Source organism: Eucalyptus grandis, chromosome 2 (genome assembly GCF_016545825.1).
Source record: "Eucalyptus grandis isolate ANBG69807.140 chromosome 2, ASM1654582v1, whole genome shotgun sequence".
Classification (NCBI taxonomy): domain Eukaryota; kingdom Viridiplantae; phylum Streptophyta; class Magnoliopsida; order Myrtales; family Myrtaceae; genus Eucalyptus; species Eucalyptus grandis.
Window position 1 is genome coordinate 16,735,065 of NC_052613.1, and position 142,059 is coordinate 16,877,123.

Below are 142,059 nucleotides of genomic sequence, written 5' to 3' on the forward strand. Positions count from 1 at the left end.
TTAGCCTAAAGTCTCTTACATTTATGCAAAGGTATTTAGCAGAAACTCTCCCCAAATGCACCCTAAATGACCAATCAAAAGTCAGGTTGGAACTTTTCACACTCTTAGAGATAAAACACACGATTTTAAGTTAATTGATCCAATTATCATCCAAACACAAGATTTGGTACCGCATTTATTGACTTACCCCCATCGCACCCTCTCCTCTCACACTAAATCCACTTTATGTATTAATTTCCACAAAACCTTGTTGAATTTAGGCGAATTATGAAAGTACAAAAAGTTTAAGCGCGGTTCATTCTAGTGTTTATGATTCCCATTAACAAACGTAATTAATTTGTGTAATAACTTTACATTCAAAATTTTTCTCTAGAACCGACTTTGTTTACTTTACATTAGACCCAATATGTTAAGTTACTAATGATCAATATTTTATGATGACCATTGCTCCTTGATAACAAAGACCTATTTTATTTTTGTCGTGCTGACAATAGGCCTTGTCGTGCTGACAATAGGTTCATTGGAACAATTATCAGACTCAACTAGTGTTTCATAGATCAATCCAACTCAAAATTTAGCCCCGTAAGTAGAGGTCAATTTCAACTGAAGCATGATTCAATGGGCTCAAGTTCGAAGATATCAATTGAATGTGTTGGTTGTCGACTCACAAAATAGTTTTCAATTTCATGGTTGTTGATCGACTATCAATATGTTAATTGACAAGCTTGAGAGACTATGCTTACTTAATAAAATGCTCCATTTACTAACACTCTACTTTGTTTGTGTGATGTATAAGATCGAAGTATACGTAGAATTTATATAGGCGGTCTTTTAAGAAGACGATAGTTTCAAAGAGCCAAGAAGATGGGATACTGATTCTTTGATCTTCAACTATCTGGGGAGTACTAAAGGAACATGAAAGTGGTTGTATTGGCTTAGGTTCATAGATGGACAAGATGTCATCCTTTCTAGAAGATCCGAAAGTTATGATAGTTCACTATTCTCTTCACATTTTGGCTAGATGAAATGGATAAATTTTCTCGAGTTAGTTGTCATCCTTGATTAAGATTTGTTTTTTGTCAAGTAGTAAAAAAAAAACTTGTTTGGTTAAACACAACAAAGAATATCGACACCTATTATATTAATATATTAGGGGATTTTGAATGGCAACTCGTTTTTTAGGGTAAAAGTGATTTTTATGCATGATCTAATTGTCCTGCTTGATTTGTGTTAAGACATAGCATGATGGAGGTTCTCCATCTGTGAATTTATTAAAACCTATGTTTCTAGTAGAATTGTCTTGAAATTCATCTGAATTTGATGCTTGTGAGCAGCGTACTGACTTATACATTGTGCCACATGTTAGCGTAAAACTGCTCTGTTGTTAACATTAGGAACTCTAATATATTAATGTTCAAGCTTGATGTTATGCCGCATAATCGTTTAAATCCATTATCTGTCATGCTTCATGTAATGAGTCTTGTGAATTAGTTCATCAGGAAATGTTTTTTGATGCCCTTTTCTCCTCTTGGTGGATAAATGAGATTCGAATATAATTTAAACTTTGATTCATTTTGTCTCCATGTTTATTTGTTTGGATCAGTTATGCATGCCTATATTTGCTACAATGGAGCTAACCTTTGTTGATTACAGATGAATTTGATATACTTTGATGATACTTTGAGGTCATTTTAATTGCCTTTGATAGTATTGTAATTGCATTGAATGAATTGACTCATTTGAAGATCAACCAATTAAGGCTAAACGACATCCCGCAAAGAGGCATTTGTAGCCAAGTGGATTGGGCCTTTGACCAATCTGTTTGTAAGTTTGTTAGTAAAAGAGGTAAAAAAAAAGGAAATTGCACAACCTATACCCACAACAAGGCGAGGTGGAATAACATATATGCCGAATTCAATATATGAACGGGACTCCACTTTAGTTTAGTTTGGTTGAAGAATGGGATAAACAAACTGAAGAGATAATAGTATAGTAGTTTCAAGAAGCTTATTTCACAATCTGAATTTGGATGTGATAATGTCAACAAAATAATTGTTGTGGAGGATCCAAGTGTATATAAATCTCATATCAAGAGTATCGCTTTCTTAGGTCATTGTGTTCTTATTTTGGATGTAAGCTTTGATTATGTTACTAACATATGTCATTATTGTGAAAATGGCAAGATAATAGCGAATGGGCTAAATTTAAGAAGAATGAGTTTCCTCAGTATCCCAATTGTGCATTGTGTTTGGTGATATATATGCTATTGAGTAAAACGCAATAGGAAATGTAGAAGGCTTGGGGGTTTCGAAAAAAGATGACAATGGTGGTGGTGGTGGTGGTGGTGGTGGTGGTGGTGATACGATAAGTGATCCTAAGGAATTTAATGGTGATGAGGGAGTCTTTACACCTAACGTGGCTACCATCCTAGTCCGTGAGAAGCATGAGTCAGACAAGACTCCAAATTCTAAAAGTAGGAGAAAGATGAAATTCAAGACGGGTTTATCAACAAGTGGCTTCGTCACCTCATATGTAGACCTCTACTCCATAGGAGTAGTGGTTGCCATCTTAAATAACATGCTTGATTGAAGCAGAAACTTTGCCATCTTAAATAACATGCTTGATTGAAGCAGAAACTTTACAACAAATCTGTGAACCAAGCATGTCTTAATGTCATATGAAGAGAGCTTTTCATCATATCTCTACATGAAAGAAGACGTGCACTTTTTGAATCTCTTTAATTAGACGTTGAAAAATATACTATGGATTTATATTTGGCTTAATTCCACTCTTTTGATATAATTCAACTATGATGACATTGTGGCTAATGTTGATTATTAGTGAATCCCTAGTTATATGTTGTGTTTATATTCTTATTTCATATGATGGCATAGGTAAGATGAGAGGGGATGAAAGTAGCATGTATAATGGTTATGTAGCATTAGTTGAATTAGTTGAATAGGACTTTGATGATTTTGATCTTAATATACCGATAGCGTGGTTATTCACTATTATGGTGGATATGTCCATGCACACAAGAGGACAACATATTGTCAAGACCGAATGGGTAAGAAAAGTTCTTTATGGACATTTAAATAGAATATATGAAGCTTTTATAATGGAGACACATATCTTTCTCAACTTTTGTGATTTGATGAGAGCAAGAGATTGGTTGGAAGATAGTCCATCTATTAGAGCAGATGAACAAGTTGAGAAGTTTTTATCTATGATTTGTCACTAGAAATCCAATAGAAATTTATGCAAGATATTTCAACATTCTGGACAAACTATTAGCAAGTGTGATATCTACGATTTTGGCCTCTATCTTGACCGTGGGAGATGGACAAGGGATTGGTACGTTGATAACAAGTATCGACCATGGATCAATTTAAGGAACGATCATTGACCAATTAGCTCGATCGGGAAAGGCGACTAAGGATCGGCCATGTTTGATTGAAAGATCAACCATGGGGCCACCACGGGATCAATAATGAATCAATCCACCAATTACGCAAGTCAATCAGGGTTGTTCAACCATGGATCAATCATTCAAACATGAGAATCGGTTGTAAGATGATCACACACCATCACGGGTCGATTAGTGGATGGTCATGGATCGATTACACATGGTCATGTACTGGTCATGAGTAATTTTGTACGGTTGTGCACTGATTGCAAACGACCATGGATTGATTTTGTGTGACCATGTATCGAGCATTATCGATCAATTCCATACAATTGTATGAAAACCGAAGATCGATCATGGATCAACTATATTGAAACATGGATCAGTTTTGAAATGACCATGGATCGTTGTATTGGATCATGGACTAGCCACAAGTCCGATCCTGAGCCCGATCAATTAGGCCAAGAATTGGCTCAATGCCTGCCCGATCCTAGCCATGCGCTGATCAGAATAAACCATTGACCTAGTTATGCTAATCAGGCTTGGTTACGCCGAATCTCGTCCAATCATGAATTAGCCATGAATCTTGGTCCGAATAGAGTAGTCAGTCGTGAATGAACACGAGAAATTTACATCCAATAAGGTAGCACTTCCATTGGGCTTCCTTCTCATGTGTGCATTAATGATCTTTGGAAGCTAGTCATTTGATGAGGGGATGACTCACCACCCAAGTGGCAAAAAAAAGAAAAGAAAAAAGATTTGGCTCTTGATTTCATTGATATTCCTTGGAAGTTAGTAATTTAAGAAAGGGGGATGAGTTACACACCCAAGTGGCTATCTTGGAGGACAAGTAGTCCAAAGTCCAAGCTTCTTGATGACCAAGATCTTAAGAATTAATGAAGGAGGTGATTCATAAGCTTATGTGTTCCTATAAACTTAGGGTCATCATTACATTAATGAGAACCTCGGAAGACAAGTTTATCTAAACTTTAATTACTAGATGACTCATGACCGAAGTGAATTAATAGCTTGTGATCTTGCAAGACCATAGGGCACCATTCACCTTAGTAGGTCCTTAAGGTGATGAGTTAAGTGGTCCAATAAGAAGAAGGGCAAGTGTCTTGCAAGACCTAAGAACACCAATTCACCAAGTAGGCATACAACCTCTTCCAAATAGGGCCATCATTAAGGTGAGGACTCAAAGCTAGGCGGACCAATAAGAGAGACACAATTGGGACTTCAATCATTTTCCTAGAGCTTTAGGCACCACTTAACCCAAGTAGGGCGCCACCTCTCCTCACTTAACCGTGCCACCCAAGAACACACCGATGGACCATTTGGAAAGGCCATCTTGGAGGTTTGGCTTATAAATAGAAGCATCACCCCTTCATTTCCAAACCTTAGCTCATTTTCTCCCACACTCTCTCTCCCTTACACGCTCTCCTCCTTTCTCAGCCACTCACTCTCTCAACTACCCTTACACTCTCTCTCAACCATTTCCTTCTTGTTGTCAAACACCACCCGACCTAGAAGTAAGTGAATTCCCTAACCCTTGGCTAGGGCGTTACACTACGTAATTCAAACGCGGATTGTGTTCTTACTCAAATTTGTATGAGTAGGTTGTTCTGTGTTTTTGTATGGTTGTTCATATGCTATTATCCATAAGTGGAAGCACGCCTTGGCTCACAAAAGGGGTCTCATTTGATCTTGAACAAGCATTGAGGCGTGATGGACCGGACCTTGCTTGGTCTCAAATTGATATTGTGATGTGTTGATCCAAACCATACTTGGTTCTAGGTCGATGCTTATGAGTAACAGATCAAGCCATGAACTTTGTGTTGTTCCCGGCTTGTTATATGCGGTTTTGTAGGTTATGATAAACACTCGCATGACATGCCTTCGGGCCTCAATGCATCAGCTAGGACTACAAAGATAAGAAGCCGGATTGCTTGGTGTTTGATGCATGGTCAAACAATGGAAATATCCATCATTGATGGATTATGGAACAATGCCCAATGGATTTCAGATGCCCGATGGATTTTGAATGCCCGGTGGATTCCAGATGAGCCAATGGATTTTGATCAAGTTAATAAATGAAATTTCGCGTGCCTATCTTTATGTTGCTTGTTGTCTTTAAGTACTTTGTGCATCAAAGGTGAGTCGAACCATAGTCAAAATTTATGAATGGTTTGCTATTGATTTACCATCGACACTTGAAACGGTAATGGTCACATACTTGTTCGACAACAAGGCATCCTCCTAACCGAAGTTTAGTGAATTTACGTACAGAGTTTATGACTCACTCTTTATTTTTTAGATTTGTAGGTATGGATTTCCATCCCATCCTCTTTGGCCTACCCGTAGAAATGAAGGTTACAATTACCTATATAATAGAATCACGAGCCAGCATCAGCTACCGTAGGTGCATGACCACTGTTTGGGTCTAGGAGAGCCTCAGTGACCTCATCCCCCACCGATTCATATCGTGGTACATATGGTTCGATGAGGACCATGTCGGACGCTTCCGCGGGTTTGATGGTCTGGCAAGGCTACCCGACAATCCCACATCCGGCGGAGGAGCCACGACTAGCACCTTTGAAGCGGGAACCAAGTTTTGCAAAGATATCCTCATTAGAAGGTTAAGGTTACTCTAACATTTGCAGTTAAATGTAATTGGATGTATAAAGGAAGAGTAGGCCCATAGTAAAAAGGCTTGCACATATTGCTAACATAGTATAATATGAGTAGAGTGTTTATAAAGAGTTTCTCCTAGCTATCTCTTATTGTTGTATGGGTGTTGGCTTTTGCTTGTGTGTGACAAAAGGTAAAAGGAATGAGACAACGACGCACAAGGGAAGTCGTGCAATAATCCCAACAATCACATCCTCGTGGTTACGGAGTCTAAGGGCATGACAGCAAGTACTTCACTATAGTGTTGAAAGCAATTCTTAAATTGGGAAAAGAGGTTATCGTACCACTTTCATTTGATGTTGTCTCAAAGAAGATTCTTATGGATTATAACTATAAATGTCACTTCAAGTAGGATTTTCATACATTTATTTACATCATCAATTTCATTTGTTGATAATCTCATATAATATTAGCCTTTGATAAAATGAAAAGGCTATGTAGGCACTATTGATAGCACTCATGTTTATGCTTCTATACATGTGTTGAAGTAGATCTCATTTAGAGGTAGAAAATGAATTACCACTCAAATTGTGATGTGTGTTCGTTCATTTGATATGAAATTTATTTTTATGTAAGTTGGTTAGCAATGACCTGCTAACAATTGCCAGGTGCTCTCGATAGCACTCAAGACACTTCGCATGGAATTTTCTCAACCATCATAAGGTATTTGCTTGTTCTAAAAAGAGTAATTTTCTTTATAATTGTATTGTGGTTACATATCATGACCAATTTATGAATACCTCATTATAGGAAAATATTACATGGTAAATTCCTGTTATGTAGTAACTCCGCGATTTTTATTTCTTTTTAAAGGTGAACCGTATCATCTATAAATTATAGGAATAGAACAAGATGGCTAAAAAAAAAAGAGAATTGTTCAACTGTGGCATTCTTTACTAAGGAATGTCATTGAGAGATCATCTGTGACATTAATGAATCATTTCTTTACTCGAGACACATGTTTTCATTTACAATGTGAAAGCAAGCAAATGTTATAATGTTGTGTTATGCTATCCATAATTACATCTGTGATCAAGATAAGAGGGATAAGAAATTTTCCTAATATGAGATCTAGAGTACCCGTTTAAACCTACACAATATGAGGTTCTAGACGATACATCGACCAAGGAGGGAACCAAAATGAACATGCTCAGAAAAACTATTGTCAATAAAATGGCAATTAATCATAATATACTAGAGATACCATGAAGTCATGTTTTCCAATTTTGTAATATATTTCCATTATTTGGAAATAATGTGGAAACAAAATTTTGAAAATAATTATTTTTGTGCTATTATCAAACAAATTTCTATTCTAGAAAATAGAAATTTTATGAAGAGTTCAAACAAATTTTTATTCAGAGAATAAAAATCTTGTGTCGTTATCAAAAGTGTTTCTCTACTTAGAAACTCATCTAGGGAATAGAAATAAAAATATATATTTCTGAAAAAAAAAATGATTTCCAAGAAAAGAATAGTTATTATTCAAGCCCTTATTGTTGGGAAGGCCATGGCAATTTAATGGAAAAGTGTGACGTCCGAGTTTCCGCTCGATAAATCACGAACCTCAAATGCTTAACAGTCCTCGCCATGTCACTGAGCTCGTTATCAGACCACACAATTGCACCACCGCAAGGACTTGCCTCTGTCATCATCGAGACAACTTAGCTAGTCGACGTGCCATCTCATCCCGCCGGATGATGCCACGTCACCTTTAGCCAGCACCGAGTCAGCTAGCTCAACTGGCGCCGACTAGCTTCTCATGTGCGCGACACGCACGGCTAGATGGCCATCTCTCCATGCGCCGAACTCCTCGGTGCCGCTCAACATTAGTCGCTACAATTGGTGAAGCACCATGTGGTACATTGAAGCCAGCCAAAGTGTGCCTCCTAGTGCGTAACGACCAATTGAGCGGTGATGGAGAGAGAATTGGGTACGGCATATAAAAGGCAGAAAAGCCGCTCCTTCTACCTTTATTTCGTTTTGGCCAGAGACGTTCATTTCCTATATTTCTTCTTCATGATTTGTCTCTCCCCCTTCATTTCTCACCGCATAAGGTAGAAGCTACCGCAGCCTCCCAAGTTGACTGTCAACTCATTGTCGAATCCCACTCAGCAGAATATGGAGGTACTTATGGCAGAACGACGAAGCCTCAGCCAGGCCGTCATGCATATCGTCGCCCGTCGCCCCTGTCGTCTTCCTCGAATCGCCACAGCTTGTCGGATGACAACCATGAGTCGAGATTCCCGAAAGCTTGCCGAGCCACGCGACTGTGTCTTTGAGGTTCCAAAAAAGTGTATTACTGCATGTTTATGCTATGTAGGTTAGTTTCTGTACGTTGAGGTCGATTTCCTCGAATTTTAGTCGCCTCAATCAATTTTATGCTCAATTATGTTCATCGATGGTTTCGAGATATACATGTTGCAAGTAGTGTTGATAATTAGTAAATAAAGTAAATTTATATGTTGTTGGAATGTTGGATATTGAAGGGTGCCTTGATTTGAGCCTAATTGACACAAGTCGTGGATGAATATGAGGTTACGCTGATTTTCGAGTCTATTCACTATAAACCGAATTTTGCTAAATTTGTACAGGTTTTTGTGGTAGAATTTTAATGGGACTTTCTTCATGAAAGTTGTGCATTTTGACTTATTCTATGACCATTTAAATTTCAGATTTTTCAGATTTTGTATGTGCAAAATACATTTAAAAAATTATGCAGGTCCAAAATTGTTTTTATAAGCAATTTCCATTTTCTATTGAATTTTCGACAAACAATTTGGACTAGTCCTTCATATTATAACTTGAAATTTTTCCATGATATTTGGAGTTTACTTAGTCATCCAAAATGTGATTTCTTGACAAGGTTGCAATATGGATTTGTGCTTTGTTTTGATCCGAACTTTAGAAAATTATTGGGACCGTACAAGCTAAACTAGACCTTGAGTCCTTCACAAAAAATGTTCCTTGAAGTCTTATCCATGTCATGTTAAAGTTCATAATTTTTCGAGCAGATTTACTTGGTGTATACCACTAATTTCTAAGGATGGACTAAATGCCTTTTGGATTAAATTTGAACTTTGGAATTTCTCTTTTTGCACTTGTATTTTGGCACATACTAATAACCAGCCGTCCTACACCATTTTTCTGGTTTTCAAATGGACAAAGGATCGATGGTTGTGAAATTGAGTGAGTATTTGTGTCTTAACTTATTGAACGGCATGTTTAAATTGAATTATGGAATTGTTGTACCATGGGTGAGTGTGTGATTTGAGAATGTCGCCAATCCTTGGGACGACAATGTCTCAGGTGTTAGAAGGGATATCTAAAGGGGTAATCGGGTTCCTGCAAATGCTTAGAGGGTGTAACACAGTTCTCTCAAATGTCATCACGATGTTGAATGGGTACAAGATGCCCATGGGGTGAGTTTTCTAATATTTATTAGGTTATTGTTTTAAAAGGGAATGTTTTCCTTTTACTATCCTGATTTTGAAAGAAGTTCTCGAGTTAGTTGATATTATAATAATCTTTTGTCATTTATGTCTAAACTGCCCGGTATATGCTGTTATTGACTTATGTGGTATAGATTGGTTATAAGTTGATTGCTAAGTGTTATACTCATTTTTGGTGGATCACTGTCTTTCATATCAGTATTAGACATGCTAATCCTTCTTGCCTTTACTTCCATCAGTTATGGTGTTCAGATAGATCGCATCTGGGACTTTTTCGAGTTCATAGATCCAGATTTTTCGGACGTCACTTTTATTTGGTGTATAGCGATATTGTTCGTCGACATAAGACCCTGATAGGCCTAGTACTCTTGGGTTTCCCGGCAGTCTATGCACATGTCGGAGGACAGCTTGTGGGGCCATCCCGCATCTAGGCAACAATGATGGAGATGACGATGGTGGTAGTATGATAGACTGAGGTAAGGGCAAGATAATGAACCAGAATTCTTGAGATCCAAGCGATGATTTTGGGCATATTAGTGCTGAATGATAGGTGGCTAGGCATGTATAGGCAGTCCTAGGTCGGGGTAGTACCGTGGGTGTACTTTTGATGTGGCTCAAGATGACAGACCCTTTTTGAAAACTCCCAGTGTACTCGACCATGTGACCCAAAGTAAATAAATAGGAAATGAAATGCGTTAGCCTAGTTTATAATTCCACGTGTGTCTTTGAATTTCATATATCTTAGCTTATTATCAGTCCAAATATGCTTCTGCATGCTTAAAAAGGGAAATAGAATTAGTGACCGCATTAGCCGTGATGTGTTGGGAGCATCACAAAAAGCCATCCATGGTGGATTGAAAAACACTTATTCATTCCACAAAGAATAGAATCTCATCACCCTTGCACCTTCAAGCCCAATTCTGGACGACAAAAATTAACCTGTGAAGGAAAAACAATAGCAAGGAAAATTTGCTCTTGGATGAAACATGGGTGGAGAAAGCTGTTGGCAAACAAAAGGATTTTTTTTTTCCTTATAGTTGAAAATTGAAAAAGTGAGATAGAGAGACCCCCTCACCAAAAAATGCAACTCCCAATAGTTACTATGTATTTAGCCTTAGTTAAAATGCATTTATTCCTAGTTTTATGAGTTCAATAATGTGAATACTTCAAGAGTCTTTTCAATTTTAGGATTCCAGCAGGGATTTTCGTTTTGTTTAGCAGAATCACTCCATAAGTAGAAATGTAATCTTATTTGTACAACAATTAGACTTGCATTTGAATATACATGAGATTTTCCTCAAGTGAGTGGACTTCTTATTTTGTTCTTTTTTTTTTCTCCAAATTACTTTGGTGGTGAAGCAAAAAGTCATTTATCCTTAGTTGGTGAGTTTCCTTTGGGCTTTTGTGGTAAACTTGTTTTTATCCTGAAGTTTTTTATCCTTTGTTGGTGGTGTTCTTTTAGGTGTTGACAGTGAATTTCATCTATCCCAATCTTTATCCTTAGCCGATGGCATATCCCTATGCCTTAGTAATGATGATTATCTACCAAAAACCATATGGTCACTCAAAACACAATTCCCATCACGGACACGTATCATATTGGGTGATTTCAATTAAAGCGAAGCAATTTGAAATAATCTAGAGAGAGAGAGAGAGAGGAGCGAAGGCATAGCAAGGCTAAGCACCTCGACGCGGGCGGTACCATGACCAGTTTCTGCATCGATCAAATCCTTCCAAATTTCTCCATACCTTAATCCTCACAAATTGGAGAATGGCTAACTTGGTTTTGAACTATGAACATCGGGGAGTAGTTTGTTTTCTGCAGGATTCGTATGGACCGAAAGCGGCCAGCTTGACCAAAATTGTTCTTGGCAGGCCGTTGTTCACAAAGGCCCAAAGCAGAGAATATTTCAGCCCAATTCAGACAATGTAGACTTTCTTTCCTTATTCTTGTTGAGACAAACTTTTTTATTATTCCTAGAACATGAGATGTTTGTCCACTTAAGTCAATCCCAACATATCAACTTTCGTATTACATCACACCCGGGCTTGCTTGGACAGACAAGAACACCCTGCTCCATCAATATTTAAGTTTCCCTTCTTCAGGGAAGTTGAAGTGTTCAAATGCAGAATTTTCTTTTGGGCCCAAAAGATATAAAACTTGATTCGAAATGACATAAGTTGTAAAACTTTCTCATAATTACCATCTTGAGTTGCTTGAGTTTCAAAATTTCCAACCCCTTTCAAATATTCCTCTCCAATATGGAGAGAATGTGTTATATGACTCATATATGGCATGATAATCATGATGTAATATAATTAATCAGTTATCATTAACCACCTGACTTAAATCACATCCCATTTGATGCCTATATGTATGCATCTCTAAGTTGGTTGCATTGCATGTAATTATAGTGTAGCGCATTTATCACATAAAATACCTTTCCCTTCGCCTAACCTGGTAAGTCTCTTCACATGGTAGTTACTTTATTTGTTATAAGTATAGAGGCCATTGCAGCTACCTAATCTAGGTATCATCATAAGAGTTTTCAATTTGCTTTACAATGTTCAATCTGAAACATAACTACTTCGTCTATTCGTAGCAACAATTGATGAAACTTTAATCTTTTGATTTCATGCTATGAAAATGTTTGATTTAAGTCATCCCTACTCAGTCCACCCGTGACAGTAACAAATGAAACGTTATTCCTTCTATTTGCCTCATCCATGATTCCTAGTTGAGTAAAGTGCTGTTCAAACATACAGAATCTTTCTCTTTTTTAACAAATTTTCTCAAACACGTTTTTCTTGGTCGACTAAAATATAACAAGCCAACACCCGCAAAAAGCCAAACACGTTGGGATTCTCAATCGAATCTTTTGACTTCAGATGTTTTCTTATAGAGGCGCGTGGAACCTTTTTAATCTGTCAAAGCCAGGGATGACTCTTTGTCTCTCTCTTTTGAGGAGATGAAGCACAACGGCTGTGATGACAAACATGGGCATTTACTTTGTATAAGCATTGGCATTAGAAGTTGGAGGATTGCGATAATATAAAGAAAAGGGTTGAGCAAACAGATATTCTCGTCTGGTATAATTTATCTAATTCCATATTCAATGTATCGAAAAAAAATTACGGATAGTATGAAATTTTGTGTTTGAATCGCACGCAATGACATTGCAAATCTCCAATGCCAACATCTTATACTAACTAGTGAACTCTCTCACTTTGCAGGAATTTTGATAACAAGCGAATTCATGTGTTAGTCATTTGATTAAGCAACAACTACACCTATCTATTTACCCCTAATTTGGGCAAAAGAACGCTTCAAGTGCCATAACTTTGGCCAAAGGGACACTTAAGTGCCATAACTTACGAAAGGTACACTTAAGTGCCACATTCGAAAAAAAACGGATCACTTGAGTGCCACTCGACCAAAACGCCAACATGGCGTTTTTCCGGCGAAGCGCGCCCAAAACAACGTCACTTTGGATGCCGACGTGGCCAAACGGCGTCATTTTGGGCTGACGTGGTAAAAAAAATAAAAATTAATTAATTTTAAATTTAAATTTAAATTTAGTTAAAATATTTAAAAATAATAATTTTAAAATAAAATTTAGTTAAGATATTTTTAAAAATAATAATTTTAAAATTTTAAAAACTTAAAAAAAAAAAAAAAAAAGGGAATGGGCGGAGGCGGCCGAGAGCTCACCGCCACCGCCGCCACCCCGCCGCCACCGAGAAGGTCCGGCGACGGCGGGGGAGGGTCGGCCGGGGTCGCAGCCCTCGCCCGAGCCCTCGCCGATCGGGGCGAGGGCCGCGAGCCCCCAGATCCAGCGGCGAGGGCTCGCGAGCCCTCGCCGCCCGGTCGGCCGAGATCGCCGACCCTTGGCCAGGCCCGCGACCCCAGCCGACCCTCCCCCGCTGTCGCCGGCTCTTCCCGACGGCGGCGGGCAGGCGGCGGCGGCTAAGGGCCCTGTTGCCTTCCCCACGTTGCCTTTTTTTTTTTAAATTTTTTTAATATTTTAACTAAATTTAATTTTATTTATTTATTTATTTATTTTCCACGTCAATCCAAAACGATGCCGTTTTTGCCACGTCAGCGTGCAAAACGGCGTCGTTTTGGGCGTGTGCAGCCGTAAAACGCCACGTTGGCGTTTTGGCCAGATTTTGGCCGAAGTGGCACTCAAGTGATCCATTTTACTCCAATTTTGGCACTTAAGTGTCCATTTAGCCAAAGTTGTGGCACTTGGGGGTCCGCACGTCCCCTAACTTGACTACACCTAGTTAGTCAGGCAAAGCATTAAAGGTGAAAGTAATACCAAATACACCGTTATATAATTATTCTTGGTTGAAGCAGTAAGATAAGGTGCAACGTTTATTAATTGAGATAGGAAAAGGCAATCACAATGTTTTAATTAGATGTCATATAATATTCTGAATTGCAAATTGATTTATGTAGCAAAAATTTTGGCATATGTACCAGAAAACAAGGCTTCGCTTAGTTGGGGACGCCTGTTCTCGAGGTACAGGAAGTAGGGAAAATAACAAAAAAACTTTTCACATGTATATGTCATGGTAATTGAATCTTGGGGAAATGACACTTGTGAGTGGCGGGGATAACTTCGGCCCGTGACACATGTCACTTTTTTACTTTCTTTTATTATAGAATTAACATCACGAAATAAAATTTTCCTAAAATTAATTTTTATACTACTAAAAACTCTAAAGTAATACATTTGTGACAAATTTACTTTTCATTAATTTTTATTAAATTTTACCTTCAAATTATTGAATTAGATAATATGTAGCAGTTGACAGATGTACTAATTTAGAGTGTTTATTAATCTAATTTAATGAAAGCTAAGAATAAATTTATCACAAATGTATAAATTTGGAATTTTTTATGGTCAAAAAATTAATTTATGATAAATTTGTTACGAGATATAACAGTTTTGGATTTTTGATAGCATTAACCGTTTATAATATCCCTAGTTCATTTGACTTTACACACCAATTTGCTCTCGAAAGACTAGCGATTTTAGTTACTAGGGGTCATTAGTATTAAAATTGGTCAATTCACACCCTGACATCAGGGGCGTTATTTTTTATTTTTTTATGACTTATGCTATATATACTTTATTTTCAATTTTTGTATCATTTCTGATATATAATATATATTCTCGACCAATTCCACTAGTTTAGTTTGGTTCGGTCGAAATGGGTCGAAATGGTTATTATAATTAGACCAATTTTTGTGAGAATCGCCAAAATCAGCTAATCCAATCCGATCCTGAATTAGACCAGAGCCAATATGCACCCTAAAAATTATGACTTAAATTTGCAAAATCACTAGTTTCCTTTACGAATTGCCTCTATCGCAATCCAAATGCCTAATTTACCTAAAACTCCTAATATAACCTCATCCTAATTCTACAACCACCATACTCCCATCATCTTCTCATGAAGACTTATAGCCTGTTCGATACACCTCCAACTATGTTAGAACTATGCTATAGCCGACAAAACACGTGTTTGGCTTGACATATTTTAAGGGTGTTGTGCTATGATTATAAATACTTTAATGAGTTCGGCAAAAATTGCCACAAGATTGTTGTCGTCATCGAAACGAAGAAAACACACCAATAGCATATATATCCATATAATTACGATAATAGTGTTATTATTATTATTATTATTATTATTATTATTATTATTATTATTATTATTATTATTATTATATCTACTAATATATTGTTATTATTTTCGTTATTATCATTTTATATGCCATTATTATTATGATTTTTAATTTTATTTTTTTGCAAAATTAGTCATAGAAATTTTATTATTTATTATTGCCAATTTCTAGAAAAATGCTACAACTTTTGCTTTGAAGATTTAATTGTTACATCACTTCAAAGCTACTAAGAGCAATTTTCTTAAAACCTGTAGTGACAAGTTACTTGCCAAATGACTGAAGAAAACCCAAGTACTCTCTATTGCATAGTCCTGCGATTTTGTGGACGCCTGCACCTTCCCCCTCTCCCTCCGTACGCTCTTCTCTTTTTTTTTTTTTTTTTTTTTTTGCTTCTTTTTGTGTGTGTGTTTGTGTTTTCATTTACTTTTTTTGGGGGAGGGGGGAGGGAATTACATCAAACCTTCTTCAAGTTTTACGATTTTACCATTTGCATAATTTATTCTAAGGGCAAATACCACAAAACCTCAAAGGATGCCAATTATGACATAGATACCTCAAAAAAAAATTATGTCATTAAAAACCTTAAACTTATTTACTACCATATAAATACCTCCAACGTTCTTTGTATCACAAAAATTTCCAAATTTATACATGTGTTATATAAATACCATTTATTTCAGTTTCACTTGGGGTATATTTGTCACGTTATTATAAATTCAATTTTTTTATTATATAGAATAAAGTTTGGGGCATTTGCATCACAATAAGTAAGTTTAGGGTTTTAGTGACAAAAAAAAGTTCAAGGCATTTGTGTAACAATTAACATAGTTTGTGATTTTTATTATGATATTAACCCTCATTTTAAGAAATACTTCTCATTTTAAGAAATACTTCTTTATACTTTTTTCGACAAAATCTCAGTTTTGAAAGACCAAACTACCCCCATATGCAAAACTTTATCCAACACATAACATGATGGATACTCAAAATAGCTATGGAAGGGTAAAAGTTTTGTGGGGCATAATTGTTGTGAGAACACAGCAGAAACCCATACCTTTCATGTGAAGAGATCGCCAAGAGGGAGCTCATATATAAGTCTGTTAACATATCTAGTTAGATTTATTTTCACTAAAAAACTTAAGTTAATAAGTTATAGGTCAATTTCTCACCATCAACATAAGGAGAAAGATTGGAGATATGTTGTCAGAACACCATAACAACTGGGAATTTTGATCTTATAAGCATCCTCACTCGTTTTCTTTAAGATTCGAAACGGACCATTTGCCCTTGGTTTGGTTAACTGAATACGCTCGGGAGAGAAAATCTCCTCAGGACTCATTGGATAGGCTGTCTTGTTTGGAATAGGAGCATGGGGCATAACGTTGAATCTCCTTCACAGGAGGAAGGCCGGATGGAATTTCATCGGGCATGGACATCACGAAACCTATCAAGTAAAAACCACAAATTTTTTTGGATCTTCTCTTTTGCTTTATTTTCTTCCAATATAATAAGAGCTTTAGCCTCACAAGAATCCTTCAAAAAAAAATGAGACTTGGCAATGAAGATTCCTTCCTTCTTCTTTAGTAGGTTTCAGAAACTCTCCATCTGGCAAAGGTCCAACACGATCTCGACGCCATCTTTGACGAATGAACAGGTGCTTCTGAATCCACCATGGATCTCCTTCCACCATACACCATGGTCGTCCAGGAAGTAGATGACATGCATCCTGCGGAACAGCATTACGCATAACTACTTTGAATTTTCGCCAATAGAGAATGAAACTAAGCATCGTTTATTTACTTTTACCTCATTGCCTCTCTTAAGCCAAGAAAGCTTATAAGGATGTGGATGGTCCTCTTCCTCGAGTTGCAGCTTGTCTCGATGGTGGTGGCCCCGCCATTTCTCCCATCACTATCTATGATGACATTGCATACCTTGCCATGAGAAGTTTACTAGGCGTAAGATACATTGGTACAAAGCCATACATCGTCCTCAAGATGAATTGCGAGTCAACTATAGTATATTAACTCTTCACACCACACCAATTCCCCAACGTGGGATTTCTCTAACACAATGCGTGCATCCTAGCATTAGTTAATGTCACTTTCAATATATATGTCATGTTTTAATTATAGAAATTGCAATAAAATTTCATGATGTGATGTTTAATATAAAAATAATTTATCATAAATTTAATGAAAAAATATATTGTAGTCAATGTTCATGGCAGCGGACACAAGTAACTATTTTTGAACACATTAATATATACACATTGATAGATTGGAGAACATTTATGTATAAATTTTTTTATATAAATATAATGATTTCTTATATGACGTAACATGAAAATAAATTTCATGTTTAAATAAGGCCTCAAGTTGGAATTAACACAATTGACGAGACAAAAATTTTTACGAAATTTTTACAATGATATAGTATACTAACAAATTGCATCATATGATTGCATAAATTAATAAAAGAAGAAGATGCCAGTTGCATTTATGGGCAAAAATGGTAAGTTATTGTCTAAGAAACACTGACACTCTCTAGAAACCATCGTGTCGTGTTCGATACTTCGACACGTATCCAACACACTCCGACACGTTCTAACATGTGGTCAACTTTTCCCGACACACTCCAACACGCAAGTCCGAAATTCCGACACACAATTTCAACACGCACGGGATCAATTTTAAAAATTTTCAATACTTGAGAGGTCAAAATGTAAATATATGAAAAATAATGAAAATAACAAAAATAAAGGGGAAATAAGAAAATTCTTACTCTCAAGTTTCTCACTTATAAGTTTTGATCTTCCCGCGAATAACGATGGAACGCCTCTCTGCTCATTGGCGTCGTTCCGTTGCCCCCACATACTTAAAGTTATAATTTTTTTTTGCTTCTTTGCACCTCTTGCAAGTATTGCTTGTGAGTTATCTCTTTTGGTCTATGTTATTGGTTTGTGAGTTATCTCTCACATTTTCAGTGGCGAATTTAGAAATTTCCTTTTCTTTAGTCATACTTCAAGGGTTCTTGTCTTGGATTTTCATTTTTCTCGAATCTTGTTTTGCAGAGGATTTCCAAGCTAGTCTATATCATGAACTCCGAACTTTGTTTAGGACTATAAGAAATCTCAGTAATTTCCGACAAGTATAATAAAACAGGACATGTTCATTCAAGTTTACTCTTTCATGTTTGCAATTTTTGAATTTCTCGTTCAATCTTTGTCAAATTAAAACAATGAATGATATTAACAAATGTTGGATTAATATTTTTAGTATGAATTAATTCTATGTTTTTTTTTTTCATTTATAAATAAAAATATTTATTTACTATATAACGTGTTGAAACGTATCGGAATTCTCTATTTTTTGGGAAATGATGTGTTGGCGTGTCGTGTCGTGTCGCGTGTCGTGTGTTTGTATGGGTGCTACATAGGTTATTGTATCGTATAAACCCTTCCTCCTTTCTCACCCACTTCCTCTTCTGTTTTTTAGGGCTGGTATTAATGTGGCATTATGATGTTGCATTAATGCCATTTATGAGCTCCTATCTAAGTTCATTCAAAAGCTTAAGCCAGTAAGTTATGAATTAACTATAATATATTAACTCTTTACATCGCACCAACTCCTTAAGGTAGGATTTCTCTAACACAATTCATGCATCCTAACATTAATCAATGTTACTTATTCAATGTATTTGCCATGTTTTAATTATAGAAATTGCTATAAAATTTCATGATGTCATGTTTAATATAAAATAATTTATCATAAACTTAATGAAAAGTATATTGTAGTCAATGTTCATGCCAATTGACACAAGTAACTATATGTAAACACATTAATATATGCACATTAATAGATTGGAGTACACTTATGTATAAGATTTTTTTATTTAAATATAATAATTTTTTATATGACGTAACATGAAAATAAATTTCATCTTTAAATAAGGCCTCAAGTTTGAATTAACACAATTACGAGACAAAAAGTTTAACGAAATTTTTACGATGATATAGCATACTAATAGATTGCATCATATGATCGCATAAATTAAAATGATAGTTGCATTTATAGGCCAAATGGTACGTCATTGTATCATAAAAACCCTTCCTCCTTTCTCGCCGCCTTTCCCTCCCGTTTTTTAGGACCGGTGTTGACGTGGCACTATGATGCTGCGTTAACCCCATTTGTCTTTTCTTTTCGGCCGTCAGATGGACAAAATATGTCATGCAATTCGTCAGAAAATGAGAAAAATGGTTAAAGAGACTTCAATTGAAAGTAAATCAAACTTCAATGCATGCCGCGACCAAGGCAAAACAATCAAAAACAAGGGAAGAAAAAAGAAGAGGAAAAGGAGGTTCACAAGACAAAAAGGTTGTGAATCTCCGAAACATAAACCAAACCAAATGATGCTACTCGGTCCTTGACGAAAGGAATATTTCCACCCTAGTCCTTTGCTCTCCTCCAACTCCATCTCACTAAAAACATCATTAACTACTAATGAACCCATACAAAAAATAAGGAAAGAAAGCCCAAAAGGACAAGCAAATAAAGAAAATTACATAAGAACCCCCTCAAAACAAGCAAAATACTAACTCCACCCCTAAAGTGCCCCCACGCCACGGCGCGTGACCCCCACTTGCCCGACCGGCGGCGATGCTACTCGGTCCTTGAAGAAAGGGATATTTCCATTTTCCACCCTAGTCCTCCAACTCCTCCCCCTTCAACTCCATCTCATTCTCATTAAAAACACCATTAACCACTATTAAACCCATAAGAAAAAACAAAAAAGACGAAGGAAAGGAAAGCCCAAAGGACAAGCAAACAAAAAATAATTATAAAAAGAACCCCCTTAAAAAGGCCAAATACCAAATCCTCCCCGTACCACGCTCCCCAGGCGGCGCGTGGCCCGCACGCGCCCGCCCTTTTGTGCCTTTTTTTCTTCCCCAGATTCCACTCCAAACGCCTCCACAAGAAAAGCCCATCAACAATAAATAAGCAAATAAATAAGCAAATAATAATAACAATAATAAATAAACAAATAAATAAGTAAATTAATTAATTGATTAATTGATTAATTAAATCAGAGAAAATTAATTTTTTTTTAAAAAAAAAAAAAGGAAAAAAAAAAAGAAGAAAAATCGGCCTTGCTTTTCTCACATAACAAGATGTACCATCTCCTCCCCCGCCGCTTCTCCCCTTCCTTCCTCTTCACAAGCGCCACTGCCATGCCTCCGCTCAGCCTCTCCAAGCCCAACCACCACCACCACAAGCCGCCGGCCGGCCTCTCCGGCAGCCACCACCACGGCGGCGGCGGCGGCCGCGGCGGCGGCCACCACGGCCACCACCACGGCGCGTCGTCCCTCTGCACGCACTCCCCCTCCGCCACGCTCGACCTCCTCATCCTCGTCCTCGTCCTCGGCTCCGGCGCCTTCCTGGTCTCCTCCTACTTCTCCTACATCTTCAACTCCCTCTCCCTCCTCCTCTCCCACCCCGCCGCCGCCACCGCCACCATCCACCTCCGCCTCGATCTCCCCGTCGTCCCCTACGCCCTCGGCTTCGCCGCCTTCTTCCTCGTCGCCGTCGCCCTCCACGAGTGCTTCTGCGGCGCCCGCGCCCGCCGCTGCGACCGCCCCGGCTGCAAGGGCCTCAAGAAGGCCATGGAGTTCGATTTGCAGCTCCAGACGGAGGAGTGCGCGAGATCGGGCTCCTCCCGGGAGATCGACCGCCTCCCCTGGAAGGGCGTCACCGAGTCCAACCCCGATTACGAGTGCCTCCGCGCCGAGCTCCGGAAGATGGCCCCGCCCAACGGCCGCGCCGTCCTGCTCTTCCGGGCGCGCTGCGGCTGCCCCGTCGCCAAGCTCGAAGGCTGGGGCCCCAAGAAGGGCCGGCGGCACAAGAAGTGAGTGTCCTTCCCGGGATGATCGTTTTAATTTGCTGCCAATTGGAATGCTTGATTAATGATCGATTGGGAGTGGAAATGGATGTTTGGGTGTTGATTGGTCGTTTGATTTGTTCGGGTACAATTTAGGGTTCTTCGCGGAGATTCAATTTGTGCATACTGGGTTTCTAGGTCAATGCCTCGCTTGGCATCTCCATGGCCTTTGAACTAGTGGGTCATCTATTATTGGTCGTCCTGTCCAAATGCGTGCTTCGTCAAGTTTTTGTTTTTCATTCGTTTGATCAATGTCTGCATAGCCGCTTATGATTTTGATTGCTTTTTTGCTCTGTGATGTGAATAAAGTTGGAAGAGAGATGATAATTCCTGTTTGGCTGGGTCTTTGCTCATTCATTCGGCATTCTTGTCAGTTATCAGTAAAAAATTATGATAGGCGCAATTTCTAGTGGAAGTTTGCTGTCGAATGATTGCGCCGTTGCCTGTAGTGTCAATTGGGTAGATATTAGGTAGTAGGTAGATTCTAGTGGCCTGCTGTGTTCTGCAGAGGCAACTGCTGATTTCTTGCCGAATATTGCAACTTTGCACATCAATGAGCTGCTTCTTGTCAAGGATTGCCCAGTAACTCATCTGCAATTTTAGGGCACATATATCAATATTTAGGGCCCATGCCCCTGGTTGATTGTGCTATTGATAAGCTGTAATTATTTGTTCGAGATCATTTTCCTTAATTGAATTCTCTGCAGTGATATTTTAGGTCTCCCACTATATATGCAGTATCTTGTGAGTTTAGCAGAATTGTTGAGTAATTGAAAGTATTTATGGGAACCAAGTATTTAGGAATCTTATATGCGGGAGCAATGATTATGCTAAATCAGAAGCTCGTGTAATTTTCACATGAGGAGTGCTCTTGCTTAGAAGTTATGGCGTATCCATTGATGTGATCTAATCAGTTGTTGATTTGGTTGAATAAACCATCTCTTGTATGACATGACAAGAACTCATTATACATGTGCAATTGTGTTCTGACTTGTTCTTCCATTTTTCATTTGTTTTGTTTGGAATTGATTTATACTTCTCTTTAGCTATTCACTATCTCTTGCATGACTCTTCAGAGATTTGATCAAAAAACATATCTCCCTTGCATAGTTTAGAATCTGAATGTCTTGAACCACTTTCTTTCATTCTAACAGGGGCAAGCAAGCCTAGATAATTAACTTCCCTAAAAGCCACCGCCACGGCCAAAGAAAAAAATCATAATGATCCAAAGGCATGTGTTTCTTTCAAGAGAAAAAGAAGCTTTCATCTTCTTAGATGGTATTTTGAATGTATCTTGGTTAAAGCAGTTGGAAGGAGACTCCGAGGCATATTCCATGCACTAAGGAGATGGGTAGTTGATTTTTTTGTAAGTTTAGAAGGATTTTATAATTCTTTTGTCTCCTGGACAACTTAAGATGGTATTTTGAATGTAGCAGTTGGAAGGACACTCCGAAGGCATATGCAATGCACTAAGAGGATGGGTGGTTGATTTTTCTGTAAGTTTGAAAGGAATTTCAATTCTTTTGTCCCCTTGACTACTTAAGATACCCACATGGCTTGATGCTATAGTTTTTTTGGGTATAAACTTAGGCTAATTTCAAGACATAGAGGATGCTGTATGGTGGGGTCTTTTGGTGTTTCCTTATGATTGAGGAGTCTTGACTGATAAATGGAATATGTATTTAGAGGTCTCTGCAATCTTAGAAGGTGTCAGCCAGATGAAGGATACCTGGACCCTGGATTCTTGGGACCAATAAGGTTGAGCTCGGGAATGTTGGACATCTTATGTTTAAATTATTATAGGGTTAGGCCTCATTAAACAGGGTTTTTGAAATCAAATATCATCTTTTAGTTATTTTTAGGATGAGAACATACTAACAAGCTCTACTTACGACTGAAAGATCCAGTTACATACTAAAAACCATTTAACATGTCTACATACATATCTCCAATTTTGACTGATTTTAGTAGTCCAAAAGGCCGATCTTCCATTGAAAAAGGTACAATTTTCAAAATGGCTGATTGCTTCGGAAAGATTGCACCCATTTTAACTGGAAACTTCTTCTACTTTCTTTTTTGGAGCTTGTCCATATGAAGTAGCGTTTCTAGGAATAATTGTGATTTTCCATAAAAGCAGTTGGTATGTGGAGGTCTCCATGAACTGCCAAAACTTGCTTCTTGCACCATCTGAGATTTCTCTGGCCTCTTGTCTTCTATTAGTCAAATCTCACTCTCCCAAGGGCCTCTCTTCTTGGGGAAAGAATGGAGTTGGACGGATAAAAAGAGTACTTTCTTTTGATGAAGGATGCATTGCATTGCATGTAAAAAGTGGGATTAGACTTTGGGAAGGAAGAATAAAGAGAAAATGTGGCTGCTTGAAAAGCTGTTGGGAACTAGGACGATTGCATCTTAAAGAAAAGCCTGCCATTCTTCTTAAAAGGCTCATCTTTGTATTGTCCTAAATAAGGAAGGTCTCTTGAGGTAGAGTCCACAGGCAGCTCGAGGTAGAGTCCACCGGCAGACTTCTTAGGATGTCTTTGCTCCTGTCCCATTTCCTTTTGAAGACCCATGGTAGCTGCAAAGCAACCCCTATCCTGCATGCAAAAAGCGCCTATCATATGCCTATATAGTAGACGCTTTGATAACACTGTTCTAGACATTGACACTCAAGTAATAGTCCGATTCTGGTTAACATAATCCGTGTATGTGGCATAGGTCTGAAATAAGCTACTTGTTTTCGCTCTTAAAATGATTGCAGTGTTGTTGGGCAATATCCAATTTTTTTGCATACAAGAGTTGTGGTCTGGAAAACTTTTTCTTTGTTCAGGCAGAAAGGCAAAGCACCTATAAGGTTGCTCACTGGGAGATTTATATGCAAAAAAATGTGTTCGTGAAAATAGCTGCAGCAAACAAAATTTGCAGTAGTTTCCTTTGAGGCATCTCAATTGAAAGAACTTCTAGGAATTCTTTACTTTTCTGGCACCAGTGAAGGTTTAGATGCTCCTTCCAATTTAGGTGGATAGTAGTCACTGGAACATCTACTTGAGTTTTATCTTGCAACTCTTATAATTACACAACAAATTGCTAAAGCCGACCCTCAGATTGGAACTTACCTGGATGGGTTCACTGACAGTGTCAATGTCCCTAGTTTAGTAGCCTCCCTTGCCAGGGGTGCCGCCTAAGGTTAGCCCAAGTGGCTGAGTATCTGTCGTGATTTGTGGCAGCAATGCTCAAATTGGAGAAAGAACATTTAGAACTTTGGAAGTTAGGGGCAATGTGCATTATTAGATTATAATCAACAGAAAATTCTGTTGTTTGATGTGTGTTATCATTTTTATGGGATTGCCAGTTAAGATTTTAAAAACTTGCATGCTATGAGACTGATTTTACTGCTTCTGTTGACAGTGGAAAACCTTAATTCAAGTGTTTTTGTTGGTTCGCTCATTAACTATTCTAGCATATCAGTAAGGTTGCGTGCCATCGTGTTGAATGAGGCACATCTGCCGCAACATTAATGATTAAAATTGCTTGCAGTGAAGAGTCAAGACTTAAAGTGTGAAATTGTGGTACACATTTCAAAATGCCTGTATTGTCAGTCATATTCGATGATTTTTGCAGGGCCCTGGCCAGTGTTGCTCACAATGCGAAAGGAGATAAGGGTTGATTGTGGCGATCGCTCTGAGGGGTACATTTTCTCTGTCCGACATTTCTACAATCACGTCCACCTCTCAGATTTCAGCGTCCTCCTTTCTGGAAGACTTTGCCATCGATCAGACAGAAGTACTTTAATCTTATTGGTCATATCTTCTTCAATTATGTCTGGGAAAAAACCTTCCATGTACTGCACACTTCTAAATTATTTGGAAGGATATACCGCATTATGATGCAAATAAGTTCATAAATAACAGCTCAGAATATTGAAATTGGATAGACCTGGTTCAATAGAGGTTTCTCGAACTCATTAAGCTTAGCTTCAAGTTTGCTGGTCGAAGTGTCGCGGCAGTGATCCGAGTGCTTCATGACCAAGTCACTGCATCTGTCAAGAAAAAGTTATGCACTGAACTTGATAATTATATTGTATTGCACTAATCTTTATTCCTGATGTTGTTATCAGTCTTTTTCAACCCAGAAAGTAGAACCATTTCACAAAATGCTGAAAACAGCAAAAGAAGATAGGAAGACTTTGGGGGTGTTCGGTTGGGCATTCCCAAGGGGCTTTGGGCCCCCAAAGCCCCTTGGGGGAAATTTTGGGTGTTTGGCAAAGGCTTTTGAATGCCCATTTGCAAAATGTGGGCATTTTAAATGCTAAAAGCTGAATGCTGGGGGGACGAGCTTTGAGCATTGGGCATTTCGGAGATGCGATTTTACTGTTCATCGGTCACTGTTCATCGTCTCCTCCGCCATTCGCCTTCTTCTTCGTCGTTTGTCTTCTTCTTTGCCAAAGGTGGCGTTCAGCCGCGATTTGGCTGTCGAGAAGCCTCGCCTGAGGTCGCACAACCTCAGGCGACGCTGCCCTAAGGTCGCACGGACCTCAGCCGGCGTCGCCTGATCTCGCGCGAGCCAGGCAACCACGCGAGGCCAGATCTAGCGATCTTGAGGCCAGATCTGGCATCCGCGACCTCCGGCGACTAGATCGGCGGTCGGCGACGGCCGATCCGGCCGCCGGCGGTTGGGGCAAATGTGGCCGATTGTCGGAATTTGATTTCAGACTTTAAAAAAAAATAAAAAAATAACAAAAGTTAATTACAAAATGTAAATTTTGCCAAACGGTGTTTATGCTAAATTGCATTTCAATGCTAAAATTTATCAAACGGTCTAACATTTTCGAAAGCCCATTTCCTCAAAGATTTTACATTCTCCCAATGGCATTTCCCCAAAGTCGAACCAAACGGGCCCTTTATGTCACAGAAAGATAAATGCCACGTTTAGTAACTGGGGAAGCTGTCTGATATTGTTATTTTTTATATGGGCATAAGCCTCTTTGGTTGGATGTTAACTGCTAACATTGGAGGAAAAATATAAACTGAGATTGAACCAGTTTTACCGGTTGCTTCAATTGGAATTGCTTGATTCGCTCGGCTCGGCCTGTTTTAATTGCTTTTTCCTGCCATTTTCTTGTCTTCCCCGTTCACTCTTGGATCAGCAGATCCTCCCTCTCCTTGAAGCAAAGTATCCCCTAAAATCAACGAGGGAATTTCCTAATAATGTTTTTTAATTTTGCAAAATCCATCGATCCATTAGAAAAAATGCATTTTTTGTTATGAGTATTTTTTCTCATTTTACTAGATTTCATGCACTCGCAACTTGCATGAATAAATTCAATTATCATACATATTTGTAATAGGGTGATTCTCATTAAAAAAAATTAAATTGGTATATATGTGACAATTTTACTCAAAACTAAATTTTTTTACTACAAAAAATCGGGAAAAGTACCAAAAAAGTCATAAACCTATTGCATTGATACCAATTCAGTCATAAACTTTTCAATTGGACCAATTCAGTCCTAAACCTTTTAATATTGATACCAATTTAGTCAATCCGGCTAATTTTGGCCGGCTAGTGTTGACGTGGACGTCGACCGGATGCTGATGTGACAATTTTACGATTTTTTTTTATTTTTTATTTTTATTAATTTTATTGATTTTTTATTAATTTTTTTCTTTTTTCTTTTCTACCTTCTTCTTCGGGGTGTGGCAAGCTTCTGGTGAGGCTCGCGGCCATTGGGGCGGGCCCTCGCCCGCCGGCGAGGGTCGCGGCCCTCGCCCGGCCTCCCGGGGACGCGGCGAGGCGGCCTCGCCAGATCCGGGTGAGGCCGGGCGGCGAGGGGCCGCGTGAAGCCCTCGCCGGCCGCCGTGAGGGTTGCGGCCCTCGCTCGGCCTCGACCCGGGGCCGCGGGCGAGGCGGCTTAGCCGGATTTGGTCGAGGCGGACCTCGCTCGGCCTCCTCCGGTCGAGGCCGCGAGCCCTCGCCCGGCCGTCGGTGAGGGTTGCGGCCCTCGCTCGGCCTAGCCTCACGGCCACGGCGAGGCCGGCTCGCCGCGTCCGGCGAGGCCGAGCGCCTCGCCGACATCCCTGGGAGAGGTAGGCGAGGGCCGCTACCCTCACCGGCCACCCCGGGAAGAAGAAGGTAGAAAAGAAAAAAAAAAATCAATAAAAATTAATAAAAATCGAAAAAATCATAAAAATTGTCACGTCAACATCCGGTCACCAACCGACGTCCACGTCAAGACGGCCGGCCAAAATTGGCCGGATGGACTAAATTGGTACCAAATATTAAAGGTTTAGGATTGATTTGGTCCAATTGAAAAGTTTAGGACTGAATTTGTACAAATGCAATATGTTTAGAACTTTTTTTGTACTTTTCCACAAAAATCTCAAACTAGTACAATTGTGATAAATTTACTTAAATTAGTTTTTTTATCATCAAAAATCCTAAGCGAGTATATTGGTTGTTGATATGACAAATTTACAAAAATGAATGAGAAAAAAAAATTCTCGTCATGAGAAAATGTTTTAACACAAATTATTGTCTATATGAAAAGATTTTCCTCCTACTAATTAGTTCAAGCAATACAAACAATCGATTTTAAGGAAATGAATTTTAAATTAGTCATTTTTCACAAAACAAATAGTGCCTAAATATTCTTTTCTCCGTCTCTATTGTGCATAGTTTTCTCCATGATGTAATGATTCAATTATTTGGCAATAGAGTAATTTTGCTTAATATTTAAGATCTCAATATTTTGCATACTCCCCAAAACCTGTTCATATTTGCCTGTATAAATATTAAAAACAGAAAATTCAGTCTTTGCAGATATAAATAATAAAAGAAGAAGTACAAAAAAAAAAAAAAACATAAAAAATTGTGTTTGGCAAGCTCAATTCTACATATTCACAGTGGAAGTAAAACAACTCTCTTTGCTTTTTTCCCTCCAAAATCTGTCCCCCATTGCCAACCTCAAAAAAAACCATTCCAGCTTCCATCTCTGCTGAAACTCAGGCAAAAACCACCCCCATATCCATGCTCCCAAGTCTCTCATGGCCATTCCGCTCCGACCCAAGTTCGGTCATCTCCTTCGCATCGCTTCGCCATCTCCGCCGAATCCTAGATGGGTCTCTTCTGCTACAAACCATCATCTGCAAGACCATGTCCTCACGTTCTTCAACGCCGGAGACACCCCCGAACATGGCTACGACCGCGAGCTCGCCCTCGTGTCGGCCCTCAAGTCCTGCGCCTCCCTTTCGGCTGCTTCCCAGGGTCGCCAGCTCCACTCCCTCGTCCTCAAATCAGGGCTTCTCGCCAACTCCTTCGTGCGCAACAGCTTGACCAATGTGTACGCGAAGTGCGGCTTGATGGACGAGGCTGGGATCTTGTTTGGTTCCTGCGGCGACTCTGGTGTTGTTTGCTGTAACATAATGATTGCTGGGTACGTGAGATCTGGCCGTCTGTGGGACGCTTTCCGAGTGTTTGAGAAAATGACGGTGAGAGAGTGTGTTTCGTATACGACTATGATAATGGGGTTCGCGCGAAACAAGCTTTGGGCGGAGGCGATCGAGGTCTTCAAGGATATGCGGGTCGCTAACGTCGTCCCTAATGAGGTGACTTTGGCGAGCATCATCCCGGCTTGCTCGCATTCCGGGGAACTGTGGAACTGTAGAATGCTTCATGCTTTGGCGATTAAATTGCTACTTGATGGTAGTGTTGTTGTATCGACGAATTTTTGCACATGTATTGTGTTTGTTCGAGCATAGAGGAAGCGAGCAGGTTGTTCGAGGAGATGCCTGAAAAGAATGTAGTTTCGTGGAATGTGATGTTGAACGGATATTCAAAGGCAGGACTTGTTGATTTGGCTGGACAATTGTTTGAGAAGATTCCAGTAGAGATGTGGTTTCGTGGGGTACATTGATTGATTGTTATTTGGGGTGCAGAGGTTAAGTGAAGCATTGATCATGTGCCGTGAAATGCTTTGGTGTGGACTGAGGCCGAATGATGTGATGCTTGTTGATTTGGTTTCAGCTTGTGCTAGATCGGGGCTCGCCGTGGAGGGGCAGCAACTTCATAGTTTGATAGTGAGATGTGGTTTTGACTGCTGTGACTTTGTCCAGGCAACATTGATCCATCTCTATGCAGCTTGTGGCAGGATTGACCTTGCTTGTCTGCAATTCGAGACTGGATCGAAGGACCACGTCGCATCTCTGAATGCCCTCATTGCAGGATTTGTGAGAAATGGAATGATTGACCAGGCTAGGCAGATGTTCAACCAGATGTCAGAAAGGGATGTCTTCTCATGGACCACCATGATTTCTGGTTATGCACAGCGGGAGCAGCCAAATGTGGCTCTTGAACTTTTTCACAAGATGGTCGCAAGTGGGCTCTGCCCTAATGAAGTAACAATGGCGAGCGTCTTCTCCGCTATTGCTGCTTTGGGTTCTCTGGAAGAAGGATCATGGGCTCATGAATACGTACAAAAGAACTCCATCCCTCTCAATGACAATTTGAGTGCATCAATAATTGACATGTATGCAAAGTGTGGTAGCATCAGTTCTGCCCTGGAAGTGTTTCATCAAGTTCGAGACAAGGCTCGGGACGTGTCACCATGGAATGCAATTATATGTGGGTTGGCGCTGCATGGACATGCAAATCTGTCTCTTGCAATATTCTCCAACTTGCAGAAACTGAACATCAGGCTTAATTCAATTACATTTATTGGAGCCTTAACTGCATGTTGCCACGTGGGCCTAGTTGAGGAAGGGAAACAAATCTTTAGAAGCATGAAGGTTTTGTATGATGTGGATCCAGATGTTAAGCACTATGGTTGTATGGTGGACATATTAGGTAGAGCTGGGAGAATACAGGAAGCTGAAGAATTGATTAGGACCATGCCCTTGGAAGCAGATGCTGCAGTATGGGGTGCGCTTTTGTCGGCGTGCAGAACACATGGGAATGTGGACATAGGAGAGTGGGCTGCACAGAACTTGGAAAATTTGCAACCAACTCACGGGCCTTGTAGGGTTCTTCTATCAAACATGTATGCAGACGCAGGGAGGTGGCATGATGCCTTTTCTGCAAGAAGAGTTATTTACAGTCAAGGACTGAAGAGATTGCCTGGTTGTAGTGGTGTTGGGTGATCCGGCGGCTGCTTCTACCTGTTGAGATACAGTCATGGGTTTTTCTCTTGCTCCCCCATGAGTAGGTAACAGTTGTTACTGACTAGGTCCAGTAAACTGATGCCATAAGGCCATCAACTCACGCAGGACCCACAATTTTCGTTGCCTTGGTATCGATTTTAGATATGGCTTCAGGCAAGTGTTTAATGTAAAAGTAGGTCTCGAGATGGGAGAGCCATCACATGTTGACAGCTGAATTGGAAACATTCGCTCAAGATTTCAATGGTCACAGTCCCGCTATGCTTACATTTCAATGATCAGTGCAGTAAACAACAGCATTAGATGTGCATTGCTTGTCATGTTGTGGGATTTCAAAGACGTGCAAAGGCAATCCATCTCAGCTACTTTTGCCTTCTCACATTGTTATCTTGTCAGCAAGGTTCTCATAGAGTGCATTCTATTGATGACCTGCGCATTCCCTAGTCCTTGCAATTTCAGCATCATCACTCTTATGAACTGGCTCAGTTCCAAACACTGAAGAGCTTGAAGGATCTCTCCTTGTCTGAGAGAATTACTGCAGTAGCACATAATTTTTTGCTCATCACTATGGCACAGTGTTGCTTTTGCCTTGCTTTGGCAGTCGAACCCCTGGCCTCCTTCTCTAGCAGTCCCTTCCCTAACCCCCTAGCCACCTCGCCGAACACCTCATGGTTTCGTTTCGGCTACATCAGAGTTAAAGCTTTTGGAAACTGTCATCTTGCAAGTATAGAATCCCGAATGTCAAACGAACTGAGAAAGTACATCAATACACATGTGCCGGAAGGGCTGATCTTTTGAGGGAGGGAACCTGGTGTATTGTCAAGAGAGAAGAGAAAGAAGAGGAGCCATCACAGATCAGAAACACCTTTATGTCCGCCACTGCCTAATGCCACCTACCTGCTTAATGTAAATGAAAAGCTGGGTTGGCATTTTTCAGGATCGGGTCATTTCAGCTAGTTGTTTCTTTTGCTAATTTGATAAGAATGTCATGCGATTTTGTGGAGCATGTCAGGACATGAATTGCAGGGTATCTGAGCATATGAGAATCTTGAAAAACCCATGACTTTTCTACAATAATAAACCAAATATTTATTGTTAGAATTTGACGTAGTTTTACTGGATAATACTTTAAAATAAATTTTCAGTACCAAAATTACAAAAAATTTAAAATTTATATTTCTCTAAATACTACTGCCTTAGTTGAGCTGGCCCGAATAATTGATGATCCATAAAAGTATATTACAAAATAATGAAAAAAAAATTAGAAGATTTAACCGTTCCTATTATCTCATATGTTTTTTAATTCGGAAAAAAATAACAAAAAAATCTCAAATTATACATATTGTGACATTTGCCCTGGACTTTTATTTGTATCATGAAAAACTCCAAATTATGCCCACTATGATACATTTACATTAAATATTTTCTTATGACATAAAATCCCTAAACATAAACCTATGTGACACATTTATCGTTCAATTATATTCTATTAAATGTTTTTTCAGATAAAATAATGTCGTTTTTATTTCACTTATACCATATCAATATTATTTACTTTTTAACATTCATGTATAATTCTTACTAATAAAATTTTGATGATTGGTAAATGTGTAACATAGATATAAGTTTTAAAATTTTGATGTAATTGGAAAAAATTTAGGATAAATGTAGTATATATTCATAGTGAATGTAATTTAGGGTTTTAGTGACTTTTGTTCTATTAATTTGAATTAAAATATATAAATGCCATTTCAAAAATAACCCAATTGGCAGTTTTTCTAATTTTTTGCCTACGCATACAAATACACATGGCCTATTTTATTCTGATTACACAAAATAAAAAAAATAAAAAAAAAGGATTTAGACTGTCATTACATAGAACCTGTAATTTGCCCTTTTTCATTTATCTCTCTTTTTCTGAACTCTCTCTTTTTTTCCCACTATATTCCCTTTTTATTAGTTCTGTTTTTCCCTCTTCTTTACTTCGAAGTGAAGACCTAAAGCTCTTGCCTCAGCACACGCCGAGCGAGCAACGCGCCGCCCCGCCGGACCACTACCGCCACCATCACAGGGCGGCGCACAACCGGACGCTCGGCCGCCGCCTGCTTCTCATGGATCTGGGTCGGTCCTTCTAGAGTCTCCTGAGGTCAGTGTCCTGAATCCGTCGTTCGCTGTCGAGTTTTGTTTGGTGAAGTGCGTTTCGGTTCGGCTTGTTGTGCGTATGAATCTCGAGCGAAAGATGAAATCATGGCGAATACCGCTTTGGTGGGTAAATCCCATCTTTTGCGATGCTTTTAGGATGTTTCGACTCTTACACACTAAACGAAAAAGAGAAAATTTCGAAGAGAACTTGAGTGTAGCAAGTTTGCGCCGATATCCGGCTTTTTTGCGGCTTGTTGCCATTGTTCTTCGTGGTTTTAGTATATGGGTCCTTTGTTTTTATCAGTAAATCCCTGCAACCTTTTATGGGAAATTTCGCCTGACGAAGGATAGCTAGTTAGTTGAGTTAAAGGAATGACCTTTATGATCAAGAGAGAGAAAGACTGGTTGAGAATTCGTCAAACGTGTTTGCTTTGTGCTTGTGCATCTATATCCAAAAACCCAGTTAGGGCGAGTGCAAGGATGGACTTCAGGATCATCGCGAATAGTGCTTTGGTGGGTAAATCCCATATCTTGCGATGGTTTTAGGACGTTTCGGTTATTAACAACCAAACAAAAATGAAAATTTTCGAAGAGAACTTGAGTGTCGCAAGTTTGCGCTGATATCTGGCTTCTTTGTGATTTGTTTCGATTGTTCTTTGTGGTTTTGATATTTGGGTCCTTTGTTTTTATAGGTAAATCTCTGCACTTTTTTATGGGAAATTTCACCCCACGGAGGATAGCTAGTTAGTTATGGTAAAGAAATGAACTTTATGATCGAGAGAGAGAGAGAGACTGGTCGAGAAGTCGTCAAACTTTTTTGCTTTGCGCTTGTGCATCTATATCCAAAGACCCAGTTAGGGCAAGTGCAAGGATGGACTCCAGGATCATTGTGAATAGCACTTTGGTGGGTAAATTCCATATCTTGCGATGCTTTAAGGATGTTTCGGCTATTACCAACTGAACAAAAAAGAGAATTTTCAAAGAGAACTAGAGTGTTGCAAGTTTGTGCTGATATCTGGCTTCTTTGCGGCTTGTTTCGATTGTTCTTTGTGGTTTTAGTATTGGGGTCCTTTGTTTTTATCAGTAAATTTATCAGTAAATCTCTGCACTTTTTTATGGGTAATTTTGCCCCATGAAGGATAGCTAGTTAGTTGAGGCAAAGGAATGAACTTTATGATCAAGAGAGAGAAAGACTGGTTGAGAAGTTGTTGAACTTGTTTGCTTTGTGCTTGCGCATCTTTATCCAAAAACCCAGGTAGGGTGAGTGTGAGGATGGACTCCAGGATCATCGCGAATAGCGCCTTGGTTGGTAAATCCCACCTCTTGCGATGCTTTTAAAATGTTTTGGCTACTACAAACCGAACAAAAAGAGAAATATTTGAAGAGAACTTGAGTGTCGCAAGTTTGTGTTGATATCTGGCTTCTTTGCGGCTTGTTTCGATTGTTCTTCATGGTTTAAGTATTTGGGTCCTTTGTTTTTATCGGTAAATCTCCGCACTTTTTATGGGAAATTTCGCCCCACGAATGATGGCTAGTTAGTTAAGGTAAAGGAATGAACTTTAAGATCAAGAGAGGGAAGAAAGACTGGTTGAGGAGATGTCAAATGTGTTTGCTTTGCGCTGGTGCATTTTATCCAAAAACCCAGTTAGGGCAAGTACAAGGATGGACTCCAAGATCATTGCGAATAGTGCTGTGGTGGTTAAATCCCATCTCTTGCGATGCTTTTAAGATGTTTTGGCTATTACCAACTGAAGAAAAATGAGAAATTTTTGTAGAGAACTCGAGTGGCACAAGTTTGCGCGGATATCTGGCTTCTTTACAGCTTGTTTTGATTGTTCTTCATGGTTTTAGTATTCGGGTCCTTTGTTTTCTATCAGTAAATCTCTGCACTTTTTTATGGGAAATTTTTACCCATGATGGATAGCTAGTTAGTTAAGGTAAAGGAATGAACTTTATGATCAAGAGGGAGAAAGAGTGGTCGAGAAGTCGTCGAGCTTGTTTGCTTTGCGCTTGTGCATCTTTACCCAAAAACCCCGTTAGCGCGAGTGCAAGGATGGACTTTGGGCGTGTTGTGTGTATTTCTTTACTTGTGCTGGCTCCGGACTCAGCCTACAGTTATTAATTTTTCTCTTCTCGTAGGTTCAACAGGAAGTGCGGTGCTAGACTATTGAATTGGAGGCAACTTCTTTTCCTAATATAGGATTAGGCTACAAATGGACCCTGTTAGTAGACTTAAGCCAATCTCAGGCCAAGTTGTTTCCTCCAAGCCGATATCTCTCCCTAAAGCTGCCAAGATCCTCTCCAAGTTTGTGACGGTTGAGAACGGTGCTTCCCATGCTATTAGCGCTTATCTTCAGCGTGCTTCCACTGCCTTTGATGAGCTGGTTCATTTGCACAAGGAACTAAAGGCCCCTAAATCTGAACGGAAAAGCATGCACCGTGAATTAGATTTTACGAAAGAGCTGCCTCAGGAGACTGAGCTGAGTGTGGCACCGAGACAGACTGTAGCAGATGACGTCAGTGAAGAGCCGAGTCATGGGGATCATGAGAGTTTTGGTGGTGATAGAAAAAAGGAAAAGAAGTCAAAGAAGAAGAAGGTGGATACAGATCATACTGGTAATCTTGGGGGAAATGATGGAAATGTTATTGACAGGGCAACCAAAGGTGACAGCCATTTAGCCAGTGAGGTTCTGGATGAAGTCTTTGGAAACCTGAGTAATGCAGGTGTAGCAGGTGAAAAGAAGAAAAATAAAAAGCAGCAGCAGAATTGGAAGGATGAGAAGGGCAATCTAGTTGAAAATGGGATGGAAGATGGGGTGAGGAATGATGGCACAGTAATAGCTGTTGACAAGGCAAAGAAGAAGGCGGGTGAGAGCAATGAAGGGGAGGAGAAAGGTGGAGAGGCTTCCTCAGAGCAGTCGAGTAAGAAGAAGAAAAAGAGAAAGGGAGGAGATGGCAGTAGTTTACAGGATAATGGGGTTGTAGCAAAAGAGCGAGAGAGTTCTAAGAAAAAGAGAGCGTGAGGAGATTGAAGAGGGGCGAGTAGAAGATGGTTTGATGGAGCATCTGAATAAGAAGTCAAAGAAGAGGAAAAACTCGGATGAACATTAGTTGGAAATAAGAGCAATTCATTTTTGCAGTTTTGTCCTCCTGTATTGGATTTGTAGAATTTTGGTCTGTGATGCTTTATAGGCACTTCCATTGTCGGTTAGGATGCTAAACACTACAAGGCAGAATATTTTTATTTTTCATTTACAAGCTCATATTTTCTTGTTTCATGTTCTGTAAGATTTGCTAGGAATGTTAATCCCTGCATAATTGCAGTGATGGAAACTGTATTAAGTGATCATACTGCCAATTGCTCTGTTTAGCTGAGTATAATCCTTTTATCTCTTATTATTTCTTGCACTATTGACAACTAATCAATGCATCTTTGCTATTTACTTGATTAAGGACCAAAAATCACACTTGCAATGTTGATAGTTTTGTTTGCTTTCTACTTGTGGGTTTCCCCATTGTTACCGCTTAATGCCTATTCTTCTGACAGTCTTGTGTCCTTTCAAAGTGCTGTGCACATTCTCTAATGGTAAAAAGTCTTGGGTACAAGAAAGGGGAAAGAGGGTTGTCAAATTTATTGTTATTGGGTCACCTGGCATTTTATTTCAACCGTGACACAGATTGTCCTTGTCATGCATTTGTTGCATTGTTGGAAGCTGGTTTGCTGAAATTGTTTAGGTGAAGATGATAGCATGGCCATGTTGGGTGCTTTTTCTTGCGGAAGGCTCTGGCTAAGCACTGAACGAGCGTATTGAGTCCATGGTCGGGGAGTTATTGAGCACAATTGTGAGGTTGCAAGCTGAACAACAGAAGCAAGAGCAAGACTTCCAGGTAATTAGCATGTGCCTGTTTTATCTCATGAATCTTCCCTCGATGCAATCTAATTATGAAGCTCATCGATCTGAAGTCATCAGGGAGGTTTGCTCCCTACAAAAAAAGGGTGCTATCTGGGATCATTTTGATTAGAAGCTATATCATCATTGAGAATAACAAGGATGTAATTGGATAAAACTACCACGATCCTGTTGGTGGCTGTACTCAGTATTTATTAGGATTTAGAGTAGATATTATCTGTAGGAGTTTGTACTGAAACCGTATTGCAACGAAAACCTTCTAACAAGTATTTGAAGAACTTGTCTATATTTTTTAGCACAAAGAATAAACAAGGGCTGGTGATTCCCTAATTGTCTAATCACTCATTCTACTGGATTTTTGCAGATTGCTATAATCATTTCAGATGGTTTCGGCTTCTCTTGTCATCCTTAAAGATGGTCTTATGACTTAAGCAAATAAGTACAGATTAAGTAGTTGAAAAATCCTAGTAACATTATACTCTGTGGTAAGAGTCCATTACTTTATTGTTTTGTATGCATAAACGTCAATATCAAATTTTTCACAGGAAGAGGTGTTTGAAAGAGCCCAAACGGCCAAGGAGAAAGCAGCCTGTGAAGCAATAGAAGCTCAGGCAGCAAAAACCTCATCCTTGACTACCAGTTCGGTTTCACCTTTGGCTGACTAGAATGCAGATTCTGATAGCAATGACCCTGTTGTAGGTGTATCATATGATGGATGACGATTCTGCTTTATGTGGAAGTGTAAATTGCACTTTATGCTTGGTAAGTCAATAACAAAATGGATCACCTCCATTCTCTTTGCCAGTTTACCTCCTGAGTTTTGTTTGTTGAGCTGAGCTATCTGAGCTTGTGATTTACTAGCTTGTGATCTGATGCTGGATTCTTAGTGCGACAACTCTTTTTTGGGGTTGAGACAGAGAGTTGTGTGTCGCTGCTGATGCATTATCCTTCATTGAACATCTGTTTGCTTCATAAATACGTTCATGACATGGTGTAGATAATTGCTCTTTAGATTGATGAACTGAATCATTGCAAAATTGTCATGTCTTGCCATGAACATCGAGGAGAATGACACTGAACTGTACCCGGTCATCCATTTCGCAAATCGGTAAGTAGCATGGTAATACTTGCCCTTCACATGTCACTTTTCCCCCTTCATTGGTGGAAGAATATCTATCTCATGCGGATTCCAAAACCACATTTAGTGCGATATTTCGAAGTTCCGAAGTCAATTCAAAGGATGGTCGATTGGACCCCTTGCAGGTGAAAACTATATCTCCACCATAACATGATTGCAGATGCTATGTCATATTCATGGTTTAACACTTAATTTGTGGCACCCTGCTCCAGCTTTCGCTGGGGGGCCAGTGCTGCTGGTCTTCTTCATGTGTGGCTTCAAAATTTCACTTGCGAGTTTATAGAGTGCTTGCTTCAACTGAGTTTTGTTTTCTTGTCATTGAAGAAACCTCCTGAGCACGGTACAGCTTCGCTCTTTGCAAGTAAATCTAGACTGTGGATGCGTACGTCGGCAGTAGCAAAAATGATTTTCGCGTTATCTCTTTCTTAAGGAACATGTTTCTCTGAATAATGAGCGCATGACCATTAGAACCATGATCTATATGGTTGATGGAAGCACGCGAACATATCCTCCGAGTAATGTAGTCTTGGAATAAGGCTGTCATATAGTAGTTGTTACGCTGTACTAATTGTAATCATAATTTGTTTAGATTATAATTCAAAATTGAGCATATAGCAAGTGATTATATTGGAAGAAATATATTATATTTCGGTAACTATCACTTTAATGGCCGGTCATGAGTTTGATGCCTCAGATACCAGCACGATATGAATAGTTAATATACAAATATTTATTTATCGTTTGATAGTTAATTTATGCATGTGATTTGAATTTAATCATTTGATAAGTGATTGTATGAAAATATTATATCGAAATTCAAGCATTAATTAATATAATTACATGGACTTTGGTCAATGAATAGTGTCTTTTACCAACACTAAAAAGGGCTCTTTGTCCTTGATATTTGATCATTGATGTGATCAAAATTTGAGAATGGCATGAGATCAAATCCCTGTTCCAATGCTTGCTATTCATTCTATTTCAGCATATATTTAGATATCAATTTAGTCGTCCATACCGCTAATCCTACTCATGAAACTGATTGCGATTGCTCCGTAACTTGCTAGTTGGAAATTCGGCTGCATCTTTTGCCCCTTCTAGCTGTCGCTAGCATCCCCAAAACTCGAGACTATGGAGAGCTACATGGTGTTATCACGCCATAACTTGGTTTGGAATTTCGATTGATCGCCCTCCTCAAACCTGTTGCATCCTCCGGCCGGTGCTATAGCTACCTCTACTTTGGGTTCTATCAAGAATTTATTGGCTAATGCAGTAACCTTGCATATGGTCCATTTCAGGTAATATATTGACAATCTTCTCATCCTCCAGATGAAATATGACTTGATTCTTACTTGGGATGCTTCAGCAGCTCATAAAACCCTTGGGAAACTTGACCAACATATGATAACAGCATCCAAAGGTCCACGCCTAAATTGACAACAACTTGCAGCCAAAATGATGATTCAGGCGAAAAGAACTTGGACGGCCAAAATCAATTGAGGAATGGGGCAATTCGCATAATGAACTGGCGATACCTTACAGCTACTTCTTAATGAGATAGACTATAATCAAAGTTCTGTGCTGTGATGACGACAAAAAATTAAGATGCCCACTTTTGGCATATCTTATGCTAAACGAACCCCTTACAATTTTCTGATGTTTAGAAGTCCTCGTCAAGCTTGAAGACAAAGTTCTTGCCACCGTCTTGAAGGCTCGACATCACAGATGCCTTCTGATACTCACCCACCCGTCTCTCGAAGAAATTGGCTTTTCCTCTGCACAGCAGAACAAAAAAGGATTAACAAACTCAAAGTTGGGCTGAATCCAGGAAGTTCAATCTATAAGGCTCAATCTGGAAACGGTGGTAGGTGGTCAAGAACAAAAAGCCTCACGTTAAACAATTCCCAGATAAACAAAACTTCACAAAGAAGCAAGTGATTCAAAACAAAGGGGAAAAAGCTATCAGACACGAACAAACAGGACACGACAAAAAAAATGTTGGAATCTATTCTTCAATCAATCCATATTCCTTGAAAGCATCATTGCTTACCACATTAGCTTTAGACTGAAAATGACTGCCATCTACCCTATTTAAAATTCTTCCACCAGAGTGACTATGAAATGATTCATTCAATAGCATGCTTCAGCATTAGCTTGAGATTGAAAATGATAGGTATCTACCCTATAGTCAGGCAAACAAGTTTGTTCCTTATAAAGTGCTTTTCATTTTATTATAGGATACACAGGCTAAAGACGAGAAGTACTACAGATGAGGTTATAATCTTCAAAGCAGAATTAGTCTGATCAGATGATCAATCACTGAGCTTATGAATCCAGGTTAATAAAGAAACCAAAACATCTAATCTTTGATACTCACTGCAAGGATATGAACTCCATCCACTCAAACGGGTTGTCCACGTTATATTTTTTCTGGCATCCTAAAGCAACCTGAAAATTTTTTAAAGCACGGATCAATAAGTTAGAGAAAATGCAACCACCCTAGAGGTGATAGAAACAACATTTAAGGGGCAAGGAAATACCAAAAGCCGGTCGGCGACAAACTTTATGTACTGGCTCATTAGATTTGAGTTCATGCCGATTAATGCGCATGGGAGTGCCTCGCAGACAAAATGGGTCTCTATTTCAACTGCTTCTTGAACAATTTTATGAACCTTCTCTTGATGTAGTTGCTTCTGCAACAAACTAACATGAAGGAAATCCATTAAAAACTTACCCATTAAAAAAAAAAAAAATTGAATCTCCTCATTGACCATAGCTAATTTTAACTCTGAAAAAGAAAAATCACCTGTACAGAAGGCAAGCGAAGTCACAGTGGAGGCCCTCATCTCTAGAAATGAGCTCATTCGAAAATGTCAGACCTGGCATCAATCCCCTCTTTTTAAGCCAGAAAATTGCACAGAAGCTGAATAAAACCAAAGGGGAAAATATCATGACTCCAAATAAAGCCATGTTATTCAAAAAGTTAAGCATTAAAATCTAGCTAACTCAGATATCAAGTGGAGCCAGTGAAGATTATCAAGAAAAGCACCTCCCAGAGAAAAAATTCCTTCCACACAAGCGAAAGCGACTAGCCTTTCCGCAAAAGAAGAGGAACTGCAAATCAGAAAATTAAGAATGAAAACGAACATCCAACTACTGATATGACCTCTGAGAATAATGTTAAATCACAAGTTAAGAATGAAAAGGAACATTCAACTACTGCATTGACCTTTAACATTATTCTCACATCCATCATATACTCAATACACAAGAAATGCCAAGACCAAATTTGCCAGAGGAAATGTACATGACCTTTGAATCCATTTAAGTGCCCATTTAGCCTTATCAGCCACACATGGGATGTTTTCAACTGCATTGAACAATCTGTGCTTCTCTCTTGAATCCTTTATATAAGTCTCCAGAAGTAAGCTGTACATCTCTGTAAGATTCCATAAAAGTATCCAATAAACAATGAGCACACGTTACATAACACTGAATAATAATAAATAATTAATCCAATAAGCAATACCTGAATGAACATTCTCCATTGCAATTTGAAATCCATAAAAGGCTCGAGCCTGAAATGTATTTAGAGGAATTAATCTACCAGACATTTGAAGAAGATAAAAGCAAGGACCAATCTAATAATGAGTATTCCACCAACCATTGAAGGACTGCAAAAAACATGGGATAGGAACAAAAAATGGAAAATGAAGAGAAATGAGATGGATATTTGCATTGAGAGAGAGACAACATAAGTGGGAAACTTATCCCATATGGCTTATATGTTCAAACTCACTATTTTAGAGCACAGTGATAATTCATCATGGGTGTTCCTTCTTTTAGTGTCAGATTTCACAACTGAACATCAATGCTATAACAGAATAGCACATTCAAGCCCCAATAGGATCTAAGTCGAATATATTAACGACTATCAGATTCTTCATCTAATAAGGGTTACCTCTGGAGCTTGAACGTCATTTAAAAATCTTGCAGCCAAGTTCTCTAACACAATACCATCTGATGCAGCGAAAAATGCCAGCACATGGCTTATGAAGTGCTTCTCGGAGCTTGTCAAAGCTTCCCAGTGCTGCAAATCCTGAGACAGATCAACTTCTTCGGCTGCAAACCCATCAACGGGTGACTATTAGACAATTGAGATGGATGATGCAGAGAAATGAACTGGTGCTTGTTGTCCAGTCTGATAAAATAATTATAAAACAATCAGTGTCTGCACATGTGGAATTACGAATATTCTCATGAAACCTGCTTGCATCTTAGTGAGCCAATGCCATGCAAGACTGAAATACGAGGTGTCATCCATTATGACCTTAAGATTGTGGATATGCGATGCACTGAACCAAGATGTATGCTCCAGAGTTACTTTCAAAACAAGTACAGGATTCACGTGTTCTTCAAAGAATTCAAATTTCTTCATCTAAGATCTGAACATGTGCACCAACACAATTGAGAATGGCTAGAACAAATGGGTTTGACTGAAAATATGAAAATCTTTGTAAAATTGCCATTCAAGTTCATTAACAACCATCAGTCATTCTAATTGTGGTGCAAGCCTTGGTCTCTAATCATATCTTCTCTATGACAAAAGAAAAAAAAGAAAAAAAATACTCCACAGCATTATTCAATCATTCTCCATTTCTTAAAAAAAAAAATTACATATGTGAAGCCTTCGATGCTAAAATTGGAATAAATACATGATCAGACTACGGAACCTCTGACAAATGGCCTCCATCAAAAGTGGGGAAAACTTAAGAGTCCCTTATACAGAGCAACCAGGCGAATGTGAAAGTACAGGGCAACAAGTCAGTAGAATCCTGATAAAGCACAGAGTAAAATATCCCAATTACCAAGCAAATACAATTTCCATTCAAACAAATCACGGGATGAACGCAAGTAAAGAAACAAAGAGGCAATTCTCGAAACATTCCATGATTTTTTCGTCGATTAATTTCCAGGCAGTACCGCATATAACTACATCACTCCAATAAAACAGGGAGAGAAGCCATCACACATGATGAAACAGAACAGGGGAAATTCAAGAACACATTCACAAACGCAATTCCAAGAAAAAAGGGGAGAATTGCAGGGCAGCACCAGTCCAGAAACTGGCCTCAGCCTTCTTGTACATCTCCCAGAGCGGCTTATACCGAATGGGGAACATGCAAAACCTCTGCTTTTGCTCCTTCAGAAGCGGCTCTTCTTCCTCTTCCCTGGCCTCCTCCCTCTCTGCTTCATTTCTCAGAGAACCCATTTCCCTCTCTGCCTCCCTCGTACAAAACTCTGATGGAATTCGTTTATATGTGGCCAAAGGGGATGTGGAGAAACCCCACAAAAACCCTACAGCAGAAAAATCCAACACAGTGAGAGAACCCGAGCGAAGTGATGAACGGAAAACGATGATCACCCACGAAAACGTTTCTGGATTTTTGTCTGTTTCCAGGCTTTCTTGCATGGGAGGTTCGGTCGATCCGGCGGTTGCTTCAGAGGAAGAGAACTGCCGGGCCGAGATGGGCCAACTTATGTGGGCCGACCGGTGGCCATCTACTCCGTTCGGTAACCTGGTCCAACAAGAGGTTAACCAGATTTCGGTGTTTTTCCGGCGAAAACCAGAATTGAATCAAAGAAACACCAAGTCAAGGAACATTCTCCGCCATACAAGTGCCACCGGCGGAGTCATTGAAGAAAGAGATTATTACGCATACAGTCCTTAAATTTTGAGCCAATATAAAATGTCATCTATAAATTTTAACCTTACGTGTAAGATCGAATATGGCCCATGTCCTTTTGATATATATTTAATATAATCCATGAACTATATGAAAATCTAATATTCTTCTTCTATTAATTCAAATTCAAAGATGACGTCGAATATTTTTATATAGTTTAGGGATTATATTAAATATGAACCAAAAGTTTTAAGACCATATTGAATAAATTAAAAGTTTAAGGATGACATTGCAAATTAGATTAAAGTTCATAGACTACATTAAATAAATAAAATGTTGAAGGTCAACATTGTACATTGAGCCAAAAGTCAAGAACTATTCATATCATTTTTCATTAAAAGAAAAGGTCTTTAATCACAATTATTTCTTTCGATCCAAAGGGGCACCAAAGCCCCACATGGAAGAGCATTCCCCATGGGATTCTTGGCTTCTAATACTGAATCTTACTCTGGTTGTCTTCGCAAATCCAATCCTGCATATTCTTGTCAAATTAGCTTTCTCAAGGTGGTAGGAATTCCTAAGTCATTCAAAAATATCCTAGCCATCAAGCAAGCTCGGAAAAGCTGAAATCTGAGACAATTTGTTTGGACATTAAGTAGCTATCTAGATGCGATGACATTATTGACGGCAATGCTATTGTCCAAACTTTAAGCCAAATAAAATGACCTATCCTGGGAAGAGTCTTCGTTTTCCAAATTCAGGACCACCTTCGATTCATCAAGCATTCTTCCTTCACTGCCATATCTGGAATCTTTCAACAAAAACTCATGATATAATTAAATATCAAAATTCTGTGATCAAAACAACCAATTCATCATCCCAAATGTATTCGTAAGGCATGAGGCTTAAGTTGCTACAATCAACTAAGCCGTCGAGGAACGCTCGTCGTTAGTCACGAACAAAAACAGGCCAAATCACGCGAAGGGCCGACGCCCTTGGTCCCAACACAACCGGCTTCTATCGCAGACGAGCCATGCCAGGCCCAACCCACGTCGTGCCGTGTCAGGCCATGGCTCGACAGTGGAGCATGCAAGCTAGATATGCTCGGAATCTGCCAACAGAGGTCATGCATAGTGACCTTAAAAGTCTACACACTAGGATTATAAAAATCTCTGATGTGCTTGTTAATTGTTAATTGAGTTATATGTTTGAGTAGTAACCAAGTATGGAATATTGGAATGCACATAAAATGCACTTTTTCTTTTGTATACAAGTGGTTGGGTCCAGTCTTCTAGAAGAAAATAATGGCGATGGGGATATAATTGTAAAGAATACCCGGAGAGAGAGAGAGAGAGAAGGGGAATCCACCCTAATGAGCTCTTTTTAATTTTATATTTTTTACCGCTAGTGATTCCTAATGGAGGCCAAAGGGAGATTGGCGAGACAGAACCAGAGAACAACCCAAGCAACATGATTATGCATGCACAATCATGGAGACGATTTTTAGAGTTAGGACAATGATATGGATGGTCCTTAAATTTTCACCCAATGTGCAATATGGTCTTTAAGTTTTTAGTTTATTTAATATGATCTATAAACTTGTGGTCATTGAACTTTTAGTTTGCATAATGTGGTCTATAAACTTTTGGCATATGTTCTATGTAATTTTTGAATTATATGAAAATGTTCAATGTAGTCATTTTTAATATTCAAGATCAAGGACAACATCAAACATTTTATATAGTTTAAAAACTAAATGAACATGTACCAAAAGTTCAAGGACTACATTGAACAAATAAAAAATTTAGGGGTTACATTGCATATTGGGTTAAAGTTTAATGATTGCATTGAACAAATTAAAAGTTCACATTTCACATTGCACATTAAGTCAAAGTTCAAATGTTATTTGTGTCATTTTTCCTTTAAAGTTACCTTCTTCTTCTTCTTTTTCTCTCTCTCTCTCTCTTCTCTCTCTTTTTTCTCTCTCCTTTTTGCCCAAAGTGTCGCTTGCGAATGACCAAACATGATATGTTTGTTCTAAGATGCTCATTTGAAAATGCCCATTCTATTTGGTCACATAAGTAAGAACAAGGATAAATGTAGTGAGGGCTCTTCTTCTAAGCCAAATCATGGTACATCAATTTCGCAAAAGAGAAAATAAAAAAAACCTTTAGAGATGTCTAAGTTTTATATTAGTTGTTGTCGTTACTTGGAAAAAATGACACCATAAGTGTCATAACTTTTCTTCAATCACTTAACCTATGTTAGGTGTTTACTTGAATATCGTAACTTTTTTTTTTTGATCATTTGAGTGCCATATAAAATTTTAATCCATCACTAAATGCCATAATATTTTAAAATGCTCACCATAAGTACTATGCCACATCAAATTTCTGGCACTTCAGTGATTTTTTTTAAATTTTTTGGCAATTAAGTGATTAATTGAAAGTTTTGACATTAAAAAATTATGACTCTCAAGAGAGTATCATATGAAAGTTATGGTATTTGTGATATTTTTATCTCATTGTTGCTCAAAGGAATTGAAAGTAATCATTTTTCAAGAGATTTCTCCTTTACACATGAAAGATGGTTTTCGTGGTGAATGGTTTTAGAATTTAAAGGTCTCGCCCGCTTTTCGATTCTCTTAAACACAAAATAAGGAAAACAGATCATTTATAAACAATCTCAAAGTTGAGGTAAGGCGATGCCAAGGTCGCGCTACCTTCATCAAAGGCTGCTGGTGTCGGATCTAAGCGAGCTGCCTATGTCGCATGATGCCAGATTGATATGCATAAAGATGAGGGTAAGGGTGAAACATGAATTTAGATAGTTTAGTGAGGACAAAATTAAGAAAAAAGAAGAAAAAATTTCATTAACCCCTAAAATAGCATTCTAAAAATTTCGAAAGACAATGTTAGTTGGAAGTTGCAGAGGGCCAAAACACTAAGAAAATACTAACATTTTGTTCAAGAGCTTTGAGATTGTGCTCTCAAACACCTCAACTTTGGTACAACGGCAGGCTCACGAGACTTTGGAAATACTCTCCCAAATGAACCCGCACGGACCAAGTTTTCTCTTTTGAACAAGTTAACAGTATGCCTAGAGAAATTAAAGCAACACATGAAGGTGCAAGATTTAACAGCACATGAGAAATGCAAATTGGATTATACATCTAGCAGTGAGTATAGTTACTTCCAACAACCATTTGAACACACTGTTTTTTGTTTTGATGCCACATATCATATCCATAGTTAGCGCATTCATCTTAGTTTGAAGCTCCATAAGTTTGAGGGAGGAGATAAATGCTTGCTTTCACAAATTTTATGCTAATTGACAATCAAATTCTAAGAAATATTAAATATAGCATCTTATCTTAACGTCATGTAAAATTTTATAAGATCTCTCTAGCAATTAGGGTGAGCAAAAGGATTTGACTTGATTGGACCGGCCGGTGCTATCCAGTCCCTAGGACACTAGTTCGATTCCTAGTTCCATAAAACATAAACCAATTATTTTGGTCTGGTTCCCGATTCCTAGGATGGAACTAGCAAGATTGAACCGATTATTTTTTGAAATTTTAATTTTATTTCTTCAAAATTGTTGAAGAAATATTTTGAACTCTTAATTATCAGGGACTTTCTCCATGTTGATGATATGCAAATATTTAGACAATAAGCTGAGAAATGTATACTTTGGACAGGCGTCTGGCTTGGCTTTTATTCATAATCCCTTTACGATCTTTGTATGCCCATTTGAGGTTGGACTTTCGACGTGTATGATTTGTCTCTCTTGTGGTGTACAGCCTTCCATACAAATGCTTTCGATGTAGGACTCTTGGCTTGTCTCTTTTGTTGTGTCCAACCTTCCACGCGAACACCAAAAGTCCCACATTAAATGGGCTCGTAGAGACAGGAAGAGGGTTGCGAATAAAAGTCAAGCCATACTCCTATCTAAGGGTGCCTTTCTCAGCCTTTTGGGTAAGATTAAGTATAGTATTTGTTGAGTGTGATGCTCACCCAAATTTTGAAGCATTTTGATCTTTTTGTGGGTAAAGAGCAAACGTTTGATTTTAAAGAGAAGGGGAAGCCGATTTATCTGTAATTCACTAGTTCCATTGGACCACCTAGGTCAGTTTAGTTCTTGATTTCATGACTAGCGGTCCAGTTTCCGATCCCAAAAATGGGAAACCAGTCCTACTAGTCTAGTTCCTATTCCTGTTGGGACTAGACCGAGAACTAGTCACCCTTACTAGCAATCTCTATGTCCAGATTGACAGAGCATTTAAGTTGAATTCTCTATCTTTCTCAATCATGAAATTAATTAATACTATGTGGCTACGACAATCCGCCCTTTGAGTGCTTGATACCGTTACATACCTTTTTTTTTGGAGGAGGTTAGTGTCGATCCGGGAGAAATTAAAGCAACTTATTAAGGTGCAAGATTCAACAACACGTGAAGTACAAATTGGATTTTACATCTCGCGACGATTACAATAAATTAGAATAACTATTTGAGCAGAGAGATGATGTGTCCTCTCACAATTTTTTATGCTAATTAACAACCAAATTCTAAGAAAAGTTAAGCACGGCATCTTATTTCAACGTCATGGAAAGATATGAAAGATCAATCTTCGCCGTGCCCGGATTGACAGCTTATGGCGGCGAATTTGCGGGAAAGTTCTTTAACTTTCTCAATCTTGCTATTAGTTAAATAAATATCATATAGCTTTTTTTTATATATATTAAAATAGGGGAAAAAAAGGACACCCAACCTTATGGAAAAAGTGCCAAAAAAATCTTAAACATTTTATCTTTATGCCGATTTAGTTCTAAACCTTTTTTTGGTGCTAATTTAGTTCTAAACATTTTTACATTATGTCAATTCAGTCATTTTCGGCTAATTTTGGCCAGATTTTGTTATTGGACGCGGACGGCTGACGGATGGCTAATCGGCGCTAACATGGACAAATTTAATAATATTTTAATATTTTTTTCTTTTTTTCTTCCCTCTTCTTCCTCCGGCCCGGTTGTCGGACCTCCTCGACCGGCCCCAGGTGATGGCCGGCGAGGTCGAGGTCGACCTCACTAGCCACCTCACCAGTGGTCGTGAGGGCGACCTTGCACTGGGCAGCAAGGCTCGCCCTCGCTGGATCTAGTGAGAATCGAGCCTCGCCCAACAAATCGTTATTGCGGGAGAAACCAGGTGAAAATCTAGGGCCGGAGCTGCGCGACCGAGGACGGCCCCGAGCTCCCGTAAAACTCTAGAGATGACAACGACGACGAGCAAAGGGAGGAAATTTCTAGGGTGAGATTGGGATCGGGGAACGGAGCGGGGAGAGCTGGCCTCGCGCCAAGGCTGGGCGGGCTCGCCCTCGTTGGCCCTCGAGGCCTGGGCAGCGAGGGCGAGCCTCGCCTCCTAGCGCAAGGCCACCCTCGCGGCCACTAGCGAGGTGGCTGGCAAGGTCGAGGTCGACCTCGCCGGCCGTCGCCTCTAGCCGGTTGGAGGAAGAAGAGGGAAGAAAAAATAAAAATAAAAATATTAAAATATTAAAATATTATTAAAAGTTGTTTACATAAGCGTCGATCAGGCCACGTTAGCCGGCCGGTGTCTAGTTAGCAAAATCTGGTCAAAATTGACCGGAAAGAACTGAATTGACACAACATAAAAAGGTTTAAGACTAAATTAGCACCAACAAAAGGTTTATGACTAAATCGGCACAAAGACAAAATGTTTATGACTTTTTTGACACTTTTCTTCAACCTTACTTAAACGAAAGTCCTCACATCCCCTTTTTCCTTGCTTTTGGTTTAGCCCCAAGCCGTTGCATGAAATTGATTAGCTTCGCACTATTTTGAGGATAATTGTCTCAAAAAGTCATTCAATCAATTCAATTCTAATTTTTTTTAATTGTGTTAATTCAATTCTAAACCTTTTTGATGATTTAGCAATTTAGTTCTAGATCTTTCAATTATGTCAATTTAGTATTTGTCAATTTAGTCATAAATTTATTATTTTGATAATCGGTTGGAATGACTACGTTGACAAAATCATCATAATGTTTAAAACAAAATTGGTAAATCATCAAATTGTTCAGAACTAAAATTGGTAAAACACCAAAATGTTTAGGACTAAATTGGCATAATTAAAATGTTTATAATTGCAAGGGAAGAAGCAACGGTTGGTGAAATAGTTAACGTAAATTGAGAGTGGTGTGCCAGAGACCGAAGATTTCCTATCTAGAACTAGCTTCCATGCCACAACCCAATTTACATAATCAAAGACCCGCAAAAAAAAAAAAAAAAAACCTCACTAGAACAGCAGAATTCCCACAATAATCACGAATACATCAAAATACGTAAAATAACACACACAACATTAACGAGACAGAACAATAAAACACAAAATTGGAAGAGTTTCAAGAAAGCAAAATCGAATTCAGAAGGCGAGCGATTAGCAAACCGAGAAAAATGAAAGAGAAACGAAGGAGATAGTGAGAAACGGGCAGAGAATAAACATATTGATGCAACCCCAGTTCGAAAGAGGATGTAGTGCGGTCGTTGAAGAAGATGCGGGGAGTTGTCATTGTAGAAGATTGTCAAGTAAATTTGCTATTCCTTTGCAAAATTTGCAATTTTAGCTTATTGCCATTAGAGATTGAATGTTAGGGATTGAAGGCGAAGAGGACGACCATGGCTTGGACCAAGAAGGAGATGAACCGAGAAAGAAAAAGGAATGGACAAAAAATGGTTTTGGACAAAAATGACCCTGAGCAATGCTGTCGAAATGACCATGTCCTCACCCATCGGCCAAGCCCATATCTAACATTAACTATTGTCATTTCATACTTTTATCTCAATTTCAGATCATCTTTTCAGAAAATAACCTCACTTCATATCCTTATTTGAAATTGGATTAATATCATAAAGAACCCAAAACTAATTAGTTTTTGTTAATTTTACTGTAAAATTATCAAGTACAGTTAACGGGTCGAACGGGTTTAGGGTTTTTGTTCTTCATTTATTACATGTCTACTTGTTTAAGATTTTTACGATATTAATATAATTTAATGAAAATTAGCAGATGAGATATTCATCAACTTTGTACAAATTTGGAGTTTTGTAGACGTATTATTTTAGAATTTTTTTGTGATATTAAAATCTTCTCAAGTACGAGTGGTCCTGCTCTAAACAGGAGAAAGCCCTTCAACGCAAGTTGAAGGGAGGCTGCAATGCCATCTCGGTGTCTTAAGAACGTTCATATCCATACCGAAATTGGTCATCCTCAAGTACAAGTGGTCCTGCTCAAGAAAATTGAACTTCATATCCATACCGATTGGACCCACGCGGGTCTTGCAGCGCACAGCCGCCTCAGAATATTCTTTTCTCTATAAATGGAAAAATATCGTTAAAGGTACAAGAACCTACTTGAATTATTACTTGTCGGACAAGGGTAGCAGGTGAAGGATAAAAATATTGTTAAAGGTACAGGAACCTACTTGAATTATCACAGCTTCACTCACTCCCTCACCGCTTCTCCTCCTCCTCTCCTCTTCTTCTTATAAATCCACGTCTCCTTCACCTTCTCCCCTTGTCAATCGTTGATCATCGGAGCCTCTCGGAAGTTGTTATTCATAGCAATGTCTGGTCCACAGTGCTGCGCAAACCCTCCGGCCCTCGATCCGAGTAGTGGAGCGGGACACGTGGAGCAAGTGGGTGGCCTCGACGCATACGTCGTCGGCTCGCTGGACTCCAAGCTCGCCATCATTCTCCTCTCCGACATCTTCGGTGCGTGATATCGACTTTGCGGTAGAAAATGGCTATCTATGATCAATGGTTTGACTTCAGTTTAGTTTTCTCTTCGCCTTCTTTTGTGGAGTGCGTGTATTCACACATTTACAATCTTTTACTTGAAACTTTCCTCCTTCTGCTGCGGTCCTGAGTATTGATGGTAATTTCTTGAAGTTGTAGCGTGGAAACAGAATGGATTTTATTCGCATTATCATTGGCCAAATTATGTCTACTGCTCCTTGTCATATATACATGTGGTATTCTAATATGAATTGTGTGTCTTGACGGTGCAGGGTATGAAGCGCCGAATTTCAGGCATGGACCAGTAGGTATCGGAGATTAGCTGAATTCCTGAAAATGCATTCCCTCGGAGAAGTGTGATTGATGCTAATCTGTTGTTTGCATCAAGTGGAAGTACTATGTCTAATAACAGTCTGATATTCTTTCACGACTTCTTCTGGAAGTTCAACTGCCACCATGCTTCCCAATTTGCAGGAAACTTGCGGACAAAGTTGCGACTGCTGGTTTCTACGTGGTTGCTCCTGACTATTTCTATGGAGAAGCCTATGATCCTGAGAATGCTGAGAGGCCCATACCGGTTTGGGCGAAAGATCATGGAGTGGTATGTTCTGTTTCCTCATACATTTTCTTATAGTGCTTATAATCCTCATCTGTTGGTAGTTGGGATGTTCAGTGATTATAATGGCTTAGACATACGATTTACTTGACCATACCGATGTGACTTTTTTGTGTTTCTGCTCACAACTCATTCATATGACACAGTTCCATCTTTGGGTCTATTGAATAGTTAATGGATTCAACTCATTTATTTTCAAACTTAGTGTCTATCAGTTCCTAATTGTTGGAACTACTGGTCTGCAAGTCCTTAGCCTTCTTTCAGCTTTCGCTAATGCAGGATCTTGCTTGGTAGTACGTGATAGCTTTGAGATTGTTGAAATTGTTAGGTTGTTTGTTAATGTGTGGTCGGACCAATTTGTGCATTGTTGCCTCTGGCCTTATTTCGTGTCAATTACTAGAATTGTTTTTTGCCATTGGAAGTCTTAAACTTCTAAGAAAATGCACATTATACACCCAAGAGAAGAGTAAAACCAGGGGTTGGGATTTTCTTTCCAATGGAGGTAATATTACTTCAATAGTTGCTCGTTTACATTTTTCTTTGACATGGTGGTATGTTACATTTAGATTTGTTTCCTATAGACGAAACCTGAAAGGAATGTTTAAATAACCAAAAAGCTGGTGACCATTTAGAGTGAGTACTTACTTATAAATCTCTTAAGAAAGATTTCTCCCATCTAATGTGAGACTTGAGGTGTCACAAATTCCTTAGCCCTCTCACTCTATCAATCACTCCCTTCCTTCACTGTATAGGCTAGGGGGCTAGCTTGTACTAAAACTACACATCTATCGGAGGGAATCTTGCTATGATGTGATTTGTGCAAACCCACGTGAATCCTCATGTGTCCTGCGTTTAAAAGAGTACTCAAGTAATCATAGAAAGCGGTGACCATTTGTGGGATCTTTCTTAATTATGAATCACTCAAGAATATCTCTGAAGTAGATATGTGTTTTGAGGATACACTATGCCATTGATCTGAAAAGCGCAGGAAGTGATTGTTGAGATGAGAGGACTCAAACGTGGTTGAACTATTTATAGATTTATGGGATGGCGGAGGGGTGGGAATGCATCAAATCACATCTCGAATAGGATGGTTCCTGCAGGTCACGGGCGGGTATTGACAAGAATATCAATCCTATAAACGGAGAAGTTTATGAAACTTGAATTAACACATTAGAGAGGAGAGACATTTTTGATTGATTCATAAGATAGATCTACTCCCAACTGGGCTCCACTTTGTACGAATATTTGAAAACTCCTTCGGTAGCTCGGCAAATGTGGATTTTCACATGCTTTGAAGTTTGGAGGTTGGAGTCTTGAAGATTGTGGATAGTATTTTTGTAAATGGGAGCCTGGGGTCATATAACTTGTAGAAAGAAGTTTACGTCATACCTCCTGTACTCTTGATTATTCACCGAATAGTGAATCCCGTTACTCCATGATGCTTCCCTGTCCCATTTAAAGGGTTTTTTCACGTATTCTTGGTGTGTTAGTCTTGGTCCGTATTGGGTTATTCTCGTTGCTGGTGTTTGGTTTTGTTGAATTTCATTTAAACACGTCTAGGTGTGGAAGGTGCATGCTCCCTGCATATATCTCTTTTGTTTAAAGCTAAACACCAGTTTTACAGGAATCGGGATACGATGATACATTACCGGTTATCCAAGCTCTGAAAAGTAAAGGCATATCTAAAATTGGGGCTGCAGGCTTCTGCTGGGGTGGTATGTGAAGCATATCTTCAGACCATGGACAAGATATCACACAAAAGAATTCCTCTGGATAGCATTTCATATGTTTTTAACATATCTTAAAATGTTTTCTGTTCAGGTAAGGGTGTGGTTGAGTTAAACAAGCGTGAGCTCATCCAAGCTGGTGTTATATTACACCCTGCACTTGTCACTACTGATGATATCAAAGGTATGTCTACCCCATTTTGCATCCACACACGGACTTTGCAGCTTCTTGATATAAATAACAAGTTGACGTATTATGAAAAACAAGTATGTACATCAAATTGCATTTCTTCAAACATGAGTGGAAGGATAAGTGTTAGGAAGTCCTCTGTTTTTAAAAATGCATTTAAGTCAAAAAACTTGCAAAAAAGTGCATTTAAGTCCTAAAACTTGTCAAATTGTTTCAAATGAGTCCCAGGTCGACCGTTAACATTTTCCGTTAAAATTATTGACGTAGCATTTTAAATAATTTTTATTTTCTAGGTTTATTTTTAATTAATTTTTATCCATTTTTTAAATTAGATTTAAAAACTAAAAATTAAATTTATTCTTATATTATTTTCAACAAAAAATAAAAGAAAGTTTAAAAATTTATTTTTAAAATTTTTAAAAATAAATTAAAAAATAATGTTAACTTTTAAATATTTTTTAATAAATATTTTAACTAAAAAAATTATTTTTAATTAAAATGTTTTTTAATAAATATTTTAACTTTTTTAAAAAATTTTGGTGAAAATAAGATAAAATGAACAAATTTGATTTTTTTAGTTTTTAAATCTATTTTTTAAATAATTAAAAAATAATTAAAAAAATTCACGTGGAAAATTAAAAATTATTTAAAATGCCACATCAGCATTTTTAACGGAAAAGGCTAACGTCGTCAATCTTAGAACTCGTTTGAAACAATTTGGGAGTTTTAGGACTTAAATGCACTTTTTGTAAGTTTTGGGATTTGAAATGCATTTTCGTAACAAGTTGTAGGAATTTAACACTTATCCCGTGCTGGAAAATGAAGGCAATAGATATTATCTGTCTCTTTATCTGTCTCTTTGACTAAAATTGGTCTTCTTGTTGTTTTACAATGTAGGGCAGTCGTACTTTCTCTGCCTATTTAGCATTCCTTCTTACCATCGTCTGAATCCATGAGTGCATGAATGCAGTGGTCCGAAATGAGCATTATAAAACTACTTTATTCCAGTGGCCAGGAAAAAAATGTGTATAGATGTTAGGGGGCTAATTGAAGTCTGTTTAGTATGGCCCAAAGAAGGTCAATTTAACATTTTGTTGGTGCACTTTCAAGACTAGTTTATTCAACTGATTGGTCTGTTGGCAAGGGTTAAGGTTCCTATTGCTGTGTTAGGAGCTGAGGTCGATGAAAATGCTTCACCTGAACTCCTCAAACAGTTTGAAGAGGTGCTTGCTGCTAAGCCCGAGGTAAGAAAGCCCATTGCTTTTGATCTGTGTATGAGTATTCCTTGTAATGAACCTGCAATTGTTCTGGATGCTAAGCTATTCAAAAAGTTGATGGTGCTTTAGATGTCCAACAAACGGAACATTGGTCTTGAAAAGATAAAAGTTCTTTCCTGTAAGCTGATATTTGATTAGGATAACTAGGATAGTTCCATCTCTTCGTTGTCCAACATGAGAACCCTGGGAATGATGATCCTCGAAATACCGGATTCGACACTAAATCGAACCCCTAAATCAATGCGGAAGACGAAGCCCGGAAAACGAACACGCATCACCGATCCTAAAGCACACCACAGATTCGAGCGTACCTTTTAGCCACAGTTAAACACCGACGCCGATTGAGGAAGAAAATCCGGTCGGGTCGATCCGATGAAGCCTTGAAGGGAAGAATTTGAAGCCGTATGCCTCATCTGTTCCTTTTGAGAGAAAACGCGGGAGAGAAAAGATGTGCGTAATTTCTAATTCCCCCACGTCTTCTCTCTCTCTCTCTCTCTCTCTTTTATACCTCCCCCCATCCACGGGCCATATTCCCGTGGGCCGGCTCTCTTGGCCCAACTTGGGCGGGACGGGCCTTAAGCCCAAATTAAATAAAGCCTTCATCTCCCACTCGCACATGGTGGGCCGAACAATATTCTCTTTACCTCTCTTCAACATTCATACCGGTGAATAATCCGTGCGACTAGCATACTTTGAGAGCTCGTTGCTATACATCTGTTAGGAATATATAGCAGCTCATTAATGGGCGTCACACTCCGAATAGATTTAGTATGCAGTACCCTAGATCGATCGATCACATTTATATATCTCTTGATCTCTTTTTAAACAATGATATATATTGTATTCACAATTATAATTATCACAAAAACAATCATAATTGGTCGACTGAATACAAAACTACAATGTGATTCTCCAAAATCGATCTTCCTCTTTCCTTCAAACTCTCAATTTCAGTCCAGCTTGCTTTTTCTAGAAATGCACCATTAGATCGAATCATCTCATGACCATTGGTAACACCCTAAGATAGCAAATACTAAATAGAAATCTTGAGAATAAGTAAGAGTCCAGGGGACTAAAAATTGAGGAACTCTTTTCCTCAAGAGTCTCACACGTCATAAAAGTTGAGATCAAACTTTTTGCCACTCTTATTGGTCGTCTCATGCATACGTAGTATGAAATACGTATTACGATATTAAATCCTTTCCCATGGAGCGTATGTCTGCACTTTTCAATACCGTACGAGATGATAGTTCGGACATACCTAATGTCTAACTTGAGTTCACATATCTACTCAATCACAAAATTCATCGAACTCATCGGCATCATAGACAGATAAAGTAAAATATGTGAGGTATTTTACTTTCGGACATCGTAAGTATTATGTCCTCATCTTAACACTTAGTTAAGGTGACATACGTATTTTAAGCTTGAGCTCTCGATTATCACCTAGATAATAAGCTTAAAATCAGTCTCATCTCTATTTATCACACAGAAAAACGAGGCGATTACCCGTGTGAGTGGGCTAATCTTTTATCTGTCCGACATACTTCTCAACTTAAAATAATACACTGAGTATTGAGATGCATAAAGATCAAACAAAGATTCATAGGGATTAATAATGAAACAACACTAGTTCATAAATGTGAACAACTCAGGGAAATTATCAGACTCTACGCAATCCTAGAGATTTTACATGACCACAAAACACATCTCTAGGTATTGGCTTTGTCATAGGATCTGCTACCATTCTATGCGTAGATATGTACCGTAAGTTCACATCCTTTCGTGCAACCATATCCTTGACAAAGTTATACTTGGTATCTATATGTTTGGTCTTGCCATGATACTTTGGATCTTTGATGTATGCTATAGCTGCTTGGTTATCACAGTTAACCAATAATTGATTTGCAGCTTTCTCAATAACACCTAAATGATCCAAGAATCTCTTAAGCCAAGCTTTCTTGTACTGCCGCTGATAATGCCACGAACTCAGCTTCCATCGTGGATAAGGCTATGCATGTTTGCTTCTTACTACTCCATGATATGGCGCCATTGCTCGTAAGAAAGCAAATCCCGAGGTAGATTTTCTTTCATCTAAATCTCTCCCCAATCAGCATACGAATAGCCTTCAAGTCGCAGATCTTTCCTTGGTAATTCAACTTGTAATCAGCAGTTCCCTTCAGATACCTCAGTATTCTCTTAACGGCTTTCCAATGTGCTAGACCTGGATTGGATTGGTATCTACTCACCATTCCAACTGCAAAACATATGTCGGGTCTTGTACACATCATAGCGTACATCAAGCTCCCAACAAAGACTTGCATAAGGAACATGTTTCATTTGTTCCTTCTCTTGTGGAGTCCTTGGACACGAGTCTATGGCTCAATCCTTCACCTTTTGCAATAGGAGTGTTTATGGGTTTACAATCTTGCATACGAAACCGTTCTAGAACTTTGTTTATATAAGTTTCTTGCGAAAGAGACAACGATCTCTTCGAACGATCTATTGAAATCTTAACTCCAAGAATGTATGCAGCCTCACCCATATCCTTCATCTCAAAGTTAGAAGACAACCAACTCTTGTGATCTTAACAAACTCCATATTGCTTCCAGAATTAGTATATCATCAACATATAATGATATGATCACAAATTGATCCTTGGATCTTTTGATATATACACAATGATCCTCATCAATCATCGTAAAATCATATGCCATTATGGCATTATGAAAACGTATATACCATTGTCTTGATGATCGCTTAAGACCATATATCGACCTCAAAAGTCGACATACTTTTTCTTCTTGGCCTTTCACTATGAAACCAACGGGTTGTTCCATATATATTTCTTCCTCTAATTCTCCATTGAGGAAAGCAGTCTTTACATCCATTTGATGTAACTCAAGATCCAGGACCAGCCACTATTCGAGAATAATGCGAATCGAGGTAAATCTCACTACGAGAAAACGTATCTTCATAATCAATTCCTTCTTGTTGATTATACCACTTCGCCACAAGGCGAGCCATATGCCTTTCAATCGAGCCATCAGCCTTTTCGCTTTATTTTGAGAACCCATTTGTTCCCAATAGCTCTGCGTCCTTTTGGCAGATCAACCAGTTTCCAGACTTGGTTTGATTTCATCGACTCCATGTCCTCTTCCATTGCATTAATCCATTTTTCCTTACTAGGGCAATTGAGCCTCATTTATATTTCTTGGCTCATCCTCATCTTGTGGAGCAACCATAAAAGTTTCCCCTTCAATGTCAAAACGTCGACGGGGAATACTTTGGCAACTTGTTCGCCGTATGGAAGATTGTACACTTAGCACATCATCCCCCATCATTCTCCCACTTGGATTAGGTAATGATGATGTCGTCTCATCATGTGGTTGCAATTGAGAATTAGTTGAATTCAATTCATCACTTCTCATATTACTCCCACTTGGACGAAGTCCACTAAGGTCATTATCTTGATCCAAGGTTTCAAATAGGGAACAATCTTCCCCTATTTCGCCCTTCTTAGAAACTCATCCTCTAAGAATGTGACATCTCGTGATTCAAACCAGTTATACTCCCACTTTTCTGCTCACCAATGAACACATACCCTTTCGAGTGTTCCGAGTATCTTATGAAAATACTCTTCTTCCTCTCGGGGACCCAATTTCCCAAACTTGTGAGAGGACTCATGTGTATAGGCAGCACAACCTCATGGCTTAAGAAAACTCAAGTCCGATTTTCTACCTGTCCATAACTCATATGGAGTGGAAGTAACTGATTTGGAAGGCACCCGGTTAAGTATATACGCAGCAGTTAACAATGCATCACTCCAAAAGGTGATAGGCAAGTTAGCATGCGCCATCATGAACCTAACCATTTCCAGTAGGGTTCTGTTTCTTCTCTCTACAACACCATTTTGTTGAGGAGTATATGGAATAGACAACTGTCTTTCTATTCCTTTTTCATCACACAATTTTCTGAACTCATCAGATAAATATTCTCGACCTCGATCGGATCTCAATGCTTTTATTTTCTTGTCTAATTGATTCTCTACCAGGTTCATAAACCTTTTGAAACAACTTATTGCTTCAGATTTATGAGAAATCAAATAGACATATCCAAATCGAGTGTACTCATCTATAAAAGTGATGAAATAAACAGCCCCATGCCTTCCTTTCACATTCATTGGACCACAGAGATATCAATTATGGATTATATGCAGGAAATTCAGCTCTTTTTCCTTTTCCAAATGGTTTCCTTGTCGTTTTCCCTTTCTGGCAATGCTTACATATGGACAAATCGACTTTTTCAATATTGCCCAATAAGCCTCTTTGGCTAGTCTATTCATACGCTCACAGCCCAATGTGACCAAGTCTAGCATGCCACACATTCACATCATTATCATATTTATTAGGAGACGTGAGAAGGGAATAACAGGCATTAGTATTAACATAATCAATATCTAATACAATAAAACCATTCGGAAAATAACCACAACCATAGTAATTTGTATCCAAAAACAAATTCACACTTCTATTACGTAGTTCATATTAAAATCTAATTTAACCAACACTAATGGACACTAAATTCCGACGAATCTCCGAAGCATACAACACATCATGAAGGAACAAAGTGTGTCCACCACGCATATTCAGTTGGCATGTGCCAATTCCTTTCACTTCAGCTGGAGTTGTTTCCCACATAGATCCACTTAGTTCCAGTTGGTACTCGTCGGAATTCCACGAAGGATCCTCTATCCTTCGCTACATGGTCCGTTGCTCCTGAATCCACAGTCCACAAAGGATTAGACTCAGTTAAGAATACATAACTCGACACAAAAGTAAAGTTCTGAAAAGTACAAGGGGTGCATACCTTCTTTGGCTCACGACAAGCCGCGAGCATAGTGACCCTTATTGTCACGCTTGTAGCATTTCACCCTTGCAAGCTTTTTTTCATGCGGGGACGCTTCCCTCTTTCATGTTGGTTAAACTTGGGTTTCTTCCCCGAAGGACCGCTTCTTCCTTGCCTTTCCTTATCAAACGGTTAGGCGCTTGCGCTTGGAGCTCGAAGCTCTATTTGAGCTAGAACTAGCATGATAGAGTTCAAGATCCGGCTTAGCCGCCAAATGTGCGGTCCTCTTCCACTCAAGATGACGCATTGCATCCTCAAAGGTTTTGATATTTTCATTGTGAGTCAGGTGCACCTTCATGTGCTCCCAACTCTGAGGCAAGGAACGAATCACTGCTTGCACTTGCTGCTCATCTGTGAGGACATGGCCAGCATCTCTGTTTTCGCTTATTATGTTTGACATCTTTCTAAGATGTTGCTTCATGGTCCGACCATGAGGCTTCTTATAAGAGTCAAACCCGATAATGAGTTGCCTCGCCTAGTCACCGAAGTATGACCAAATCTAGCTGCCAATGCCTCCCACATTTCCTTAGCATTGTCAAAACGCCGAAACTCGCATGACGTCATTTTCCATGCTGCTCAGCAACGTGATGCGAGCTAGAGAGTTCATTCTTTCCACGCAGAAAAAGCTTCGTGTCTTTTGTGCTATGCAGTGGTTCCCTCTTCAGTTCTACCATGGTCATGACAAGAGCCTCAAGTGCTTCTTGCTCTTCCAGCACATACGGATTTTCATTTGCCAAATTTCATAGTTGTCTCCATTGAGCTTTTCACCTTTGTTCAGCTCTCGGCAACTATGCCCTTTGTGGTGAAGCCATTGATCCGAACAAATCGACAAATATGCACGAATTATTAATGCCTATCATTTATGCATCCTATTTACATAGACCCATCATATTAATGAATAATTTCAAGTAAGGTTTCAGAATCAAAAGGTCACTATGTTTCCAATCATCCTCCAAAATCCTAACTTAAAACTATCATCAATATAATTGTCTTATGCAAAATCAATTCTATGAAGCTACAAAAACTTCTAAAACTACCCATAGCTAATTACCTGAGAACCAGTAATAACAGAAAGCAATATATAATAGAACATCCAATAAAAACAATAATGCTTTCAATTAACACAATTAGGTAGTAATCATTACATAATATGTCCACAAATCACACTTAACATATATCACCAATACAACTAACACCAAGTCGACACACGAACCGGGAAAGATCCTCTTTTGTTCAATTTCTTGATCTTTTCCCTTGAAACAATACAATAATATTCATTTACAAAATCCATCACAATTTTCTTATAGGAAGCTCCGTTGACATCCCATATGCGATTCAACACATCTTGCCATTCGGGTGGAAGAGTGTTTATGAAAATCGCACCATCTCGATCGTGACATAGGACGACCATTCCATATGACCCGTTGAATTTTCTCGTTGACTTCAAGGACATGATCAATTAAGTCACCTCTCCCATCGATGATCGCCGCCCGCCTATCAACTTAGACACCTATCCTTTGTTCATCCAGAATCGCGCGAATAGGTGTGCGCAACCTCGGGAGAGGCATTGTTCCTGCAACAAATGCAGAACAAATAAGGGATCACATTATAATCCACATAGACTTAATTGAAAAAGAAACACATTCTTTCCTTTTTTTTTTTTTTTTTTTTTTTTTTCGGGTCAACGGTCAAAGTCAACGGTCAACGGTCGTCGGTCAACGGTGGTCAACGGTGGTCAACGGTCAACGGTCGTCGGTCGTCGGACCGGTCGGGCCCAGTTCGCGCGAACCGACGGCACGTGCCGTGCGCGTGCGCAAGCTGACGTCACGCAAACGCAAGCTAAGACGTGCCGCGCGCATGCCGGCCCCGCGCGGTCGGGCTGGTCGCCGGCGGGTGACCGCCCGGCGACCGTCGTCGTGCGTGACGCGTCATCGATGACGTCACCCTAGCGGTTATTGACCGTTGGGTGACGTCGGCAAGCGCCGGTCCGCGGGACCGGCGCGTGCCACTCGTCGGCCGGCGGTGCGCACGCGCCGAGCGAGCTAGCGCTTCCGGCGCGTGCGCGCGCCGGCGGCGCACTACCGTCCCCGGACTCGTCTCGACGTTGCCTTTCTTCCTATGCCATCAGAATTTGATTGCGACTTACGCAAACTCGGAAAAAAGGGCGTAAAGGTGCTCGGGTGTCGGGATTTCTCGCCCGATCCGTACGGCCGAAGAACTTTGCGAAAAATCAATCGAAAGCATGAAACAAGATCGGAAAACATGAAACCTGGCTCGATACCAATGTTGGGAATGACCGATCCTCGAAATACCGGATTCGACACTAAATCGAACCCCTAAATCAATGCGGAAGACGAAGCCCAGAAAACGAACACGCATCACCGATCCTAAAGCACACCACGGATTCGAGCGTACTTTTAGCCACTGATTAAACACCGACGCCGATTGAGGAAGAAAATCCGGTCGAATTCGATCCGATGAAGCCTTGAAGGGAAGAATTTGAAGCCGTATGCCTACTGTTTTTGAGAGAGAAAACGCGGGAGAGAAAAGACGTGCGTAATTTCTAATTCCACGTACGTCTTCTCTCTCTCTTTATACCTTCCCCCATCCACGGGCCATATTCCCGTGGGCCGGGCTCTCTTGGCCCAACTTGGGCGGACGGGCCTTAAGCCCAAATTAAATAAAGCCTTCAAGAACCAAATGTGTCCGACTCTGATTGCCATTTAAAGACAAGACGAGACAGGGAAAAGTTTTTTTATCAGTAGCAAACATCCACAATTCCTTTATTGTGTTGTTACTAAACCTGTAAGTTTTGAACAGCACATGGATGAATCATGTTCTGTAAATGAGGTTTTTCACCCTTGTTCACTAGATACTCCTTTTGCCTCTCAAAATGACGTTCGATATCATTAATCACTGTGATTTGTGGGGTCTCAATAGCTCTTCCACACCAGGATCTTCAGATTCTTGAATTGAATCTGACTCTCTGCTGCGTGTAGCCTCTTGTATGAGAAGTTTGGAAATGATGCTCTTTCAATCTTGTCGTGCAGGTTGACGGATTCGTGAAGGTCTATCCCAGAACAACTCATGGATGGACAGTGAGATACAAGGATGAAGAAAAAGCTGCTGCGGAGGAGGCTCATGTAGACATGGTACAATGGTTTGTGAAGTATGTCAAGTAAAGAAGCCACATCAAACCTTAAATAAGTGGGAAGTAGGACATGATTACCTAGTATGATATACGAGTTGTCAGGTACCATATTTCTCGTTTCTTAGTTTATCTGGACGCCTATGTGGTGTAATGTGTAAGAGATGGAAAGAGCAATGTTATTTGGAGTTCCTACAATCTTTGTTTCAGTGGAAGAGCTGTTGTATAAGCATCTGGTCGTTCTAATCCCCGTTCCAATCCCTCGATTCACTTCAAATTTAGGGATGGACATATTTTCTATTATATTGCGTTTCTTCAGATGAGTAAGCTGTTCAACGTCAGATAATGTCATAGTTCGGTTTGCATGCATAATCTCTACTATTTTATGAAAATTAAAAAGCTGTATTTTGTGTAAATCTCAATGTACCTTTTGTGATTAACATGAGACAAGTCAGATGTGACCCGAGTTCCATTGTTAGTGATTGGGTCGGGCCATCGAAGTCCCAGGGCATGGTGAACTGTGACCGTGGTCTATTGCCAGATATACAAGGTCAAGTCGATTGTAATGGATTGATTGATAGCTATGGTGGAGGTGTAAGTGAACTTTCAGAAAATGAATTGTGATGTTTTAAAAGCATTGATTATCTTTTGAAATTAACCGTAAATTTTTGTGTAGATTGGAAGTATTTTTCAATAATCAAGTTCAACTTCGATTTGAAGCTTGTCCAGACTAACTTCAACCTAATACATGCGATGGTTGATCTCGACTTAAGATATATTGAGGTTACTTTGATTAAGAAGGAACACCTCAATCTGTTAATAAAATTTGAGGGGAAATTACACAAACTCTCTATGAACTGTCAAGGCGGTGCTAGTTTGTCTTCAATCTTTCAAATGTTACATGAAATCTCCGAATTTTCATTTTATTGCAACCGTTAACCAATCATCTATTTTATTGTTTGCACATGCTTAATATGTTTGTGAGATTTTTTGGTACTACCAACTGTTCTGAAAACTTAAACTGTTAGGTGAATATGTGATTCTTACACTTAGTCTAGTCTTTTTGGCTAGTACTAAGCGTGGAAATTTTTAATTAGGGAGGCAAATGAGGCCTCATAAAATTTGAATTCAAGATTTCCGACTCTGACACCATGTGAGATTCTGTGGGATCGCTGCTAACTGTTCTTAAAATTTAAACTGTTAGATGAAGACGTGATTTAATATTTACATATTTTAATGATGACCGAGGATAAAATTACAATTATTCTTGAATTTTTTAGTCTAATCGCTCTATTGCCCCCAAATGTGTTAAAGATTATAAAATATATATATACATATATATATATATATATATATATATATATATATATATATATATATATATATAGGAAACTAATAAACCAACGTGATGATAGTTGGAAAAAATATTACCCTCCTTAGCAAAGTTGGTGTTTCTCGTTATAGCCACCAAAGTGATTTCGCTCATCCACCTCGCGCAAATTGTATCTCTCTAATTGAAAGATGGTTCAACATCATTTATTTATTTTTTAAAAAATTCTAGTATTTTTAGCATATTGTTTAGTTGTTTTTCTTTTTCCATAGTTTTTTGGTTTGCATAATTATGTTGTGTTGTCCTGACGATTGTAAGAAGGCATTATTGTAGCATAACAACGGCCATGAAGATGTTACTGAATGTTTGAGATAAGTTTGAAAAACTTATTGCTATTGTTGTTACTACTACCACTACTTCTATAATGTCCTAACATTTGTCTAATAATCATTACATTTCCTCTGTCTAATAATCATTACATTTCCTTTCTTAATTTTTCTTTCTAGTATCTGTTGTATAAATTTTAATATTATTTTTTTGGGACTGTTTAGAGGTTAAAAGAGTGATTTAATAATTTTTTTTTAAAAGACAAGAAGAATTACAGTTTTTGCCCTTGAAAATATCACATGATAGACAAGAGCAAACGGAAAAAAATAGAAGAGACTTGAAAGTTAAAGAGGGGATTGCACGTGAACAGCAATATATGTTGAAGGGAATCCTAGGAAGATAAAAAGAAAGAGCACAAAGGAAGAAGATATGCCAAAGCAATGCCAAAAATGCTCTGCCCAATTTTCTTTTAAGGATTTTCATTGCGAAGTAACATCTTTCCATTGCAGTTTTAGCTTTAGTACCAATTGTTTTTTCCTATAATGCGCATTGTGAATATCAATGTTGTGCTCATTTCAATATTCCCATTTGAGAGTTAATACATAACTTTTCGGTCGTTTCAATTCCATTGAAGTTTATTTCAATTCTCATGTGCTTGCCCTTCGATTTGCTTTAGATTTAAGTGTTCGCAACTTTAATTTCCCTTGTTTCCAGCGTTATCATTTCATTTTCCTTGAGATTTCTCGCACTTCACTCTAGCTTAACTTAATTCCCTTATTTTGGCCTAATTCCCCTCTTTTTACACTTCAACTTTGAAGCATTTTTAGCTCGTAGGAGCTAGCGCGCCTTTGTCACACATATTCACATGCCATCACTCCTTGACAAAACTTGCTTTGTAGAAGTTTGATCATTTTGTGATCTACCTAAAATCAAAGAACAAGCTTAAGTTTATTTTCCCAATTACTTGTTTGTCAGATTTGCCTTTGATCGATTTAGATCCAACACAACTATACCAACTTCTTATATTCCTATCTGAGAGAATCTCATTAATTTTCTAATTGTCATATAACTATTGTTAGGAAAGTCCTTTATATTGTTTTGCAAACAATATAATGTGTCGGTTGAATATGATAGATGATAAATGCACAAACCAAAATGCAAATGGTATTTTAACCACGAAATGATACGAGGAGTGCTCTGACCCTATCAATGGTGAGTAGCGTGAATAGACTCACTGGGTTGCCGGCAAAAATAGCTTCCTCTATCAGACAAGGTGGAAGACGTGTGACGTGCTTCTACCACTTGGGTAATAAGGCCTAGATATCGTAAAATTGATACCAGGGACGTTTTGTCACCATGAACTTCGGATGTATACAGTGGAAAGACGATTAGGAGTTGGATGACCTTGATACACAGTGACAAGTAAGGAAGAATAGGTTTTAGCCTAAAAAAAAAAGGGTAAGGAAGAATAGGATATTCGTGAGGACTTACAGGTACCATGATAAGGGGAGCAGCTAAGTGAAGTCCAGATCACTAATATACTTAGGAAGACCAAAGGATAGCAGTTGTGGGCAGCTTGGATAGACTAAGTCGATAATAAAGGCAAATCCCTACATCAACCGCATAGGAGTCCTACATTGTGCCTCTATCACTGACCATGAAGGGGTTGGTTGCTTGTTCATTTCATCTGAACATTAAAGGAAAAGAAGATAGCCATTGACAAGGCTTGGGATTCGGGGCAAGAGGACTGGATTTGAATCAGAGCAGTTTTACCATATATGGGCAAGGAAACAAAGGAGACAAGGTGATCGCACTCCTAAATTCTCAATTGCTTTGAATGGAGAGCTCCACGGGTTTTTTGCGAGCGGTCGAGGTCTTTGCCAAGGTGATCCCATCTCTCCTTACCTTTTCACTATGGTCATGGAAGTGCTCTCAGGGATCATTCTTAAGCACTCCTCGAGGCCTGATTTCAAGTTCTTCTGGAGGTGCAAGGCAGTGGGTCTTTCACATCTCTTTTTTGCAGATGATGTCTTCCTTTTTTGTGAGGCGCACCTTCCTTCGGCGACTCTCCTTAAGGAAGCTCTAAATATATTTTCCTCTTGGAGTGGCCTTTGTCCCAACTCGTGCAAGAGTGAAATTTTCTTGGCGGGTGGCAATCCCTCCCTAAGGAATAATATTCTTTTGGAGTTGGGCTTTCGAGAAGGAAGCCTGCCAGTTCGGTACTTGGGGGTTCCCATTATTACTTCAAGGATCAATAAAGCAGACTGTTGCACCCTGGTCAATCGCATCACTGCAAGGGTTCAGTCTTGGACCCACCGATTTCTCTCTATTGCTGGTCGGCTTCAGCTTATCAGGTCAGTTCTTCATGCTATACAAGCCTACTGGGCTAGTGTCTTTGTTTTACCTACAGCTGTGATGGAACAGATAGAGAAAATATTTAGACAATTCCTATGGAAAGGTCCGAACCTAGGCAGGGGTGGTACTAAGGTAGCCTGGGATGAAGTTTGCCTTCCAAATGATGAAGGAGGGCTAGGTGTTAGGAGGCTCCAAGATTGCAATAAAGCTTCCATGCTAAAGCATATTTGGATCTTGTTTTCCGACAAGGAAGCGCTATGGTGTAGATGGGTCCACTCCACGTTCTTAAAAAACAAGAATTTTTGGGTTGCTAGGAAGCCAACATCTCGGATCCCGGGCCCGGAAGAGCTTGTTGACCCTAAGAAGGAATTTCAGGATGGCCTTCTCTTTGGAAAATTGGCGATGGCCAAACAACCTCTCCGTGGTTTGACAACCGGCACCCTAGAGGGCCCTTGAACCTCGTTCTTCTCGATTCTCTTATCTATAGCTCGTGGCTCTCTAGACAAGCTTCGTTGCTGACCTCTTCTCGATGCTGGCCAAGCTCTCAAAGTTGGTGCTTCAATCATGGGGGCAACCTCTTCCGAGCCTAACGAATGACTCGGATCGTTGTTGTTGGCGAGAAAGCTCTTCGAGCCAATTCACTATGGCATCGGCGTGGAACTACATCAGGAAGAAGAGGACGCAGGTCCACTGGTACTCCTTCGTATGGGACAACACCATAGTGCCTCGATATCAACTCAATCTTTAGCTCATGGCCAAGCGTAGGCTTCCAACCCAGGACCTCCTTCTGGCCTATGGTATAATTGGGAATGCTGCCTGTGCGTTTTGCAAGAATGTGCCTGACTCTGTTGACCACTTGTTTTTTGACTGCTGTGTCATGGCTAGCGTTGCTTTCTTTTGGGCGTCCAGATGTAATTTACCCTGGCGCAACAGAGGTTGGGGGGAAAATTTCAGATGGGCAACTACCTATTTGATGGGGAAAGATTTCTATAAGTGCATAGCCCGTTTTTCCTTTGGCGCGTTGTGTCACATCATTTGGAAAAATAGGAATGACATCATCTTTAGAGACCAGCCTCTCTCAATTCCGGCCATCAAGAACCACCTCTTCAAAGTGGTCCGAGACAAGGCTATCACCTTCAGGAACGTCGAAGACAATTTCAGAAACAGAAGGCTGCAGAGAAGTTGGAGCCTAGACCCGATTATTTTCAATGGGGACCCGTAGGTCCTTGATCTGACGCTGGCCTCCTCTTTGCTTTTGTCTCTGTTTGATAGCCGGTTGAGCTAGCCGTGCTTAGTTTGGCCTTGTTGTTGTAGTTGTTGTGCCGCCTCTGCGGCTTTTGCATCTCGTCACCCTTCCACTTCTTTTGTTACTACATTTGGAGTGCAAGTTACTGGTGTCAAGATCTCTTTGTACATTTGGCTCTTTTTAATATATTTCTTACCTTCTACCAAAAAAAAACAAAGGAGACAAAGTTTGGAAAAAAGCAGAAGTGACTGTTTTGGGAAACTGCTCCTGTTGGAGCAACAAAGAGACGTTCTGTTGCTAGTAATGGTGGAAAGCTGCTTGAGCGATTTGATCATCAAACGGTCATCTGAGTTCTAATGGTTATGAATTCAATCCAATAGAAGTTGTAGGGGTTGGGTGAAAACGAATAAAATTAGTCCATTGCTTTAAGCGTTTATCTTTGCTTTATTCTTATTGATAGAAGATGTGTATTTCTGATTATATACTCTATGAGGTTGCTTCCATCTGTAATATGTGATTAGAGAAGTATACAAGTGTAAAATTAGTGCTTGTGCATTTATAGCGGGATCTATCAACTTCAGGTTGAAGTGACATTTGTTACTAACTTCTCTTGATATTACTAGTATATTCTTGTCCTGTTGGTGGTTGTTAGTTTAAGAGAGTGGATATAGGTTTGGTTAAAAGCCAAATCACTACAATTTTTGTTGCAATATGTTTTATCTCTTCACTATTAGCATTATTTGTTCAATAGAAACACTTGTATTCAACTATATTGATTTGTTTCTGCATCCATCACAAAATAAATTGTTACATTTTGTAAATTTCTTTTCAAGTTTTGAAACACCCTAGTAAACCCTCTTGAGATTTTATTAACCTCAATGACTATCGATGAAGTTTTTTTTTTTTTTGGTAAAGGGACTATCGATGAAGTTTGGACCCAAAGAGATCGAGAAAAAAACGTGCTTGTTCCATGATATTTCACATCATCAATAGACCTGTTTCGAATATGGCTAGTTCCATATCATATATGAATAAAATTGCTCCATTTTCGCTGAATAAATAAAATTGCCTTTGACGATTATTTTTTTCTTTTTACTTTTGGTTGGTCTGCCAGGTAAGCCTGGACTTTTAATCTTAATGGTGAGAAGCTCGTGGCGTGCCCATACCTAGAGAAGGGCAGTTTCAAACTCCTTACCTCTCAATTTCCAAATGGGAATGGTGACTACTAGGGTAATCCGTAGAAGTTGTCTTTGATAATTTTCAATATTTGCACAATTTCCTTCAATTCTGTTACTTTCCTTCTATTAGTTACTTCAAATTTATGTATCACTATTTTGAAAATTAAAAGGTAGCCTACTTTTCATCATCACTCTCATCACAACTTATCTATTCGTCATCTCTTTTGCTTAAAGCCTCACTTTTTCTATCGAGACACTTTTATGCAATGAAAATAGCGAATGAAGTATCTAAAAATGCACCAAAAACAATTACGTGAAAGCTATGTACATAAAGATACCTTGATCCCTTCTTCTGTAAATAGCCCATATTCATCTTTTAAATTTCCTCGGTGAGTCATTGTGATTGTGATTTAATTATGGCAACTCTTTAAAAGGGTTTTTTTGTTTGATCGATCAGTCCATTATGTGTATATGAGAGACAAGTGACGAGAAAGAGCTTCGTCGTGATATACACTACAAAAATAAAAATTTATTATTATTTGCATGTGTTAAAAAGTGGTTACTGTTCAAATAATCCCGAATTTTTATTGACAGTTTTTCAATAAATATGCTCAACAACGTTTGTGCAAATTCTTTCTTCTCAAAAGACAATATGTGCAACGGGTAAATCTTAAAAAAAAAAAAAAAAAAACTAGCGCTATTCACATACATGGTAACAACCAGCTTAGAACAAAGAAAAGGAAAACATAATGATATTCTTAAATCTTGTAACTAGTTTTTCTATTTTTAAAAAGTCAAATTTGTCCTTGATCATGATTTCGTGACAATCTAATTAATTTGCTGTCGCGATCTCTTTTAGGTGTCAACATTTGCTACTTAGATTTTTTAAATGACTAGAAAGAAATTCGTTTATTTCTCTATTTTTTTAGAAAACTTTATGAAAAGGCTTCCAAATAGACTTTTTAAGGAGCAAAAGAATAAAAATAAAAGGAAAAAAATAAAAGAAAAGCTACTGCACGAAGGAAGCGCAAGCCCCATGCGTTGATAATAGACACGCAAGGACGCCAAGCAATTATTATTTTTTTTTCGAATGAAGCAGAAACTTGAAAATTTTAGATCCCCCGAAAACATCCCATAAAATAGGATGCAAATTGGACTAGACAACTGGCAATGAGTACAGTAATTGAAAACGACCATTTGGACGCAATATCTTTTCCTTTCTTGCTATCTAAATTATTGTGGGTCACCGTTACTGAATTTAGACTTTTGAGCCGACAAATAAGTATGGGGTCCTCACAAACTTTTATGCTAAATTACAATCAAATTCATTATCTTATTTTAACGTCATGTAAAATCTTATAGGACCGTTTTAGCAACCCATCATGCTCAAATTGGTAAACAATGGAGGCATTATTGTAAGGTCACTATCAATTGATTATTGTAAGGTCACTATAAATTGATTTAGATGTTAGAGCGGACGAAATAACTCATGCGTGGTCCCCCAACCTTTTATGCTAATTAATGATCATATCCTAGGAAATTTTTAACGTAGTATATTATTATAACATCATTATCTTGTAAGACCGCTCTAGCAACTCATCGTGCCTGGATTGGCAGGCGAGTTAAAGTTCTCCACCTTCCTCAATCATTAAATTAAATAATACCGTATGGCTACCTTTCGATTTTGAAATTATTTGTCGGACAATTATCCGGTGAATAGAAAAATCAGACGACCAACCTTATTATTTTAGATAGCGAGTCTGACGTCCTGGGTGATGCAATAAAGAGAATGGAATCGTTCAACTTTCGTGAACGTTAGTCTTTCTGCTTCGCTCGCTCACTTCTTCTCTTCTTCTTTTTCTTCTTATATATCCACGAGTGCTTCGCCTTCTCCCCTCGTTAATTGTCGATCATCAGAGGGAAGAAAGTTCTTATTCAAAGCAATGTCTGGTCCACAGTGCTGCGAAAACCCTCCAACCCTCGATCCGAGTTGCGGAGCGGGACACGTGGAGCAACTGTGTGGCCTCAACACCTACATCGTCGGCTCCCAGGACTCCAAGCTCGCGATCCTTCTCCTCTCCGACATCTTCGGTGCGTAATCTCGCACTTTGTAAAAGTTCTGCTCTTTTATCTAATTCTCGGCTTCAGTATATGAAGTGGCCTTCGTTTATTGCCGTCTGATAGGATTTCAGTGGTCAGTTTTTGTGATGAACGGTTTCCAGGTTCCGTTTGAAGGTTGTGAGTGAAAGGGACATGAGCTTAGTTTAGATTAGGGAAGGTCGAATTTGAGTTGGAAAATGACTATTTATCATCAAGGGTTGACTTCAGTTCAGTTTTCTCTTTTCCTTCTTTTTTGAACTGCGTTTGCTTACGATCTTTTTCTTGAAACTTTCCCCCTTTTGCTGCGGCCTTGAGTCTTGATGGTAAGTTCTTGGAGTCGTAACGTGGAAAGAGAGAGGATTTCATCCACTTTAACCTTGGCCAAATAATGTGTACTGCTCCTTGTCATGTATACATGGTATTCTAATCGATTGTGTGTCTCAATGGTGCAGGGTATGAAGCCCCAAATTTCAGGTATGCACCATTAACTATCGTCGATCAACTGAACTCCTGAATACGCACTCCCTCGGAGAAGTGGGGCTGATGCTATTCTGTCAAACTACAGTGTCCGGTATTTCCTCATGACTTCTTCTGGAAACTTAACCGTCACAATGGTCTGAATTCGCAGGAAAATTGCGGACAAAGTTGCAGCTGCTGGTTTCTACGTGGTTGTTCCTGACTATTTTAATGGAGATACCTTTGTACTCGATAATCCTGAGAGGCCTTTAATGGTTTGGATGAAGGATCACGGAACTGTATGTGCTTTCTCGTACTTACCTTAAAGTGCTAGAGGTCCTCATCTGTTGGTAGTTGGAATGGTCAGTGAGACTAGCGGATCGGATATGATTGACCTTGACCATACCAATGCGATTGTTTTGTTTATGATGACAACTCATTCATATGCCACTTGGTTCTTTTCAAACTTTAAGTATCTGTTAACCACTGAGGTTTGCCCCAGTGGTCACATTTCCAATATGGAAGAGAGAGGTGGGGGTGCGAATCCCACCTTATTGGGGGAGGATTGGGGTGATAACAAATTAGTTACAAATGTATGTTTTGACTCTTACGCCCAAGAAGTAGCAATGACAAAAAAGTCAAGAGTAAGAATTAAAATAGAAGTAGAGTAGGACCGATCCAACAAAAAAAAAAACTTTAAGTATCTGTTACTCATCTAATTCCTAATTGTTAGACCTACTGGTCTATCCTTAGACTTCTTTTCACTTCCAGTAATACAAGCTCACTGTTTGATAGTACGTGAAAACTTTGAGAGGCTACAATTGTTCCATGTAAATTACTAGAAAGCTTTTTGCAGGAAAAGTACCCACAAAAAAAAAAATCCTAAATATATTATATTAACATCAATTAAATCATAAACCTTCAATTAAATCAATTTTGTCATAAACATTCTCATATTTTGCCAATTTAGTCCATCTAGAAAATTGAGGAAGAAAATTGTTGACTTGAACACAAGTGGTCCTATGTAGCACAACTGGCACTACGTAGAATTTTTTTTTAATTTTAAATATTTTTTGAATTTTTATTATTATTTAATTAATTTACTCTTTTTCTTCTTCTTTTTCTTATCTTTTCATTCTCTTTTTGTTTTTCTTTTTCTACTATGCTTGACAAGGATTGATGAAGCTTACCTACCACTGGGCAAGGCATAGGCAATCGTGGGCAAAGGTGGTCTCGCCCTAGCTGGCGAGGCCATGGCTTTCTACACCTTGCCTTGACCATTGCTAGGTGGTTGCGAGTGAGCCCACCTTCGTTTGCAGCCAGCTAGGCCACGGCAAAGGTTGGCCTTGCCTAGATTTTGGCAAGGGGACCTTGCCCGTGGCAACTTCCACCCCGGCCACATTTGAGCAAGGGCCATGACCCTCATTGGTGGAAGGTAAGGGCTTTGCGGCCCTCACCCAATGACCAATAAGCTCCAGTGACCTTGGTCAGCTATAGTGGAAAGAAAAAAAATGAAAAGAAGGAATAGAGAAGAAAATAAAAAAAAAAAAAAAAAGACAAATAAAAATTTAATAATTTCAGAGAAAAATAAAAAAAATTATTTAAAATGTCTATGTTAATATTAGTTGTGCCACATAGGATACCAATGTTCACGTCAGTAATTTCTAGTCTCAATTGACTAGATCGACTCAATTGGCAAAATCTAAAAAATTTTAAGAATTAAATTGATCTAATTCAAAGATTTATGACAAAATTGATATTAATATAATAGATTTAACACTTTTACGATACTTTCCCTACCTTCTTGCCATTGGAAATCTTAAACTTGTGAGAGAATGTGCATAAACACCCAAGGGAAAAAAGAGTAAATTAATGGGTTAGGATTTTCTATACAATGGTAATATTATTTTGTTAATTATTTGTTTATCAATTTTACAGGATAAGGGATTTGAAGATACAAAACCAATTATTCAAGCTCTGAAAAGTAAAGGCATATCTAAAATAGGTGCAGCAGGCTTCTGCTGGGGTGGTAAGTGAAGCATATATTCAGACCACGGACCAAGATATCAGACAAAAGAATTTCTCTGCCCAGCATTTCATTTTTTTATTTTATAATAATCTCATAGTATTGTTCTTTATGCTGGCTTATCTTAAATTGTCTTCTCTCTTCAGCTAAGGTTGCGACTGAGTTAGCCAAGTGTGAGCTCATCCAAGCTGCTGTAATGCTACACCCTGCATTTGTCACTCTCGATGATATCAAAGGTATGTCTTTGCCATTTCACAACCATACACGGACTTCACGGCTTCATGATATACAAAACAAGTTGAATTACTGCAAAAAATAAGTATGCACATCGAGTTGCGTTCCTTCCAACTTGAGTGTGCTGGAAAATGAAGGCAACGGATATTATCCGCCTCTTTGAATAAAAACTCTTCTTCTTGATGTTTTACAATCTAGGGAAGTTGCACTTTCTCTGGCTATTTAGCCTCCCTCTTACAATTGTTCGAATCCATGAGGGCATGAGCACTGGGGTCCAAAACGAGCATTGTAAAACCTTTTAAATGCTGTCGCCGGAAAGAGATGTGGATAGACTTTAGTGGGCTAATTGAAGTCTGTTTACTGAGGCCCGCAAAAGGTCGTTTTAGCATTTTGATGGTAAACTTCAGTGACTAGTTTCTTCATCTGGTTGGTCTGTCGGCAGGGGTTAAGGTCCCTACTGCTGTGCTGGCAGCTGAGAATGATCATCTGACTCCACTTGAACTCGTCAAACAGTTTGAAGAGGAGCTTGCTGCTAAGCCCGAGGTAAGAAAGCCTATTGCTTTTGATCTATATATGAGTATGCCTTCTGATAAATCTGCCATTGTTCTGGATGCTAAACTATTCGGAAAGTTGATGGCGCTTTGCATGTTCAACAAATGGAAAATTGGTCCTGGAAAAAGATAAGTTTCTTCTTGTAAGCTGATTCTTGACGAGGAAAAAGTAGCATAGTTCCATCTCTCCATTGTCCAATATGAAAGCCGAGTGTGTCAAAAATCTGAATGCCATTTAAAGCCGAGACAAGACAAGACTAGACAAGGCAAATATTTTTTATCAGATGCAAATATCCTCAATTCCTTCATATATTTTTGGGCCAGTGCAAGTATTGTTACTAAACCTGTCAGTTCCGAACGGCATTGTCAATGAGTTATTTTGTCTGTCAATGAGGTTTTTGCCCTTGTTCACTAGATAGTATTTTTCCCTCTCCAAATGAAGTTAACATCATTGATCACTGCGATTTCTGGGGTCTCAATGGCATTTCCGTACCACTCTTCTGTGCCATAGTCTCTTGTATGAGAAGTTGGAAATGATTCTATTTATTTTTGTCATGCAGGTCGACGGATTCGTGAAGATATATCCCAAAACTTCTCACGGATGGACGACAAGATACAAGGCTGAAGACGAAGCTGCTGCAATGGAGGCTCATTCAGACATGATACAATGGGTTGTGAAGTATGTCAAATAAGAAACCACATCACACCATAAGTAAATTGGGAGTAGAATGTGATTATATAGTATGATATACGAGTTGTCAGGTACTGCACTTCTCGTGTATCATTTTATCCGGACTTCATCTCTTTTTTATGGTCAGAACATTTTATCCGGACTTTATGGGGTGTAATATGTTAGAGCTGTAAAGAATGATGTTATATGCAGAGTTCCTACATTCTCTGCTTTCATTGTAAGAGCTCTAACGTAAGATAAGAAAGGTATGGACTATTTTATTTCTTATGACCGAATCCCTTGACTTACTTCAAATTCAGCGATGGACAAATATTTCGTTAGATTGCATTTCCTCAGATGAGGAAGCCGTTGAATGACAGATACTGTCATAATTCAGTTTTCATACAAAGCTGTATTGCGTGAATCTCAATATACTTTCCATTGATATGAGACCAGTTAGCTTGAGCTATCTTGTCAATGATTGGATCCGACCATCAAAATCCAAGGAGATGGCCAGCAGTGACCATGGTATGCCGTCGAATACTGGAGGTTTGGACGTTACTAGTGGATCGGTTGATGGTTATGGTGGAGTAGTAAGTGAATTTTGAAAAAATGATTTATGATTTAATAAAAGCATAGATTTTTTTTTTTTTTTTTTTTTGAAAATTAAGCATTGACCTTTGTATAGAATGGAAACATCTTCTGATAATTAATTCTCCAATTGATGATATATATTCAATTTAAGGAAACTTTTGAATGAATGACAAAAGTGGGGACATTTTCTGTAAAAGAGGGCTTAGGAAATATATTATTATCTCAAATAAAGACATGAAGGGCTAATTACTTGAGTCCATGGGTTGAAGAGCAAGTGCTTCTCACATTTCATAATTGGGGTATTCTTGTCTTTTTTTTTAATTAATCTGTTCATCTTCTTCTTCCTTTTTACTTCTTTTATTCCACACATGTGTCAAGCCACATGTGCTCCGTTTTTTGCTTGTTTCATGAGGACCAACCTCGATCTCCAAAATTTTGCATTTCATGGCAACTTAAAAGGAGGTTGGAGTTGAGACAATTTAGTTTCAAGTGTGGGTTTTGACTTCCATGCTTTACAAGGAGGTAAAGCAAAAGTCTGATAGTGAAAGTTAGAGTAGCAATAGAGTAGGACAAAAAAAAAGGTTATCTAAGAGAAATTTGAGGAAAAGATTTGGGAACTTAGAGAAAACATAGGGAAAATTCCAAATAATGGCATGGAGTGCTATTATTTGATCAAATATGGCATAAAGCGGACATTATTTCAAATTTTGGAATAAAGCAAGCATTATTTCAAATAATGACCTGAAGTACCCTCATTTTCTCAAAATGGTCTAAAGTGGAACTTATTACTGGTCAAAGGACATTTTCATATTTTACTTTTTAAGTTTTTTCCTTTTTTTTTTTCATTTTTCTATTTTTTTTTTTCTTTTTTCCCCCTATTCTCTCCGCTAACTAAGATGAAGGTCATCAGACTCAGTCATGGGCCGCCCTCACCCTCGCCAGATTAAGGGAGGGCTGACGAGGGCAACCCTCACTCCGGGCTAGCAGCCTTCGCTAGCCATCAACAAGGCACGATGATGGCAGCCTCCACTAGCCATCAACAAGGCATGATGATGGCTGAGGGAGGGAAGAGAGAAAATGAAAAGAAAAAGAAAGGAAAAAAAAAAAAAAAAAAGTTAATAATATGCTTAGAATTTTTTTTGACTAAAATTCCTCTTCTCCAATGGCTGAAATAATTACCAGCCAATTAAAAGTTCTTATTCGAGACGGTTTAGCCACTTCAGGCTTTTATGTAAAATAATGTTCACTTCGAATTCTTAATTGGAAAAATAAGAGCACTTCAAATCCTTATTTGAAATTTTCCCGAAAAAAATGTTCACCGCTTGACTTGACGAAGGAGGACAAAAAAGGAACAAAATGAAAGATGAGGGAGAGAATTTTCAGATGCAGCCAGACGTCTCCCATGTGCCTCTTCCCCTCTCTCTTCGTCACGTCAGACCCATGGGGCACGACCAGTTGGAGGCTACAACAAGCGCCATCGAAAGCAGTTCACTTAGATTTTGTTGAGGATAGAACCTTATTTGAGATAATGGTCACTATGACCCTAAATTTTTTCTAATTATGCCTATTGTAATACAAATGTCTTAAACTTTTCTAGTGACATAAAAAACTCCAAATTTTCCTATAAGACACGTTTATGCTCCATCAAGATTCTGTCAAATGATTTTCAGCGAAAATAATATCGTTGTTTTATTTCACTTAAGTCACGTGAATGCTATGTTAATAGTATTTGATTTCCGATATCAATGAAGGCAGATTTTTAACCGTCTTCATAACGGAACATAGAAAGGGAGAGTTTTAACAGTCTTCATAACGGAACATAAATGTGTCATAGAGGTAGAAGTTTGGGATTTTTTGGGTCAAAAAAAAAAATTAAGGTAAATTTACCATAGCGGGCATAATTTAAGATTTTTGGTAACTTTTGCTGTATAATCAAAGGGAGATTTGTCTTTTTTTTCATGAACCTGTCCAGGTTACAACTGTTGGTGGCCCTCGCCCGGCCCAAATGTGAGGACAAGATTCAAGTTGAAGAAAAGGAATAAAATACAAGAGTTAAGTTATATCAAGTTCCACTTCAATTTGAAATTCATCTAGTCTAACTTCATCCTAATACATGTGATATTAGACCTCGGCCCTAAGATGTATTGCGGTTACTTCTATCAAAATAATAAGGTGATAGCTCAATATACTTGAGCTAAGATCGTGAACAATTATAAAATTTGAGGAGAAATTACACAAAATCTCTCTAAGCTTTTAGGGAGCTGCATATTTGTCCCCAAACTTTCAATTACCACGGAAAACCCTCTGAACTTTCATTTTTTACAATTGTCAACCATCAATCTATTTTTACGTTTGCACATGCCTAATGACTTCAAGTATAAAATTACAATTTTTTTTTTTTCAGTCTAATCACTCTTATGCCCCCAGATGCGTTAAAAACTATAAAATGAATGCCAAAAAAAAAAAAAATTGAAAAATGAATTGGTGATACTTATAAAAAATATGGGCACAATAATTAATAATTATAACTTTGTTTTCTTTTTATTTGTTAGTTTGAGTATAATTTTCTTTTAATTCTAATATGTTTGTGCTAATTAAAAAACCATGACCTCCCCTAACAAAGCTGGCGTTACTCGCCGATAACATCGGATCTTCAAGATAAAAATGAAAAAAAAAAAATTGTTATTATTATGTCCTCAAATTGTTCTGACCATCATTACATTTTCTTCCTTACTTTTTCTAGCATAAGTGGCACGAATTTCAATATGTCTTAGACTATTCATATGCAAAACAGTGATTTGACTTGAAAAAAATCAATGACAGATACAGTCTTGCCCTTAAAAATTACATGTTAGGCATGCGCAAATGAATAATATACGAAAGAGTAACGGTTGCAACAAATTGAAAATTTTTAGAGAGGAGGGGGCATTACTATCGGTTGAAAGTTCAAGATAAACATCTAACAACCTGAAAGTTTATAGGGTTTCGACGCAACTCCCCTGGTATTCAATTAGCCCATACACGCCATTTGGGATAGAGGTGTGCTCCCGGATCATCCCTCATCCGAAACCGACATTATCCTCTTCGGGGAATGCTCTTGGACTATCCCCCTCAAAGATTTGTCCTTGGCATAGCGGAAACTACTACCAAGAGGCATTAGCGGCCTTTGTCTTTCCTTTGTGATACGTCACACATTGTTTGTGGTAGAGACGTGCTCTTAGATCATCCCTCGTCCCAAACCGACATTGTCCTCTTTGGGATATGTTCTTAGACCATCCCCCTCAAGGATTTGTCCTTGACATAGCCAAGACGCGTTGATGGCATTTATCTTTCCTTTATGTGACCATAGATCATGCATCACACAATCTAGTTTATTATCTCTTTTTCTTAGTCAATGCAAACAAGATACGAAGGCGTACTCATGCAAGGGTGTGTGTCATAACCTAAGACATCATAACTACCGATATGCTAAGCGTGACATGAAACTTGTGGCTCCAACCTACGCGCCTAGCATCGAACCGAAGGCAAGCAAGACTCAAATTGACGCGCCTCAATGCCAATCCAAGACCAAGTAAGGTTTGGATCTATCATGCCTTAATGTTGATTCCAAAACCAAGTGAGACTCATTTGTCACTCGGGGTGTGATCATACTTACAATCATTAGCATGTACACAATTAAGTCTAAATGAGAACACAACCAAGGAACTCACGGCTTGAACCAATGTGCCTCAATGCTGATCCAAGGCCATGCGAGACTCGTTTGTGACCCGGGATGTGATTGTGACTCATGCATCCAATAACATGAGCAAACCATACAAAAGCATTCACTATCATACACACAATGAAGCACCGGTAGGCACACATTCTAACTCAACAACATAGCATATTGCCCTAAAATCAACAACCCGACTTTACTAACACTAACCTAACTCGCAAAAACCGAGACTTGCAACTTCACCGAGATCCATTACAAACTGATCCACACTAGGCTCGAACAGAAATTCGTAAAATTGCAAAAATGGACAGAACATAACAGTTTTGAACAATTTTCGGAATCAGAGTCATTATCTTATCAAACGAACTCGAAAAATTATAAAGATTTAATATGTCGTAGAGAAGATCTTAGATAACATTTTTCATGGGGAAGCCAAGTCCAAATTGTTCTATGAAAAGAGCAGTAAATCACTGGAGACAACCCAAAGATTCGTCTATCGAACAAATTCAACGACCGCAGAGAAAAACCTATTTCAAAATCCAAATCTTCACAAAATATGTTGAAATTTCTATGTGTTGTTAATATGGATTCCTTTATAACTTTGTGAAATAAACATGTCCAAATTCAAAAGGGAAAAATTTGTAAAAATTCGAGAAGATAATTGGGTCACTATCTTTACCACACTGGGCAAATTCAACATGGTAAGTGACTAGCTTTCATACCAACCATTTCACCTCAGAAAAATCTGAAATTAAAGTATGCTGTAGATCAAAATGTTTTGAACAACTTTTATAAAGAAGTTTCACTAGATCTGAACTACAAAAATCTCTATAAAATCGGAAAATAGTGAGGGTCTAGTGGTTTTAAAAATTAGAAATCAAAATCAGAACTTAAAAAACCACTCAATCTCCAGTCCAAAACAGAACATGCAATTCAATAAAACTGAATGACAATAAACAATAACTAAAAACCTAAATTACAGCACATCGAAGACAAAACCATCGATCCATACGATGAGCAAGTCAACATAGGATAGAGAATCAGAATTTCACTTGCAAATCCAAGGACATGTGCAAACTATAGAAACAACCATTAACATGCATACAACTGAGCATGGATGAGGATATGACCAAGCCCAACAATGTAGCACATCGCCCTAGCTAAGAGTTCAGGTTTCTACTTACACTTGATTGAGTGGTGGCTAAGCAGTGGCTAAACGGCGAAGGGCGAGAGGCGAGTGGAGAAGTGGCCGAGAGAGAAAAGGCGAACGAGCAAGGGAGAGAGAAGTGAGAAGAATGAGCCAAGCTTGAATATGAGATCGGGGTGCTTCTATTTATAGGCCAAGCTTCCAAAGTCATCATTAATGGCTAAATTTAATCTTCAAGACAATTTGTGTTTTAGGGCTACTTGTCTTCCAAGGCTCACGTAAGGGTCATGATGGCCTAAATCTATTGAGGGCACGTAAGATAGTGAATCGCCCACTTGCATTAAATAACTAGTGTCCAAAGTTATTCATGATCAAACTTGCTCTTCAAAATTATAATGTTCTAGAACTACTTGTCTTCCAAATCTCTAAGTAGAACAATTATGGCCTAAAGCTTATAGGGGACAAGTAAGCTTGTGATCCATCTCTTGCATTAAATGGCTAGCTTCCAAAATTAATTAATTGGTTAAGCTTGGTCTTCAAGACAACTTGGTTTTAGACTACTTCCCCTTCAAGTAGGTGTGTGACTCATTTCTTGCATTAATTTTCTATCTTCCAATAACACTAATGGCCATAATGAGGAAGAAAACAAGGTAGCACAAATTATCACATGAAAGGAGTTATTTGTGTCCATCCACGCTTGACCATGTTATTCGAACCAAGGTTCGTCACAAATTTGGGATTGGACAAGGCTAGGCGTGACCTAGGCCAACCGGCGTGGCTGGGTCCAAAATCAAGATTGATCAGGTGTAGGTTCAATTCAGGTCGACATCAGATCATCCAGATAGGTCTAGGAATTGATCCAATAGATCCAAGGATTGATTCAATCAGGCCCAACGATTAATTTGGGCTAATTTAAGAGCCCTCACAAATGATCCATGGTCAGTTCGTGACCGACTCATGTTCGAGTGTAACTGACTCATGGTCGACCCTCGGTTGTCATGAGGATTGCGTGTGTCAGTCGGTCCGTGACTGGTACACAGTTGCATGAGATCGATCCATGGTCATCGGCAATCAGTGCGTGACAATGTGGAATCACCTTCAACTGGTGCAAGACCGTGTGGAATTGATCCATGACTATGTGTCCATCGATCTGTGACTGTGTGTAATCATCCCATGACCGATCCTCATGGTCAAGCGGCCAATCCATGGTTGAGTAACTCGATCAACTTGCGCAATCGATGGATCAAATCATCATTGATCCCATGGCCAATCCTTCAATTGGACCATAGCCAATCCCTAACCCCCTTTCCCAATCGAGCTGATTGATCCATGACTAACCCTTGGATTGGTCCATGGCCAATCCTCGTAATTGGCACACTGATCCCTCAGCTGTCTCCCATGATCGAAACAAGGGCCAAATCCATGGATGTTATAAGGACACCACAAATACTATAACTTTCATATGATGCTGACTTAAAAGTCATAACTTTGTTTCAATCATTTAAATTCCATAATAAAAAGGAAAAAAAAAAGTTCACTTTAGTGTGAAATTTATTTTAAAAAGTTCACTCAAGTACAAGAAATCCAACATGGCATAACATTTATGGTAAATGTTTTTAAAAAGTTATGTCATCTCAAGTAATCAATTGAAAAAGTATATGACACTCTAGTGATTAAAAATATTATAACTCTCAGTGAGCACCGTCCAAAATTTATGACACTTACGGTGTTTTTTTTTTTCCACTTGTATGAGAGGAGGAAGTTATCACAAGACAATGTTACTTTGGCAAAAAAAATCATAGAGTATTGTGTAAAACTTAGTTATGTGCCATGTGGACTGGGCTAATTGAGTCTCTACATAGGTTAACTCCCTTCATTTTGCCTTAAAACAAAGCTCTTGCTAAGAATTACTGCGAGATTGGGGAATGGCCTTAATAACATCTGGGGATGGAGCTTTGAAAACTTGGATACGTAACAGATGCAGTAGCAGAATCAGGGCATTCTGTTTATTATGTCCCAAAGAAGGTCAATTTAGCATTTTGTTGGTGCACTTTCATATCTAGTTTATTCTGCTGATTGGTCTGTCGGCAGGGATAAAGGTTCCTATTGCTGTGCTAGGAGCTGAGATTGACGAAACGGCTCCACCTGAGCTCCTCAAACAGTTTGAAGAGGCGCTCGCTACGAAGTCCGAGGTAAGCCCATTGCTTTTGATCTTTGTATGATTATTCCTTCCGATGAATGTGCTTATTGTTCCGGATCCCAAACTATTCGAAAAGTTGATGGTGCTTTGCATGTTCGACAAATGAAAAATTTGTCTTAAAAAGATAAAATTCTTTCTTGTAAGCTGATACTTGACGAGGAGCGAGTAGGAGAGTCCCGTTTCTCCATTGTCCAACATGAAAGCCGAACGTGTCCGACTCTGCTTGCCATTTAAAGACAAGACAAGACAGCACAAAGTTCTTGATCACATGCAAATATCCTCAATCCCATTATTGTTCCTGGGGCAGTGCAATTGTTACTAAACTGTCAGTTTCCAACAACATCATGAATGAATTATCTTGTCTGTTAATGAGGTTTTTGCCTTGTTCACTGTATAGTCTTTTCCTTCTCAAAACGGTGTTCGATATAATTTAATCACTGTGATTTGTGGGGACTCAATGACTCTTCCATACCAGGATTTTCAGATTCTTGAATTGAATACGACTCTCTCTGTGTTATAGTCTCTCGTATGAGAAGTTTGGGAATGAATCTGCTTCAATCTTGTCGTGCAGCTTGACAGATTCATGAAGGTCTTTCCCAAAACAGCTCATGAATGGACGGTGAGATACAAGGATGAAGATAAAGCTGCTGCGAAGGAGTCTCATTTAGACATGAAACAATGGTTTGTGAAGTATGTCAAGTAACTGTTCGGGTATGCTTCGTTATTTTCGAAGCACATCTGACTTTGAACCATATTATAAAGGCATGAAAAGTTCAAATGGACAAAAAGATTTAAAACTGAAGTTCTTTGTGGATGCTGCTAATTGGAGATGTGACATTGATAGCAAGAAATCAACCAACAGATATGTTATTTCTTTATTTGGTAAAACTGTGAGTTGGATGAGTAAGAGGCATACGATGCCTTATCTACAACTAAGGCAAAGTATATGGCCCTTACTTATGCTACTAGGAAGTGCTTTGGTGTGCAAAAAGAGCTTACCTTTACACAAGGAAAAGTGAAGATTGGGTGTGATAGCCAAAGCGTTATATTCTTAACTAAGAATCCTAAATTTCATGCAAGAACGAAGCACATCAACATACAATATCACTTCATCCGAGAGAATATGGAACAAAAGGTTGTAATGCTAGAAAAAATTGACATAAGGTCAATAGTGTATATTTTTTTTACCAAAGCAATGAATGCTGAAAATTTTGAATGATATACAATTTTATTGCGTCTTAAGAAGCATGTGGAGTGTTCACCAAATGGGAGAATATTGGGGGTGTGATTCATACTCTCATTGACAGGAAGGCATGGGGTCCCACTCTCAGATTGACCTCCATGGGGATCGCAGGGGCAATGCTCCCAAATCACTAAAAGGTTTTTATAATTTTAACCCATATTTTATTAATAGTTTGGCTTGAGCCTATAAATAATTATTGATATATTTAATCTTTTTTCTTTTAATTAAAATTTATAGCATAGAGGTATGGGGTACTAATTATAGTAAAATCTTCTACCGAACGTAGCCTTAGTTTAAGAATGAACCAAAATAAACATCGTGTCTCGATTTTTCTTTTTCATTTTTACTCTTTATTTCGTTGTGTTTGATTGTCTAATCTAAGCAATAACATACAACATCACACCTTTAATTAATTGGGAGTAGAATGTGATTCCCTAGTTTGATGTTCGAGTTGTCAGGTACTATATTTCTCGTTTCTCAATTTATTTGGACTCTATGTGGTGCACTGTGTTAGAGCTGGCTGTATTAACATAGGAGTAACTAATATGGTACTTTGATTTTTCAAATGACCACAAAAATGTATCGTTTATTGCTCCGCCTTTCCAAAACTTTATGAGAAGGCTTCTTGTTTATGGTTTTTAATGAACAGAACGATTAAAAAAAGGAAAGGGGAAAAAAAGAGCAAGGAAAACAAAATGTAGTTTTCATTTTTAGCTCGGATTTGGAGTCCGCATCCTCACTAGCCACGGTTTCATTCGATAATAGAGACTCATGGACGCCAAACGATTATTCTATAGATCTTTTCAGAAATATCCAATAAAATTGAAACTATAAAAAGAAACAAAAAAAAAAAAAAAATCACGTGATAAACGGCCCATTTGAATGCTTGGACTAATTTACATGTCTTCTTCTCTTTTGAGCAGTTTAACATCTATGCCCGGATAAACCAAAGCAACTTACGAAGGTGTAAGATTCAACAACATATGAGAAATACCAATTGGACGATACATCTAGTACATTTTTGTGCGATCACTATTAAATAACATAGGCATTTGAGCAGACAGAGAATTGTGTGGCCTCACAAATTTTTATGCTAATAACAATCAAATTTCAAAAAATTAATATTTAAGCATCATGTGAAATCTTGTAAGATCAGTTTAATAACGCACTGAGGCCGGATTGAAGGGAGATGGAGGCGAATTTGAGTTAAACTTCTAGCTTTATCAATCATTCAATGAATCAATATTATAACGTTACTTTTTCGATATTCAAAAGATTTGTCGGACAATTTCCGGGCAAAAGAAAAATCGGACACACAACTTTATTTTTCCCTGGTGATGCAAAATAAAAAAATGAACCGTTAAACTAACGCGGACATTCTTCTTGCTGCTTCCCTTGCTCACTTCTTCTTCTTGTTCTAAATCCACGTATCCTTCGCCTCCTCCCAGCATTGATCGCGGATCATCGGAGAAAAGAAAGTTCATACTCATAGCAATGTCCGGTCCACAGTGCTGCGACAACCCTCCGACCCTCAATCCAAGCAGCGGAGATGGATTCATGGAGCAACTGGGTGGCCTCAATGCCTACGTCATCGGCTCTCAGGACTCCAAGCTCGCGATCCTTCTCATCTCCGACATCTTCGGTGTGTGATCTCACGCTTGTGAAAGTTCTGCTCTATTCTTTTCCTTCATTTTTTGTTCTAGTTCTTGGCTTCACTACATGGAGTGGGCTTCGTTAATTGCCGGCTGTTAGGATTTTATTAGTGAGTTTTTGTGATGAATGGTCGTAAGTGAAGAGACAAGAGCTTAGTTTTGATTAGGGAAGGTCGACTTTGTGGTGTTATGACTGTTTATAATCAATGGTTGACTTCAGTTTAATTTTCTCTTTCCTTCGTTTTTGAAGTGCCTGCACATTCACGCTTTTCGATCTTTTTTGTGAAACTTTCTTCCTTTTGCTGCGGTCTCGAGTCTTGATGATAAGTTCGGGGAGTCGTCATGTGGAAAGAGAATGGATTTCATCTACTTTATCGTTGACCAAATAATGTGTTCGGCCCCTTGTGATGTACATATGGTATTCTAATTGATTGTGTGTCTCAATGGTGCAGGGTATGAAGCTCCGAATTTTAGGTATGGACTGTTAACTATCGTAGATCAGCTGAATTCCTGAATATGCATTCCCTTGGAAAAGTGTGGCTGATGCTATTCTGACAAATAACGGTCTCTGGTATTTAAGTATGACTTCTTTCAAAAACTCAATTGTCGCCATGCTTCCGAATTTGCAGGAAACTTGCAGACAAAGTTGCGGCTGCTGGTTTCTATGTGGCTGTTCCTGACTATTTCAACGGAGATCCCTTTTCACCTGAGAATCCTGAGAGGCCTTTCACGGTTTGGCTAAAAGATCATGGAACTGTATGTTTTGTTTTCTCCTACATATCTTAAGTGAGATTTTCGGATTGGATATGAATATTAGGAACTGGTCTGTAAGTCCTTAGCCTTCTTTAGCACGTGGTAATGCGAAATCCTGCTTGATAGTACGTGAAAACTTTGAGATTGTAGAGATTGTTAGGTTGTTGATATTGCTAATGTGCTGGTCAGACTGATTGTGCTTCGTGGCCTATGGCCTTGTCTCGTGCAAATAGTAGAAGACATTGCATTGGAAGTCTTAAGCTTCTAAGATAATGCACATAATACACCCCATAGACACACAAGAGAGAAACCATGGATTAGGATTTTCTATACAACGGAGGTAGGATCATTTTGATGGTTGTTTATTTACTATTTCACTACCAGATTTGTTCACGTTGGCCAATCCTCTAAGAGTAATGTCTTAATAACCAGATAAGCTAGTGAAAATTTAGGGTATCACTTACTTGTGAAATATTTAAAATAAATCCTCATATTTTATATGGGACTTGAGGTGTCACAAATTCCTTCACTGTAATGTACCTACTTTCTTGTCAGTGTTGGATCATATCCCAAAGTGAATTTCCACGATCCAATGTGGAATTCGGTCCATCTTGCCCTTCCCATCATAGAAGTCTATTTGGAGCTGCACCTTATATGAACCCTCTCTCCCCAACAATCACTCCTTACTTTCATCTAATCAGCCAAGGGCCTAGTCCATCAGGGAACCACATGTATATTACAGGGGGTTTTTGCTCTAATACAATTTGTAAGAAAGAACCCCCACCAAATCCACATGTGTCAAGAGTACTCAAGTAACTAAAGAAAGTGGTGACCATTTGTTGGGTTGGTCTTACTTGCAAATCACTCAAGGAGAGGTCAAGGAGACCTCTCTGAGTAGATTTGCGATTGAGGATAGACTATGTCGTTGATTTGACAAGGGTATGGAGTGACCTCTGAGACGAGAGCACTCGAACAAAATGCAGCTTCTTATAAGCTTGTAAGATGGTGTGCGAAAATGGGTCAAACCACATCTTGAATAACGCTGCGGATCACAGGCCAATATGAATGATGATGTGGATAAAATTTACACATGTGATGGGAGAGACCATTTTTATTGATATGTAGCATAGACCAACTCCCAAATGGGCTCCAATTTGTTTGGTGATCAGATTAGCCGATGGCTCATGAGGATTAGGTCGGCCTGTTACATGGCATTGTGCGATGGCTCCTAGGGAGTGGTTTTACACATGCTTTGTAGAAAGGATCTTCCGTCGTTAAACTATTTTTTGGTGTGGTAGACATCCTATAATCTTGATTATTCACACTAAGTAATGAACTCCATTCCTCCGTAGTCTTTCCTTGGCCCATTGAAAGGGTTTTTCCATGGTGTGTTAGAGTTGGTCTATATTGGCTTACTCGTTGCTAGTGTTCGGTTTGGTTGAATTTAATTTATACTCATCTAGGTGTGGAAGGTGCATGTTCCCTGTATATATCTCCTTTGCTTAAAGCTTTAACACCAATTTTACAGGATAAGGGATTTGAAGCTACAAAACCAATTATTCAAGCTCTGAAAAGTAAAGGCATATCTAAGATAGGGGCAGCGGGCTTCTGCTGGGGCTGTAAGTGAAGCATACCTCGACCAACATCTCAGACAATAGAAATATCTCTGCATAACATTTCATCTTTTTTATCTCATGGTATTGTTATTTATGATGGCTTATCTTAAATTGTCTTCTCTCTTCAGCTAAGGTTGCGGTTGAGTTGGCTAAGTGTGAGCTCATCCAAGCTGCCGTGCTATTACACCCTGTATTTGTCACTCTTGATGATATCAAAGGTATGTCTGTGCCATTTCACAACCGTACACGGACTTCACAGCTTCATGATATGCAAAACAAGTTGAAGTATAGTGAAAAATGAGTACGTACATCAAGTTGCATTTATTCAAACTAGAGTATACTGGAAAATGAAGGCAATTGGTATTATCTGCCTCTTTATGTAAAAACTCCGTTTCTTGATGTTTTACAACCTAGGGCAGTTGCACTTTCTCTGCTTATTTAGCCTTCCCTCTCACGATTGTTCAAATCCATGAGTGCATGAGCACTGTGGTCCGAAAAGGAGGATTGTAAAATCATTTTATTCCAGTTGCCCAGAAAAAAAAAATGTCTGTAGACCTTAGTGAGTCAATTCAAGACTGTTTAGCGTGGCCCAAATGGGGTTTATCTAGCATTTTCTTTGTGCACTTTCGCACTAGTTTATTCATCTAATTGGTCTGTGGCAGAGGTTAAGGTTCCTATTGCTGTGCTGGGAGCTGAGATTGATCGTTTTTCTCCACCTGAACTCCTCAAACAGTTTGAAGAGGTGCTTGCTGCTAAGTCCGAGGTAAGAAAGCCCATTGCTTTTAATCTATGCATAAGTATGCCTTCTGAAAAATCTGAGGTCGTTCCAGATGCTACACTATTCGAAAAGCTGATGGTGCTAGACATGCTTAGCAAATGGAAGACTAGTCTTGAAAAGATAAATTTCTTTCATTTAAGCTGCTACTTACCGAGGAATAAGTAGCATAGTCCCATCTCTCCATTATCCAACATGAAAGCCCAACGTGCTTGACTCTGATTGCCATTTAAAGACAAGATAAGACTGGGCTAAGTTTTCCGATCAGATGCAATTATCCTTAACACTTCGTTTTTTTGGGGCTAGTGCGAATGTTGTTATTAAACCTGTCAGTTTCCGAGAACATCGTGAAGTATCTTGTCTGTTAATGAGCTTTATGCCGTTGTTCACCATATAACCTTTTGCCCTCTTCAATTGATGCAATACCATCAATCATTGTGATTTGTGGGGTTTCAATGGCTCTTCCATACCAGGATTTTCAGATTCTCAAATCAAACCCAACTTTCTTCTGTATTGTAGTCTCTCGCAAGACACGTTTGGAAATGATTCTCTTTTGTTCTTGTCATTCAGGTGGACGGATTCGTGAAGATCTATCCTAAAACTTCTCATGGATGGACGATAAGATACAAGGTCGAAGACGAAGCTGCTGCAATGGAGGCACATTCAGACATGATACAATGGTTTGTGAAGTTTGTCAAGTAAGAAACCACATCCCACCTATAGTAAATCGGAAGTAGGATGTGATTATATAGTATGATGATATACGAGTTGTCAGGACCTATATTTCTCGTATCTCAAATTATCTCTACTTTATGTGGTGTAATATGTAAGCGCTGTAAAGAATAATGTCAACAGCTCTAGTATAAGATAAGAAAGATACCGACTATTTACTTCTTCCGACCGAATACCTCGATTCACTTCAAATTCAGTGACGGACAAATTTTTCCGTTGGGTTGCACTTCCTATGAGTAAGCTGTTCAATGTCAGATGAGGTCAAAATTCAGTGTTCATGCATATGTTCTCACCATTTCACCAAAAAAAAAAAAAAAAATCTAGGTTTTCATGCAAATCTCCACTTTTTCGCAAAAAGATCTATTACAAAGCTATATCGCTTGAATCTCAATGTACTTTCAAGTGGTTCACATGAAACGGGTCAACCCTAGTTTGATCGTCAGTGAATGAAGACGAAGCTATATTGCTTGAATCTCAATGTAATTTGGAGTATTAGATACTAGGCGAGTCAACTCAAGTTTGATTGTCGATGATTGGATTAGAGCATCGAAGTTCTAGGGTATGACCAACTATGACCATGGTAGCCGTCAAGTATTGCAGGTTCGGTTGTTACAAATGGATTATTGGTTGATGGTTATGGTAAAGATGTTAGTGAATTAAAATATTTTATTTTTGGAATTAGGCATTAACTTTGGAAACATCTTTCCATAATTAATTCTCCAATATGGCAAAAAACCGCAGGCAATGAGAATATGTACTCAATTTAGGGAAAATAAATTTCATATAATGACCCAAAGTGGGCTTTTTTTCTCTAAAAGGATTTAGAGCCGACCTTATCCTAAACAAGCGCATAAAGTGACTAATTTAGATCCTTTCTTTGTCTGCTTTAGCAACAACTCTCCAGCGGACACGACGTAATTAGAGTTGTCCCAGAGCTCGGTTTGCTGAAGACGAGCAGGCAGTGAAGGGTTGACCTTCCATCAGTGGTCTCGGTGTAATAATTAATTCTTGAACATGCGCACGAGCAAATCAGCAACTTTGACGTATTCGAATGGGTCAAAGAAGATAGCCGGCAACGAGAAGTCCACAGGGGCGTCGAGAAAGCTTGTCGGTTCTGGAATGGATGGACAGGTATCGACGGGGCTGTCAGCGTGGGGCAAGATTTGCTGGGCGTTGGATTGTGGCTGCCCGAGTTCCTGGTGATGACGGTGTATTACCTGAAGGAGCTAGTGAACATCGAGCGGCTGCTTTGATGCTCGCAGGATTATAGTGGACGTTTTGACTGAGCTGCTTCCTTGATGACACCAGAGGATCACGATCACAAGGGCATGGCTTTATGACTTTGTCATCGATTAAGAGGCACGGCAATGGGCCACAATCTCGTGGCGACACTTACGGCGGAAAGTGCTCTCTCTCTCTCTCTCTCTCTCTCATATTCTGATTTGCCGACCTCCGATTTGTGACACATAAAGTCCTATATATAATGCAAACATAGGTCTAAACTTGTTCTCATGGGTTCAATTTAGGTCTTTTCCATGTAATGGGCTAAATTAAGCTCGAGATCTATTTTAATTAATTTCCACGGGCTGAAATGAGATTAAATTAACCTTAATTTGGTCCGTCTTCCCATGCAAATTTCCCCCATTTGGTCCCCAAGTGCTGGCCAAATTTTGTCCTGCTACGTGGGCCTAATCTGTTCACTTTTAAGTTCATGACCATCTACCGCCAATCCAATGCTAATGCAAATAATATAAATATAAACTAAATAATAAATACTCCTAAAACTATATGCTTGGCAATTTAATTTTTAATATTTTTGTTTAGGGTTAAAAATCATCCTAAATTTTCTATGTGATAAATGAATGATCAAGTCACCAAAATTTAGGTCTCAGCACGCCTCTATATTTAATCCAATTTTAAAAACCCATACCCAAATTAAGGTGAGAACACGGAGTGACGGAGCGCGAGATCAAGTAAAGGCAATACAAATCTGGTGACCCAACCCAACTCATATCAACCCAAATAATATTACTAAAACACTTCTAGACTTAATCCAATTTTTCTTTTTTTAAAAAAGACCCAAATTAGGGTGAGAGCACAGGGTGAGCGAGCACAAGATCGAGTAAAGGCAAGAGAGAGTGAAGAAAGAGTAATAAGAGTGGGTTGGATATGAGTAAGTTGGAAAATTATTTAACACTCATATCATCTTGGATTTTACCATTTTAAATTCATTTATAGCCCATTTAGTGAGTTAATACATATAATAACCCAATCCATCAAATATGAGTTAAGAAATGGATTTGTAACCTATTTTGACAAATCTACTTATGAGTACTTGGACTGATTTAGATTCTGTGTTCGCTTTTGAGCAAGTTAACACCCATGCCCGGAGAAATTAAAGCAACTTATGAAGTGCAAGATTCAACAACACATGAGAAATGCAAATTGGATTGTCCATCTAGCCATAAGTACAGTGTTCTACAACTATTGAACACACTATGTTTCGTTTTCATGCCACGTATATTTCTGTGCGGTTACTATCTATTAACCTAGACGTTTATGCAGACAGATGAATATACGATCTCCCAATTTTATTTGCTAACTAACAATGAAAATTGTATGAAATTTTAAATACTATATCTTATTTGAACGTTATGTGCAAAAAATTTTATAAGACTGTCGCAGCAACCGGCCGTGTCCGAATTGCTGATTGACGGAAGCAAATTTCAGTTGAAACTCTCTTTCTAAATTTTGAAATTAATTGACACCAACATGGTTCTTTTCTACTTTGGAATTATTCGAGGGACAACGTCCGGTCAAAAGAAAAAATAAGCAAAACCTTATTTTTCCAGAGAGCGCGCGTCCTGGCGTCACGGGGGATGCAAAGTAAGAGAATTATAAATTCACGCCTCGTTCACCTTCTTCCCACGTTCATCGTCGATCATCGGAAGGAAGAATATTCTTATTCATAGCAATGTCTGGTCCACAGTGCTGCGCGAACCCGCCGACCCTTGATCCGAGTAGCGGAGCGGGACGCGTTGAGCAACTGGGTGGCCTCGACGCCTATGTGGTCGGCTCGCAAGACTCCAAGCTCGCGATGCTCCTGCTGTCCGACGTCTACGGTGCGCAATTTTGCACTTGTGGAAGTTGTCTCCTCTTCTTTTTTCTTCCTGTTTTGTTGCAGTTCTTGGCTGCGCAATATGAAGGGGATTCGTTTATTGCCGTCTGATAGAATTTTTATGGGGGGGTTTAGTGAAGGATGGTTTCCAGTTTCCTTTTTGTGGTTGTGGGCGATGAGACTTGAGCTTAATGTCGATTGGGGAAGGTCGACTTGTGATGGAAAATGACTAGTTGCAGTCAATGGTTGACTTCAGTTTAGTTCTCGTTTCCTTCTTTTGTGAAATGCGTGTGTATTCACACTTTTCCAATCTTTTTCTTGAAACTTTCCTCTTTTTTTCCTGCAATCTCGAGTCTGGAGGTTGTAATGTGGAGACAGAGTGGATTTAATTCACTTTGTCGTTGGCCAAAGAATGTGTATTGCTCCTTGTATCGTATACATGGTATTCTTATTAGATATGTGTGTCTTGATGGTGCAGGGTATGAAGCTCCGAATTTGAGGTAACCATTTGCTATCTAGCTGGATTCATGAATATGTTCATCGGAGAAGTGTGATGGATGATTTTCTGTCATGTTTGCATAAAATGGAAGTACAATGTCTAATAACAGTATCTGGTGTTAATTCGTGACTTCTTTCCTATAACTTAACTGTCACGATGCTTCTGAATTTGCAGGAAACTTGCGGACAAAGTTGCAGCTGCTGGTTTCTATGTGGTTGTTCCTGACTATTTCTATGGAGATCCCTATGCTCCTGAGAATCCTGAGAGGCCTTTAGTGGTTTGGATAAAGGATCATGGAACTGTATGTTCTCTTTTCTCATATCAAACATATATTAAAGTGCTTGTGGTCCTCATCGTTGGTAGTCGGAATGCTCGTGGTTCTCCTTTCTCATATCATACATATGAGGTGTCAAACTCCTCCAGTTAAAGCACTGACTTCCTCATCAGTGTCAAATCATATCCGTGAGCAAATTTCTCCTATCCGTTGTGGGACTCGGTCCATCTTGCCCCTTCCCATCATAGAAGCCTGTTAAGACCCGTGCCTCATTGAGCCCTCATGCTGACGATCATTCCCCACTTTCATCTGATCGACTAGGGCCCTAGTTTGTCCTAAAGCCACACGTCTACCAGAGGCGTTTTGCTCTGATACCATGTGTGGAAAACCACCTGAATCCACTGTGTCAAGCCCTTAAAAGAGTACTCAAGTAACCAAAGAAAGTGTTGACTATTTGTGGGGTAGGTCTTACTTATGAATCACTCAAGAAAATCTCTCAAGCAGACATGTGACTCGAGAATGGACCATGCAGTCGATCTAATTAGGGTGGGAAGCAATTGCCGAGACAAAAGGACTCTAAAAATGGACAGCTCCTTATGTTGTCGATCGGCTCACGAGGATATGGTCGGGCTATTACATGGTATTGTGAGATGGCTCCTAGGGAGTGGTTTTACACATGCTTTGTAGAAAGGATCTGTTGTGTGGAAGAACACCCTAACTAGATGAGAAAGAAAACAAGAATAATCAAGAATACGGAGATTTACGTGGTTCGGCGAAAAAATTCGCCTACATCCACGGGAGAGAGAGAGACAATTTCTTATTTTAGCGTATGTAAAGAGTACAAGGTACAATGCTGAAATAAATAGATCTTTAGATCCCCACTTTCCTAAACCTAGTAGGAAAGGAATTCCACCATAAATATATTATCAAATTTGAAACCCAAATCTAGGAAATATATTAGGAAACAAATAGCCTGCAATCTTCAAGCCTTCCTATATTTCCCGATTGAATTTTGTGAAATTCAAGACAACATCAGCAAATCTCCACCTTTAGCTTGAATAAACCACAAGCCTCCACTTGAACCAAGAAAACGAATATATCTCTCCCTCCACCGTATCTTCACAAAGGTACACCCGCACGTGGATAGGTGCGGCCTCCATCAACTTCAATGATGAGTAAGAGAAATCAAGTCCCTACAGGACTTGAACTTCTTTGTAGTAACCGTCTTCGTGAGCATATCTGTAGAATTATCTTTAGTATGGATTTTCTTCAAAGCAATGCTACCATTCTCCACAAATTCTCGAATTTTGTGGTACCGAACTTCAATGTGTTTCGTTCTAGAATGGAACACTTGATTATTCGCAAGACATATTGCGCTCTAACTATCGCAATATGATGTAGCACTTTCTTGCTTTATACCCAACTCCGTGACCAAACCAATCAACCATATTTCTTCCTTCGCAGCCTTAGTTACTACCATATACTCAGCTTCGGTTGTAGACAATGCTACAATAGGTTGAAGCATTGCCTTCCATGAAATAGCTCCACCACCAAGAATAAAGACATATCCCGTGATGGACCTTCACTTGTCCAAATCACCATTGAAGTCTGAATCGACATAACCTGCTAAATCAATCGATCCTCCCTTGGAACTGAACATTAAACCCATTCTAACAGTTCTAGCCAAATAACGAAAGATCTACTTAACAACTTCCCAATGCTCTTTACCCGGATTGCTCATGTATTGGCTAACGAGACTCACTGCATGAGCCAAATCTAGTCTGCTACAAACCATAGCATACATGAGGCTCCCTACTACACTGGCATAAGGTACTCGAGACATCTTTACAACTTCCTCATGTGAAACAAGGCATTGCTCCTCAGATAATTTGAAGTGATTTGCTAAGGGTGTACTAACCGGTTTAGCTTTACCCATGTTGAACTGCTCCAAGACCTTCTCAACATACTTCTTTTGATTTACCCAAAACTTACTTGCATGTCTATCTCGAAAGATTTCCATGCCAAGGATCCTCTCTGCAGCACCAAGATCCTTCATATCAAACTCACTACTTAACTATGACTTTAGGGAAATAATGTCTCTCATTTTTCTTGCAGCAATCAACATGTCATCAACATAGAGCATCAATAGAATAAGCAACTTATCATCCAAAACCTTGTAGTAGACACAAGAATCATGCACACTCCTCATGTAGCCAATACAAAGCATAAAAGAATCAAACCTTTTATTCCATTGCCTCGGAGATTGCTTCAAACCGTAAAGTGATCTCTTGAGCAAACAAACATGATCCTCTTTCCCTTCCACCTTGAAGCCTTCGGGCTACTCCATATAAATTTTCTCCTCCAAGTCACCATGAAGGAATGACGTCTTCACATCTAGCTGCTCAAGCTCCAAGTCGTATATTGCTACCATAGTTAGTAAAACACGAATTGATGTGTGTTTTACAACAGGGTAAAATATTTCATCGTAATCAATCCCCTTCTTCTGTGCATAGCCCTTAGCAACAAGTCGGGCCTTGTATCTCTCTTACTCTTTCTCCATTGTTGCTTCCTTTCTTCAAAGAACCCATTTGCAACCAATGACATTCCGATCCTTGGGCTTCTTCACAAGTTCCCATGTCTCATTCTTTTGTAACGACTCCATCTCCTCCATCATTACAATCATCCACTTTTCTTTGTGATCACTTTTCAAAGCTTCATGGTAGGAGCCTGGATCACTAGAGCCTACAGTAAGAGCATAAGCAACCATATCCTCAAAACCGTACCTCTCTGGTGCTTTAGGAGTGCTCCTTCCTCAACCCGTCGCAATGGTATGAGGAACTTCAACCGTTTCTTTGACTTCGGGAGCCTCATCGGATGACTCGCCATTCTCTACAGATTTTCTAGTTTCAAGCTCCACCTTAACAATAGATTTATCACTCTCCTCTTCAACAGCCGCGCGTGGCACGCAGCTTGACTTCAACATTGCAGATTCATCGAATATAACATCCCTGCTCGTCAGAACTTTCTTCTCACTTGGATCCCATAATTTGTAGCCTTTCACTCCTTTCTTGTAACCGAGAAATATGCATTGTTTTTATTTTGGATCCAACTTCGAGCGCTTCAAGCTCTGCACATGTACATAAGCAGGACAACTAAATATTCTTAAATTAGAATAATCGACAATTTTACCAATCTATACCTCTTCGAGAATTTTGCATTTAATTGCAATTGATGGAGACCGATTCACAAGATAATATGCCATGCAGACAACTTCTACCCAAAACTCCTTGCTTAGTCCCACATGTAGCCTCATGCTTTGAGCTCTCTCTAATAAGGTCCGGTTCATCCTTTCCGCTACGCCATTCTATTGGGGCTATCTGGAATTGTGAAGTGACGTTTAATTCCTTCATTCTTGCAAAGCTCCATGAATGGTGTCGATTTGTACTCTCCTCCATTGTCCGATCTCAAGCACTTAACCTTCTTCCCCGTTGAAGTCTCAATTTCAGCTTTCCATTCTTTGAACTTTTCAAAGACTTTACTCTTGTGTCGCATGAAGTAGACCCAAACTTTGTGAGAGAAATCGTCAATGAATTTCACGAAGTATTCCTTCCCTCCTTTTGACTTTACCGGTGAAGGACCCCATACATCCGTGTGTACATACTCGAGCATGCCCTTGCTTGTATGAGTTACAGCATTGAACCGTACTCTACATTGTTTTCCTAACACATAAAATTTGCAAAAATCTAATTTGCATGTTTTTATACCTTTGAGTGCATTCCTCTTGAGAAGCTCCATCCATCCTCTTTCTCCCATATGCCCGAGGCGCATATGCCGTAGATAAGTGTTATCTATCTCCGTGCTAGCATCCATGGACACAGATGCTCCACCTTGCACTGTGGTTCCTATGAGTCGATATAGTTTCTCGTGCCTCTGTCCCTTAAGAACAACCAGAGCTCCCTTAATCACCTTCAAGACTCCACCTTGAGCCGTGTACTTGCATCCATTGGATTCAAGTGCTCCCAATGAGATCAAATTCTTCCTTAGACCCAGAACATGACGCACGTCTGCCAAGGTTCTAATAATGCCATCAAACATCTTGATTTTCACGGTTCCAACACCTATAGTCTTGCACGAAGTATCATTCCCCATGAGAACTGAACCACCATCATATGCCTTGTACTCATTGAAGGCTTCTCGATGAGGACACATGTGAAAAGTGCATCCGGAGTCCATGATCCACGAATCTTCAAATATGTCCTTCCCCGACAATATGGACAAGACGTCCCTATCGTTGGTCTCAATGCTGTTGGCTACACTTGCCTCATCCGAGCTCTTCTTCTTTTTCTCGTTCTTATTTGGACAGAATCTCTTGGTATGCCCTTCCTAATTGCACCCGTAGCATCTTCCTTTGAACCTTCCCTTGGATTTTGATCAACCCCTACTGCTCGATCCTCGATCCGTTGATCTTCCTCTTCCTTGATTGCTTTTCTCCTTCGCAAAGAGTCCCTCTCCCGAAGATTTTGAACTACTTGCCATTTTCTGAGTGTCGTTTGAAATTAGGGCAACAGTCACCTCTCCAATCTCCAAGGTTTCCTTGACATAAAGGAGCGTAGTCACCAAGTGGTCAAACGAATCCGGCAACGATGCCAGTAGTAGAAGCGCTATGTCTTCATCCTCAAACTTTACCTCCAAGCTTGTAAGTTCACTAATCATCTTATTGAACACATTGAGATGTTCCAACATATCTCCTCTTTCGCTCATCTGAAGTGAATACAATCTCTTCTTCAAGAACAACTCGTTCGTAAGAGATTTCGTCATGTAAATGCTTTCGAGTTTGAGTCATACCTCCGGAGCAGATTCGATTTATGCTACATATTGAAGGGCCTCATCCGATAGGTTCAATCGGATTGCACTGCACGCCCTCTCCTCCATGTCAGCCCAATCATCATCAGTGATGGTGTTCGACTTGTTTGATCTTCCCAGAAGAACCTTTGATAAACATTGTTGAATCAATAGATCCTTCATCCTTCTCCACCATAGTGTAAAACTATTCTTCCCAGTGAATCGTTCAATATCAAATCGAACGGTTGAACCTCTTCCAGCCATCTAGTTAGAAGTCGCAATACAGGAACAGAGAACCCAGATTGCTCTGATACCAATTGGTGTGCGGAAGAACACCCTAACTAGATGAGAAAGAAAACAAGAATAATCAAGAACACAGAGATTTACGTGGTTCGGCAAAAAAATTCGCCTACATCCACGGGAGAGAGAGAGACGATTTCTTATTTGAGTGTATGTAAAGAGTACAAGGTACAATGTTGAAATAAATAGATTTTTAGATCCCCACTTTCCTAAACCTAATAGGAAAGAAATTCCACCATAATGATATTATCAAATTTGAAAACCAAATCTATGAAATATATTAGGAAACAAATAGCCTGCAATCTTCAAGCCTTCCTATATTTCCCGATTGAATTTTGTGGAATTCAAGACAACATCAGTAGGATCTTCTGTCGCTAAACTCTTTTTTGGTGTGGTAGACACCCTATACTCTTGATTAATCACACTAAGTAATGAACTCCATTATTCCGTAGTCTTTCCTTGGTCCATTGAAAGGGTTTTTCCATGTGTCCTTGGTGTGTTAGAGTTTGTCTATATTGGCGAGTTTTCGGTTTTGCTGAATTTAATTTATACTCATCTAGGTGTGGAAGGTGCATGCTCCCTATAGATATCTCCTTTGCTTAAAGCTTTAACACCAATTTTACAGGATAAGGGATTTGAAGCTACAAAACCAATTATTCAAGCTCTGAAAAGTAAAGGCATATCTAAGATAGGGGCAGCAGGCTTCTGCTGGGGCGGTAAGTGAAGCATATCTGGACCAACATCTCCGACAATAGAAATATCTCTGCATAACATTTCATCTTTTTTATCTCATGGTATTGTTCTTTATGACTTATCTTAAATTGTCTTTTCTCTTCAGCTAAGGTTGGGGTTGAGTTGGCTAAGTGTGAGCTCATCCAAGCTGCCGTGCTATTACACCCTGCATTTGTCACTCTTGATGATATCAAAGGTATGACTATGCCATTTCACAATCGTACACGGACTTCACAGCTTCATGATATGCAAAACAAGTTGAAGTATTGTGAAAAATGAGTATGCACATCAAGTTGCATTTATTCAAACTAGAGTATACTGTAAAATGAAGGCAATTGGTATTATCCGCCTCTTTATGTAAAAACTCCCTTTTCCTGATGTTTGTTTTACAATCTAGGGCAGTTGCACTTTCTCTGCTTATTTAGCCCTCCCTCTCACGATTGTTCAAATCCATAAGTGCATGAGCACTGTGGTCCGAAAAGGAGCATTGTAAAACCATATTATTCCAGTTGCCCAGAAAAAAAATGTCTGTAGACATTAGTGAGCTAATTCAAGACTGTTAAGCGTGGCCCAAATAGGGTCTATCTAGCATTTTCTTTGTGCACTTTCGCACTAGTTTATTCATCTAATTGGTCTGTGGCAGAGGTTAAGGTTCCTATTGCTGTGCTGGGAGCTGAGATTGATCGTTTTTCTCCACTTGAACTCCTCAAACAGTTTGAAGAGGTGCTTGCTGCTAAGTCCGAGGTAAGAAAGCCCATTGCTTTTAATCTATGCATAAGTATGCCTTCTGAAAAATCTGAGGTCGTTCCAGATGCTACACTATTCGAAAAGCTGATGGTGCTAGACATGCTTAGCAAATGGAAGACTAGTCTTGAAAAGATAAATTTCTTTCATTTAAGCTGCTACTTAGCGAGGAATAAGTAGCATGGTCCCATCTCTCCATTATCGAACATGAAAGCCGAACGTGCTTGACTCTGATTGCCATTTAAAGACGAGATAAGACTGGGCAAAGCTATCTGATCAGATGCAATTATCCTCAATCACTTCGTTTTGTTGGGGCTAGTGCGAATGTTGTTATTAAACCTGTCAGTTTCCGAGAACATCATGAAGTATCTTGTCTGTTAATGAGCTTTATGCCGTTGTTCACCATATAACCTTTTGCCCTCTTCAATTGATGCAATACCATCAATCATTGTGATTTGTGGGGTTTCAATGGCTCTTCCATACCAGGATTTTTGGATTCTCAAATCAAACCCGACTTTCTTCTCTATTGTAGTCTCTCGCAAGACACGTTTGGAAATGATTCTCTTTTGTTCTTGTCATTCAGGTGGATGGATTCGTGAAGATCTATCCTAAAACTTCTCATGGATGGACGATAAGATACAAGGTCGAAGATGAAGCTGCTGCGATGGAGGCACATTCAGACATGATACAATGGTTTGTGAAGTTTGTCAAGTAAAACACCACATCCCACCAATAGTAAATTGGAAGTAGGATGTGATTATAGAGTATGATGATATACGAGTTGTCAGGACCCATATTTCTCGTCTCTCAAATTATCTGGACTTTATGTGGTGTAATATGTAAGAGCTGTAAAGAATGATGTCAACAGCTCTAGTATAAGATAAGAAAGATATCGACTATTTACTTCTTACGACCGAATACCTCGATTCACTTCAAATTCAGTGACGGACAACCTATGAGTAAGCTGTTCAATGTCAGATGAGGTCAAAATTCAGTGTTCATGCATATGTTCTCACTTTTTCACCCAAAAAAAAAAAAAAATCTAGGTTTTCATGCATATCTCCACTTTTTCACAAGAAATCTATCACAAAGCTATATTGCTTGAATCTCAATGTACTTATTGACATGAAACAAGTCAACCCTAGTTTGATCGTCAATGAATGAAGACAAAGCTATATTGCTTGAATCTCAATGTAATTTGGAGTATTAGATACGAGGCGAGTCAAATCGAGTTTGATTGTCAACAATTGGATCAGAGCATTGAAGTCTTGGGGTATGACTAACTATGACCATACTAGCCACCAAGTACTGGAGGTTCAGTCGTTACAAATGGATCGATTGATGGCTATAGTAAAGATGTCAGTGAATTTAAAAAAAGGATTTAGAGCCAACCTTATCCTAAACAAGCGCAACTAATTTAGATCCTTTCTTTTTCTGTTTTAGCAACAACTCTCCAGCGGACACGACGTAATTAGAGTTGTCCCAGAGATCGGTTTGCTGAAGACGAGCACGCAGTGAAGGGTTGACGTTCTGGAATTGATGGACAGGTATCGACGGGGCTGACAAGATTTGCTGGGCGTTGGATTATGGCTGCTTTGATGCTCGCAGGATTATACTGGACGTTTTGACTGAGCTGCTTCCTTGATGACACCAGAGGATCACGATCACAAGGGCATGGCTTCCATGACTTCGTCATCGACAAGAGGCACAGCAATGGGCCACAATCTCGTGGCAACACCAACGGCGGAAAGTGCTCCTCTCTCTCTCTCTCTCTCTCTCTCTCTCTCTCTCTCTCTCTCTCTCTATGTGCTCTGTGACACATAACATCCTATATATAATGCAAATAATGCAAAAGTAGGTTTAAACTTGACCTCATAGGCTTAATTTAGGTGTCACGTCCCGATCCTCAAGCGCGTGCCTATCCTTTTCTAGTCGATAAAAATTATGCGACTTCCCAGAACGAATCGCCGACCCTTTCATATTATTGCACATGCGGAAGCAAAAATAAATCCCCTAACAGTAATCATATCAGGATAGAAAAGCAAGACATCACATTATCAAACAAACCACACTTTTATAAACATACTGAGTCATTTACACAAGTCTATAACCAAAAGACTAGTTCTCAAAAAGAGGTTGTCCTATCTAACATGCTCTTCAAGTCACCTCAGCTCAGCTCCAAGTCCGCTCTCTATGGTCCTGAAAATTTTAAGCCCATGATGGGATGAGATATAAATCTTAGCAAGTTCACGGTCTAAGCCCCGATTATGAGAGAAATACACCTAGAAGTTTCCTAACCACACAAACACTCAATTGGCACAGAGGACTTACCTCGCCTCAGTTACCTTCCTGCACATCAGTACAGTTCATATCGCAATGCATATAACAACCGGAACATCTCATCAACTCAACAATCATGTGTTCCAATTGTTAATTACACCCCTTAAGGGTACAGCCAACTCTGAATTTGGCGGTCTTCTGGCATTGTCAGGCGTCGTCTCACCTCCTTTGAGTACAGCGATGTCTCTTAATTAGACGGCTTCCCCAAAGGGGCATAAGTCCAGAATCTACTGCAATCCGAGTCCTAATGAATGGGTAACGTCCGGCTTAACAGCCCAGGACGGTTTCTCTTAATCAACACACGACCAATCAATCTCAGCCCAGGACATTGTACATTGCACTCAAATGCCTCAATTAAAATAGTGAACCTGGTCTATTTTCTTCGTATTAGAAATACACGGTAAAATAGTCGTGTGTGGGTACACAGTCAATTCACACTAGAAAAAATGATATCCTCCAATTTAAAATCCCACTAGTTTATATTGTGTATCAAACTATTTTTTGTGTTAAAATCCGACACCCGGGATTTTCTGAATAAATAATGAATTTCACGAATTTTGGAATTAAATACTGAAAATTCCAATCAGCACTCAATTTGCACAAATTAACATCCAATTGCATAAACTAAACACATCATTGCAATTAGTACAAAATTCCGATCACCGGCTATCCTAGTCTAATTTCCAGAAAATAATTAATAATTACATAAATTACCGGAAATTAAATAAATTACAAAATAAATAAATTTAAAGCATTTAATTGAATTAACCTAAACTAACTAAACTAAATAATCTAACTAATAATTAAATCTAACCATCCTATATAATTTAATCTAAGTACACTAACTAAATGAACTAACTAATTCCTAACTAATCCACCTAACTAAACTAATTAAACTAACTAAATACTAACTATATACTTAATCTAACTAAGCCATCCTAAGCCTAATTAACATAATTAATCCACTAATTAGCTAACTAACACACCTCTAAGTGTCATTAGCCCACTAATTAAGGATTAGAACGCAACTCACCGGTTTGCACGAAAATCAGCTCACGGCGACGGCGGCACAATGGCAGCCGAGACTTAAGCTCACGGCGAGGCCAACAGAGCTCGGACCGGGCCGAAATCGGCCTACGAACTTGCTACTCAAGCTGAGAAAACCGGCACAGAAGCTGCTGGTTTTGGTCTTGAACTTCGAAGGCTGAAGCAGGCTTCGAGAGGGCTGGTCGTGTGGGCCTGCTGCAACGTGAAGGATGGATCGGTGGGCTAGGCTATTTCGATTATTGCTGGACAGAACAACGAAACAGAAGCGCTCAAAGATGGGGGCTTCACGGCTAAGGCTGACCGAGCAAAGAAATCGCGGCCAAAATGAGAAGCCGATGGTGGAGATGGACGGCTTGGACGCGTGCTGCTGCAGGGGGAGTCAACTTTGCTGGGGGAGAATCCCTTTAGTTGACCGAGGTGTCGGAGGCGTGGACGTGTGGCAAGGAAAGTTCAGTGGGTGGAGGTGTGCGTGAGTGCTGAGCAGAAATTGTTTCGGTGGAGGGGATGAGTAACATCGGTGGCGTCGAATCCAAGGGGAAGCAGTGGTCTTCGGCAAAAACAAAATAGAAGAAAAGAAAGGCAGCAGCCGAGAGAGATAAATGAAAGCGAAGCAGCACCGTGAAGGAGGAGGAAAGAGGAACGACGTGGACGAAGCTGCACCGAATGAAATGAAAAGGAAGAGGCGTCCGTGGAGAGCAGCTGGATGGATCGACTAAGGAGATTGGAACAAAGGAATTGGTCAAAGATAAATATCTAGGCATTGTCCCCCCCCTCAATTTCTTTCTAGCAAATATAATCCAAGAATTAACTAAATTGATGCCAAAAATCAGCTCCTAAACCATAGCTCGAATTTCACTGATTTTATAATTCAATTTCATCCTCAAATTCTCAATTTTGAAGTCCAATTTCATCGAAGAAAAATCCCATACACTTTCACAAATTCCCATCACCCAGTAGTTCGGCTTAGAAGTCGAAATCTCCTTCAAATGAGCTAAATCGAATTTCTGTTCATTTTCCAAATCGATTTTCCGTAAAAATCTTGAAATCTCCGAAAAATCTTCAGAGAATAAGTCGACGTTCCTAAAATGAATCATGACACGATAGAACTTTCAATTTCTGAAATAGAGCTCAATTTCGCGGTTAATTTCGATCCGACGTGATTTTAGCGCGTCTCAATCTACTAGGTAGCTTTTAGGAATTTTTAATGCAATTGACCCGTGGTCAATTATTTTCGAGCCACACTATCCATCTTCGACACATTGGCGACTTTCGGTTGTCGTGAAAATCTCGAGATTTCAAATACGGATACAAGATACGAAAATGACAGAAAAATCAGTCTAGTGTCGTTCGACAGAAATTTTGCAATTAAGTGGAATCACCCACGCACTAATCACATACCTCTATCAAATCAATCTATATCCGGTCTCTGATCGATTTTGATGGTGCCGTAATGACTCTTGCAGATTAGCACGGTCGAGCAGTCGATTTCTGGTCGAATTCTCATGTCTATTGCGTTTAGATTCATTAACGGCTTCACCTGATAGGCTAGTTAACTCGTGAGTGGTCAACTCAGAGAAAAATGCTATAGACACATCGATGAAAAGCCCATTTCATCTCATCGAAATCAGACTCGAAAATCAGGATGTCACATTAGGCCTTTTCTATGTAATATTAAGCTCAAGATCTATTTTAATTAATTCCCATAGGCTGAAATTAGATTAAATTAACCTCAATTTGGCCTATCTTCGCATGCAAGTTTCGCCCAGTTGGTCCCCTAATGCTGGCCAAATTTTGTGCTACTACGTGGGCTCAATCCGTTCACTTTTAAGTTCATGACCATCTACCGCCTATCCAATGCTAATGCAAATAATGTAAATATAAAGTAAATAGTAAATGCTCCAAAAACTATATGTTGTGCAATTTAATTCTAATATTTTTGTTTAGGGGGTAAAACCATCCCTAATTTTCTATGCAATAAATGAATGATCGGTCACCAAAATTTAAGTCTTAGCACACTTCTATATTTAATTCAATTTTAAAAAAAAACCAATACCCAAATTAAGGTGAGAGCACGGGGTGAGTGAGTGCAGATCGAGTAAAAGCAATACAAATCTAGTGACACAACCCAACTCATAATGACCCAACCAATATTGCTAAAACACTTCTATACTTAATCCAATTTAAAAAAAAAAAAAACACAAAAAAACAAAAAACATATCCAAATTAAGATGAGAGCATGGGGTGAGCAAGCACAAAATCGAGTAAAGGCAATAAAGAGTAAAGAAAGAGTAATAAGAGTGGGTTGGATATAAGTAAATTGGAAACTTATTTAACACTTATATCATCTTGGGTTTTACCATTTTAAATTTATTTATAGCTCATTTACTGAGTTAATGCATATAATAACTCAACCCATCAAATCTGAGTTAAGAAATGGGTTTGTAACCTATTTTAACGAGGTGAGGACACCTGGAGTGCCATAACTTGGCAGACGGGACACTTAAGTGCCATAACTTTAAAATGGTACACTTAAGTGCCATCATCGGAGTAAAATGGGACACTTAAGTGCCACTCCGGTGAAAATCCAGCCAAATGGCTGACGTGGCAATTTTCCAGCGAGTTTAGTCCAAAACAGCGTCATTTTGCACGCTGACGTGGCGGAGAAAACGCAAAAACGACGCCGTTTCGTGTAAATAATAATATAAAAATTAATTAAATTATAAAGTATTCAAAAAATTAAAAAAATTAAGAAAAATTAAAAAAATTAAGAAAAATTTAAAAATTAAGAAAAATTTAAAAGTTTTAAAAATTAAGAAAAAGGGGGAGGTCGAACGGGCGGCCGAGGGTGAGCCCTCACGCGCCGCCTCCCCGCCGTCGTCGAGAAGGGGGCGGCGACAGAGGGGGAGGGTCGGCGGGGTCGCGGTCGGTCGGCCTCGCCGACCCGGCCAAGGCCCGGCGACCCGGTCGACCATCCCCACTCCGTCGCCGGCCCTTCCGGCGGCGGCGGGGAGGCGGCGAGGGCCGCGACCCTTGCCGGATCTCGGGCGAGGGTCGCGGCCCTCGCCGCCTCCCCCGCCGCCGGGAAGGGCCGGCGACGGAGTGGGGATGGTCGGCCGGGTCGCCGGCCTGGCTGAGGCCGGCGAGGCCGGCCGATCGGTGGCGAGGGCTCGCAACCCTCGCCATCGGTCGGCCGGGGGCCGACCCGCCGACCCTCCCTCCTTCGTCGCCGACCCTTCCCGGCGACGGCGGGAGGCGGCGGTGGTGAGGGCTCAGCCCTCGGCCCGCCCGTTCGACCTCCCCCACCTTTTTTTTTTTTTTTTTTTAATTTTTTAAAATTAAAATTTTTAAATTTTCTTTTTTTTTTTAAATTTTTATGCTGATTTGGAGCTCCGGCGAGCCACGTAGGCAAAAAATAATAATAAAATATTGTCACGTAGGATTTCCGGCAAGGGTCGCGGGGGTGGCACTTAAGTGTCCCACTCGAAAAAAAAAAAAAAAAAAGTGGCACTTAAGTGTACCGTTTTGAAGTTATGGCACTTAAGTGTCCCGGCGTGCCAAGTTATGACACTTGTGCTGGACTTCTGCCCTATTTTAACAAATGTACTTATGTGTACTTGGACTGATTTAGATTCCGTGTTCACTTTTGAGCAGGTTAGCATCTATGCCCGGAGAAATTAAAGCAACTTATGAAGGTGCAAGATTAACTTGTGAAGGTGCAAGATTCTACAACACATGAGAAATGCAAATTGGATTGTCCATCTAGCCATAAGTACAGTGTTCTACAACTATTTGAACCCACTATTTTTTCGTTTTCATGCCATGTATATTTCTGTGCGGTTACTATCTATTAACCTAGACGTTTATGCAGACAAATTAATATACGATCTCCCAATTTTATTTGCAAACTAACAATCAAAATTATATGAAATTTTAAATACAATATCTTATTTTAACGTTATGTAAAAATTTTATAAGACTGTCGCAGCAACCGGCCGTGTCCGAATTGCTGATTGACGGAAGCAAATTTCAGTTGAAACTCTCTTTCTAAATTTTGAAATTAATTGACACCAACATGGTTCTTTTCTACTTTGGAATTATTCGAGGGACAACGTCCGGTCAAAAGAAAAAATAAGCAAAACCTTATTTTTCCAGATAGCGCGCGTCCTGGCGTCACGGGTGATGCAAAGTAAGAGAATTATAAATCCACGCCTCGTTCACCTTCTCTCCACGTTCATCGTCGATCATCGAAGGGAAGAATATTCTTATTCATAGCAATGTCTGGTCCACAGTGCTGCGCGAACCCGCCGAACCTTGATCCGAGCAGCGGAGCGGGACGCGTTGAGCAACTGGGTGGCCTCGACGCCTATGTGGTCGGCTCGCAAGACTCCAAGCTCGCGATCCTCCTGCTGTCCGACGTCTTCGGTGCGTAATTTTGCACTTGTGGAAGTTGTCTCCTCTTCTTTTTTCTTCCTGTTTTGTTGCAGTTCTTGGCTGCGCAATATGAAGGGGCTTCGTTTATTGCCGTCTGATAGGATTTTTACTGGGGGCGGGGGTTGTTTAGTGAAGGATGGTTTCCAGTTTCCTTTTCGTGGTTGTGGGCGATGAGACTTGAGCTTAATGTCGATTGGGGAAGGTCGACTTGTGATGGAAAATGACTAGTTGCAGTCAATGGTTGACTTCAGTTTAGTTCTCGTTTCCTTCTTTTGTGAAATGCGTGTGTATTCACACTTTTCCAATCTTTTTCTTGAAACTTTCCTCTCTCTTTTTTTCTGCATTCTCGAGTCTGGAAGTTGTAATGTGGAGACAGGGTGGATTTAATTCACTTTGTCGTTGGCCAGAGAATGTGTATTACTATTTGTCTCGTATACATGGGATTCTAATTTGATAGCTGGATCTTGATGGTGCAGGGTATGAAGCTCCGAATTTGAGGTAACAGACCATTTGCCATTAGCTGGATTCCTGAATATGTTCATCAGAGAAGTGTGATGGATGATTTTCTGTCATGGATGATTTTCTGTCATGTTTGCATAATAACAGTATCTGGTGTTAATTCGTGACTTCTTCCTAAAACTTAACCGTCGCAATGCTTCCGAATTTGCAGGAAACTTGCGGACAAAGTTGCCGCTGCTGGTTTCTATGTGGTTGTTCCTGACTATTTCTGTGGAGATCCCTTTGCACCTGAGAATCATGAGAGGCCTTTCATGGCTTGGATAAAAGACCATGGAACTGTATGTTCTCTTTTCTCATACAAATCTTGAACTTCTAATAGAATTCACATGATCCACCTAAGAGAGAAAAGAATATAAGGATGGGCTAGGATTTTTTATACAACGGAAGTAATATTATCTCTACAGTTGTTTGTTTACTTTCTTCTTTGGCAAGGTGGTATGTCATGACTAGATTTGTCTTACCTAGGCCAAAACCCTAAAAGGAATGTCTAAGTGACCAAATAAGCTGGTGAATAGTTAAGGGCCCCCTCCTGTCCAATATGGGACTTGATGTATCACAAACTCTTCAAGTTAAAGCACTTACTTCCTCCTCTGTGTCAGATCATATCCCTGAGCAAATTTCCACTATCAGATGTGGGACTCGATACATCTTGCCCCTTGCTATCATAAAAGCCTTCTAGGAGTTGTACCTTACCGATCCCCCTTGCTGACGATCACTCCCTGCTTTTATCCGATTGGCTAGGGGCCTAGTCTATCTTGAAGCCACATGTCTACCAATCGGGGTTTTCCTCTGATACCATGTGTGTAAAACCACCTCAATCCACCGTGTCAAGCCCTCAAAAGGGTACTCAAGTAACCGAAGAAACTGTTGACTATCTGTGGAGTAGGTCTTCCTCTTCCTTATGAATCACTCAAGAAAACCTCTCAAGTGGACATGCGACTCAAGGATGGAGTATGCAGTTGATCTAATTAGGGCAGAGAGTGACTGTCGAGACAAAAAGAACTCTAAAAATGGACAGCTCCTTATAGGCATATAGGATAGCGAAGGAACGAGAATGGATCGAATGATATCTAGAATAGTACCATTGTTGCGGGTCATTGGCCAATATTGATGAGAATGTGAATGTTTTAAGTGGAGAAGTTTGGGACTTCCCAATTTACACATGAGATAGAAGAGACCTTTTTGATTGATTCATAAATTAGCCACTCCCAAACGAGCTCCATTTTGTATGGTTATTTGAATACTCCTTTTAGTGGCTCGGCTCACTTGGATTAAGATGGCTTGTTACATAGTGACTGACTTTAGAGAGTTTTATAGCTCCTACAGAGTGGTCTTACATGCTTGATAGTTTGGAGCTTGTAGTCTTGTAAATTGAGGACAATAATGTCGGTGGAGGTTGGGGTCTTATAGCTTGTACAAAGGAGCTTTTGTCGTCAAATGTTTTTGGAGTGGTAGACCTCCTATACTATCGAGTATTCACCGACTGGTGAATTTTTAATTACTCCATGGAGTATCTTTGTCCCATTTAAAGGGTTTTCATGTATTCTCGGTGTGTTATTCTCGTTGCTAGTGTTTGGTTTGTTTGAATTTCATTTGAACTCATCTAGGTGAGGAAAGTGCATGCTTCCTTAAGATATCTCTTTTGCCTAAACCTAAACACCAATTTTACAGGACAAGGGATTCGAAGATACAAAACCAGTTATTCAAGCTCTTAAAAGTAAAGGCATATCTACAATAGGAGCGGCAGGCTTCTGCTGGGGTGGTATGTGAAGCATATCTTCAGGCCATGGGCCAAGATATCAGACAAAAGAATTTCTCTATATAACATTTCATTTTGTTGTATCTCATAATATTGCTCTTTATGCTTGTTTATCTTAAAATTTCTTCTCTCTTCAGGTAAGGTTGCGGTTGAGTTAGCCAAGTGTGAGCTCGTCCAAGCTGCTGTGCTGTTACACCCTTCATTTGTCACTCTTGATGATATCAAAGGTATGTCTTTGCCGTTTTGCCACTGTACACAGATTCACAGCTTTATGATATACATACCAAGTTGAAGTACTACAAAAAAATATGTATGCACGTCAAATTTGCTGATTGGTCTGTCGGCAGGTGTCAAGGTTCCTATTGCTGTGCTAGGAGCTGAGATTGATCAGATGTCTACACCTGAACTCCTCAAACAGTTTGAAGAGGTGCTCTCTGCTAAGTCCGAGGTAAGAAAGCCAGTTGCTTTTGATCAATGTATGAGTATGCCTTGCTGATAAATCTGTTATTGTTCTAGATACTAAAACTATTTGAACGGTTGATGGCGCTTTACATTTTCAACAAATGGAAAATTGGTCTTCAAAGATAAAAAGTTCTTTCTCGTAAGCTGACACTCGACGAGGGATAAGTAGCATAGTCCCATCTCTCCACTGTCCACTGCGAAAGCCCAACGTGTTGGACTTTGATTGCCATTTAAAGACAAGACAGGACAGGGCGAAGCTTTTTCATCAGATGCAGATAACCCTAATTTCTTAATGTTTTTTGGCCAGAACATATTTTGTTACCAAAACTTTCAATTTCCAGCAACATCGTGAATAAATTATCTTGTCTGCTAATGAGGTTTTGCCCTCGTTCACTAGAAATTTTTTCCCTCGCTAAGTGATGCTCGAAATCATAAATCGCTGTGATTTGTGGGTTCTCAATGGCTCCTTCCACACTAGGAATTTCTTCTTGAACTGAATCCTACTCCCGTCTGTGTCGTAGTCTCTCGTGTGAGAAGTTTGGATGTAATACTCTTTTATTCCTGTCGTGCAGATTGATGCATTCGTGAAGATCTTTCCCAAAGTTTCTCATGGATGGACGGTGAGATACAAGGTCGAAGACGAAGCTGCTGTGAAATCTGCGGAGGAGGCTCATTCGGACATGATACAATGGTTTGTGAAGTTTGTCAAGGAAGAAACCACGTTGCACCTGTAGTAAACTGGAAGTAGGATGTGATTATCTAGCATGATACGCAAGTTGTCGAGTACTTTATTTCTCCGGTCTCGGTTTGTCTATATTTTATGTGGTGTGATGGGTAAGAGCAATAAAGAATAATGTGGAATAAGTATACTAGAAGTGGCAAAAGTTATGTATGGCGCTCACTTTATTATTAAAAGTTTTTACCAGCTTACTTAAGTATCAAATCGGAGAAAAATGATCACTTAAGTACCAACGACAATAAATTTTGGCCAAATTGATTACGTGACACTTAAATAAATAAATTATAATATGACCTAGCAAATTTTTTAAGAACTTTAGTCCATGTGGCATTTCCACATGGTGTTCTTGGCACTGAATTGATTGCTTTTTAACAATTACTCACTTTAAACAAAATTTGGCACCTTAAAATCCCTATTAACAACTTTTAGAGGACATCTTTTAGGGTTTATATGCTGACTAGGCACGCCTGCGAGTCACGTAGGACTAAGAAATTAATAAAATACTACCATATCGGATTTCCAACAACCTATATCTAAATTGGCATTTAAGTGATCATTCTTTCAAAAAAGTGGCATTTAAATTATCCGAAAAAACTCTTGGCATTAAAGTGCGCGTCGTACATAATTTTTTACATTTCTAGTGTATTTATCCCAAATAATGTCAAATGCGGAGTTCGAACATTCGTTACTTTCGGCATAAGAGCTCTTGCATAAGCATCCGGCTGATACGGTTGCTGTTCAATTCCACTATAGTTTTTCTAATGCTAGGCCTCCGTAACAATGGTAAAAGATGAGAAAAATATTGCGCGGACTATTTATACCTTACAACTAGAATCGCTTAATTCACTTGAAATATGGGGATGGACAAATTTTTTGTTACATTGATGAATGAGCTGTTCCATGTAGATAAGGTCATTATTCAGTTTTCATGCAGAATCTTCACTTTTTCATGAGAAATCTATTAAAAAGCTATATAGGAGGAAAGCATATCACAAGTGTCAGAAATGGAGAAATAGGCCAAGCACGAGAGAAGACTCAAGGTTTTCTTTGTATTTCAGTATATCTGATTTACATTGAATGATGTCCTATTAATAGTACATTAAATGTCTAACTAAAGAAAAAGAATATTTATCAAATCAAATCCAATCACAGATTGACATAATTAAATAATCACAATCTTCTGTAATCTTGGATTGATTGATTACAATCTTTAGCTCGATCCTCGCATATCTCCAACACTCCCCCTCAAGCTGACAGCTGATATATATCCAAGACGCCAAGCTTGCTTAATAAATATGCGTGTTGCCTTTGACATAATGGTTTGGTAAAGATATCAATAGGCTGTTCCATAGTTCCAATTCCATTTGTCTTGATTACCCCTTCTTGGATTTTGTCTCGAGTATAATGACAGTCAACTTCAATATGTTTCGTTCTTTCATGAAAAACGGGATTTGCTGCAAGTTTAAGTGCTGCATCATTGTCGCAATATATGTTTGTTGGCCCTTTGACTTGTATCCCAAGATCTGAAAGCAAGCCTCGTATCCAAACTATTTCACAAACTGTCTTAGCCATAGCTCTATACTCGGCTTCAGCAGATGAAAGAGATACAGTGGATTGCTTCTTCATTTTCCATGCAAGTAACGATTCTCCCAGCTTGATGCAGAAACCAGTGACTGATCTTCGACTCATAGGACATGTGGCATAATCTGTGTCACAATAAGCTGCCATTTCGAGATTGCAATCTCGTGAAAGAAGTAATCCAAGGCCTGGACATTTCTTCAAATACTTTATAACCTTCAAAGCTGCGTTCATGTGAGACTCCTTCGGACTATGCATGAATTGGCTAAGTGTCTGGACTGCATAACATATATCCGGCCTAGTCATAGTGAGATATATAAGTTTCCCTACAAGCCTTTGATAGCAGGATGGATCTTTAAGCGGAAGATCGTCAATCTTAGACGATGATCCAACATCATAGTCAACAGTAGTCAGCTTGATGTTCTAATCAATAGGGATGACAGCCGGTTTACATCCTGATAAGCCTGCTTCTGATATTATCTCTAATACAAATTTCCGTTGACTAAGGGCAATTCCTAGCTCTGATCGAGCAATCTCAATGCCAAGGAAATACTTGGGAGATCCCAAATCTTTAATACGAAAGCTAGAATGCAAATGTTCCTTAAGTCTCTTGATGCCCAATTCATCATTTCCCATAATAAGTATGTCATCAACATATATCATCAGGTAGATTGAAGACGTACCTTTAGTCCAAGAGAATAGGGCATAATCATGCTTGGATTGCTTGAAACCAATGGTTGTAAAAGCTGAGGTGAATTTTGCATACCACTGACGAGAAGCTTGCTTGAGTCCATAAAGGGACTTACGGAGACGACACACTCCAGACTCCCCTTGTCGCCGTAATCCCGGTGGAAGATCCATATATATTTCTTCAGTAAGATCTCCATGAAGAAAAGCATTGTGAACATCCATTTGATGTAGTTTCCAGTCCCGGAAAGCAGCAACAGAAAGAAAGGAACGAACAGTGACATTTTTGGCAACTGGAGAGAATGTTTCATGATAATCAAAACCCTCACGTTGCGTAAACCCCTTTGCCACTAAGCGAGCCTTATAGCGTTCCACTGAACCATCAGCCTTATATTTGATCTTGTATACCCATTTGCAGCCAATTGGCTTACGATCACAGTGTAGTGGTACTATATCCCATGTGTGGTTCTCTTCCAAAGCATGTAACTCAGCTTCCATCGCCTTTTGCCAGCGTGGATCACGAACGGCCACATCATAAGATGATGGTTCCAATTCTTCGGAGATACGACTAATGCAGCACATATGTTCCGTGGATAGACAATCAAACGAGACATAAGATGAGATGGGGTATGGAGTACCTGATGAGTTGAGTGACGCACAAACATAATCCTTTGTCCAAGTTGGGGGACGAGTGGTTCGCCCTGACCGTCTTGGAGGAATATGATCAGGTGTAGGAGATGATTCTTCTGAATTAGATGTCTCTTCAATCGATACTGTAGAGTCCGGAGCTGAGTATTCTGAGATAGGTAAAGATGCTGCATTTGTTTCGATCACGGGAGAAGAAGTCGGAACACATATATATTGTGGATTGGGTGATAAATCTTCCTCAAAGAGAAAATTTCTATTCTGTTGATTTGAGCTTGAAGATTCATTGGAAGATACTTCATCCTGGAAAGGGAACACATCTTCATGGAAAATCACATCTCTACTTACAAAGAAACTACCTGTCGATGGCTCAAAAACACGGTATCCCTTCTGAAATGTTGGATAACCCATAAAAATGCATCGTCTGGCTCGAGGACTCGTCTTATCACGAGGACCCAAAGCAGCAACATAACATAAGCAGCCAAAAACTCGCAAATGATCTACTTCAGGCCTTTTTCCAAATAAAATCTCAAACGGGGTACGTCCATTGAGAACCCTAGTTTTCATGCGATTGATCAGATAGGCTGCTGTGACCACACAGTCTCCCTAGAAAGCTTTAGGAATGAAAGCTTGAAATTTAAGTGCACGTGCTACTTCTAGAAGATGGCGGTGTTTCCGCTCAACAACCCCATTTTGTTGAGGTGTATAAGTACACGTACTTTCATGTAGAATTCCATGTGAGGAAAATAGGGATTGACAATCATGACTAGAGAATTCTTTCCCATTATCTGTTCGAATACGTTGAACAGTTTTTCCAAATTGATTTTTGGTTAGAGTGAAAATCTCTCAAATGAGAAAGAGCTTGACTCTTTGACTGCATAAGGAAGACCCATGTAGCACGAGAATGATCGTCAACAATAGTGAGAAAAAAACGAGACCCATCACGATGTGGTGTATGATAGGGTCCCCAAATATCTACATGAATTAAAGAGAAATTTTCTGTAGTTTGGGACTTGCTTGTGGAAAAAGGGGCACGTGACTGTTTTGCGAGAGGACATATATCACATTTAGGATGTGGAAAGAAAGCACTGTGACCAAAACGTCGATGAGAAATGATAGCTTTATCATTGGTAGCAACGTTACACAATGATTCTTTATTTTCAGAAAAACATGACAAATCAATATTTTTGGGAAAACTTGTCCAAAAATACAACCCTTGTGAGAGACTACCCAAGCCCATCAGTTTGCCAGTCGAAAGGGCCTGAAAAAGACATGTGTCAGAATTGAAGAGGATTCGACATGAATTATCCTCACAGGCTTTTGACACTGAGATAAGATTGAATTCAAACTGAGAAATATAAAGCACATTTTTAAGGGTAATGGAAGGGCTAAGATGTACTGTCCCTATTTTTGTGACATTTATAATATCCCCATTTGGAAGTTTCACAAAGTGATCGGGAAAATATGAGCATGAGTATGAGAAAAGAAACTCGTCACAGATAATGTGGTCACTAGCACTGAGTCAATGATCCATGCATCATGAGAAACGAGCTTAGGCAAAATGAGATACCCGAGAAGCTGCTCTTTTTTCGGAAATGTCCAGCTGTTTCAGAGCCTTCATTATTTCTTGATACTGATTTTGTGTAATTGACTGGTTAACATTGTGCCCAGTGACTTGATTAATTGAAGATTCCTTCTTTCCTTTATCTCCGGGTTTACCATGTAATTTCCAATAGGTTTCCACCGTGTGATGAGGTCGTTTGCAATAGCTGCAATATAATTTGCCTTTTCCTCTAATATTTTCCTTTGGTGTTGGATTTTTGGAACCGTAGGATCCCCTAAAGGAACCGGAGCCGTTGGATTCAGCTAGGACACTAGCCGAATAATGACCGTCAGATATGAAGAGCTGATCTGAACCGTCCACCCTAAAATTAGGGTTTCCTCCCTCCTTATTCCTCTCATTCGTGCGATAGAGAGCTTCTCCATGGAACCCGAGAGGCTGATCCGCCGGAGAGAGGGCGTACGAGGAGCTGCCAGCCGGAGTGAGGCCAGATCCGGGAATGGCGAACGCCAGTGAGGGGTTCCCGGCCGTCGACAGGCCAGATCCGAGAGCCGCGAACGCCGCTCCTTCTCCGGTTCGCGCGAGTCCGCCGCCGCCATCCTCTGGCTTTCTTCTTGAACCGCCAACTGGTAGATTCGCTGGAGCGATGGTGGCGGCTCCATTGCGAGCACTTGGGACTGAAATGTGAGTAACTTTCATTTAAAATCGTAAAAATCGAGTCGATTTTTCTCTGTCTCGAATAGCCCTATATTGATTTAGGGTTTCCTCCGGTCCTCGAGTCTCTCCTCGGCAGCCTCGAGTTCATTCCGAGGGCGGAGAGCCGATTGAAACATGTTGTGACGGTCGATTTCCTTGTTTCAGTCGATACGGCTTGGGTGAGCGAGAAAAGCTTGGCCCGATCAAGCTTGCCGTACATCTCTCGGATCGCCTCCCAAATCGCCTTCGAGTCTTCAGTTGGTGGAAGCCCGGCGGCCACCTCAGGAGCCAAACAGTTGCCGATCCACGTCCGCACTAGTTGATTGCACCTACGCCAGTGCCGCTGTGAGCGTTCGTCGGTCGGGAAAGGTACGCTGCCATCTATGAAGCCTTCTTTCTCCTTGGTCACTGAGCCCGCCGAAGATCTCGAGCCCGGGGAGTGTAGTTTTTGTGTCCAAGAAGCTGCAAGGAAATGAGCCGTAGCTCGGGTCCGTCGCCCGCGGCGACGTGTAGAACGGGTCGCCCGGTTCCGCCGTCCGCCACCGGGCTGGAAAGATGAACGGCGGTATCCAGGTCCTGCATTCGGGTAGCTGGGTCCTGCATTCGGGTAGGGATTCCCTCCCGGACCCGTCGAAGGTGCTTCGGATCTCGAGCCTGTGCCCTTAGAGCCTGTTCCGGTGCTCGAGAATCCTTCTCCAGATGTTCCGTATGGAACCCACGACTGAGCTGGTCCAATTCCCCACGGACCCTAAAAGGGAAACCACGGGACTGATGGCCACTGAGTTGGGCCGGAAACATTGGCTGGAGCAAGTGTCGGGTTGGTAGTATGTTGAGCCGTCGAGTGATCATCTTCGAGGGGTCGACTAAGACTGGATTCCTGCTTTGAGGTGAGTTTGGACTTTCCTCAACTGAGATTTCTCCTTGAGTATTCTTGGCCATGATGAATTCCTCTGCTTCTTTGTAGAAATTGGTTTGAAGAAAGGAACAGAGGCAATTCGGAGAGTTTGGCGGAAGCTAGGTTGAAAAGTATGGCTCTGATACCATGTCAGAAATGGAGAAATAGGCCAAGCACGAGAGAAGACTCAAGGTTTTCTTTGTATTTCAAGTATATCGATTTACATTGAATGATGTCCTATTAATAGTACATTAAATGTCTAACTAAAGAAAAAGAATATTTATCAAATCAAATCCAATCACAAACATTGACATAATTAAATAATCACAATCTTTCGTAATCTTGGATTGATTGATTACAATCTTCAGCTTGATTTGTGCATATCTCCAACAACAAGTGACATAACTTTTGATGATTCTTACTTGAGCGATATAACGTTTCACTAGATCACTTGAGCACTCAAGTGAAGAATTGAAGAGTTATGATATTTAAATAAGTACCGTACAAAAGTGATATATATTGTAGGGAGAATTACCAAAAAAGTCCTAAACCTATTGCAATTGTGCCAATTCAGTCCTAAACTTTTTTTGGCCAATTCAGTCCTAAACCTTTTACTTTTGTTCCGGTTCAGTCCTTCCGGCCAAAATTAGCCGGCCGGCGCTGACGTGGCAGCCGGCGAGCTTTTTTTAATAATATTTGATTTTTTAAAATTTTTTATTAATTTTTTCTTTTTCCTTTTTTTTTTTTCCTCCTCCCTCCTCCTTCCTTGGGCCGGCGACCGGCCAGCGGCCGGGCCGCCGGACCGAGGCGATCCGGCGGGAGGAGGCCTCGCCGTCGCGTCGGCGAGGGCTCGCCCGCTCGGCGACCGCGAGGCGAGCTCGCGCCCGCCGATGGCGAGGCCCCTCGCCGGATCTCGGGCGAGGGCTCGACTCGCGGTCGCTGGGCGAGGCGAGCCCTCGCCGATCCGGTGAGGGGGCTCACCTCGCCCGGCGACCGTGAGGCGAGCTTGCGCCCCGACGGCGAGGCCCCCTCGCCCCCGCGAGGGCTCGACTCGCGGTCGCCGGCGAGGCGAGCCCTCGCGATCCGGCGAGGGGGCTCGCCGTCACATCCGGCGAGGCCTCCTCGCCGGATCCGGCGAGGGCTCGCCGCCCGGCGATCGCGAGGCGAGCTAGCGCCCGGCCGACGGCGAGGGGGCTCGCCGTCGCGTTTGGCGAGGCCTCCTCGCCGGATCCCCCACCGGATCGCCTCGGCCCGGCGACCAGCCAGCTGGCCGGTCACGGAGCCCAAGGAAGGAGGAGGGAGGAGGAAAAAAAAAACAAAAGGAAAAAAGAAAAAATTAATTAAAAATTAATAAAATTTTTTAAAAATCAAATATTATTAAAAAAAAGCGCCAAGACGGCCACTGCCACGTCGCACAAGACCGGCCGGCTAATTTTGGCCGGAAGGACTGAATTGGAACAAAAGTAAAAGGTTTAAGACTGAATTGGCTAAAAAAAGTTTAGGACCGAATTGGCACAATTGCAATAGGTTTAGGACTTTTTGGTAATTCTCCCATATATTGTATAAATTTCGATATACTTTCAAGTGATGGATAAGAGACAAGTCATCTACATTTAAGTTCGATCGTTGGTGATTGAACCAGGCTATCGAAGTCGAAGGGCACGGGCTTGTGGGTGATTGATCCCAAGTTCAAGTCCCTCTACCCTCCATCTTACAATATCCTTGACTTATATGGAGGCTAGTCCGTGGGGCTAGGTCAGTTCTCCTCCGATTGGTGCCTGACCAATCGGACTTTTGTAGTGCGATCAATGTAGGAATCTGAGTCATCCAAAAAAAAAAAGAGTAGCTAAGGTTTGGTTTTTACTAATGGATTGATCGATGGTCATGGCGGGGGTACGAGTGAATTTTCAAAAAATGGATTTTTCAAAAAGCATAGATTATTTTTTGGAGATTTCGTCAAGAATGGAATCATTTTTCGATAATTAATTCTTTTGGGGAAAATAATTCCTTCAAATTCAATAAGAAACCAGATATACTAAAATTACCCTGCTTCAAATCATATGTTACTTTGAACCATTTTGTAGCTCATATTAAAGGCTTGCACTTTTTCCACCCCTTTTTGGCTTCTAACATCCTTTTTTATGTTGAATTGACTATACTATCCCTTGTAAGTCCCACTCTTGATTTAAGATTATTTCTTTTCTTTTTTTTCTTTTTTTTCTTTTTTTTCTTTTTTTTCAATTTTACTGGAGGACAAAACTACTTACGTCCCTTTCAAACAACTTTTGTTTTCCCTTGTCACTTCTTCCACACCAATTACATTCAACATTTTCTTCATTTTTGTCTTCTGGACTTATTCTCCATTGTTGTAATATGAGCAATCACTAATCATAGATCAAATTAAAGAAATGTTAGTTCCATTTGCAAATTGTTTACCTTATTTCCCTAAATTATCCTCACAATCATGAATTTTTCAACTTCAATATTAAGGTTAATGCATGCATTATACACAATTATTTTTCATTATATTATTTTTTGTAGTCCAGTTACTATGGAAGACAACATTATTTTTAGCTTAAATGTATTTGTTGATGATGAAACTATGAATGAAGAACAACAATTACTAATGTTAACAAGTTCATTTGAAACTTTCCCAAGTAATTTTCTAACACAAGACGATCGTTTCAGTAGTGTGCAAACGCATCCTCTTGCCCAAGATTATGTTTTCCCTATAAAAGTGTCAATGAGAGACAAATATGTTCTTTTTGGTCGCGATAACGGAGGTAATTATTGTGATCAACATAATATTTCTATTGAATGTTAGAGAAGAAAAACCGGATCTTATTTAATTGACTATTCCTTTGAAATATATTGCTATAAACAATATAACAGATCAAGATCACTCAAAATATTTTATGTATCACACAATAACTAATTAAAAATTTGATTATTAGATTTACTTGATAAAATGAAAATTGAGTAGTTAAACACGCAAGTTACAACATAATGACACATATTTAAATTACAATTAAACAAAATGCATAATAAATCCTCATAAAAAAATATACAACTCATTGACACAACAAATAGCTTTTTCTTTTTTTTGGTCAAATAATTAGTTGGCTATTTGTTAAATAATTTATTTTAAAAGAGGTACACAGATTTTATTTCAAATGGAGAAAGAAAAGGAAAAAAAGAATAAAAGAAAGAAAGTAATAATATTAAATCAAGAGTAGGCCCCATATTTAACCTTAGTAAATATTGCTTCAAAAAATTATGGGCAATTTCATTTGAAACAAAAGAATAAAAAGGGAAGAAAAAAGAAAGAAAGAAAAAAAGAAAGGAGTAATCTCAAGTCAAGAGTATAACCCGCAATGGATAATATAATCAATTCAACATGAAATGAAATGTCAGGAGCCAATAAAAGGATGGAAATAGCACAAGCCTTAAAACCCAAAAAAATGAACAAAAGAAAAAAAGGTTGTCGGATAGACCTTGAAATTGGACCAAAAAAGTAGGATAGGTTGTAGGGTAGATTTCAAGGCAAACAGGATAAGTTCCAGATTTCAAAAACTGTAACTAATTCTAATAGGGTAAGTTTCAAACCTATAACCTATTCACTTAAAAATCGATAACCCTTTCGTAGTACTTCATTTGGCTTTGATCGTTGCCTTAAGGACTCAAGCAACATTTCTAAGGTCCGTTCGTCCATCGACTCTTTCGGAGCTGCGGATGGTCATGTGCCGGACCAGAGGCAGCGTGTGCTTGGCCGTGGAGGTGGACCGGAGGCAAAGGAGCTGCGTCGCGTCTCCATTTCTATTGGGGTAGACCTCCAACGGCGGCCAGTTTTCTTTACAGGTCGTGTCCAGCAACTTGTCGGACCTTGAATTCGGTTCCCATGGTATGCTTCCAATAGTAAATTCTACGATTGTGCTTACAATGGAACTTGATTTCACTAATTATTACTTTCACAAATTTACGAGGATTGCATTCAGACAAAAAAATGTCTCTAGCACAGAGTGAATAATGACACATGACAGCATGTAGCCATAGCCCGACGAAAGGTCGAGCCGTTGGTGAGTCGAGGGGTCAACTGAGATGCACTGTATTGGTCTATTTCCTAGACTTTCTGGATCAATCAGACAGATTCATGTCCTGGATGAAGAAGAATGTGTGGCTGAAAAATACATGAAGAGGTGGATGTAGACTGAACTAGTGGCCGTAGATTGTCCGGCACGTATGGTAGAAGCAACTATCCCTACTTCTATCGGAAATAATTTGCTGGGGAAGTCGGTGGATGAAGGCTATGAAGGTAGAAGAAGCCGGCCTACAAATCAACTCCACCCATCCTCCGTCTCCATCTGTACACACCGACAAAAAAAAAACTCAACTGCTGCTTCCTTTTGTAGGACAACTATTCAATGAAAGCTTCCCTTCCTTCTTTGTGCATTTGTTATCCCTTGGTGAGTCTTGTCCCACGTTCTTACACACCGGCATATTGTGGAAAAATTATCAAAAAAAAAATTTTAAAAAAAGCTTAAATCTATTATGCCCATATCAATTCAATTTTAAACATTTTCAATTATACCAATTACGTCATAAATCTTTTAGAATTTTGTTAATTTAGTCCTTCAGCCAATCTTCATCGGAAATTTTTAACATAGATGTTGGTCATTTTATCGACACAATCGACACAAACAATTTTTACAATTTAAAAAAAGTTATTTTTTATTTTTTATTTTTTTGGTGAGATTAATTTTTTAATATTTTATTTTTACTTATTTTCCTTTTTCCTTCTTCCTTCGCTAGTCACCGAGCCTCGACAAGGAAGGGTTGACCTAATAAGCCTTAGATGAGGCTTGAGCTCGTCAAAATTGGTGAGCTTAACCTCAATAGAATCTAGCGAGCTTGAGCCTCCCTAGCCTTGAGTGAGGTAGAGCCTTGATCGAGGGTGGTGATGTTTGATCTTGCTAGGATCGAGCAAGGTGGAGCCTCATCAACCACGGGCAAGGCTCGACCTCATTGAATTTGGCGAGATGGAGTCACACATGAGGCTTGCAAGGTCGGCCCTCTCCTATGGTCGATCGCCAAGGCCCAATATTGGTGGAAGAAGAAGGAAAAGGAATGAAAGAAAAATAAATAATATAAGATAAGATAATTATTAAAAATTTGATCTTTTAAAAAAATTATAAAAATTGTCTACATTAGCAATTTGCAATCAAAATTGATTAGAATAACTAAATTGACAAATTTTCAAAATGTTTATGACTCATTTCGCACAATTAAAAGATTTATAAGTAAATTAGTACAAATGCTATACGTTTAAGATTTTTTTGGTATTTTTTTCACACATTACGTTTCTAAAAACTAACAGCTCCAAGTTTGATTGAACTCAAAAACTAGATCGAATTGGTTTGGATGAAACCGTTTAAGACCGTTTTCAGAGAGAACGATTTGATTCCCAGTTCCGCTAACCTAAACTAGTTCAGCTCCAAGTACGAAACTAGAAACCATCAATTCTATGTCGGAAAGGGTTTTGAAGCATCTTTATAATAAAAAAAATAAAGAATATGAACAAATAGCACAACCTATTGACTAATATATGTATATATTTATAGTGAAATAAAAATTAAATTTTTTGCACAAAGTAAAAGGTGGTCCAATTCTCCAGTACACTTTTGTTTCGAATCCTAAATTTCGAAATTCCTTTGAAATCAAAAGTCATAAAACTGGTTCCGACGTAGATTCGAGGGCGATACCAAATATGAACAAATAGCAGCACCTCTTAATAATATATATTTTTGTAGTGAAATTGATTAACATTTACATTTTGATATAAAGATTATATCTTTTTACACAAAGTAAAAGGTGGTCCAACTCCCCAGTACACTTTTGTTTCGAATCCTAGGTTTTGAAATTCCTCTCAAATAGGAAGTCATAAAACCTGTTCCGACACGTGTTCAAGAACCGATCACCTTTTCCCACCAAAATTATTTGCCGACCAAATTCCGGTCAAAAGAGAAAACCACCAAAAAAACCAAAAACAAAACCCCATATTTCCACGTAGCAAGACCTGACGTCACCGATGATGCAATATTAGAGCATCCAAAGACATCCGCTGGAACATTCTCCTCTCTGCTTCACTCCTCTCCTCCTCCTTATAAATCCACGTCTCCTCGACCGCTTCCACTCGTTTCATCAGAGCGAAGAAAGCTTCTTGTCCACAGCAATGTCTGGTCCGCAGTGCTGCGCAAACCCTCCTACCCTCAGCCCCGGAAGCGGGTCCGGACACGTGGAGCAAGTGGGCGGCCTCAACGCCTACGTCGTCGGCTCGCAAGACTCCAAGCTCGCGATCCTCCTCATCTCCGACGTCTACGGTGCGTGATCTCGCGCCTGAGCAGAGTTTCCTTCGAGTTCTTGGCTTCACTTTGTGAAGTGGGCTTCCTTTCTTGCCGTCTGATGGGATTTTATTGGTGGGGTTCTGTGATGGGTGGTGTCCAAGATTGGGTTTTGAGGTTGTGGGTGATGAGAGTTGGGCTTAGTTTTGATAGGGGAAGGTCGATGTTGTGGTGGAAAATGACTAATTCCCATCAATGGTTGGCTTCAGTTTAGTTTTTCTCTTGTCCTTCTTTGGGGAAGTGCGTGTGTGTTAACACTTCTCCAACCTTTTTTCTTGAATTTCCTCCATTTGATGCGATCTCGAGTCTTGATGGTAAGTTCTTGAAGTCATAACGTCGAAACAGGATGGGTCGAATTCACTTTAACTTTGGCCATATATTTTGTATTGCTCCGTCTCATGTCCATATGGTATTCTAATTTAAATTGTGTCTTGATTGTGCAGGGTATGAAGCGCCGAATTTGAGGTATGGACCATTAGCTGTTGTAGATTAGATGAATTCCTGAATATGTGCTTCCTTGGAGAAGTGTGACTGATGCTATTCTGTCATGTTTGCATCAAATGGGAGTACAACGTCGAAAAGCAGTCTCTAATATTTATTCGTAACTTCTTCAAAAAACTTAACTGTCACGATGCTTCCAAATTTGCAGGAAACTCGCGGACAAAGTTGCAGCTGCTGGGTATTATGTGGTTGTTCCTGACTATTTCAAAGGGGATCCCTATGCACCTGAGAATGCTGAGCGGCCTATAGGAGTTTGGATAAAAGATCATGGAGCTGTATGTTCTGTTTCTCATACATATCTTAGTGTGCTTGTGGGCCTCATCAGTTGGTAGTTGGCAATTGGAATGCTCATTGAGATTAGCAGATTGGATATAATCGACTTTGGCCACACCAATGTGATCTCTAGTTTCTGCTGACAACTCATTTATATGCCACTGTTGCATATTTGGGTCATTCAACTCAGTTCCTTTGAAACTCAGTGTTTGTTACTCATCTATTCCTATTTGCTAGAAGTATGTTCTGTGAGTCCTTAGCCTTCTTAATAGTAGGTGAAGACATTGAGATTATTAAAATTGTGAGGTTGTTGATATTGGTAATTTGCTAGTTAGAACCAAATAGTGCGCTGTGGCCTATGGCCTTGTATTATGTCAATTAATAGGAAAGCTTCTTGCCATTGGAAGTTTTAAACTTCTAAGAGGATGCACATAATACACCCAAGAGAGAAAAGAGTAAAACCATGGGTTAGGATTTTCGATACAGCAGAGGTAGTATTATTTCAATAGTTTTTAGATTACTTTCTTCTTTAAAAGGTGGTATGTCACGACCAGATCTGTTTCACATAGGTGAAGCTCCTAAAAGGAATGTTTAATAACCAAATAAGCTGGTAACTCTTTAATATGAGTGCTTACTTATGAATCACTGAAGAGGGCTCCCCGCCAATCTGATGTGAGGCTTGAGCTATCACAAATTCCTTAACTTAGAGCATTGACTCCCTCATCAGCATCAAATTATATACCCGGAGCAAATTCCTCCTATCCAGTTTGGGATTTAGTACATCCTGCTTGCCATCATTGAAGCCTGCTGAGAGCCACACCTTAATTCAAGCCCTCTTGCCCTGTAAAACCCTTTCCACCTTCATCTGATGGTCTGGGGGTGTAGTCCCTCTTGGAACCACATGTCTACGAGAGGGTTTTGCTCTGATACCATCTATCTAAACCACTCAAAGAAAGAATACTCAAAGTAAACAAAGAAAGTGCTAATCATTTGTGGGATTGATCTTTCTTATGAATCACTGGAGAAATTCTCTCAAGTAGATATGCGATTTGCAGATAGAGTATGTCCTAAACCAGCTAGGGCAGGGAGTGATTGCTGGACAAGAGGACTTGAATAAGGTGCAGCTCCTTACCGGCTTATTAGATGGTGAAGCAGTGAGAATGGATTGAATCACATCTCGATTAGTATTATGACCACGGGTCATAAGCTGATATTGACGAGGATGTCGATGCTTCAAGTGGAGGAGTTCCTTGCACCCCAATTTATGCATGAGATTGGGAAGACCTTTTTGATTGATTCATAAGATAAACCCTTTTCCAAAGGTGCTCCACTTTGTATGATCATTGGAATACTCCTTTTAGTCACTCGGCTCACATGGATTAGCTCAGGTGGATTAGGTCGGCTTGTTACATAGTAACTAACTTTTGTGAGTTGTGTTAGCTCCTGGAGAGTGGTTTAACACATGTTTTGTGGTTTGGAGCTTGAGTCTCTTAGATTGTGGGCAGTAGTTTTGCAATATAGAGCATGTGGTCTTATAGCTTGTAGAAAGGAGCTTCTGTCGGTAAATGTTTTTGGTGTTGTAGACCACCTGTATTCTTGATTATACACCAGCAAGTGAATTCAGTTAATTCTTCATGCTTCCTCGTCCCATTTAAAGGGTTTTTCATGTATTCTTGGTGTGTTAGTCTTTGTCTGTATTGATTTTTCTTGTTGCTAGTGTTTGGGTTGGTTGAATTTCATTTAAACTCATCTAGGTGTGGAAGGTGCATGCTCCATATAGATATCTTTTGCCTAAAGCTGAACACCAATTTTACAGGACAAGGGATTTGAAGAGACAAAACCGATTATTCAAGCTCTGAAAAGTAAAGGCATATCTAAGATAGGGGCAGCAGGCTTTTGCTGGGGTGGTATGTGAAGCACTCTTCTTATTTTTTTTATTTATCTCATAGTGCTGTTCTTTATGCTGGCTTATTCTAAAAATGTCTTCTTTCTTCAGCTAAGGTTGTGGTTGAGTTAGCCAAGTGTGAGCTTATCCAAGCCGCTGTACTGTTACACCCTTCATTTGTCACTGTTGATGATATCAAAGGTATGTGTATGCCATTTTGCAGCCATTCACAAACTATGCAGCTTCTTAAAATACATAACAAGTGGAAGAATTACGAGAAATAAGTATGTACATCAAGTTGCATTCTTTCAAACATGAGTTTTGGAAACCGGAGGCAACAGATATTATCTGCCTCTTTGAGTAAAACCTCTTTTTGATTTTTTTTTTTTTGATCTAGTGCAGTCATACTTCCTTTGTCTATTTAGCATTCACTTTTACCATCGTTTGAATCCATGAGTGCATGTGCACAGTGCTCCAAGCGGTGTAAACCATTTTATTCCAGTTGCCAGGAAATGATGTGTATAGATGATAGTGGGCTAATTGAAGTATGTTTAGTATGGCCCAAAAAAGGTCTAGTTAGCATGTTGTTGGTGCACTTTCATAACTACTGTATTCTCTGATTGTTCTTTCCACAGGTGTGAAGGTTCCTATTGCTGTCCTGGGAGCCGAGATTGATCAAATGTCTCCACCAGCACTCCTCAAACAGTTTGAAGAGGTGCTGGCGGCCAAGTCGGAGGTAAGAAGGCTCATTGCTTTGGCTCGATGTATGAGTATGCTTTCTGATAAATCTGCTATTGGTTCTGGATGCTAAACTATTTGAAAAGTTCATGGTCCTATACATGTTAAACAAACAGCAAATTGGTCTTGGAAAGATGAAGTTCCTTTTTGTAAGCTCATACTTGATGAGGAATAAGTAGCTTATCCCATCTCTCTATTATCCAACATGAAAGCTGAACGCGTTATACTTTGATTGCCATTTAAAGATGACAAGACAAGACTGGGCAAAGCTTTTTGATCAGATGGAAATATCCTCTATTCCTTAATTTAGTTGTTACTCAACCTGTCAGTTTCCAGCAATATCATGAATGAGTTATCTGGTCTGTTAAGAATGTTTTTGTCCTCATTCACTAGATAGTCCATTTCCGTCTCTAAATGATGTTTAGTATCATTAATCAGGGTGATTTTGTGGGGTCTCAATGGCTCTTCCGTACCAGGATTTTCATATTTTCAAATTGAATCTCACACTCTTCTGTGTCTTAGTCTCTGTGTAAGAAATTTGGAAATGATACTCCATTATTCTTGCTGTGCAGGTTGATGGATTCGTGAAGGTCTTTCCCAAAGTTTCTCATGGATGGACGGTGAGATATAAGGTTGAAGATGAAGCTGCTGTGAAGTGTGCGGAGGAGGCTCATTTAGACATGATACAATGGTTTGTGAAGTTTGTCAAGTAAGAAACCAAATCGGGCCTTTAATAAATTCGAAGTGGGATGTGATTATCTAGTCTGATATACGATTTGTGGGGTGCTATTTTTATCGTGTCTCAGTTTATCTGGACTCATATGGTGTGTAAGAGCAGTAAAGAATAAATGTTAAATCCAGAGTTCCTACCTCGTTTGCTTTCAGTGTGAGAGCTCCAGTATAAGCATCCGGCTGCTAGAGTCCCTGTTCCAATCGGCAGTTTCTCTCAATTGTTAGGCCCCCATAACAATAGTAAAAGATAAGAAAGATATCGTTAGGCCCCGCCCGGATAACTATCAATTACCGTTCCGAGTGAAGTTTCAGATGGTTGTGAATCCCATGATTTATGACTTTGCCTGTCTCATTTTTTTTAGCCGAGTTATACAGGGGGCCAAGATGTGAAACGTAGACGTGAAGCAAATCTGGCTTGGTGGGGCAGCTTCAAGTAAAAAGCTGTGGATCCTCCAATGGCCTTCTTGCTCAGGTCTTGTGGCATCTAATATTCATCAGAGAACTACTATGAGAATGCTCGATTCGTCATCATCTTCAGCATCTTCTCTTCATGCTCAAAATCGTTTATTTCTTCCTGTTTTAAGGTATAATGACACTTGATCTAGACCCGTTTGAAGATTTAAACTATGTTCTGTTAAACCCGGAGATCGGGTGCTTGGAGTAGGTCGATTTTTGCATCCATTTCAGGTGCATTGATGAGACGATCGCTAAGGGTTTGCTTCTGGTTTTTGAAGAATCCTGATGCTAGTTTGTTTGGTTTACTTTGGAATTTGAATGGCAAGGAGGTGGGAGTAATTCCTTGAATTAGTATTATCATGCTTTTAGAGAAGCTAACTGGGAATTGGATCAGAAGGAATGAGATTTTTACGCCACGGCCCGATTACCGGGCCGCCCTGCCCCATTGGTTGCTGCCGCCACCTCCTCCTTTAGTGGCTCTCCCTCCACCACCACTACGGCGATCACCACCACCATGTTGCCACCATCTCCACCGTAGCTAAAGCCAACATATGTTCACCCTAATCGAGCAGATGCCAAGAAACGAATCGAAAAATGAACGTGGAATCACCAAAGGGCGCCTTTCAAAATGAATGTAGTGCAGGAAAAGAGATGGAATCACCAATGGGTGCCTTTCAAACTGTTTCAAACTGTAAAAGTGAAATGAGAGTTAGAATAAGAGTAGGGTAGAACCGGACTAAAAATAATAATAATAAAATTGCAAAAGTGGTAGACCTTTTGTCGGCCCACAAAAGCGGAAAACAAACGATGGATCATGGGCCCTCGAATTGTTAATGGGCTTTTTTTGTTGGGATAGGGGCGTCACAAGTATTATAACTTTCGTAAAACTTTCATTTTTCTTAGTCAAGGCAAAGCATTCACTTGAATTTCATTATATATGTCATGATTTTCAATAAATATCATAACTTTCAATCTATCAATTAAGTGTCATAATCTTTAAAAAACGTTCACCTAGGTATTAGAAATCCGTCATAATATGTCACTTATGGTTAATATCTTTTGAATTGGCTTAACGTTTAGGTAATAGAAAAGAAAGTAACAACACTTAATTAAGGAATCTATAAAAATCATGCTACTCAAGTAATTGAAAGCGACTGACCAAAAAAAAAAAGTAATTGAAAACGAATAGTTATGATATGATATTTGTAACGTAATTTTTCCGTTTTTGCCCGCTTTCAAACAGGGCACGACTTGACCGCATATACATTACACGTCGCGTACATGATTGGATTTCATTGTCCCGCTGAACATTCACGGGAGACCATTGACCGTAGAAAAGAAAGCTCCCATCTCTTTTTTAACGTGTAGAATTTGGTACATTCTTGGCATCATTCCAGGCCGGAAGAACGGCAATTTCGACAGCAAATCTGAAGAACGATGGCGACCTTGCATTTAAGCGCTTTGAAAATAAGCACCGATTCATCTTTCGAATGAGGCCAAATCATCTTTTTGTCCGCAAATCCGACGATAGCGGAGGGAGTATTTGCGCCTGGTCTTCCGCCTCGTTTTCTCTGTTTCCTTCTTTTGCTCCCAGCTGGGCTGGGTTGACAAAATTTATCTCTTCTTGTCCGCAAGCAAAAAAGATGGCTGGCAATCGAGTTCCAAGAAACTGTTCATCATGTGCACAAATTGACCATTCAGACAGATTTTTCTTTAGACTGCATCTCCTCAGATGAGTTAGCTTTTATCATTCGGTGTCAGATGAGATCGTAATTCGGCCTTCATACATGATCTCTACTCTTTCATGAAGAATCAATTACGAAGTTATGTGTTGCGTAGATCTCGATAAATACACTTTCAAGTGATTGGTAGGAAACGAGTCGATTGTGATTTGAGTTTAATCATCAGTGATTGGGTTAGGCTAGGAAGGCCAATTGGGACCATAGTCTACCTTTGTGCACCCGAGGTTCCATTCTGTCGACACTAATGGATCGACGGATGGCTACAATGGATGTACAAGTGAATTTTCGGAAAATTATTTATGATTTTTTTAAAAGCATAAATGATCTTTTGAAATTAAGCAAAAATCTTTGATGAAATACCTTTTGATAAGTAATTCTTCAATACGACTTAAACAAATATATGAAGGGTTAATACCATGACAAACTATAAATTGAAATACTTGAGACAAATTTATCTCAAATGATTTTTTACCACGAAAAATTACTGATATATTTGAAATAAATTTACCTTAAACTATTTTTTGAACACCTGAAACTCTAAACTAGTTCAAATTTAACCTATGTTAGTTCTTGTTAAGTAGAAATAATATCATGAAAAATCACAAATTAATACATACGTAACAAATAAATTATGCGTCATCCAACCTAATAATTTAACAGTGAAAATTAATGAAAATCAATCAAAAGTAAATTTATCATAAGTATGTCAATTTAAAATGTTTTATGATATTATTATTTTCTTTGCTTTCCAATCACGCTGTGAATTCCCTAATATGATAATAAGTAAATAAATAAAAAAAATGGTACCTTGATAAGTACTTAGTGTCCATTCAAGTCAAAATCAAACCTTAGCAAAAGGCTGTTAAATGTGGGGTTTTAGAATATATCTTTTTCGAGCATGTGGACTCCATTTTCCTCTCTCTCTCTCTCTCTCTATGTGCCCTTTCAAGCAGGTCACGATCTTTGCTCAAAAAAAAAAAAAAAAAAAAAAGCAGGTCACGATCTCCCATTATTAATTTTCATCGTGATCGCTAACTGGACCATTATGGCGATCGGGCCCCCTACCCCTCGTTCTTTATTTAATCGATGGGGGAAGTGGGGAAAATCTCTGGTCGTGGCTTTAAAGGAGAGGGCCAAATTTGTCCTGGTGGTCGTGAACCTGTCCAGGTATCATCGTCCCTGCTTATGGTGGTACGGCTCGCACGTAAGGATTTCATAGGTGGAGAGAAAAAGAATGAAGTATAAAAAGTCAAGTTATGTCGTGTTGGATATTGATTTCAGAGTTTATCCACTTGAAGGTGGGATAATCATCCAAAAAATGCTAACTCTAAACCAAGTCAGTCATAATTTTTTTTATTTTATCGATTCAATCATGAATATTTTGATAACTTCCTAATATCAGTCCCAAACATTTTGATAACTTCTCTATTTGGTCCTAAACCATTTGATGACTTATCAATTTTTATCGGAAATAATTTATGTGGATGTTGGCAAGCATCTAAACATCTTAGATGGCCTGGTCGACGCTCTTTTTCTTCTTCTTTTTTTCCTTTACTTTCCCTTTGGCCTGTGGCTGGTATAGGCGATGGCAAACGACCTTGACCGGCCACAAACAAGGGCCGACAAGGCCGACCTTGATCTGGAGAGGGCTCGACCCTTGTGGCTTGTGCTCGACCCTGGCACCCTGGCACCCGATACCATGTAGGCCACACCCAAGATGCTAGTCGTTGCACTCGAGTATATTGGGTCGTGCCCGTGCTTAAGACACCAAGCCTAGTAATATCAAGGCCGGACCTCGAACCCCAACGCCTATGCTTAGGTCCAACTTATGAGCATAGGTCCATCGAGGCCAAGCCTAGGACTATTGTGCCCATGCTTGTGCCCAGGTCCCCTAGGCTTGCACCCTCGTCCATCGATGTCATGCCTAGGCCCAAGCGTTAGGAACAAAGGCTTGGTCTCAATAGACTCAAGCATGGGCACCAGGGTTTAGGCGTGACCTCAGTGGATGTTGGTTCGGGCACTGGAGACTGGGTTCCAAGTGTCAGGTTTGGGGCCCAACCTCAATGTACCCTAGTGTGAGAATTAGTATCGAAGTCCCAAGCCGAGCCTTAATTGCCCCGATCTCAACCCCAACCTCGAGCGCTAGGGTCCAACCTTAGCTCCCACTGAGGCTTAAGCATTGGAAAACCTACGCTCAACATTTATAGATTGGGGGAGGCGAGGGGGGAGCTAGGCACAAGCACCAAGTTCTTAGGCTTAATTTTGGTAGATTCGAGACTAGTGTTTGTGCTTTGTGCCTTGGAGTCAGGACCCTAGTACTCGCATTACGCATTTTGGTTGCTCATGCGCAAACAACTAACGTTTGAATAATATAATGTCTCTTTAGAAAAATCAAACAAAATTTTCTTTATAAAATGATGAAAAATATTTCTTAATTTATTATCGGGTCTTAGCAATATATCAAAAATATTATCATTTTTTTAAAGAATTATTTATTGTGAAACAAACTAATCCTAAACTTCTACTGTTATTTCGTGGACGTGGACGCGGACGCGCTCCTCAATCTCGCCGCGTAGATCGGAAGCTCCATGACGCGTTTAGCATCGCGTGGCTGACATGCCCTGTCTCCAATACGACGTCGCCCACCCCCGATAGTCCGTGGGCCCCACAAGACGATATGGCGCGTGGATGAGGCCCGTCCTCTAAATTTTTTCTCATTTCTTTTAATTTTCTTTTCATATATTCTGGCTTTTTTTCTATCTCCCACTTTCCTCACGACATCGCCCTTCTGTTCTCGAAATTATTACGAAACTGCCACGACACTTTTATGCGCTATTTTCTTCCAAAAGTTGGATTGAACAAGGAGCTCCGAGCCCTTAACGAGATGAAGTACAGCGATCCTCTGTAGAAATAGGCAAAGTAGTAATTTAAGCGGTCAAGATAATCGTTCACCCACTCCATGAATATTTCACATTTTATTTTATTTTCTCCATTTCCGAAACCTTTAAAAGTTCATTTCTACTGCAAATTAGGAAACCCTTTTTGAAAGTTCGATGCAATCACTAGAAAATATTTCATGCATACCACAAACTTGCTATTGAAATATTATCTGGCAAGACTTGACAATTAGTCATACATATTTTTTGTATGCATACAATCTCTCTTCACTTATCACTTGAAATTTTTAGGTTAAACTTTCTAACATGATATCAAAAAACAACGGTATCCCTTTTGCGTATGTATGTCCACCTCTAGCTTGTCCACCTCCCATCAATTGAATTTCAAGTGCCGCTCTTAATCCGGCTTGCACGTGAATGGGGGTATTAAAATGTTATCCCGCATCGTGTGACAACGCAACATGCACGTGAGTGGGATCCGCTTTCCATAAGCTGAAATCCACATGTCGCTTCTAATTCGGCTTGCACATGAGTAAGATGTTGAAATATTGTCTCACATTGCTTAACAACAGATCCTCCATTCTTTTTTAGGGTTAATACCCTGAAAAACTCCAAACTGGTACACTTGTGACAAATTTACCCCAAACTATTTTTTTTACTATGAAAAACCCCAAACTAATATACCTGTGACAAGTTTACCTCGAATGACTATAAAAAATCCTAAACTTGTATATTTATGACAAATTTACCCCAAACTAATTTATTTGACTGCAAAAAAACCCCCAAGATGATAAATTTGTGACAAATATACCCTCTGCTAAATTTGATTAATACCACAAAAAAATCACAAAAATTGTAAATTGTGATAAATGGAGCGTAAAATCCTAAATTTGTATACTGATCAACTGTCACGTGTCTTTTAACTTAATAATTTGAGAATAAAATTTAACGAAAACTAACAGAGAGTAAATTTGTCACAAATGTACCAGTTTGAGGTGAATTTGTCAAAGGTATACCAGTTTGGGGTTTTTTGTGGTCAAAAAAATAGTTTGGGATAAATTTGTTACAAGTGTACCAGTTTGGGGTTTTTCAGGGTATTAACCTTTTATATATATATATATATATATATATATGTGGACTATTTTCACATATCAACTTAAACTTTTTATTGGACTTTTTAATAGCAACTTTTCGATCATGGATAATCTCAGTGATTTAGATAAGCTTTTCTCGCAACGTTGATGATTATGTGGGGTGACCCTTTCTCAGCTTTTGGTTTCTTTTTCAGGGATAATCATTCGCCATGTGAGCTTAACCCTAGTGAGTGATTGGCTGGACAAAGTCTGTGATTTAGGGGTTAATCCTCCTTAATAATTGGCCATCATTGCTTGAATACCTCATGAACATGCATGAATTAGAATAATACCCCCAATTAGAATACCTCATTTCTGATTTCATGGAACCTCTCTTCATTTTACATCATCTCTTCCTTTCACCCAAAATAATAATAATAATAATAATAATAATAAATTGAAAAATAAAAATGTGTCTGCAATATGTTGAGACTCACCGACCAATATATATATATTGAGACTCGTTTTAGGTTTCACTTATGGAATCTTTTATCTCTTTGGAACTTAGAGCAGAGAATCTTTCTTCCACATAACCCATGTGAAGCACATGGATGTGGATCAAGTAAACACAATAGAAAAGGGGGAATTACAACAACTCTCTCCAACTTTTGTACACGTACCAAATATTATTTGCATTTTTGAAAATATATATATTTTACAACTTCAGATGAAAACTCATGACGTAAAAGACCAAAATACCCCCGAATCATCTAAACATACGATCAATGCCGTTGCGATCTTCCATAGGGGGAGCCCCTGCGTTTGTTTCTTCCCCTCCACCTCTTCTGTCATTGATTCTTCATGGGTTGGCCAAGGCTGACGCCCTCTTCGAGGTCCGGTTGGCTTCAAACTCCATGTGATCTAGGTTCAAACTCAACCGAAGTTGTCGTTGTAGAATCTTGGAGAAGATGAAAATGAGAATGGTTGAAAAAGATGAGAAAACAAGATGAATTATAAGGGACTTTCAAGTATTATCCTTAAAGATAATTCTTCCTCGTAGTACGAAATTATGTGCAATATGCTCTAATGGCTATTTACCCAAAATTCAAACGACATTCTTCTTTACTCCATACTAAATAATAGAAAGAACAAGAACAACAAAATTGTATGTATAACCTAGCAAAGAAAGGAAATAACAAAGGATTTAGAATAAAGTCTTTTCAATTATGTTCGAAGTAATAATTTGTAGCTTAAAGAAAGAAAGAGCCATTTCCATCATCAAACTGTTAAAAAATTGATTGCGATCAAGAAGAAAATATAAACACATAAGATTATTAAAATCAAAAGGACGTGTTGGAGCTTATTCATTGGAATTGGAATCCTCTAAATGAGATGAGCGCATTCCTATAATCCTCGATAGGAGAATCAAAGTGGCTGCCTCAATCGTTCGGCAAACTTTCAGAATATGTTACTCACATGTCATTGTTCAACCCCATCTCCATCTCACATAGAATAATGTTTAGGCTTAACGCATTGCTTCCCTAGTTACGATGTCACCAAATCATGTCAAAGCTCGCGTCGCGATGCTCGTTAGGAAAATTTATCCTTAAGAATGTTGTATAATCTCAGAGAAGAAAAAGGAGAATCGTTAGAAATTTGTTGGAAAAGATGAGAAAATTAGATTAACTATCTGAGGTGTGCAAACACTATCTTTAAGGATGATTTTGTCCCTCGTAGTATGAAACTCAATACAATAGGTTCTAGTAGTCATCCTCCCAAGTTTTGTACCCCGCACACAAAAATAGAAGGAACGGGAATAACTAAATTGTATATATAATTGAGCAAAGAAAAGAAAGAGAAAATGGAATGTGAGTAAAGATTTTCTTGTGTGTCTTTTTAATAACATTTAGAGTAACGATTTGTAAGTAAAGTAAAGAAAAGGTTATCATCCATTATCAATTCTTGCACTAAATCAAAAATCATTACAAATGGATTGTTGTCAAGACCCTTACAAAATTGTTATAAACACGTCATAGAACCATTACAAAAACCATCACATAATAATAACCTTCTTGACCATCATATTCATATTAAAGCCACTATAAAAAAAAAAAAAAAGACTTTCGAATTATCAAAATTATTGAAATATCCAACAATTGTGACATGGGATGATGGGCATGGACGGAGAGATGAGCTAGCCGGAGGTGGATGTTGGCAATCGACAGTGGATGTTAGCGATGAGGTGGTGGCTTGGCTCGGAGCGGCGGGTGGCGGTGGAGCAGCCGGGCCGTCGTGGGGTGCACCGGTCCCCATATGTACATACTAGGAAACACCGGCGTGCACGACCCCGCGCGTGTCAGAAAAAAGGTGAAACTGAAAAAGAGAAAACAAGCTTTTATGAAATGGGTGATTATTGCCGGAGAATAGAAAGAAAACGACATTATCATATTCGAATTTGCAGCCATTATATGATTTTCTTTTAGACTTAATACTTGTAATCTTTAACGTGGAAATAAAAGGGACTTCCATAGAGGGTTTTTTTGCACGGATATTAAATTTTGTTTCTAAGTGCTATGAATTTCGCATGGAGTAAGCATATATCTACCGTGTATTGAATTTCTTTTTCTTCTTTTATTCTTTTTGAGCTCACAAAATTTTATTCCGCCTTTTTTTATTATACAAACTCAATACATTTTTATACTATGACTCCATTTATTTTGCAAAAAATAATTAACTTAAAAAACATAATGATCGTTTATGCAGCTCGAAATAATTAGTAAAAAGAAAATGTTTCTATTATCAACAAAAGTTTATATTTAAACATTTTGAAGGACAACTAAAGTATTTGTTCGCTTACTTATTTTTAAAATGATATAAGTCATCATTTTTAGAAAAATATTTTATAAAATCATTCACGTTTAGCTAAAAAAATAGAGCATATTTACAATTTTTATTATTATAATTCTCAAAAGATGATCAGGGATACCTATGTTAATGGACCACCCAGACAAAAGCAACGTTCATTTGGACATGCACGAGTTTATAGGAAATGAATTAGAGACCTTACTATGTCTGCGCGATTAATTCCTTTTCTAAGGCTTACTTTAGGTCATATGTTAAGTTTTAATAATGATTTTTCTTATATTTACTTTCAAACAAGCATGCAACATGATAATTGCATACACATGATAGCTATTGCGAAAATGACAACTTACAGCTTATAGAAAATATAAGAGAAAAACAAAAAAAAATTATCTACCGGTTCTTGGACCCACCAAAAAATTAGACCGAACTAGTTAAACGGTCAGATCCGGTTCTACGGTCAGGTAGGGCAGTTTCAGATATATAATCCTTGATCAACGGCTGATTTGGAGTTTAGCGGGGCCGTTGACTGATCTGACGTTGTTTGCTTTAACGGACTGCGGTTGGGAGACACCCGGAACCCATGTCATCCAGCATCCATGTGCAGCTGTTGAGCTATCCTGCTCCCGGCCAACCGAAATGCGCCACGTGTCCGCAGTCGCCCGACCGTGGCAACAGCAAACCGCCAGGAGGATTTTAATATTTCCCCAAAAGAAAATATTTATAAAAAAAGAAGAAAAAAGGGCAAGCTCTCTCCGGTCTACTCTCGTCTAATTTTGCTTCTTAGTTGTTTTTTTTTTCTTCCGCCAATTGAGTTAGAAATATCTAATTTTTGGTCAATTGAGTCATAGGTGCTTCATTTGCATGAGTGAGATCACGATGAATAAACAATATTCGATAAAAATGTCACCGTCAATTAACGATTCAATCACGATCATCAAAAACTTGATTATAAAATTGGGATTAGATAGAAATCCCCCAAGTTCTAAGTGATCATAAATTGCATTTGGACTTTTTTTTTTCACTATCTCTTCCCAAAGGAGAGAAAATTAAAAGGTAGCACAGGAACTCTTCTAAAACTTAGAAACTAGATAGTTTTTTTTTAAGACCAAGCCATACCCAAAGCTATTACCTACTATAATCGTTTAACTAATAATACACGTGGAATTTGGATAGACTTAGAAACTTGTGATAAGTAATAATATGTTCGAGGATATGCAAGGCAAGTTAAAATAAATAACTTGTTCCAATTAGTCGATTCTAGGTTTTACAGTACTTGAAACTGTTTATCTCCAGAAAGAACCGCTTCATTCCCTTAAAAAAAGCAAACTTATCGGTTTAGTACGAATTTAGATTTGTCTAAGAAAGGTGCAAAAGTGATCTGAATTTGGCACCCGTCAATTTGCCTTTCGAGTGTACCATTTGAAAAGTCGATGCAGCGATGAACGTGGACCGTGTGCCTCAAGTTGTTGCCGACCAGAGGTACCAATCGAAGAAAGAAAGTAACACTGTTTTCTTCACGGCGGGGGCAACATTAGGATTCGTGAACTCTTTCTCTTTGCAAAATATTCCGCAAGCGATCGAGCTTTGCACCGTGGACCACTTGGAAGAATTGACGCCATGAAAAAGCAATGAGAACTCCTCGCTTGGTTTGCTGCTGGTGATCAATTTCCCCCGATTTTTCGGGGAGGGAGAGCGCCGTTAGTTTCCACGAAGGTTTAAAGAAATGACCCCGTTTCTTTAAATCAAATGTCGGGTCAACGATGGTGCGAGGCGCATAATCTATGTCTATCGTCATATGACCTTTTTACAATTGGATCGGACAATAACTTAATGGATGACAGATTTAGACCTCCATAAGAAATCTCACATTGTTTTCAGAAAAGATAAGAGGAATAGAAAGTTGGTGCCAGAATTGACCCTTAAGTTTATAATATTTTTAGGGAACTAGACCAAGAAAATCCACGGTAAATAAAATATGATGATTGTAATTGAAACAAAATATGAGAAATGTGTTAAAATTGAAAATTATATACAGAAAAAATTGATTCTACCATTTGAATAGCGAAATTGAAAAACAATTCATTGCATCTCAAACTCAAAATTAATTTAGAGTACATTTCACCGTGTTTCATAGCGCTTTGCTCAAAACACTTGAATTGAGGGAATTGTGCTTGCAACTCTATATTCGACAATCGAAATTAGTCAAATTAGAAATTCAAATTAATCCTTTTTCTTAAAAATCGGTGGGAATTCATAACATTGCTCAAAAAGAAAAAGAAAAGGAAAAGGAGCTTTGAATAAGAGAATCCCTAAAATTGAGGGAATTGTACTTGCAACTCTATATTTGACAATCGAAATTAGTCAAATTGAAAATTCAGATTAATCCTTATTCTTAAAAATCGGTGGGAATTCATAACATTGCTCAAAAAGAAAAGAAAAAGGAGCTTGAATAAGAGAATCCCTAAAATTGAGGGAATTGCACTTGCAACTCTATTTTCGACAATCGAAATTAGTCAAATCGAAAATTCAGATTAATCCTTATCTTTAAAAATCGGTGGGAATTCATAACATTGCTCAAAAAGAAAAGGAAAAGGAGCTTAAATAAGAGAATCCCTAAAATTGAGGGAATTCCACTTGCAACTCTATATTCGCCAATCAAAATTAGTCAAATCAGAAATTCAAATTAATAAGAGTATCCTTATTCTTAAAAATCGGTGGGAATTCATAACATTGCCCAAAAAGAAAGGAAAAGGAAAAGGAAAAGGAGCTTAAATAAGATAATCCCTTTATGGAGGAAATGCGCAAGATTCAATGGCAAAAGCGTCTTTTTCCGCGCGCACCATATGATATCAATGTATCTCTGTCGTCCCCCATGTTCCACTTACTTTCCTCACAAAAATAATAATAATAATAATAATAATAAAAAGAAAATAAGAAAATAAATAAAGAAAAATCTCTCTCTCTCTCTCTCCTGGCACTGCAAAAGAGGCTTCAACTCGAAGCGGCACGCACCTCCTTCGACTCCTTCGATTCGCTCTTCCCTTGCTCAGATCAAGAAAAACCCATCAGTCCCTCTCCAAGATTTCTCCCATTTCCGATCTTGAACTCCCCCCTCCATCTTCTCCCTCGTCGAGAAGCAGAGCATTTCCATCCCTTCTTTTGTGGGTCGTTTTCTTGCAGTTCTTGCTTTGCTTGAACTCGCGAGCGGATTGATTAGAGATCTTCGCCAATCTCAGATCCTGCGAAGTGGGTTCTCTTCCTTTTGGCGTCTGGTGGAAGGATTTCGTGGAAAGATCAGAGCTTGGCCTCTTCCTCCGATTGGCTCGAAGCCCTTTGATCCTCGGGCCGTCTTTTGGAAGCCTGCATTTTTAGTCGCCTCCGCCGAACTTCTTGGCCGCACTGTGTCCCTTTTGCCTTTTCTTTCTCTCTCTTGAGCGGATTCTCCCCCATCTCCATTGCCCGAATAAAATAAAGAAAAGAAGAGAAAATTCCCGTCAAGATTTCCCCATCGTATCGTGCCTGTTTGGATAGTTACTGTCCTCCTGCCTTTTGTCCACGAGCGCCCCGTTGGGTTCGAGATTGAAGCGTTTCCCTGGTCGTTATTCCCCTTGCGAGTTGGGTTTTCTGTGCCCGTCCGGGGGATTCTTGTGGTGGGTTTTGAGGTGGAGTCCGACCACTGGTGTTCGAAGATTTTGGCTCCCGAGTTGTGTTGTTGAAGAGATATTTGTTTGATGCGTTGTTGCTGAGATGCAGCCTGATCAGCGGAAAAAGGTAGGATTTTCGCATGCGTATGGTCGCATGTCTCCATATTTCTGATGTTGGTTTTCGTGGAAATCCAAGTTCATTGAGTAAACGTCGTATCGCGGATCGGAAGAGTCTTTTGTTTCAATCCAATGTTGGAGTTGGTCCCTAATTTATTTTATTTTATTTTGCGGTCTATTTTTACTGGGTTTTTTGGTTCTGTGGTGAGAATAATGCTTAGGTGACTGTGTGGGACAGAACGGTTTGTCAAGTTCATTTCTCTCAGCTTCTCTGCCATATGCTGTAAACGCCCATGTTGCATCCTGGGTCCCACTGGGCATTTTGATTGATGATCTGGATGCAATTTGCGTTTCTTCTTCGGGTTATGAAATTTAATCAAGAACCATTATTTCTCTCGCAAAACCAATTCCCTTGGCACGTAGTTTGCAGACTCTGTGGCATATCCAAAGTCAACTACTGGTTCCTCTCTCTTGAATCTATGGGAATTAGACGACTCAGTGTAGATTTGAATGCTTGGTCTCAACCAGCTGCCAGAAGAATGATTTCTTGTGGGCGTCTTTGTTTCTGTCATTCGGTCCTAGAAGTCATCTTCTGAGCTTCCAGAGCATGTGAGGCTTGAGAACTAGATACAGGATCATGCACCTTTTGCATGGTGCGAACTTTGATATTTTCTGATTCTCGTTTGTCATTCTTGTGATCTTGTCGTGGTCATGATCTGACTCCATCACACAGAAACTGCATTGTCCTTTCTCCAAAGTTGCTTGTTGTTATCTTTGCTGCAAAATAATAGATGCCTTCCCTATTCTACTCATCTAAACTTAATTTGCATCAAGTTCAAGGAGATAAAAATTCTGAATATGTGATTAGGATGGCGAAATATGTGGCTCATAGATGCTAGTTGCAAGTTTGTAATAGAGATCCATTTTTCGACCTGAACTACAAACAAATAACTTCCTCTTCCTTGTGGATAGTCTAACTAATGTTGTTTATTCTATCTACTAGCTGAATTTGAGCATTTGTGGCACAAGTCACTGTTTTTTGTGGGATTTTTTTGGACTTCGGTTGAATTTATGTCAAAATT

At 39.3% G+C, this 142,059-nt stretch overlaps 12 protein-coding genes and 2 long non-coding RNA genes across 16 annotated transcripts in view; 12 read left to right on the forward strand and 2 right to left on the reverse strand.

The window, feature by feature from the left end:
- Nucleotides 1–20,421: 20,421 nt before the first annotated feature.
- On the forward strand, nucleotides 20,422–25,283 carry LOC104424889 (uncharacterized protein At5g19025). 2 transcript variants are annotated; one of them, XR_005547132.1, is made up of 3 exons: nucleotides 20,422–21,151; nucleotides 22,339–22,680; nucleotides 24,803–25,283. XR_005547132.1 is itself a non-coding variant. In XM_010037420.3 (2 exons), the coding sequence occupies exons 1-2, from the start codon at nucleotides 20,478–20,480 to the stop codon at nucleotides 24,846–24,848; spliced, it is 720 nt and encodes a 239-aa protein (XP_010035722.3). In that variant the 5' UTR covers nucleotides 20,422–20,477; the 3' UTR covers nucleotides 24,849–25,283. The 2 variants fall into 2 exon arrangements, 1 of the variants encoding a protein (XP_010035722.3); XM_010037420.3 differs by lacking the exon at nucleotides 22,339–22,680.
- Nucleotides 25,284–28,124: 2,841 nt separating this feature from the next.
- LOC104424900 (pentatricopeptide repeat-containing protein At5g19020, mitochondrial) lies at nucleotides 28,125–31,407 on the forward strand. The gene is given in 4 exon segments (XM_010037430.3): nucleotides 28,125–28,903; nucleotides 28,906–29,058; nucleotides 29,061–29,111; nucleotides 29,114–31,407. Coding segments are annotated over 4 exon segments (2,085 nt in total). The 5' UTR covers nucleotides 28,125–28,224; the 3' UTR covers nucleotides 30,316–31,407.
- A 910-nt stretch (nucleotides 31,408–32,317) lies between these two features.
- On the forward strand, nucleotides 32,318–35,874 carry LOC104424909. The gene is made up of 2 exons (XM_010037439.3): nucleotides 32,318–32,479; nucleotides 34,615–35,874. The coding sequence occupies exon 2, from the start codon at nucleotides 34,689–34,691 to the stop codon at nucleotides 35,496–35,498; it is 810 nt and encodes a 269-aa protein (XP_010035741.2). The 5' UTR covers nucleotides 32,318–32,479; nucleotides 34,615–34,688; the 3' UTR covers nucleotides 35,499–35,874.
- A 497-nt stretch (nucleotides 35,875–36,371) lies between these two features.
- LOC120290932 lies at nucleotides 36,372–37,195 on the forward strand. The gene is made up of 2 exons (XR_005548727.1): nucleotides 36,372–36,871; nucleotides 36,932–37,195. It is a non-coding gene; the product is annotated as an uncharacterized LOC120290932 (long non-coding RNA).
- A 1,699-nt stretch (nucleotides 37,196–38,894) lies between these two features.
- Nucleotides 38,895–43,104, reverse strand: LOC104424921 (ribonucleoside-diphosphate reductase small chain A). Its single transcript, XM_039305397.1, has 9 exons — nucleotides 42,640–43,104; nucleotides 41,486–41,646; nucleotides 41,054–41,102; nucleotides 40,837–40,963; nucleotides 40,576–40,638; nucleotides 40,331–40,450; nucleotides 40,065–40,227; nucleotides 39,902–39,972; nucleotides 38,895–39,299 (listed from the first exon to the last, which is right to left on the reverse strand). Exons 1-9 carry the CDS (start codon nucleotides 42,995–42,997, stop codon nucleotides 39,185–39,187), a joined length of 1,227 nt encoding a protein of 408 aa, XP_039161331.1. The 5' UTR covers nucleotides 42,998–43,104; the 3' UTR covers nucleotides 38,895–39,184.
- Nucleotides 43,105–50,737: 7,633 nt separating this feature from the next.
- LOC104424930 (endo-1,3;1,4-beta-D-glucanase) lies at nucleotides 50,738–63,169 on the forward strand. Its single transcript, XM_039307874.1, has 7 exons — nucleotides 50,738–50,995; nucleotides 51,292–51,313; nucleotides 51,494–51,620; nucleotides 53,263–53,353; nucleotides 53,460–53,553; nucleotides 54,700–54,799; nucleotides 62,791–63,169. Exons 1-7 carry the CDS (start codon nucleotides 50,848–50,850, stop codon nucleotides 62,920–62,922), a joined length of 714 nt encoding a protein of 237 aa, XP_039163808.1. The 5' UTR covers nucleotides 50,738–50,847; the 3' UTR covers nucleotides 62,923–63,169.
- A 3,296-nt stretch (nucleotides 63,170–66,465) lies between these two features.
- On the forward strand, nucleotides 66,466–67,356 carry LOC120290533. The gene has a single exon (XM_039306827.1). The coding sequence runs from the start codon at nucleotides 66,466–66,468 to the stop codon at nucleotides 67,354–67,356; it is 891 nt and encodes a 296-aa protein (XP_039162761.1).
- Nucleotides 67,357–71,131: 3,775 nt separating this feature from the next.
- On the forward strand, nucleotides 71,132–75,657 carry LOC104424938 (endo-1,3;1,4-beta-D-glucanase). Its single transcript, XM_010037485.3, has 7 exons — nucleotides 71,132–71,415; nucleotides 71,877–71,898; nucleotides 72,053–72,179; nucleotides 73,819–73,909; nucleotides 74,053–74,142; nucleotides 74,583–74,683; nucleotides 75,252–75,657. Exons 1-7 carry the CDS (start codon nucleotides 71,268–71,270, stop codon nucleotides 75,381–75,383), a joined length of 711 nt encoding a protein of 236 aa, XP_010035787.1. The 5' UTR covers nucleotides 71,132–71,267; the 3' UTR covers nucleotides 75,384–75,657.
- A 9,967-nt stretch (nucleotides 75,658–85,624) lies between these two features.
- Nucleotides 85,625–91,049, forward strand: LOC104424945 (endo-1,3;1,4-beta-D-glucanase). Of its 2 annotated transcripts, XM_039306375.1 has the most exons (8): nucleotides 85,625–85,902; nucleotides 86,365–86,386; nucleotides 86,542–86,668; nucleotides 88,194–88,284; nucleotides 88,410–88,499; nucleotides 88,944–89,044; nucleotides 89,627–89,754; nucleotides 90,851–91,049. In XM_039306375.1, exons 1-8 carry the CDS (start codon nucleotides 85,755–85,757, stop codon nucleotides 90,855–90,857), a joined length of 714 nt encoding a protein of 237 aa, XP_039162309.1. In that variant the 5' UTR covers nucleotides 85,625–85,754; the 3' UTR covers nucleotides 90,858–91,049. The 2 variants fall into 2 exon arrangements, with proteins under 2 accessions (XP_039162309.1, XP_010035807.1); XM_010037505.3 differs by lacking the exon at nucleotides 90,851–91,049 and having other exon boundaries at nucleotides 89,627–89,953.
- A 1,691-nt stretch (nucleotides 91,050–92,740) lies between these two features.
- On the forward strand, nucleotides 92,741–101,207 carry LOC104430106 (endo-1,3;1,4-beta-D-glucanase-like). The gene is made up of 7 exons (XM_010042869.3): nucleotides 92,741–92,910; nucleotides 93,385–93,406; nucleotides 93,580–93,706; nucleotides 99,447–99,537; nucleotides 99,660–99,749; nucleotides 100,197–100,297; nucleotides 100,881–101,207. Exons 1-7 carry the CDS (start codon nucleotides 92,763–92,765, stop codon nucleotides 101,010–101,012), a joined length of 711 nt encoding a protein of 236 aa, XP_010041171.2. The 5' UTR covers nucleotides 92,741–92,762; the 3' UTR covers nucleotides 101,013–101,207.
- Nucleotides 101,208–102,351: 1,144 nt separating this feature from the next.
- On the reverse strand, nucleotides 102,352–104,435 carry LOC120290926. Its single transcript, XR_005548713.1, has 2 exons — nucleotides 103,671–104,435; nucleotides 102,352–102,496 (listed from the first exon to the last, which is right to left on the reverse strand). It is a non-coding gene; the product is annotated as an uncharacterized LOC120290926 (long non-coding RNA).
- Nucleotides 104,436–107,901: 3,466 nt separating this feature from the next.
- On the forward strand, nucleotides 107,902–111,743 carry LOC104424959 (endo-1,3;1,4-beta-D-glucanase). Its single transcript, XM_010037515.3, has 7 exons — nucleotides 107,902–108,106; nucleotides 108,592–108,613; nucleotides 108,786–108,912; nucleotides 110,306–110,396; nucleotides 110,531–110,620; nucleotides 110,741–110,841; nucleotides 111,428–111,743. Exons 1-7 carry the CDS (start codon nucleotides 107,959–107,961, stop codon nucleotides 111,587–111,589), a joined length of 741 nt encoding a protein of 246 aa, XP_010035817.2. The 5' UTR covers nucleotides 107,902–107,958; the 3' UTR covers nucleotides 111,590–111,743.
- Nucleotides 111,744–123,829: 12,086 nt separating this feature from the next.
- On the forward strand, nucleotides 123,830–128,335 carry LOC104424968 (endo-1,3;1,4-beta-D-glucanase). The gene is made up of 7 exons (XM_010037525.3): nucleotides 123,830–124,033; nucleotides 124,498–124,519; nucleotides 124,704–124,830; nucleotides 126,645–126,735; nucleotides 126,825–126,914; nucleotides 127,349–127,449; nucleotides 128,024–128,335. The coding sequence occupies exons 1-7, from the start codon at nucleotides 123,886–123,888 to the stop codon at nucleotides 128,162–128,164; spliced, it is 720 nt and encodes a 239-aa protein (XP_010035827.2). The 5' UTR covers nucleotides 123,830–123,885; the 3' UTR covers nucleotides 128,165–128,335.
- An 11,838-nt stretch (nucleotides 128,336–140,173) lies between these two features.
- Nucleotides 140,174–142,059, forward strand: part of LOC104424978 (mitogen-activated protein kinase 15) — a 6,531-nt gene continuing 4,645 nt past the window's right edge. The window contains exon 1 of the mRNA XM_010037536.3: nucleotides 140,174–140,987. Coding sequence (XP_010035838.2) covers nucleotides 140,964–140,987 — 24 coding nt within the window. The 5' untranslated portion in view covers nucleotides 140,174–140,963. The remainder of the gene's footprint in view (nucleotides 140,988–142,059) is intronic.

Bases quoted from the DNA above. Each gene is read 5' to 3' on its own strand.
- LOC104424889 (XM_010037420.3), top strand. From the start codon at position 20,478: ATGCCTCCGCTCAGCCTCTCCAAGCCCAACCACCACCACCACAAGCCG. The intron at 21,152-24,802 runs GTGAGTGTCCTT...TGATTTTTGCAG, and splicing joins AAGGGCCGGCGGCACAAGAA to GGCCCTGGCCAGTGTTGCTC.
- LOC104424959 (XM_010037515.3), top strand. From the start codon at position 107,959: ATGTCTGGTCCACAGTGCTGCGCGAACCCGCCGAACCTTGATCCGAGC. The intron at 110,397-110,530 runs GTATGTGAAGCA...TTCTCTCTTCAG, and splicing joins GGCAGGCTTCTGCTGGGGTG to GTAAGGTTGCGGTTGAGTTA. The intron at 110,621-110,740 runs GTATGTCTTTGC...GTCTGTCGGCAG, and splicing joins CACTCTTGATGATATCAAAG to GTGTCAAGGTTCCTATTGCT.
- LOC120290533 (XM_039306827.1), top strand. From the start codon at position 66,466: ATGGAAGTGCTCTCAGGGATCATTCTTAAGCACTCCTCGAGGCCTGAT.
- LOC104424909 (XM_010037439.3), top strand. From the start codon at position 34,689: ATGGACCCTGTTAGTAGACTTAAGCCAATCTCAGGCCAAGTTGTTTCC.
- LOC104424921 (XM_039305397.1), bottom strand. From the start codon at position 42,997: ATGCAAGAAAGCCTGGAAACAGACAAAAATCCAGAAACGTTTTCGTGG. The intron at 40,451-40,575 runs AGGTGCTTTTCT...TTTGGTTTTATT, and splicing joins GAAGGAATTTTTTCTCTGGG to CAGCTTCTGTGCAATTTTCT. The intron at 40,228-40,330 runs GTGATTTTTCTT...CCTTCATGTTAG, and splicing joins TTCGCTTGCCTTCTGTACAG to TTTGTTGCAGAAGCAACTAC.
- LOC104424938 (XM_010037485.3), top strand. From the start codon at position 71,268: ATGTCTGGTCCACAGTGCTGCGAAAACCCTCCAACCCTCGATCCGAGT. The intron at 72,180-73,818 runs GTATGTGCTTTC...TCAATTTTACAG, and splicing joins GGATGAAGGATCACGGAACT to GATAAGGGATTTGAAGATAC. The intron at 74,684-75,251 runs GTAAGAAAGCCT...TTTGTCATGCAG, and splicing joins AGCTTGCTGCTAAGCCCGAG to GTCGACGGATTCGTGAAGAT.
- LOC104430106 (XM_010042869.3), top strand. From the start codon at position 92,763: ATGTCTGGTCCACAGTGCTGCGCGAACCCGCCGACCCTTGATCCGAGT. The intron at 99,538-99,659 runs GTAAGTGAAGCA...TTTTCTCTTCAG, and splicing joins AGCAGGCTTCTGCTGGGGCG to CTAAGGTTGGGGTTGAGTTG. The intron at 99,750-100,196 runs GTATGACTATGC...GGTCTGTGGCAG, and splicing joins CACTCTTGATGATATCAAAG to AGGTTAAGGTTCCTATTGCT.
- LOC104424968 (XM_010037525.3), top strand. From the start codon at position 123,886: ATGTCTGGTCCGCAGTGCTGCGCAAACCCTCCTACCCTCAGCCCCGGA. The intron at 124,034-124,497 runs GTGCGTGATCTC...TTGATTGTGCAG, and splicing joins CCTCATCTCCGACGTCTACG to GGTATGAAGCGCCGAATTTG. The intron at 126,915-127,348 runs GTATGTGTATGC...TTCTTTCCACAG, and splicing joins CACTGTTGATGATATCAAAG to GTGTGAAGGTTCCTATTGCT.
- LOC104424930 (XM_039307874.1), top strand. From the start codon at position 50,848: ATGTCTGGTCCACAGTGCTGCGCAAACCCTCCGGCCCTCGATCCGAGT. The intron at 53,354-53,459 runs GTATGTGAAGCA...TTTTCTGTTCAG, and splicing joins TGCAGGCTTCTGCTGGGGTG to GTAAGGGTGTGGTTGAGTTA. The intron at 53,554-54,699 runs GTCTACCCCATT...TCTGTTGGCAAG, and splicing joins ACTGATGATATCAAAGGTAT to GGTTAAGGTTCCTATTGCTG.
- LOC104424945 (XM_039306375.1), top strand. From the start codon at position 85,755: ATGTCCGGTCCACAGTGCTGCGACAACCCTCCGACCCTCAATCCAAGC. The intron at 85,903-86,364 runs GTGTGTGATCTC...TCAATGGTGCAG, and splicing joins TCTCATCTCCGACATCTTCG to GGTATGAAGCTCCGAATTTT. The intron at 86,669-88,193 runs GTATGTTTTGTT...CCAATTTTACAG, and splicing joins GGCTAAAAGATCATGGAACT to GATAAGGGATTTGAAGCTAC.